The sequence below is a fragment of the Cavia porcellus genome, unplaced genomic scaffold (assembly GCF_034190915.1).
Source record: "Cavia porcellus strain 051 isolate PalLab524CR breed Dunkin Hartley unplaced genomic scaffold, mCavPor4.1 scaffold_16, whole genome shotgun sequence".
In the NCBI taxonomy this organism is placed as follows: Eukaryota; Metazoa; Chordata; class Mammalia; order Rodentia; family Caviidae; genus Cavia; species Cavia porcellus.
The window spans coordinates 62,099,723-62,243,901 of record NW_026947499.1 but is presented as its reverse complement, the minus strand read 5'-3'; the positions used below and the strand labels follow the sequence as shown (position 1 = coordinate 62,243,901).

At 35.2% G+C, this 144,179-nt stretch overlaps 1 pseudogene; it reads right to left on the bottom strand.

Moving 5' to 3' along the window:
- Nucleotides 1-88,259: 88,259 nt before the first annotated feature.
- LOC100718442 (phospholipase DDHD2-like) lies at nt 88,260-139,892 on the bottom strand (annotated as a pseudogene).
- Between the last annotated feature and the right edge of the window lie 4,287 nt (nt 139,893-144,179).

The following is a 144,179-nucleotide window of genomic DNA, read 5'->3' as shown; positions in this document are numbered from 1 at the left end:
CCCCATTAGGTGGCCTTGAAGCCTTATAAAGTTTTCACTCATTAATTAGAAAGGCTTTATTCTGGGCTTCTTGATATGAAAATATTTGAAGCTAGAGTATATGAAGTTTTATCCAAATATTTCAAGGAAAAAGACACTATGGTAACTACTATTAAGTCAGGTTATAAGGTGGTGAAGTACTAGGTTATTGAAACAGTCATGCTGTGACCTCTATTGTTATATTGTTATGTCCTGTTTTATCTCAATCTCCCCCTTATTGTTTCAAAAAAAATTATTTAGTCATTTCTTATGTTTGTCTTAATTAAAGAAAAAATTCAAAAAAATTAGGATATATAAATAGTAACTCTTTTCGATTTCCTATTAACTTGTTTTGAAGTCCTGTAGTACTCCCACGATCTTGTTTTGACTGATTAGACTCTGTTCCATTCTATATGATAGTATCAAGTTTGAAGACATAGGCAACTACTTTGAAGACAATAAGATTCACTAAGATACCCATTCTGGTTTGACTATTGTCTTCTTTGGAAGTCCTGTAATGTTTACAATGCCTAAGTTTTATTGGTCTTGTTCTCTACTGTTTTGTCCAACTTTATAATATCTAATAAGATAGACAATTCTTTTTAAGGAAACAAGGGACAACGTTGATAACCATTGTTGATAAACTTGTACTCTGTTCTACACCATGTGCTATGTCTATCCTTGGTATTGACTGACAGCTTTGTTTTGCCATATTTGACTGTATTCTTCCCCCCCCCAAAGAAAGTAATAAGAACTAAGGAGTAATAAAATCCAAGATGTGTAAATTTTGTTGTAAAAAAGAGAGGGGAAAAAAAAAAAGAGCTCTAACGGATATAACAGCAAGTGTGTTTGGGGGTGTTAAATAGCTGACTTTATCAATGTTTTTGGAACATTGAACACAGCTGTTTGCAGTCTCCCTGTTTGAATGTCCACCTTGTGTTCTTTGATACTGTGATTTGAGGAACTATTTTCAAGAAAATAGTGTGTAATCTACTAGTAGGTAATTTCTTACTGTTATGGTTTTTTGTTTTGTTTTGTTTTGTTTTGTTTTGTAGTTCTGTATTGCGTGTACCCTTACGCCGCTTTGGTTTGTTTTGTGTTTTTCTCTTTTTCCTCTTAAATTTAAAAAAAAAAAAAAACAGACTGGTGCACTCTTTCTCTCTGTCATTCCAAATTATTATAATTTAGGAAGAGAATTCTCATCAACACCAATCTTGTTCTTTCAGTGTGTAGAATTGTGAGAGATAAATATTTGTTTCTTTAAATGCTTACTCTATCATATTTTGCTGTGGCAGCCCAAACTAAGACAATATCAGTAAAGAGAAGATAATTTAGATTGTTTGATTAAGTCTTTGTGAGTCAGTACACAGTGGTTGAGTCGATATTAATTCACCTCCTCAAGAAGAGGGGTTGTTACTTTGAAGCAATCACTGGCAGACAATAGTCAGAAAGCTACCATGATGATGAATATAGGAGATAACCAATAAAGAAAACAGTGAAAAACCACAAATCTTAGTGAAAATTACAATAAAATTTAGAACTCTGTCACTAACACCCTAGAAGAAAAGATGTCTCCTTTCACAAGTTAAATGATCAATAGAACCAGTTCTATGAAATTATTGTTAACACTGTCAATGGAAAAGTGAATTACTGTTAAAAATAACCTTTTTGGAGGGGGGGAACTATGAAAAATTAAAGTGAACACTCCAGAGAGGGAATAAGTTATATTGCTGTATTTTTTGTGCAGCAGACTTACCTAAAAATGAAAGTTGTTAAAATTAAAGGATATTTGATTTGTTTTATCAAGAAGATATAAATTAGATATTTCACAAAGACTAGCTCTCACGTTAGCAGGAGGACTATTTATCCTGCCCTTAAGTTCAGGATATCAATATATTTATGAGATCAACATTTTTGTCTCAGATTCATACTTATCCTTCAAGAGAAGCCTGTTGTGCCATTGTTAGGTATTCAAGGTATGTCTATAGACACTGAACCAATTTCACTGTTTCTGTAGCTTGACTCAGAAGATATCTGCAGTGTAATATAGGCTTAGCTAGCTGTAATAGGAAATTTAATGAAATAAAGGTAAATACAAAGGACCTTGTCCCCAAAGATCTTTAGTGAGAATTTAAGATTAACTCCCAGGAAAAGGATAAAGTAGGGTAAATAGATTTTCTCATGAATTCTTAATAATTCTTATTGAAAGAGTGGTCAATTTGGGGATGAAACAAATTACTGGAAACAGGAAGGGAGAATAATGAAAATAATTGAAAGATGAGAAAGGATTAATGGAAGGACCTCCTGTGAGAGAAAAGACCTAGACAAACCATGAAAGTAAACAAATGGAATAAATGGACTACTGTATTAAGAGTCTGTGTGGATATTGACTGACATTGCTTTTTTAAAAGAATTAAGTTTTTGTCTTTTTCACGATCATGAAAAAAACTTCTACCAACTTTGAAAGTTTTATATCTACACATTGATCTTGCCGTGGACACATCTTGGATTTGAAAGAGAAAGGCAACTTTGTTGTCAGGTGCAAAGATTTTCTATTTGTCAGCTAAGAATAATACAGGTAAACTCACCTCAAAGGCAACTGAGAAAGATTTGGTCACCCAGACGTAGGAAGATATCTTCCAAAGCCACTTACATTGTAGCTGACCAAGAGGTTATATGACTAACAACCATGAGAAGAGAGGTTTTTTTTTTTTTTTTTTTTTTTTTTTTTTGTGCCAGGGATCAAACTCATGACCTTGAATTTGCCAGGCAAGCACTTGTGCCAATGAGCTAAATCCCTGGCCCAAGCTCTTTCTTTTAATCAGTTAGAAGTAAAGTCTAGTGAACAAAATACTTGACTACCAATTGGAGTAAAAATACCAAGTATATTAAGATGTCATGGAAGGGTAAAAGAAATACAGATTTCATATATGTCAGCATTAACTTGATAATGCTGCAGAAGTTCGTACTGACTTAATGACCACAGTGTCTTAATAAAGTTCTGAAAGAGAAAATAAATCCAAAACCATATACTTTTTCTAATTGTTAAGTATTGATGGAAGTATTTTTGAAAATTCTAGAGTTTCTGAAATGTTTATTAATGCACCAAAATTCAGAATCCAACAAAATCAATTGCATATTCAAATACCTTTAGTTATTTCTTTATAGACCTATTTAACTAAGCTCTTTTTACAGGAAAAAAAAACAAACAAAAATGCCATTCCTACCAATGTCAATATGCCTTGGAGTATCAGTGTGTATTACTACTGAAGCCTGAGGCAAATGCCTGTGCTGATATCTCATTTTCCAATCACCAGGTCTATGTTGGTTACTCCGTCATTACTTCCTAATTGAGAGCTCTGTCTAACACATCATGCACCAGTGTGGGATAAGAAAAGCTATTCTCAGACGCAGTCTCACATGACTTCAGACGTGTGGCAGATTTTGTATGGGTGCTTTTACTAGGTACATAGTCAAATAAACAAGTTTGCTACAATTTCAACTCTACAGGCAGCAGCCTATATTCAGACTGTAGCCTGAATTTTCCATGAGATTATATCACCACTGAATTCCATATAGCATACTGCACATAAACCTCCCCAGCTTTCTAAGCTTCAAACCTATCTCTTGGTTTCTATCTTTCTTCTGTTAAATTTTCAACATCAAGAATTGACAGGGAGCAGAAACCAGGAAACCACTACAAATGCTTTACTACAGCACCCTTTGTTTAATTCTTTTCCAGAGAACTTTGGCAAATGGCCATTTACTAGCATCCCTTAGACCACTTTGTCCTGGCTAGGACCTTGTGATGGGATCTTGTCAAAAGATGGAAAACTTCTGTTTTCAGTACACTGTGATGGTTAAGCAAGCATGAAATTTTAATATTTTCTTCTCCCCTCTTGGCCTTTTTCTCCTTCTCTTCTTCCCCTCTTGTCAACATCCAGGATGACCTTAAAAGATGTATGTTTGAAAGATTAATTCTCTAGTCCAGTGCCCGTGACTCTGTAGAAAGCAGAGCTTCCTCTCATAGCACCCCCAGGTATCACTCAAAAACACTCTCAGTGTACTTTGACACACACAAAAAGTAAGCTTTAAGGGAGTTAAATCACAGAAGCTTGGGATTTGCTTGTTACAGCAGTTGATATTAATGAGACTAATAGATTCACTTATAGAGAAATTTTAGGTTCTATTGTTTAGTTTCTATATTTTTATATTTAAAATCAAATTTTAGAAATACATATTTACAATATCATTTCTGTTTTAGGCATCTGATTCTAACAGAAAAAATAGTTTGGCTTTTAAAATTGATTTTTTCACTTTAACTTTGAATAGAGCATTTTAAAACAAAACTCCCAAATTTTTATAGCTATATCTATTCACCTTTTCAGAAACATATGTATGGAAAAGTACCACTGCTTACCAAATATTGGAGGAAAGGACGAATAGGGAAATGTAATGCAGAGGTAGAGTTTGAGAATGAAAATTCAGTTAATCATCTGTTCTTAAGTTACAATGAAACACTAAGGACAGCTACTGTACTTCTCAATGACAGCAGCAAAGCACAAATTATTTTCATCTTTGTAATACAACTAACCCCTAATATTACTCCTTTATTTTCAAATATTTGCCATTAGCAATAAGCATCTGTCTCTGCAAAAACATTAACACCATACAGGCAAACTATGGGATTTCCAAATGCTGATATTGACTGAGCTATTTCTGAGATTATTAAATATGTATGTAGAGTTATAGAGACTAGCAAAAATGTGTTCATTATGTGTACAATTCAGAGGGAAAATAGATGCATAGAGAATATGTGTAACAAAATGTATTTATAATTGTACATTGCTCTAGATGTTGACAAATGTTAAGATTAATTTGTTTATTGTTTTAGTTTAATTTCCATTCTATATTAAAAGTAAAGATAGAGTGAATCCTGACCTGGATCTTTAGGAATGTTTTCATCAAATTATTTATACATATGCCTATTAAGTAGCTATTTTTGACAGATTATTTCTAGAAGGAAGCTTGCCAAAAGTCAACAGTCCATGTAGGGAGCTGGTACATAAACTGAGAGAATTGATCAATTACTGCCTGAGGCCACATGTGCCAAATGACAAAGGCATGCTGGCAAGAGATGCTATTGTGGATTGAAGAGCAGAAAATAATAAAATTAAGTCAGTGTTTGTGAAAGAATGCATACTTCATTCTAATTTGGACACTATTAGACAACATTTGAATAAACAGTTTAATACATCAGTAGCTCTTGATGATTGAGCAGATGTATACATCATTTTAGTGGAAGGTAGATATTGTTTCAAAGTATTATAGACAATATTACATCAGGACTTTGGAAAGCTGATTTCAATAAATGTCCACTACGTTGCTGTTCATATTTGTGAAGTGAATGGCACACCCTAGCATCTGTGGTCATATAGTGTAATACAACAATAAACTTTGCGGCAATTCAGCTATACGTGAAAACAGAACTAAAGATTCTTTGGCTTATGACTATGCAACTCAATCAGTTTTGAATCACTACAAAATTATGATAAAGTCATTTTATTGTCATTTATTTGATATTTCATTCACATCGTAATACACTCATTTAAAGTAGTTTAATTGTCCACAATGTTCCAAGTATAGTGTCCAACATCAAAAATGTAAGTCAGATGAGATAAATGCTTATCTTGGTCTGTTTCCGTTGCTATGGCAAAAATACAATAGACTGCCTAGCTTATAAACAACATAAATTTATTTCTCACAGGTCTGGAGGCTGAGTCCAAAATCAAGTTCCTAATCTGTTCATTTTCTGGTAGCTCCTGTCTTTCTGACTCACAAAAGGCACCTTCCACACATGGTAGAGGAGCAGAGCTCAGATCTCGTCAGCCTTTAGAAGGACACTGGTCACTTCATTAAGGCTCTACCTTCCTGATTTGATAGTCCCTTGAAATTCTCACCACCAGAGTCTTTGGTTACACAGTTGTGGCTGCCTAATTGACCTAAACTGATTCAAGATACTTAACTTTCATGGTCATTTTGACTTTGGAAAAATAAGCCAGAAGTTGCACTGTGCAGTTTGGATGAGGATGCACTGAACTGCTTCTACGAGCCTGTCTTTCCCTCAGATGGCACTGGACAGCAGCATTCATTCTAATTTTTATTACAACTTGCAAGGACACAAATGAGGATTTCTGGAACTAATAAAAAGTGACAAAAGCAGTGGGCTAAGTGTGCTTCAACTGAGGGTATTTTGAGGAGAATTAATGGCAATGTGACATTTAGTGTGGCAATTAAAAAAATAAACATTTGCTATCTATTTTGATCACACTGCAGAAATATATAATAGAATCAAAGCATAAGTTTTCTTCATCAGAGATAGAGGCAAATAATTAGTTAATTAACCTGCATTCAATACCAGCTCACTTAGTAAGAATTTAAATTTTAGTTCTTTAAGTTTTGTTAGCACAAAGCCCAAAATATTTGGTCTAGATTGCTTAAAACTGTGCTTTTTTTGGAAATTTTATAAGCTCAGTTTACCTTTCTAAATCTTTATGTTCAGTACTCTAGCTGAAAGTCACAATAAAATGCATTCTTTTCAAGACCAAAACTCCTGTTTTAATCTTTCTACATGCATGAAAACAAGCACAAAAACTGTTTTAAATGTTTTCCATATGGATTTTACTCACTCCAAATCTCAGCTTTAAATTACATAGTAGCAAAACTAATAAAATGTTCAGGAGAAACATGGAGTCAAGAAAAAAGGAAATTTTTTTGCTAGAATTTATACATGTTACTGGTTAAACTGAAAGATACAGGAATTGGTCCAGTTCATGATATAACCAAGAAAAGACTTGCTCATCTTTGCTGAGATTTTGCGACTTTGAAGTAACCGAAGGTGATATTTTAGAATGAACTAGCAGGAAAATGATCACAAAAGTTGTTGTAAACTAGTAATGGACTCAGATTTGACCATCATAGGATAGATAAATGGGACTATTTTGAAGCTTATCTGTCTAAGGGAAGAGAATTAGTTGTATCAAAGAAAAACATTGAATTTTCTATTTTAATCAATATCATGCTTTTGATCAAAGATTTCTGAATTATCACTGATTTTTTTTATCACATTACTTTTGCTAGAAGAAAAAAAGTATTTCCAATTCATTTTCTCAGAATTTTATATTCAGGTGATTTAGATTATTAATTTTTCCTTACTCAGTTATTGAATAATCAAAGACACACTGACTCCTAGAAATAACTTGTACCACATGAGTCATTACAGATTGAAGTCCTACTATAAGGCCAAAGCTTGAAGTAAAGAAAAGGGTGCTCTATCTCAGCCCCAATTCCAACACAGAGTTGCACCATATAAGATCTTGTCTGAGAGGTCTGGTCTTGAACTACTGAAAAAGTTCTATTATTACTTATGCCATTAAATTAATTGTGAGGTTTTGATGAAGTCACGTACTGTGTTGTTTTCATTTTCAACATATAATTTGATTAAAATGTTACTCACAAAATAACACCTGAAAAACTTTGAGAAGGCTGCCAGATTGGGAACAGTCAGACCAAATCCTCTTCCCATGTCAGCAACATTTGCAGACTCAGGGGAGAGAGAACAAAGCCACACCAATAAGCAAGCCCAGTCTGGGAGCCAGTGCCATGTGTGGACCACCAGCAGACTGGAAACAGCTACACCCCAACTCCTTCTGGCACACAGGCTGGCAAATAAGTACCAATTCTCACCTCCACCCCAGTAAACAACTGGCTTATCTGAAGAAACACAGGTTGGATGATAGCTGTCCAAGGTGAAAATGGATGCCAGTGGTATATTGGTGTTTCACTAACATTGCAGGACTAGGGCCAACGCTCTGATCATAGGTTCAGAGGATGGTTGTACACAGTGTGGCATCTAGGGGTGATCTCCTTCTGAGGGTTGTAGCCATTGCTGATTCCTTATGGTCTTATTTTGAAGTCCTATATTGTTCCATTGGTTTTTTTGGGTTGGATTTTATTCTCTTTTTGGTTCGTTTATGTTAAATCTGATGGCAGGGGCAGCTATTTCAAAGATAGCAAGATATGTTATCAATTTTGGATTTAGTATTGTCTTGTTTTCAAGTCCTTTATTGCATTCATTGTCTTGTTTTTATTGTTTTTATTCTGTTCTGTTCTGCTTGATTTTTACTATGTCCAAAGTTACTGGAGCTATTTAGAAGACATCAAAAGGCATTATGATAGCTACTGTTGATTTTGTAATGTTTTGAAGTTCCATACTTCTTGCACTGGTTTGTTTTGATTGTTTTTATTCTGTTTTATCCTCTTTAAAATAAAATTTAAAACAAAAGCTTTGAGAGAGTTAGCATTATAAATTTGCATTCAACTGGATGGTTGTGTGAATGTGATCTCCCACTCCATAGACTTTTACATCTGTCAGTAGAGAATTAAACTAGATCTTCGTCTCTCCATTTCCTTCACTCTTAGGAGAGTCTCCAGTTGCAGTACTTTCAATTGGTCTTTCCAATTTTGTAAACCAGAGGCAGAGTTATCTTGCTGTGTTTCCCATGTTCTCTTCATTGCATTTTATCTGTGACTATGAAAGCACATTTGTACTTTATGCTTTATGTTCTGCAAAACAAAGTGACAGTTCTTCAAATCTATTCTGAGTTTTAGTAGTTGTCGTAGGTAGACAAAATTTACCAAATTTTTATTCTGCTATTTTAGAAGGCTTTTGAAATATAATTATACTCATAAACATTACTTGTTGAAGAATCATTAATATTTAAGATAAATTTTATATATAAAATTTTTTAAGAAAGTGCTTTAAGTACACAATTAGCATATTAATAGTATCCAAAGAATTTGGGGCTCAGTCCAATAGGAGATTATAATGAAGCCTTCATAAAAGAAAAAGCAAACTAAATATTTTATATATATTATAAGCAAGAAAACAAACAAAAAACCTTACTACCAGTAAAAGAAAAAGAAATTTAATACCGCTGTTGCTGTTGACTTTTTTCAGTAATGAACACATTTTGGTTTTAAAAATATGTACTGATTTGTGTTTTCCTTGATTCACTAAGAGATAGAGAAAATGTTTTATACTTGTGTAGTTGAAAGGAGATTTAAAACACAAAGTTGACCACTCTCAACAAGATGAGAGGATCTGTGAACTTCTTTCACTTTGCACAGTACATTGTGGGAATGAGCACATTGGTCCACGGATGGTATGAAGGAAGTTAAATCTTCTGGCAATGTGGTTCGCTGATGATGCTTTCAGGTGGAACTTTAAGCTTTCTTTTCACTAATATTCTGTCGTATAATATATTTGAATTATGTTGACCTTTGTGAAACTTTTTTCTCTATAGTATTTGTGTGTGTGTAAAGAAATTTACAGTGTGGGTGTGTGTGTGTCTGTGCGTAAAAACTTTAAGAAAATCATCTTTCTCAGTATGCCAGGTTGACTTATTATCTCTCCAAAAAAAAGAACATTTCCTGGATTAAGTGACATCTATTTTGAGAAGGATCATTTTCATTTCCCCTTTAAAAAAATCTCTGTTCTGCAAAATAAAGAAATTTGGTTGAGAGATAGACCCTCCTAGCTAATAGGAGAGTCAGACAGGCAAATTTTGAGTTGTGCGTGATAGACTGCTCAGGGGTGACCCTAGTATTGATTTTCTATGAATCCTGGGGCAATTTACATAGGGAGGCGAGCTTTTTGTCAATATTTTATTATTGCTATTTTTGTTTGAAGTTATAGGTATAATTGTACATATGTAGAAAGAGATATGCTTACTCTTGTTGTTTCCTCAGGGTAATTTATTCTGCTTTTATTGAATACTACTTTGTTATTCTATTTTCTTTTCACAAATGTGAACTTCTGTTTTGGAAAGCATTTCACACATATGTAAGGAAGACTTGCATTTGAATCCATGCCTGATCATTTCTACTTAGTCTAAACTCTTTTCTCTTTTGCTCCTTTATGTATAACCTGGAAAGAATAATGCCATATGCACCACAGGTTGCTTCTTGGATTAAATAAGTAGAGAACATGAGTTTAGTTTTCTAGTAGAACATGAAAAGCACACAAAAATATTCAGTAATATAATTATTTTGTCTTCCTCAATTTTTAATTATTTCTGGGTAGGAGATGACATTCACATTTAAGCACTGATTCAGCCGTGTGAGGAGCCATTAAATTATATATTTTTTCAGTTCCTGACATCCTCAACATCTCCCACCATCTCCACAGAGAGCTAAAGCTAACCTATCCTTTAGGTCAAATATACTTTTCTGTTTGGTTTGATGAAACTAGGTTAAACTTCTAGTTGAGGGCTTCTGATAATGGTCTATATTGCTTTGTAATGTCCATCAGAATTGTGATTACTTGTGCAAGTATTCTATAGCATCAGCTCCAATAGAGAGAAAACTACCTGTCTATTTGACCAATATATCAGCAATGCCCAATGCATGAGGAGCTGGCAGTAGATATTTGTGGAGTTGGTGTATCTAGGAAAAAGAAGTATTTGCACCTTCTGCACTTGTATGCAATCTATTCCTCCAGCTTGAGAAATTCTCTCTTTCTCCCCTGGGTTGAGTAGGTGGGCCTGTGACTGAAGCAAGCATGCTTCTGTTATCATTGCAGAGAGGGCTTCCCTAGGCCCTCTGTCAACAGTGGTGTGGACTGCTATCTTCTCATCTTTCCATCTCACCATTTCTCTCTTAAATTCCTCATAGGGCCCTCTGTGTTTCATTAGTCAATGTAACTGTTAAAAGTGAAAATAGCAAAGAGTAGAATCTAATACTCCCTGTATATCCTGCATCTAACTTTTGGAAGTATAAAGGACCTGCGTTTTTAGGACCATTTCTACCCGCTATAAATAACATGTGAGACACAAACATCATCTCTGCATCATCCAGAACTGTTGATCAAGTTGATTCAAATCAATTCTAAAAACATGCTCAGTGTCAATATGGCTTACAATTACTTGTGATTCATGAGCTAAAATCTAACTTTCTAGACTCTAGGTGGTTTGCTAGATGTTTTCTACTTACTCTGAAAACATGTTGCTCTTTCTCATTAGAGGAAAAAGACCCTCAAAGTGGATGATGACAAAGAAGGTGGAAACTCTAGCGAATATTAAAATGGGTACCTTAAATTACATGGTGGTACATTTGTGTAATACCAACACTCTGGTGGCTGAGTTAAGAGAATCACAAATTTGAGGCCAACCCAGGCAAGTTAGTGAGTTAGCAAGAACCCATTTCAAAATAAAAAAAAAAAAAAATGAAAAACCTGTAAATACAGATCAGTGGAAAAGCTTTTATACAAGAACTAGTACTTTCATAAAACTTCTTTGTGTAGTTTAAAGATCTGTTTCCATATCTTGTGCATTTGAAACCCTGAACTCCAAAATATGTAGGGAAATTATTAGACCCATATTATGTCTGATCAATGACATCGTATATTAAAGTTTTGTTCCTTATTGAACTTGTTGACTGCTTTCTATAGAACAGATCATTTTCAGTGAATTGCAACTAGGTAGAGAGATTATATTTTAAAAACTACATTTATCTTTACTTCATAATTATTAACACACTAATTGTATGTATTATATTCATTGTGATATTTCCATTTATAGATACACCATGCATTGATCATATCAAACCAGTCTTTTCTCCCCAATTCCCACTACTTTTCCAACCCTTAATAATCTCAGTTCTACTTTCAAGCCAACTTTTAAATATTCTTCATGAGAGAAAGCAACGCTTGTCTTTTTGTGTCAGATTTATTTCATTTAACGTTATATCCAGTTCCATCTGTTTTGTCATAAGTGGTAGAATTTCATCCTTCTATAAATACATGATGACTAAACACTTTTGAATGAACAGTGGCTCTGTCTTTTCTTTATACTGTGCTGTAGGATTTTACCCCTCTGGAGTAAGGGAAAAGGCAAGGATTAGCTCAAGTGGGAAATTCTCAGGACATAATGAGTTTCGTGTCATCTCTGCAAATTAGCTGAGTGAACCTTTGCAAATTACTTCTCTGTACTTCAGTTTCCTCATCTGTGAAATGGAAGTGAGAGTAACACCTATTCCATAGGGTTACTCTGGTCATTTGAGTTAATAAATTAATATTTAACACTTGGCACATGATAAATGCTAGCTATCATGGTTGCCACTTGTTATCTTCCACAAATGACTTGAGTAACAGTGTGCTTCACTTAGTATTATCAAACAATTGATGGGACAACTATATGGGATTTCATAATGCAATTCATTTCAGTCACAGACTATCATTCTTTTATTTAATTAAAATGCACTCATATTTTTAAATAACTTGTGAAAATGTTAACTAACATCAATAAAACAACCCTAGGATTTTATGTAAAATACACTAACAGATTTTGGTGGGCACTTTTTCAATGTTCATAGTGTGCCAAGAACTGTTACATTTGCTCTCAGATTTCTACTCACAATAGAAGTGTAAAGGTGCACTATCATTTCCTTATTTTCAAGTGAAGAGGCACATCCCGAATATAAATTAGGTGATTTTGTTTAGATCATTCAACTAATGTAGGAAGTAGCCTGGAAGGTAGCAGAACAGACGTCTTGGGAGACTGGACCATGGAGTCACATGGCCTGTGATTATAGTCCTAACTTTGTCACTGATGTGAAGATCACCATAAATCTGTACATGAGGAAAGAGAACTACAAGATATAGACAGCTCTGAAATTAGCTTTCTGAAATAATTATTCTTTTAAAAAGTAATCATTAATTTTTGAGGATGTTAGAATAAAATGATTAGAAAAACTTAAGCATACAAGAATAAATACCCAAGGACAGCACAATTTTCTGTCATGATTCTAATCACGAATATCATTTATAGAGTGGCTAAAGAATGCAAAGATATTTCACAGCCTTACTTTTACATTGTACTTGTCAGCAACTTTAATTTTAATAAATCACCTTTGAAAGAGCTATAGCAACCATGAAGGTGCCATATGTTGGATTTGCTGAGTATCTCTGTTCGTTACAATTAGCTGGTCAATGATATTCATAGTCAAGTATAGTCTAGTTAAAACAATTGAGAAGAATCTAAGGTTATACTAGATGGACATATTCTATTACGTGAATCTTATGAAAGTTGATATTTAAAACTATATTTCAAGGCACAAAATCTATCAGGGCAAATAATTCAAGCAATAAAAGAGGATCAGGGAGTTATAAATTGTTAAATTTCAGTGGCAATTATAAATTTTCTTCCTAGAAGAAAGTTCATTCTATAGTACAGGTTCTGCCTCATGAATGATAGTACTGAATTTTTAAGAAGATTATTCATCATTGCAATGAGATTTCACTAATTAGAGACTGAATACAGGCCTGTAATTCATTTTTACTTGCAAAAGCAATACAAATTTCAAGATAAAAAGAAACAATACAAAAACATATTACAAGTAGCATTTTAAATTGTTCTGTGATGCTACCTAACATATTTGACATAATGGTAGTAACAAAGATATTAAATCAGAAGTAGAAAATTGAAATTTTGAATTATAAAATTTTGATTACAAAACATAGGCAATAATGTGTTCATTGATGTTTGTGGAAATACTTTACAATAGGTGAATGGGAACTAGAAGAATTGTCCATAGTTCAGTTTCTGACACCCTTGTGTCCATGGCTGAGGCAAAATAAACAAGGATATGGCAGAAATCAGATCAGAGTGAGTAAACTAAGACTTTTGGATTTGCTCAGTAATACTGTAAATACAAGTAGTCAAGCTCTGAGCATTGATTTCATTGTTACAAATGCTTCTAGACAGGCATGATTCACAAAAGCTTTTAAACAGCCAACAGCATTTTTAAACACACAAGACTATAATCACTACAACTACTGCTATAATTTACTAAATCCTCATCATGTATAAGATGTATTCTTAAGAATGCAGTTTACTCCCATTCTTCATTTAATCTGCACAACTGCATGAACCTTTTCTAAAATTCTCATTCTGAAGGTGAACAAACTATGTTTTAGAATTTTTTAACATTTTAAAAATCATTTATTTTAATTTTTTGCTTGGTAATTTTTACATTAGGATATTTTCTTAGTCTACTTTATTTGTTACTTTAAGTAAATTCTCCTTATTCCTTTTGTTCTATGTGATGCTTTTATTGAATTCTGGACACAAAGGGCAGCACATTAGAGATGGAGATAAATAGCATTTTGCATAGAATATGCTCTTCTCTTTAGTTTGTCTGTTCGCAGGGAAATTTTAGTCCATCGTGTTATGAGTTGCTGCTTTGTGATTTTGTGACTGCATTTCCTTTAAGGGTACAATGCACATCTAATTCTTCTAACATTTTTTTTAATGTGGAAATGAACTGATTGGCATGTTTTTCAGATCCACTCAGCTTTTGGCTTTTCCGTTTGCTCCTCATGTTCTTATTCTCCCCAGTGGTTGATTGGCAGGACTTATTATTTGGTGATTGAGATTCAGGTTTCAAAGGCCAAATATATTATCCCTTATATTAGTACAGCTGAAAAATACAGACAACTTGTACTTAAGATTGGAGCTTTCTTAGTTAACGTATCCCACCCCACATAAAGACACAATGTGCTGTGAATCTTTAGTGGATTTTGTGTGAGTTTCCCACTCTTCCCTAAAGAGTGAGAGACTTACCACGGACTGGTCTCAGGACAATTTTCTACCTTATCCCAAAGACGGTGTGTGTGTGTGTGTGTGTGTGTGTGTGTGTGTGTGTGTGTGTCTTTTGCTAAGTTAGTTTTTTCTTGAATCTTCAGAGTGGTGGTTTGTGCCACCCTTTGTGCAGCAATTTAAGGCTTTCTTTCCATAGAGGAGAAGGTTTAAATGATGGCTTAGGGATTTCTGTGATGGTGAATGCTTTCCTTATATAAGTGTGCTCTGCCATAACAGGGCTTCTCCTGTATCCAAACATTCCATAATTTCCCCTTATGAGCTCCAGCAAAGGTCTATAGAAAAGATCTTACAAATATTATGAAGACCCCTAATATCTATCACTCTCAGGTTTTACACACTCTTATGCTAGCTTACACTTTGTCTTATCAAATTTTTAAAAGTATGCCCTTTTACCTTTTGTTTCTCATGGGTTTCTCTTGGTACCAAGCCAACCATATGTGTTTTAGTATGTAGTATCGTGTATGCTTGAAAATAGAAAGATATATTTGGACAGTAATTTATTTTTCCTCAAGACCAGTCACCAATAGATTAAAGAAAAGCTATTGTTTTGTAGTTTAATTGATGTTTTATAGTTATTAATTCATAAGGGCTATTCTTTACAACTTTCTAATGTGTAGCTTTCATTTAAAATACAGTAACCATATTACATACTTGTTCGAAGACAGATTTTTAAAGATACAGTTCATGATCCAAAGACTCCAGTGCAAGTAAAAAACTGATTAACTGAATAACTAAAGCAAGATGAACAAGAATTGCAGTAATCAGAAAAAGAAAGGATAAGAAGCCCAGAAAAGACATTTTTTGGTGACATCTCAGATGTCTAGTCATTTGAGGAACTCTTGAACAGAAATTAACCTTCCATGTATATCCTGATTTAAAGTCTGAGACTAAAGAGAGCCAGTTAGAAAAGGCAGACCTGTGCCTTGGTGATAGACTGCTTGAATGTAGGTCTAGTATAGATGAAAAATAGCCCATTCCCCAGCAGACTCAGCTGATCCTTGTGTGCCCAGGGCCACCCACCAAGGAACCTAGGGACATCCATGCCCACCCATGTTTCCTGTAACTGGCCTACTGACCATGGACCCAACTGTTATAGCAAAGCAACTCTATTGCCTAGTTCCAGTCACACTGTGCCACTGAGCTGGAAGTAGACCTGCCCACCCAGGGCAGGACCCAGATAAGCCATATCCACTTATTTACTTAGTAATAACCTCACTATCTGCAGAGTTGATTGCAGAACCAGAAAGTTTCCCTGATCCAGGTCTACCCTCATTCTACCTTGGTGTCGGAGGGAGCCCATTCACCTTAAGTTATTGTAAGAACCATAAGTACCTATGAGCCGATCACCAACCTGTAAATCATGGATGTAAATTGTAGGCCTAGAAGCAACTACATGCCTTGGGTCAAGGTTCATTCAACTGCAGTGCAAGGAGCCATACCGTTTACTCAAAGACCTAACAAGAAAAGAATTGTACCTGCCGAAACCATTGTGCAAGAACAGAAAGAAGGTGAGCTCCAATAAGACACAGACAATTCAACAAAATCAAGAATACACACACACACACACACACACACACACACACACACACACACGTATCAGAAAGCTCAACAAATAGATAGAAGTCATAAGCATGAACAGAAAAAAATTCTGTAAAGAATACAAATAAAAGTGTAATTTAAAGATATAATAACACCAGATTTGATTAAACAGAAGATAAAATTGTGAGCAAGAAGATAGGACACATGAGAACATTTGGTGTGCAGAGAAAAAACAGTTAAAGAAAGTAGAAAACATCTATGTGACTTAGGAGATACTAATACGTAAACTATTGTACATGTTGTAGAATTTCCAGTAGGACATGACAGAAAAGATGAAAACTTATTTAAGTAAATAATAGCAAAAAAAATTTTCCCCAAATCTTGGAAAATATAAGCTGTTCTGATCCATGAAATTCAAGTAACCCCATTAAGAATTAACACTATAAATTAATAGTATAAATAAGTTATTAGCATTTAAGATAATCAGAATTTTGAAAACAGCAGGAGGCAAAGCAACTCATTACATATAAGACAACTCTCCCTACATAGGACTATCTGTATACATTTCAGCAGAAATCTAGCAGATCAGGAGAGAGGGGAATGATGTATTTCTAATGCCCCAAAGTAAAAGTAAAAATTACCAACTGACAATCCTGCATTCAGCAAAACTCTTGATTAGAAATGAAAAATGCATAAAGATTTCCTCAGGCAAATGAAAGCGGAGGCAATCTCCACTGGCTTTGACTTATAAGATACGGTAAAAGGAGTCTTTCAACTGAAACAACAATGCCAACTAGTAACATGAGGACATATTAAATTATAAGCCTCACTGGCAAGGGTAAAGTTAAAACACACTTGTATATTTATAAGATATTGGAGCTAAGTGTCATGATAACCATATGAAAAACGATTTTTATAGACATGCAACTAAATAAGAGAGAGAAAAGAAAGTGTGGTACTTTAAAACATATTAGGTATAGAGGTATTAATTTATTTGAATTTATTAATCATTTCACAATTTATATTTGTAAATTAAACATGTATTAAAATCTATCTCATGTATATAATTTTCATTTTCAAATATACCTCAATAAATCTATGAAACAATAATTTTCCACATGCAATATACCCAACCTACAGAGGTAAGACAGTGAAGAATAATTGCAGTAAAACTCCTGGTAGAAGAGAAAGAAACCAAATAGGAACGCATAGCAGGCACTGACGCATAGTCACTCTGAAATCCTGCTATATGCGTATTGTCAGGGGCCTCTCCACGAGAAGAATAAATTCTAGTGAAGCATCAATTGTCTTCAACTGAATGGATCCTAACCATTGATCTACTCATTTTTAACTTTACTCTCTGAGCTGTGGGTGCCACACTATGATACTTTTTTTTTCTTAAAAAAAAATAACACATGGCCTGTATTTGTTATTGAAAGTTATTGAAAGTTATTCTTATCTTTTTCCTGACCACAGAAATTTGGGATCCCCAAAGCTTCTTTTCATTTTGAAATATTTCTGATCCTTATAGAAAAAGATGTTTTAACTAAACTTAATTTTTTCTGCGCTGGGGGTTTACAAGCTCTTGCCTGGCAAGCACGATGTCATGAGTTTGAACCCCAGTACCAAAAAAAATTTTTTTTAATTTTTAGGGAATCTATTGGAGAGTTTCTCCATGCCCAAAAGCCGTATTTATATAATTTTTTTTTCAAAATAGCTGTCTTTGGGCTGTTTGTGAGAGTGTGTGATAGTACCCTTGGGACTCATTGCAGCTAGTGTGAGTGTTGATTGGGCACTGCCTTGAATTTATCTGTGTTTTTAACTAAGTGTTAACATCATACACTTGATAGGATTTTTAGTCTAATATCATATGCTAAAGAACTTAGAAATGTGAGGTGGTTTTATTTCCTAAATCAGCACGTTTTATTCCCAAAGTCTGTCTGCCAGCAGAATCTTTTTGTCTTAGCTCGTCTCTCTTATACTTACTGTAGACAAGAAAAAACCAATTGTCAGTTTCAATATTCTGAGAATTCCTTAGCCATAATTGTATGTTTATTGAGTATGCTTTGTTCTCAGTGCTTGAAGGCTTGATTTTTCCAATGGTTTTGAGATCGTGACCCCTATCTTTTAGACACAAACAGTAGTCTCCTGTTAAACACTGACAGTGTCTTCTAACTGCACTGACTTGCTATTAGAGGATGGGATCTGGTCAGAAGAAGTGGGCTACTGGGAGTATGGCCTATGTCCACTTCTTCCCTGCTTCCTCCTTGACCCTTTTCTCTGTCTGACCACCAAGTCATGAGCTGTTTCTCCTCTGTCATGCGGCTGAAATCTCTATGAACCGTGAACTGAAATAAACCTTTTCTCATTTAAATTGTGGGTGTCAGGCACTGTGTGTCAGTGAACAGGAAGTAACTAAGACAAGAAGTCATATTATGAAATAATACAAAATGAAGAAGAGATAGTCATAATCCATTGCAGGCCATTGTTCTAACAATCTGTTAAAGTTTTGTTATAATGAGATATGTTATGGCTTATATCTAGATATTCCCCCAAAGCCTTTCAGAGGTGGTTGAATCTGGAGTGTGTGATATGGGGATTAAGGATAAATGATTACTAAATTAGTCCCCTGAATGGTTTGCCAGGGTTCGGGGTGTGGATAATGGGAAGCCCCTGCCTATGTGTGAGTGCTGCCAGTTAAGGATGTGTGGCCTGGACAGAATATAAGGGACAGAAAGAAGGCTGCTGTTGCTGCTTGCTGGTTCACTGCTTCACTGCATGTGCCTTCCGCTTTGCTTCTTCTGCCCTCCATGATCTGATTCTCTTCAGTGATGCCCCTCTGTTACGCCACCCTGTCTTCAAGTCAGTTGACTATGAATTGAAACCTCTACAAACTGTGAGCTAAATCAATTGTTCCTCCTTTCAGTTTGGGTGCTGGGGATTTTGTCTTAGCAATGAGAAAAGTAACAAAGAGCTTCATCAAAGTTTCAATAGCTTCAGGGGATAATTTTAATATACAGCTATCTAATGTACATCTAGAAAGAGTATATTTTGATTTCTAACAAGGTCAAAGTGCTGATCCACTTATGTTGTAGGTGTTTAAAGCACCAAGAATAATAATAAGAACAGAGCAGAAAAAGGGAAATGAATCTAGGTTATAACATATATTACTGAAGATAAAGTTCAAAAAGATGGAAAAAGCAAAACAATGTGACTACTGTACATAAAAGAGAAATATATTGTTAGCACATAAAAATTTGGGCAATTCATAGTAATTGCTGAATGTGAAACATATAAATTACCATTATAGGATATGAGCTTAATTGCATTTATCAGCAGCTCAATTTTTCTGTGAATTCACTTACTTATCAAAAACACAATTTATATTCTTTTCTGTTTGTAGTTTATCTTACACATCTTTTCATAGAACCTTTACAGCAACTGAGTAAATGTCACAAGGTGATATACAATGACTAAGTATTCTTTAAAATGTCCAGTGGATTCCTTGCACATGTGCTCATTTCATACACATTTTCTGCTTTTTGTCTCACCTTTGTTTTACAAATTGTTTATCAGTGCTATACTTCATCATTTTAAACAGCTTACAGATGCCTAATATGCTCACCAAACATTTTTACGAACTGAATTCATACGAAGCAAATTAATGCTCTTGTTCATTTTTGCTTACTTTTGGTTGATGTCTTTATCTTTATTATAGTAATTCAGAATTTTAGTTTGCTGCTTTACTTATTTAAGTGGAAAATACTTTGTCTATCTCTCTCTCTCTGTGTATATGTATATGAGTTTGCCTTCTCCCACACCCCTCTCTCTTCTCCTATCTGATCTATGTCTAGCAGCTAGGCTGACCTATGATTTAAGGCGGTTGGCATTTAGATTCAGGCCTACCATGCTGGTGTTTCTGTGCCATGGAAACTGTGGATACAGCCAATTTCAGAGCCAAACTGGGTTTATACTTCTATGACATTGGGTTTATATTTCTCTTCTCTCTAGCCAGCACATTCCATGCACCTTTGTCACAACTAGCCACCAGCAATAGTTGTTGCTTTCTCTTCAAGCAGTGAGTCTAAATTATACTTCAGGCATATGAAGAATGATTTTGGTCCATGTCAACCCTCTGGAACTAATCTGCAGTTTTCTGTTGCATTTTTCCTGTCCTGAAAGGCAGCAAGGTTTGTCTTAATTCCCTTCATGTCTCTTTATTTATATTCCATTTTCAGCTCATGAAAATGTTATCTTTTATATAGAATGTTGCATATTTGTTAGGTTTTATTCTGTAATATTTAATTTGTTGTACACCTCTTGTTGTTAAGAGGCACAATAATTATAAATCTGATGCCTTAGCTTTGGTCTGTTTGTTTTTAATGCTTCCCCAAATTCAGAGAAAACAATCAGTTATACAATTGCACAATCATAATTTAAATTGGAGCTGACAGTTCGGTATAGAATTAAGCACTTTGTTTCTTTGGTAATAGTACTGGAAAAAAGCATGCATTCAATCATTTAATGGGCAAATCTCACAATGTTACAAAAGCATTTCCAATTATTTCAAGCTGGTTTCAATGTTATATTTAACGTCAAGAATATCTTCATTATACAATAATAACAGTGCCTAATTTGACATATGTGTCTAGTGAGGAAAGGTCTCAAAGGTACACAAATCTACACAGTCTGGGGCTTGAGAAGTGGAAATTTGTAAATAAATTTAAAAAAAAATACATACACAAAGTAAAATATTTTTCATTTGAAACACAGCCTTATAACAAACAGTTAATAAAGGTCTGGCATCAATCCAGGCTCAATTATATTTTATTTGTACAATCAAGACCTACTGTGTGGCTGAATCCTCCATTTTCAATGTCTCAGATGCTGCATCTAAGGGAACTATTAAATAATCATATACAATTTGGAGTCAAGGTATGGCTATTGCTGTCACATTTAAATAGATGAAGATAATTTTTTATGTCATTCTAACAAGACAAGATGAGATAATATAATGTTGATAGTACTTGTGAGATCAATTTCCTTCTAGTTATTACTAGCCGGGTGACATTGGAAATGATACTTACACTTGGTAAGACTTCCTTATCTGTAAAATAATGATCATAGTATTTCATGATCTCAAAAGTGGTGAAAAATATAAGGGGTAATGATGGTACACAGTATGAGGTATGATTGAAAAATATGGTGAATGCTCAAATTTAAAATCAATTACTATAGCAGGAGATATAGTGGTATCTATATGCCTCTAAATATTCTCTCTCAACTTGAATATACTTATCACATTATTACCACTTTCTGAAGCAATTTTGTGTCTTCTATCTCATTAGTATCTTTAGCTTTGCTTTCACTGCTAAATCCAGGCCCTAAATTGACTCCACATATTTCACAGTCATTTTGCTTATTGGGAATAGATGGAAGTTGCATGGCACCGGATCTGGGAAATAAGGGTGGATGAAATGCTGTAATGTTTTTACAAGCTTGCCTTTCCACTGAACGCACTCAGCAGCAGAATTTACTACAGTTTTTTTTCACTCCTCTTAAGGGCACTAAGAGAACTTCCAGAACTGTTTCAGAAAGTGGAAAAAATGATGTGAAAGGGTGTTTGAAGTGAGGGAAAGTATTTTGAGGGGGATTGATGACAATGTATCTTTTACTATAATTTTAAAAAGGTAAACATTCATTATATTTTGATCATACTTCAGAATTGATTGATAAACATAGTTCTTATTAGCATCAAGTATTCTGAATTCAAACCTATAGGTTGAATTTTAGCATTCAAGAAATTAGCCTCTGTAGAACCTTAGAACAGGAAGTTAGCATATGTTATAAACCAAATGAAGACCACAGTTCAGGAATACATAGAAAGGACTCTTAGATACAAAGACAAAATGTAGAGCAGTGAACAATGCATTGATTGTTAAGGAATCTAACTGTATTTTATAATTTACCATTTATTATATGGTCTTGTGAGTAGATTAAATGTAGGTCACGTTTTTGAATAAGTGAGATGATAGCTGTTTTCCCTTCTTCCAGGGTTTTCCAACACTTCTAGAAGGAGCTACGGAGAAAGGTTGAGTTTTTCTAAATTTTATAACCTCCGGTCTGTATTTTAACAAAAATTGTTTTCAGACATTTACTAACAATGATATCAAGAAGTTTGTTTATTTTTAGTTGAATATGTGTCACTGAAAACTTATGTTAGAAAGTTGATTTACAGATTCAGCTTTAGCAAAAATTCCCCAAATCAGAGTCTTATGAACAATATAACATTCTTGCCCTCTGTCTCTCAGGTTGTTCTTTTTGGTAACATACCAAAATACCTTATTACAATTGTATGACTCCCTTATTAAGGATTGGGAGTCATCAAATATAGAGAATAAACAGTCTTTCTTCGGACACTTTAAAAGATACAGTATTTACAGCTGGTTCTTTTCCAAGAAGGACAACCTCAGTATGAAGCTTGATAGAACATTCTCTGTACAGGTTTCTTGAAGTTTCTCAAGCCACCGGAAAATCCTTGTACATATGCAAGTATTCCTCCTTTAGAAATCTCTTTTTTTCCTCTGGATGGAGACATCAACGCTTAATATTCTTATCATTTCATTTTTTAGTGAGTGGATACCTGGTTATAATCAAATTCTGCTATTCAAGTATATAATTTTTTTAAATGTATGCTGAATACTTACACCTAATTTTCTACTAGTAGAGTTTATGCTTTTTATCTGTAATTTTGGATAAGTGATGCTATATGTTGTTCCTTCTGGTAGTCTGGTAAAATATGTAGTACACCATGGGCATTCTAGAGGTCAAGTACATTATTCCTACGTTTTAAAATGTCTTGGTTATCTGATATATCCTCATAATTGAAACTCAATTTCCATGATTATTAATTTATGCTGAAGATATAACTATAAAATAAGCAATTGTAGATGAAAGAAAATTAAGTGAAAATTTTCTTTGGCCTGTTCTAATTTTGTGTTTTTCATAAAATAATTAGAATTAGATTAAATATTTAAAAATAACAAATTTCAATCACAAGATGTCTCTCATATGTAATACACTTGTTAGATATATTGTGCACTGCACTTGTTTATTTCTTTATTGCTGTTGTCTCCAAGTATATCAATGTATTCAGATATTTATATTGGAAGACTCCTCCAAACATTTTCATTAGGGGATTGTATATCTATACAGGATGTAAAAAGTTTCAAGACAATATCACACCCACCATAAACAACATAAAAAAAATCTAGATTATCTCAAAAGTATAATATTTTCAGATCTATAAAGATAAGGTTTCAAGGCAACCAATGGAAATAAATTTGAAAAGATGGCAGGCAAGAAGAAAGAGGCACTGTAAAAAGCAGATAATACTATGGCTATTGTAGGACAGGGGCTAGCACAATTTAGAGCCTCTAGGACTTTCAGAGTCATGAATGAGGATGGACGTTCAGTTGTCAAGTTTTTTTCATCTTCCTCTCTGGGGTACTCATAAAGATTAAGTGGAGGGAGAAGAAAAGTTACTACAGTGATAATCCAGAACTCAAAGTGTTGAGCATTGTGTTAGCCATACCACTGGAAGAAGCAAAAGCCCAGGCAAAGATTCAGTGTCTAAAGAGAAGCAAGTCCTTTGTTACTGGTGAAGGAATAATGAAAAATCTGCCTTTTGTGAAAGAGAAAAGAGATTTCCATAATCCACGCTACACACGCAATGTAGTCCACTGCTGTTGAAAGGCTAGGAAGCCTGGTCCCAGGCAAAGATTCACTGCCACCTAGAGAGTAGAAAAGCTATTTGCCTGCCCAAAGAGAGGACACAGAACACTGTACTGGCATGAAGCAGTATTATGATGACCAAGGAATGGTAAAGATCTTTTCTTTTAACACAAAATCCTGCATGGATGCAAAGAGGAGTTTATAAAATGGAGGAAAAGACGGGTATGCGATGCCTCTTATGCAGGACCAGATAAGCACAAGACTGGGCTTGGAAACCAGGAGCAATCAACCTCAGCTCTTACCTTGACTTTCTTAACTGTGCAAAAATGTCTAACAATGAGGAAGAGCAAGACTTCAGGCAAAACCCTCTGTGACTCTGGGTCTTAGGACCTGTTGAGAGCTGACAGCAGAACAAGGATGCTGTGAACCAACTTGGGACAGTATAGATTTTCAGATGCCAAAGGAGGAACATAGTACCTGCAGCAGGAACTCGAGGCCATGATGTTGTGACTGAGGCAACCAGATACCCACAACTAATTCACCAAGCTATTAGGGCAACTTAATCTACCATACTAATGACTGAAAGAATAAAATTTGACACAAATATGCAATCTGTTAATTAATGAGGAATAATGAAGACAAATTATTAATATAAGGAGTTTAAGAGAAGACAACCATACAAATCAATTCTTAAAAGGATAATACAGGGCTATTATGACAAAGTAATATCAACAAATGTGACAACTTAAATGGAAGGACTATACATATAATCAAATTACAAATAATAAAATTAAGTAAAGGAGATAGGTAACCTGATTAATCATTGTGTCTATTACAGTAGTTGAGTTATGAGGAAAACAATTTCTGGGCCACATGATTTAGCTTGTGAATTCTACCAAATAATTAATTTACAAATCCCAGTCACAGAGTATTCTTCATGACCATTTTCTCAAAATACTTTTTAAAACGTTATCAATTCAAAATAAAAATGTAACAATCAGAAGAGTATGTCATAACCAAGTGGCATTTATCTTGAGTATCCAACATAATTCCAACATTCAAAAACAGAACAATGCAATTTTCTGTGAAGACTCACAGAGCAAAAAAAAAAAACAAACAAATTTTTTGTAAGATAAAGAAATAATATTTATTCCAAATGAATATCCATTCATGATAAAAATCTTTTGGTTTTTTTTGAAGGGAATAAAACCAAATGAAATAAAACAGAATAGAATTAATCAAAAGGATGAATATAGTACATGACTTAAAACAATAAAAACTCAACAATGGCTACCATAATGCCTGTTGTTATCATCAAAAGAATTACCCATACCATCAGACATAATAAAATTGAACAAAACAATACAGAATAAAATCAATGGAAACAATATAGGACTTCAAAAGAAGATAATAGTAAAAACACAATGGGCACCACAATGCATTTTACTGTCCTCAAAGTAGTTGCCTATACTATCAGATATGATAAAAATCTTATATCAAACTTAAAAGACAACATTTTCAAAGGACAATGGACATTAACCAGATTGAAAAACAAAACAAACTATAACGTCAGACTCACTGATGAAATACTGAACAGATTCCTTCCAAGATTTGGAACACAAAGCAGCAGCACATTTAAGGAAATAGAAAATTATATTCATGATTTCTAATGGTGACAGAGGACAGATTCAAATCCAAAGGAAGAGAAGGGAAATGTAGGTAATGTTGGAAATTTTCTACTTGGTTTGGTTCTATGAATGTTTGTATTTATTAAAACTCATTGGCTACATGTATATAATTTAAAATGAAGTATCTTTCTGTTTTAATACTCAATAGATCTTCCTCACTTAATTTTTAAACTAGATTTACACCACATGAATACTTTTTCTGCAGAGCTAGTGCTTACCTTCTGTTCAATCATGCCACTTTCTCTAAGAATCCAAAAATTATAGCATCTTTGAGAAGCTTACAGCACAGCAAGGGTGACAGAACTAGTAAACATGAAAAAATGTTCATTTTTAAATATTTGAACACTTCTGCAACTGAAGAGTTTTCTAAGTGCTGGGCTATGTAAATCATAATTTATAATAACCACTGAATTTTACTAGGCTCATATATAAGGGCATATGCGTGAGCGTACACACTCACGTACAAATACAAATACTATTTGCTGAGGCTGCCATAGACAGGATGACTTTGAGAAATTGTTTTGTCCACTTCTAGAGAATAGAAGTCCAAGATCAGAATATCAATAGGATTAAAAAGGAAGGGGTCAATTAAAAACTTTTCACTTTGGCTTGCAGATGGAGCTCTGCAGAGGCTGTTGTCTTTTTTGTGTCTAAATTCTTTGTCTTTTAAGAACACTGGGCACATTAAATTGGAGCCACCCTAATGATTTTATTTTAACCTAGTTATGTCTTCAAAGATCCTATATCTAAATATGGAAACTTTCTGAGGTACCGGGGTTAAGCCTATAGCATATGAACTTTTGGGGAAAACAATACAGCTCATAACAATTCTATAATTGTTAGTTCTCAAATATGTTCAGTGAGCTATCAATATATATTCTCATGTCACAGATGAGGAAACAGGGGCACTGAGAAATTGAAATACCATCAATAATTTTGCAATTTTTTAAAAAAATCTATAGACATCAATAGAGATTCCTCAAAAGATAGCTTACAAATGATCAACAGGATATGAAAAATTGCTCAAGATTGCTAATCAAAATCACAGGGTGATATCACTTCAATAAGTAAGAATGGCTATTGTCAAAAGAAACTTGAGATCATCCTCATAAGTGCAATAAATCAGACTAATATGTGTAAACTCTGTATTATCTCCCCAGTGTGAGAAGCTGAACAAGTAAATTGAATCCAAAATGTACATAGGCATTGGGAAAGGAAAAGAAATTGTTCAGAAGAAAAGGGGAAACATGGGGGAAAGAGGAAAGGAAGGAAAAGAAAGGAAATAAGGAAAAAATTATATACACACACGATAGTTAAGATAGTTATGCAGTTAGTTTCTCTTATTTCATTGAAGATAAATATCCAGGTATGGTGCCATAACCCAGCATCTGGGAATCTGAGGCAGGAAGATTGCTGCAAGTTTGACATCAGCCTGGACTACAAAGAAAGCACAAGGTCATCCTTAACTGCATAGTGAGCAATTGTCTCAAAAAGGCAAAAATATTTAATATTGTCTGGACAATATTTCATGCCTATATAGTTTACTCTGAGTAACTACTATCATGATAACAGTGCACAATGTCTTAATTATTGTTACTCTCTTAATAGTCTGATTTGAACTGTTTTATTTTATTTCTATTTTTTCTTCTTATTCACTTTTTAAAAAGTAATAAAGAAAACTGGCATAAATAGGGAGAAAAGAAAGCCCTTGCACACTTGGTGAGAATGTAAATTAGTACATTATGGAAAACCATGTGGAAGTTTCTCCAAAGAGTTTTAAAAGCACTAGCTATGAATCACCAGTCCCACCACTGGGTGTAGCTCCAAAGAAAATTAACTCAGTATCTCCAGCAGACATCTGTACTGCCACACTTACTGCAGCACTTGTCCAGACAGCTAAGAAATGGAAACAACTGCAGTGTCTATCATTGGGCAAATGGATAAAAAGTGTGGCATATATCCACAATGGAACACTATTCAGGTATAAAAATAAAACCCGGTTATTTGCAATATCTGTGAAAAATATCTTTATATAAAATGATAAAAGACATTATCATGGATGATTATTAATCAAGTTCAAACCCATGATCTGAGCCTGTATTGGCTCAATCTTTTAGAGTTTAGACAAAATAGTCAAAAACAAAACAAAACAATAAAAATGATATAGTATTTCAAATCAAGACGATAAAGAATTAATAATGATCACTATATTACATATTGTTATCTTTGAAATAGTTGCTCAGATTACAAGATACAGGCAAGTAAAACAGAACAAACAATATATGCACTAACATTGTCTAATAAACTAATATAAGTAGTAGTACAATTATCTTAGCTAATATATATGTATATATATATATATATATATATATATATATATACACACTCCCTTTCCTTTTATTCTCTTTTTCCCCATCCCAGTTGTTCTTTCCCTTTAGGCACATCCTTTCCCCTTCATAAAATCTATTGTAGATTTAGGATCTTACTTACTCTTTCAGTTTTTACACTAGGGAGGCAATAAGGTGTTTACACATGTGAGTCTGACTTATTTTACATAAGACTATGTCTTTGAGTTGCATCCATTTGCCTAAAAGAGCCTCAAATTTATCTTGCTTTATAACTGAATAATATTCCATTATATAAAAATACCACATTTTTTTTTATCTATCTCTCAGGTGAAGGGCATTTGAGTTGTTTCTAAGATTTAGCTATTGCAAAATTGTGCTGCTATAAACATAGGTCCACGTATTTGCTGTGGTGTGAGGCTTTTAATTTATCTGGGGAAATGACCAGAAGTGAAATAGCTGGACTGAATGGGACCTTTAATCCCAGTTTTTTGAAGAATCTCTATACTGATTTCTACAGTGACTGCACCAGTCTGTACTCCTACCAACATTGGAGAAACATTTCTTTTTCCCCACAGCCCTGCCAGCATTTGTTATTGGTTGATTTCTTGATGATATATATCTGTTCTTTCTAGAGTGAGGTGGATTCCCATTGTCACTTTAATTTGCATTTCTCAAACGACCAATGACTTTGAACATTTTTTCATCATTTGTTTGTCATTTATATTTCTTCACTTAAGAAGTATGCATTTATCTCAGATGACAATTTTTGGATTGAGTCTTTTTGGATTGGGACAATTTTGAGGGCCTAATTTTTTAAAATTCTTCATATGTTCTAGATAGAATTCTATTGTCTGAGAGACAGTTGGCTAAGATTTTTTCCTAATTCATAGGTTATAGTACTCTGAAAAAGAAATCAAAGACTTCAAAAAATAAAAAGGTGTTCATCGTTCATGGACAGGAAGAATAAAATTTCTGAAAATGGCTATACTCCCAAAATTACTGTATATATTTAATGCAATTCCAGTGAAAATACAATTAGTGTGCCTCAGAGATCTAGAAACACATTCCTACAATTCATGTAGAAACAGAAGAGATCTACAATAGCAAAGGCAATCCTGGGCAACAAAGGCAAGGCAGGAGGAATCACAATCCCAGACTTGAAATTATACTACAAAGCTAGTGTGATGCTGTCAGTATGGTACTGGCAAAAGAACAGACCTGAGGGTCAATGGATCAGAATAGAAAATGCAGACACAACTGTAAACACACTCTGCCACTTTATCTTTAACAAAAGGGCTAAACATGTTCATTGGAAGAAAGATAGTCTCTTTAATAAATAGTGCGGGAAAAATTGGCTTTCCACATGCCCAACTCTGAAACTAGACACAGAGCTGTCACCATGCACTAAACTAAAGGCAAAATGGATCAAAGATCTAAATATTAAAACAGAAATACTAAATCCATTGGAAGACTAATCTTGAAGACATAGGGGTAGAAATCTTGAAGACATAAGGGTCTGCAGAGAGTTCATGAACAAAAAAGCAAACTGCATGAGAAATACGTCAAAGAATCAACAACTGTGATTAATCTTGTTAAAAAGTTTTTGCACCAGCAGAGTAAATAGCTCAAATTTATTAAATTGATTTGTTGTCATTTGAAAAACAATTTAAAAACCATAACTAAATGTGTTGTCCTTAACTTGCTTGGCTTTAGAATAATATAGCCCCATTTGGAATCAAAGTTTGGCCTACTGCAAGATATTTTGGCAAGTATCTTAATATCTCTAAAGCACTGTTTCTAAATTTTAGAATATAGAATTATCTTATTTCCCAGAGGATTAAATAAGCTAATTTGAATATTAAATATGTTAATTTATACAAGTACTTAATTCATTGTCTGGCACTTAATATCTTAAAATGTTTGTGATGTTAGGTTGCACTATCATCATCCCCATGATAATCATCATCATCATCATCATCACTGTCTCCATCATCATCTTCCTGTTATAAACTAAATGTTATTGTGTACCACCTGTAGTTAAATTAATACAATTGCAAGATAAGATACAGGGATTTTATTCCAAAATTAAGCAATAATATGAATTGTAAAGAAGGATATATAAAAATAAATCTATCAATATATGAAAATGAATTTATATAGTGAAGTTTTATATGATTTATAAAATTGTAATTTTACTAAGAGATAAGTAAACACAAGTAATTACTAAAATAAAATAAGGTGGCTATTTCTATTAAATACATATAAATGCATAGTGGCAATGTTTATATCTTACTCAGCGCATGTGGTATATTGACTGCAATGCAAACCAAAATTCAGACATGTGATTTTTAAAGGTAATTTAAAACTAATTAATACCTAAAAACATTAACTCAACAAACTTTTATTTTATGCCAGATCTATGCTAAATGGTATAAAATATAAAGAAATGTTAGTATATAGTTGCTTACTAGTAGAGTAAAAAGACAAGTTAGAGCACACTTCTGGGAGTTATGATAAATTCAAAGCATTTTACAATTTTTTAAAAATCATCAAATGTAGATAATGTTTCCATCTCTTATTTTTTTCCATGGGAAGATACCTTACAGAAGTTCAAAACCTGCCTAAATGTGCACAGAATACACACAGCAGAATTTGGATTCAAACTTTCCTCCAAGCTCCATGCCATCATCACCATGCACACAAAAAATAGGGGTTTATCAAAGCACAGCTGTCAAACTGTAATTATTGTGGATCACTGGACAAGATTCTAAGATTCTGTTCCCATTATTGGAGCTATAACAATGCTCAAAACTTTTCTAATGCTTTAGGAAACACCACATCAATGTTTTATGCAGACTTAGATGTGGACTGCAATATACTTATCTACAACCCATAGAAGTGATTTTTCCACATTTTGTACTAATGTTAAATTTATTTTTCTTAATTTTTGTTACTTCTGAGAAATTCCTAATATGGAAAGAATTGCACTCATTTTGAAAGGTACTTGACTAGTATGAGGTATAAAGCCCAAGTATATGTATGAAAAATATGGAAAGTTAAGTTGAGTTCAAAGGACTGGGGTGGGTTAACTAACAATTACTATGATGATGGTAGTTGTGGTGTTAGAGGTAGAAGGCAATTAATACAGTAAAGGTATAATTTTAACAGAAAGAAGGAAATGGAACAATTTCTCATTTTTACACTGCTAAATATAAGTTTTGAAAAACAATTTCTTAACTAAATTCTTTACATTGTTTATGCTTTGTCTCTGGAATATTTAGTTAAGTCCACTTGGCTGCCAAATGTTGGCTTTTGGAACAGGAGCTGATTCTGTTTATTATTTAAGCATACTACTAGCAAATGCTAATACAAAATGCAAAGACTGTGTGTTAAAGTCATGGTCCCCAAGGAGGCTTTATTATGAGATGCTGGAACCTGTAGATGAGGCCTAACAAGTGGTCCCGAGGTCCTGAGGTCACCAAGCACATCCCTTATAAAGGATCATGCACCCAGGCCTCTTCCTTTCTTGACTAGTGGGTCAAGACTTAATCATTTGTTCTGGACCTGCTGTGTACTACTACTGTCTGACATCCCCATCAGAAATCCAAAGCAACAAACACAAAACCTGATCTTGGACTAGCAATTGTAGAACTGTGAGACTACTAGACTTTTCCTCTTACAAGTTAATTATCTCAGGCATTTGGAATAATGGTACAAAGCAGACTAACATAGCAAATAGAGTGCTTGGGGATGTACCTTTTATTCTTTCTTGGGAAGCATTTTAAATCTCATTGATTTAAAATCCCGTAGCCACAGACTTAAATGCATCCTCTCCAATTAAGTTATCAATAATTAATTTGACATTTTAATGTTAACCTGTCCAACATCAATAGTTTTATTCTAAACTGGTTCCAAACCTTGAATAAGAATAACACCATTACTAGAAAATTCGTTTCTTAATAATCAAGATCACCCATAGATTATCTTTTGATCAGCTTCTATATATGATACCTTTTATTGGGCATCAAAACACTTCTATCTTAGTTTTCTAGTAATCCATGGTATGAAAAAGAAGCAAAGCATGCAATGATACAAAGCCCCCAAAATAAATAATAAAAAATCCCTAGTGATTTCAAATTGATTTTCATTTTTATTTATGTTAACAATTTTATCTTATGTGCAATTGACATATTAATTGTACATATGTATGGGCACAGTATGATGTTTTAATGTATTTATGTGCATATTGTGTAAAAATAAATGCAGGATATTTGGCACACCCCTTACCTTGTACGTTTATCATTTGTTCTGGTAAGAAGAAGGTAATATCCTTAACTATAGTCATCCTACTCTTCAACAAAATGCCCAAACTTATTCCTTTTATTGAATAGTAACCCCGTACCTACTGGTCTATCTCTCCCTTCTTCCTTATCCTGTCCAGCTTCTGCTCTCCATCCATTAACTAAGTACTGTACTTTGACAACAGAAAGTTTTGTGTGAGTGAGACAGACAAACATGTGTAAAGTGACTAGAGGCAAGCCTGAGGCAGAAAGAGCCATCATAGGCTATGAGTGACTCCTCCATTTCCTTATCTCTCATGGATTTTTTTTTTTTTGCTTTAACAGAAAGGATAGTTCAAAAATCAAACAATTGGATTTGTCCAGTACCACCAAAACCTCACTGAGAATTAAACTAGCAACAAAATGTCACAATCTTAAATATTGTGGAGAAATTATACTATTTATTTACAGATAAATATGTACATGTGATTCACTCAATTACCAGAGATGTGCTTTGAGCCCCACAGACCACCAAGTATGACTCAGTTACTTTTGAGGACTTTATATTTGGTTTAAAATAATTGAGACCTGGAACATGAATATTTTCAAATAATATCTCCTGAGGATATCAATAAGATCATTTTCCCAGAAAATGCCGATAATCCATGAAATCTTTACAAATATGAACTTATTTCTAAAGCACTGTAAGAATTGTAAACAGAAAATATAAATTCACAGGTAATTCATATAGGGACACTATTTTAGAAACAACTAACAGGACATAGTTCTAAACTTTTATTACTAAGGATGAGTTGTTAATATTATATTCGATTTAGTTTTAAACAATTCAGCAAACACTTTTTAAAAACCAAGTAGGTGAGTAGGCATAAGTGCTTCCAGAAATGCAAATAAAATTGAAGACATATCCTTTCTCTTTGGAGCATACAAAGGTGAATACTGACACAAAGGAGTTTTCAGAGACACAGAAGTGTACTTAAATGTGCTTTGGAATTATAAAGTGGGGGGAAAAGTTCAGTTATCTTCATTGGGGGTTGAAAAGGGTGCATTTACTAGGAAATTTTTACCAAGGAACATTCAAGACACAGGGAATGTTTTCCAAAAAAAGGAACACCATAATATGTTCAAAAACTGGTGAAAACATCAATATGTCAAAAGCACTGAACCAGACAGGCCAGAATGTAAAGTTTAGCAATTAAATAGAAATTGTTTTTCAAAGCACTATATTGATTAGTCATCCCAAAGAGTTCTTTCCAGTATTGCTATGAAAGATGCTGAGCTAGGTATATGTTTTATAGGCAGGCCTAGGATCCTATTTAGATGTTCTGGGCTAACAGTTCAAACTTTCTTAAATGCATGCTCCTATAAGAAAGATAGTTTAAATTTTTGTTTGTTTCTTTTCAGAAGTGCTACCACTTCTCAATAGTGTGTGTGTGTGTGTGTGTGTGTGTGTGTGCGCGCGCGTGTGTGTATTTACTGATCTATGAATGCTATAAAAACATTCATGTAGAATTACAAATGGAAATGAGAAAAAATGAAGTAGAATTAGAAGTTCTACTGTTTTTCCTCTCAGAATCCCAGAAACTCATTTGATATCTCATAGGATGTAAGCTAAGGCAACTTGTCCAGATAATTAAATGGGGAAATTTAGTGGGAAGCCAAAAAAGAGAAAAAAAAAAAATAAAACATGCCATGAAGGCCATTCATTCATTGACTCCTGTATGAAAGTGAGCTGATTCAGCCCACTTTCAATTTCTGGGAAATTGGCCCCTGTTTTTTTTGGTTTCAGGTGAACCTTAGAATTAAATGACAGAAAAGTTCCTTGTCTTCAGTTCCTTGTCTAACCCTTTGATGATTTGACAGACATGGAAATCTTCAGAGATTTTTTTCAGAAACAAAACAGCCTTTGTATCTTTCTTCAGTGATGCACATGGAATACTGATGATCTCCTCTCCAGATTTAAATGTTATAAATGAACATTAAATAGCTATGGTCTTGGGGAACTGGGCATCTGGTGAAGTGAGTTCCTGCTCAACATCCCAAGTCCCCAGAGGGTTTAAGATCATTGCTCCCTGTGTTCAAGGACATGCCCAGCTCCCAGCCACACTAGATTGTTTCAGGCTTACCTGGGCAATGCCCAGTGGCCTTCATTCAATTTGGGGAACCGTTGTGCCAGGGGAAGAAACTGGGCTCCCAGTGGGTGTGAGTTCCTGCTCACCATCCCGAGCCCTGGGAGAGTTTAAGATCATCAAGATCATTGCTCCTAGTGGTCAAGGATATAACCAGCTTCCAGCCACACTAGACTAAGCTTGGGAGGATTTGTGGTCCGATTACATTAGACCCAGTGACCTTCTTCAGTCAGGAGAGTTAAGGGCATGTAAAGTGAGTTCCAGCACATTGGTCTTTGCCTGGGGAGAGCTCTGGACCATGATCCACAGTGGTTAGGTGCCCTCCCAGCTTTGTGGAACACTAGAGGTGACACAGGAACACAGGAGGTGACACTGGATCAGGCTTAGTAACCTCCATTCAGTCCCAGGAGCAGAGGGAATATAAGGCAATTTCCAACAGGCCCAGGGGAAGCCTTGGAACAACACTTGAAACATGGAAATATAGGAAAATGACAAAACAAAACACCAAAATGCATTCTCAAACCTCCAGCCCAACCCAAAAAGCATAGTAGCCAGGCACATGGAAGAAAATATATGTCGTACACCTGAAATTCCTGAAATAATAGCAACTGAAATAAAGAAGCAACTCTGGGAAGCGTTAAAGGAATTAAAACAAGAAATAATCTCCCAGGTGAAAGAAGAAATGATAAAAGTAATGAAAGAGATGCTGAACATATCTAAAGAAGACACACTTAAAAAATTAGAGGAACAAAACAAAAAGAATCCCTGGTGAACAATATAAGAAACAAACAGAATACATGAAGCAGATTCAAAGAGATATACAGGAAATGAAACATTCCATTTAAAGTTCTCAAAACTGTCTCAGTAAAAGAGAAGATAGAATTTCAGACCTCAAAGACATGATTGCAGCTAGTAAACAGGAAAGCAATGATCTTTTAAAAATAACAAGAAATCAGGAAGTAACAATTCAACAGCTGCAAAATGATGCAAAGAAAAACAACATACCATTGATAGGGATAAATGAAAAAGAAGGGGATAACATAAATGATATCAAGAGGTTATTTACAGAAGCAATAGATGCAAATTTCCAAAACTGACATTAGGATTAGTGAAGCGTATAGAGCCTTAAATAGCCATAATCAAAATAAAGCTACACCCAGACATAAAATAATCAAAATCCCAGAAATCCAATATAAGAACAGAAATTAAAAGCTGTTAGAGAGAAAAGACAGATCACTGATAAAGAAAAACCTATCAGAGTGACAGCAGACTTCTCAACATAAACAATGAAGTCAAGAAGAGCATGGAGTAAAGTATTTCAGGTTCTAAAGGAAAATGATTTCTGGCCTAGACTGATGTACCATGCAAAATTTCCCTTCAAAATGGATGGAGCAATAATATACTTTCATGACAAAGAACAGCTGAAGAACTTCATGATCACCAAACCAGCCCTGGAAAGAATACTGAAAGATAGTTTAGATACACATAGGAAAAAAACACTAAGCAAGGTAGACAATTCAACAGAATGGAAAGATGAAGATGCAACAGCAGAAAGATAATATGTCAACAATAAATCAAAATATAACAGTTATAAGCTTTAATGTAAATGGTCTCAATTCACCAATTAAAAGAAACAGACTGGAGGAATGGATCAAGAAACAACATCCAACCATATGCTGCCCACAAGAAACCTGTCTAACCCAAAACGATGCTCACAGACTGAAAGTCAAAGGATGGAAAACAATACTTCATGCCACAGGAAACGCCCCCCCCCCGCCCGCCAAAGCAAGTGTAGCTATTGTGTTTGCAGACAATGTGAACCTCAAACCAAGAATGATCAGAAGAGATAAAGAAGGTCATTACATACTGGGTAGGGGAAAACTTCAAGAGGAAAAGATAACAATCTTAAATATACATGAATCAAATTCCAGAGCACCCAGTTATACAAAGCAAGTATTAATAGAAATGAAAAATAAAATTAGCAATAGCACAATTATAACAGGAGACCTTAAAACACCATTGATACCAAGAGAAATATCAACCAGACAGGAAATCAGCAAAGATAACAGAACAGAGTCACATCTGTGAACAAATGGACTTGATAGAAATATACAGAGTGTTCCATACAAAAACATCAGAATATATATTCTTCTGAGCAGTACATAGGACATTCTCTAAAACAGAACATATACTATTCTGCAGAACATATTTTTAAAAATGCAAAAGTTATCCTATGCATGTTATCATATCATAGCACCATGAAACTAGAAATTAATAATAAAAGAAACTGCAAAAACACCACAAACACATGGAAATTGGATAATACACTCTTTAGCAATCAGTGGGTCACAAGAGAAACTAAAGAAGAAATTAAATAATACCTACAAGCAAACGAAAATACAAATTCAACTTACCAGAATGTCTGGGATGCCAAAAGAGCTGTCTTCAGAGGAAAATTCATTGCACTGAAGTTCCCACATCAGAAAAACAGAACGAATACAAACAAACAACCTGATGCTATACCTCAAACATCTAGAAAAAGAAGAGCAAGTCAAGCCCAAAGCCAAAAGAAGGGAGGAAATCAAAAAACAGAGCAGAAATTAATGCAATAGAGACAAAGAAAACAATTCAAAAGATCAATGAATCAAAGAGTTGGTTGTTTGAAACAATAAATAAAATTGATAAGCCCCTAGCCAAATTTATTAAGAAAAGGATAGAAAAAACTGAAAATCATGCAATAAGGAATGAAAAAGATGAAATCACTACAGACTCTGTGGAAATACAAAATATCATCACCTATTTCAAAAACCTCTACTCTCATTGTTCCATAACACAGAAGAAGTGGGAAGATTCCTAGAAACATATGAAGTACCAAAGATAGGTCAAGAAGTAGTAAAACTGATGGACAACCCAATTTCTATTTATGAAATTGAAAATGTAATTAAGTTCTTGCCTACAAAGAAGATCCCAGGCCCAGAAGGATTCACTGCAGAACTCTACAAGAAATACAAAAAAGATGAAATGCTGACACTCCTCAAACTTTTCAATGAAATCTAAAGGCAAGCAATTCTTGCTAAGTCATTCCTGGAAGCAAATATTACTCTAGTACCAAAACCTGAGAAAGACCTAACTAAACAAGAGAACTAAGGACCAATATCCCTTGTGAACACAGATGCAAAAATCCTCAATAAATTATTGGCCAACAGGATGCAGCAAATCATCAAGAAGATTATATTCATGACCAAGTGGAATTCACCCCAGGCATGCAGGGATGGTTCAACATATATACATCAATAAATGTAATCCACCATATCAATAAAGCCAAAAGTAAGAATCACGTGATCATTTCTATAGATGTAGAAAAAGCTTTTGATAAAGTCCAACATTCATTCATGATAAGAACCTTACAGAAAATTGGAACAGATGGTCTTTAACTCAATATGATAAAGGCCATCAAGGCTAAACCAACAGCCAGCATCCTATTAAATGGCCAAAAACTGAAGGTCTTTACCTTAAAATCAGGCACAAGACAAGGATGTCCCTTATCACTGTTCCTATTCAACACAGTCAGACAACATTCACTACTCCCCAGAGCAATTAGACAAGAGAGAGAAATAAAAGGGGTAAAGATAGGAAAAGAGGAAGTTAAATTATCATTATTTGCAGATGACATGATACTCTACGTAGAAGTCCCCCAAAACTCCGTTGAAGGACTCCTGGATATAATAAATAAATTCAGCAATGTAACTGGATACAAAATCAATACTCAAAAATCAGTAGCACTTTTATACACTAACCACAAAATCACTGAGAGAGAAATAAGACAAGCCACATCCTTCAAATTAATGAAATACTTAGGAATTAATCTCACAAAAGAAGCAAAAGATCTATACAGGGAAAATAATAATGCCCTGAAAAAGAAATTGAAGAGGATCTCAGAAAATGTAAGGACATCCCGTGTTCACGGATAGGAAGAATAAATATTGTGAAAATGGCCATTCTCCCAAAACTTTTATACAGATTCAATGCAATCCCAATGAAAATACCATCAACACAACTCATAGATCTAGAGCAATCACTCCTAAAATTCATCTGGAACCAGAAGAGACCTAGAATGGCAAAGGCAATTCTAAGCAGCAAACGCAAGGCAGGAGGCATCACAATCCCTGACATGAAGTTATACTACAAAGTTACTGTAATAATATCAATATGGCACTGGATTAAAAACAGAGCTGAAAGATCAGTGAAATAGATTAGACAATACAACCACACTACCAACACACTCAACCACCTTATCTTTGATAAGGGGCCAAACATGTTCACTGGAAGAACGACAGTCTCTTTAATAAATGGTGTTGGAAAAATTGGCTCTCCATATGCCGAAAACTAAAACTAGACACATGCCTATCATCATGTACTAAAATAAAATCTAAATGGATCAAAGATCTAAATATTAAAACAGAAACACTAAATCTATTGGAAGACAAATTCGGTAAAAACCTTGAATACATAGGAGTAGGTAGAGAATTCATGAATAGGACTCAAACCGCACGGGAAATACTTGCCACAGTCAATAATTGGGATCACCTCTTATTAAAAAGTTTCTGCACGTCAAAAGAAATCTCCAACATAGTGAAAAGAAAACCCACAAACTAGGAAAAAATCTTAGTGAACTGCCCCTGAGACAAAGGACTTCTGTCTAAAACATGCAAAGAATTTTAAAAAATCAGACCCCCTAAATTCAAAGACCCAATCCAAAAATGGGCATTCTGAGATGAATATACAATTCTCAAATGAAGAAATACAAATGGCAAGTAAATACATGAAAAAATGTTCGTCATCATTACTCATTAGAGAAATGCAAATTAAAACCACACTGAGATATCATCTCACTCCTGAAAGAATGGCCAGGATCAAGAAAACCACCAACAACAAATACTGGAGAGGCTGTGGGGAAAAATGAACTCTCCTGCACTGTTGGTGGGAGTGTAGACTGGTACAACCATTGTGGAGGTCAGTCTGGAGATTTCTCAGGAAGCTGAGATGGGAAGCCCCATTTGACCCAGCTGTTCCACTTCTAGGCATATTCCCAGAAGAACTGAAAGCATCAGACCACAGTGATATATGTGCACCCATGTTTATAGCAGCGTAATTTGTAATAGCCGGATCTTGGAAACAACCTGTGTCCATCAACGGAGGAATGGATAAAAAAATTGTGGTATTTTTATACAATGGAGTATTGCTCAGCTATAAAGAATGATCACATTGAGATATTTATAAATAAATGGATGCAGCTTGAGACCCTACTCATAAATGAGGTAAATCAAGCTCACATGTATAAATACTGAATAGGTTCCCTAGTGTAAGAAATGATAAGAATACATAAAAGTATGTGGTAATCATGATTCCCAATCGTATTGGTTTGAAGCCATGTAATGTTTTCACTCATTAATTGGAATGGTTGTAATCTGGATTCTTTGATTTTATTGTCTGTGATAGTACAAATAGCAATTTTGAAGAAACAGAATAGCTAGTGCTGATTTAATATCATCTTGTCTTGAAGTTCCATTAAGCTGTTGTTCATCAGTTTCCATGGGTTTTAACATGTTGTATCTTATCATATTTTACTATATGTGATAATATAAACAAAAATTTTATAGGCAAAGAGATAATATAGAAACCATTGTTTCATGGTAATCATTTTTGATCGCCTGGTATTCTATTTTTGCAACATATACTATGTCCATCCTGTTTTAATTGATTCTGTTTTCTTTTGTCACATTTGGTTTTATTCTCTTCAAAAAAAAGTAATAAGAACTATGGGAGTAATTAAGCCCAAAAAGTTTAATTGTTATTGTAAAAAAAGAGAGGAAAAGAAAGTGACCTAAAGGATATAACTGCATGTATATTTAAGTGTGTAGGATAGAAAACCGTATTACTGAGTTTTTGTTGGTTCATTGAACAGAACTGTCTGCAGTCTCACTGTATGAATGTCCACTTCGTATGCTTTAATTTTGTAATTTGGACAACTGTTTCTAAGATGACAATATGTATTCTATTAACTTGTGATTTCTTACTGTATATTTTTTTCTTGAAATTCTGTACTACTTGTACCCTTTTACTGCTTTGTTTTTTTTTTCTCTTTTTTCTCTTTAAATAAAAAATTTGTGGTATTTTTATACAATAGAATACTACTCAGCTGTAAAGAATGATCACATTGAGATATTTATAAATAAATGGACACAACTTGAAACTATACTCCTAAGAGAATTAAATCAAACTCACATGCATAAATACCGTACAGTCTCCCTAGTGTTAGAAATGGTAAGAGTACCTAAGAGTTTATGGTATCATGATTTCCTGTTACATTGCTTTGAAGCCTTATAATGTTTGCATTCATTAGTTGAAATGATTTTATTCTGGTTTGTTTGGTTTTATTATCTGTGATAGTATGAAGAGCTATTTTTAAGAAAACAAGACATTAAAATAGCCAGTGCTGATTTAATATCATCTTACTCTGAAGTCCTGCCATGCTTTTGTTCTTCTGTTTTTATTGGTTCTATCATACTGTATCTTATTGGATTTTATTATGTGTGATAGTATGAACAAATTTTCTATGGAAAATGAGATAATATCATAGCCATTGTTCATTCTCTGCTATTTGGTTCTGAATGCCCTGTAATGCTTTCATTCTCTTGAATGGTTTTATATACTATGTTATGTTTGATACTATTGCATATGAAGTTATGCTCAACTATTTCAAAAAAGGAAACATTATGGTAGTTACTGTTAATTACAGGTTGTCTTGTGGTGAAATACTATGTTGCTTATATTGTTCTGTTCTGAGCTGCTTGTTATGTCATCTTTTGTCTTAATCTCTTTAAAATAAAAAAAAATAAAAAAATAGCTGTTATCTTAGTTACTCCCTTGAGTAAACTTACCTGATCAGATTAGGTCAGAGGTTAGGTTTTTCTTTTGTTAATATACCTTTTGATAAAATACCTTTAAGAAATACTATTAATACTACATGCAGCTAAATGTGATCATTTCACTGAGCACTCTAAGTCCGTCAAATACAGTTTTTACCAGCTCAGCTTATTCTGCAAGAAATCGTCTTCTTGGACCTGAATAACTGGTCAGCAGAAATGGATCCCATGTCAAAGCAGGGGCAAATTTGTCTCACCAGGGCAATGGTGTGAGATGTGTCTGGGAAATTAGTCAAAGCTGAAAACAAGTCAACCCTTAATTGAAATAGAGAATAGAAACCTGTCTTGCAAATGAAATGTTCTCTGTTATGTGTTTCTGCACTTTCCATATTCCCCATTTATATAACTTCTATGTGAATAATCAGTTAGAGTTAATGGTATGATTCACCAATACAGTGCAGATTCCCATCATATTACCCTTAAACAGTTGATTCAAGCTTTCCAGAGCACCACAAGTTGAACATGTATAAAGAATGGCTTTAGAACTTTGAAACTTTTTTTCCTAAGCCTGTCAAATGTGCAAACTGTTACCAGAAAAGTGGTTCAAAATTTCAAAGTGTCTGTGGTGACTTGAAAAAATTTTAACTCTATATTTTTCAAGGATATTTCACAGTAATGTAAAGAACAATATGTATAAATTTATCTGCTTGTTTATTATTAAGAACTCTAATATACCTAGACCAGAACTAATACAGTACCCTCATAAAAATGTTTTATTAAATATTTTTAAGTAGAAAATATACTCTTAGCATTTCAAACACTAAGAACCACATCATAAATTCAGAGGGATAAGAAGGTTGATACATAGGATAGTGCAGTATAGAATTTCACAATACAATTTTCAATTCTAAAATATGAATTTTATTAGGTGTAACAGCTAGCACTTAGATAGGATTCAACGGATGCCACTAGTTCAACCAGTGATAAGCCGACTAGTTTTAAAGCTGTCTTCCCAGAAGTACAGCTTCTCTTGTATTACTATTGAACTTTGGTTTTTCATCCTTCCGTGGTACTTACAATCAGACCAACCATGGGAGATAGAATAAATCAGTTCTGTTAGTGTACATCTATGAATGATTATTGTTTCAGGTAGAAAAGGCAAAGGGTTCAAGGCTATTGAAACAAAGGGGCCACAGACAGTGTGTCATCATCCATAGACTAAGGCCTGGGATTTAGTTACATAATGAAACACAGGGTGTGCATGGGATATTTGTGGAGACATATGTGTGTGTATCTATGTGTTTCCATGTGTGTGTTTGCGTGTGTGTGCGTGTGTGTGTGTGTGTGTGTGTGTGTGCGTGAAAACACACAGGGATTTTATTGAGCCTGAAGAAATGGAATACAGTTGGGTTCAGAGTGGAGCCAGAGATTTTATGGAAGGCTTCATTCTAACATTAAAAGGAGTCTTTGAGAAGAATAGTATGTGTTTCATGAAGAACACATTGAGAAGTGTTGTACTTACTGGGTTAATCATACAGCTATTAATTTCATTAGGAGTGTGAACACATCTTATTGAAAAAACTAGAAGAGCAAAATTTATGTGCTGTGAAAAGTTGTGTTTTACAAGTTTATAATGGAAAAGATATTTTGTTCAATAGTAAATATACTTAAGAATGAAATACAAAATGAAATACTTAAAAATGAAATACAAATATGCAGTAGGTTTTCTCTATTTTCTGAATTTTCTAACAAAATTTACCTTTTTCATTGATGCAGAAATAACATGAAGAAGCTTATGTGCTGTCATAAATATTGTATTGTCTGATTGCATTTTATCTTCAGTGTTCCGTTGTGCTGATGTACCTTCCTCTAGGTGATAGAAATGTGTGCTGCCTGTGTACTGGAAGAAAGTCTGTTCTGGGAAATCGGTATAAACTCACTCAAGAAACTGCAGAATGTTTCTCCTTGGTGTTCTGCTAGCTTTTCTTATACAAATACCTCTTAAGTGTTTGTTTGCCTTTGATCAATTTCTGAGTCCTAAAAATATTTCGATCATGCTTTAATATAGGGCAGATGATTTATTAACCTCTTCAGGCTGCCAGAGCCAGAAGTTGCCACTTGGTGATGTTTATTTCTGAATGAGTACACTGCATTCACTGAAACTTTGCTCTCTGTGAATTGATAAACGGTATATTTTTTAGCTTCATAAACTGGGTTTTGACATGACTTGATGGTTATATCAAATTTAGAATTTAGAATGTCTTTATCATTTGGCCATATTGGCAGGAGACTTGTGTTCTAATACTATTTTTTTGGTTCTTGTCTAATAAATCACAGTAATAATCATAACCCAAGACATTTGGATTTGGGGTACAATATTATTTTGGAACAATAAATAAAATCACTTTCTATATCTCTAAATTCTTCATAGATAATAGGATTTAAATTCAGTCTTCTAACTTTTATGTTCTCTTTAAGAGAGAACACTGACCACAAATTTAATGTTAATTGTACTTATGCATTTGGCTTTGAGGTTTGAGAAAAAATCCTTTTCATAAAACAGAAATTTTTAATTCTAGAGGCTTTTTTCATCTAAAATGTGTGAGAATCATTTTTTACACTAGCATTGGCCAAAGCACATTTTAAGAAATGCTGATCCAGTAAGTATTTCATGATAATAAAAGCTCTATACACAAGTATGTTTGAGAAATGCTGCAAATTAAATTGTGCTCTTAAAAATGTGCAAGATTGATCCGCAGGATTCTTTTGGCCAGTATGATGCTTATTTTAACATCTTTGTAGTATAATTTTGAGTTTGGGACTGTGATGTCTCCTGCCTTACTTTTGTTCCCCAGAATGGCCTTTGCTATTTTGGGTCTAAATGGAAAAGAACAGAAGACAGACACAATTACAAACACACTCAGCCACCTTATCTTTGTCACAGGGCCCAAACATGTTCATTGGAAGGACAACTTCTTTAATAAGTGACGTTAGGAAAACTGGCTTTTTAACATGCCAAATACTTAAACTAGACCCAAGTCTATCATTATGCACTAAACTAAAGTCAAACAGATCAAATATCTAACATTAAGATATAAAATACTAAAAGTACTGGAAGACAAAGTAGAAATCTTGAGGCCATAGGGCTAGGCTGACAGTTCATGAACAAAAACTAAACTACACAGGAAGTACTTCAAAGAATCAACAACTAGGATCTCATCTTATTCAAAAATATTTGCACCTCAAAAGAAATCACCAACAGAGTGAAAAGAAAACCCACATATTGGAAAAACATTTTTGTCAACTGTCCCTCAGAAATAGGACTTTTATCTAGAATGTAAAATGAATTGAAAAACATCAGGACCCCCAAATTCAAAGACCCAATCCAAAATGGGTGTCTGAGATGAATGCACAATTCTCAGATAAAGAAATACAAATGGGAACATAATCACATGAAAAAAATGTTCAACATCATTGGTAATTCAAGAATTGCAAATTAAAATGACACTGAGAGATCGTCTCATTCCAGAAAGGATGGCTAATATCAAGAAATTAACCAAAAGCAAATGCTGGCAGAGCTGTGGGGAAAAAGAAACCCTTCTCCACTGCTGATGGGACGGTAGACTGGTACAACCACTGAGGAAGTCAGTATGGAGATTCTTCAAATAACTGGGGTTAGAAGTTCTATTCAACCCAGTTCAATCTTGCATACTTGTATCTGGTAGCTTGGGCAATTATTTTGAGGATAACAATATGCAAAATAGCAACCATTGTTAAATTCCTATCATCTTGTTTTGAAATTCTGTATTTCCATTTTTTGTTGTTGTCTTCATGTTGCTTTTGTTATTGTTTTTTGTTTGCTTCTTGATTTTTCTGTTTTTCTCTTTAAAATTGAAAAAATGAAATACACATGATAGTATTGAAGGTTTCTGGAACTCAGGAGAAATGAAACTTATTTATTCTAACATAACTTTGTCTTTACTCAGTGTAGGATGTATGCTTCACTTATAATTTGCATATACCATAAGGAGTTACTGTTTTGTGGCCCATACTCTGAGAAAATCTTTTGTGTGTCATAAATGTATAAAGGCTTGCTTAATATTAAGTGAGTGGTGATAAGTGATGCATACAGTTCTGATTCCAGCCACACATGATGTCCAAAACTCTCAGACTCATTCAGTAGTAAATGCAACAAGCTCACAGTTTGCAAGGGTATAACCTTAGACACAGTCCTTGCATCATAGATATGAATACACATGGCTTCCAAGGCTATATTTACATTATTTAAAGGTTTGTAGTGTTAGTGTGCTCTTTTTCTTACCTGATCTCATGACTCACTTGTTTCACATTTAAATGGGAACATTAAGTAATTGTTTTTGTTAGGAAGAGAAAGTGTGGATTAGAGTTGCAATTTAGCCCTGATTAATTTCATAGAATGCCAATAATTTTAAAGGCAAAATAGAATGCAACAAAAGACATATTCACTTTTCTATTCTCTCTAATACATCATTAAGCTTCATTAAATCATTATAAATTATACAAAGAAAATCTTAGAATTAAAGATGTTTCTAGTACCGAGGCGAAGTAGTATTTTAAAACAGAATTTTTTAATCTTAGTGGGACAAGTGAATACTACTTCTTCAATTCACTGAGGCTTCTAATTAAAATTTGTTGAAATCATGTTTTGTGCAGTTGAAATTATTTATCACTTTTGCTTTGAGGGATAGTGCTAGTATTATAGACAGCTAAGTTAGGTTAAAAAACATACAGGCAGTCAGAGTGGGGCAGGCTCTCAAGAGAGTCAGTGCAGGAGAGAACGCACTACAGCCATGGCTGCAGCCACATGTGTTGAGCATCAGGCCTCAAATGGGGATGGGGTGAATGGGCCTGCATGGCTCCTCTAGGGATAAACAATGGATTGGAAGTCGTGCTCACTTGGTCCAATGAAGTCTGGATAGACATTGTAGACATTGTCGCTGCAGGGGTGGTCAGGATCCCTAGTTCCCTCTTTTCCTAAAAAGTGCCTTATTCTTCTCATGTACACTTACTGTGTGACCTGCTTCCTCATTGGATCAATATTACCTAAATGGCTAAACCTATAACTTATTGATTGATCATAGTTTTGTCTCACATTGTACTCACTTCATGATTTTGCTCTATAAAACATCCTCTGTAAAATAGAGTGTATGATAACCCACTTTTTGGGTCCCTTTCTGTCTCAAAAGCTGTATCTCTCTTTCTCAATAAATATTTCTTGCTCTTGACCGCCATTGTTCCTTAGAATTCATTCTTCAGTTTTGGGGCACATGAACTCAGCATATCTGACATCTAGTGGGTTGTCTGTTACATTTATTTCCCCTGTGTCATTATCACATCAACAATGCTCCCTTCTGAATAAAATTTACTAATGTACATTCATTTTTACATGGTAGAATTTAAAATAAGAATGCAAAATGTTATTATGTGCATTTAACATAATACAGATTTTCTTTCTATCAACTCTGGTGCTTATTTCAGAGCAGTTTTAAAGCTCTATTGAAACATGATTGGAATAAATATTTCTATGTCTTTCCAGTAGTAGTAGATTAATCATTTTAAATTACATGTTATTTAACTGTCATTTTAAAAATGCTTTGAGGCGATATGCAGATTACGTGGTTAAAAGAATCACACACACACACACACACACACACACACACACACACACACACACACACACCTACACCCAGAGACTGCAACTGATGATTAAAAATGGTTTGGGTTGGGGCTGGAGATTTAGCTTAGTAGGATAAGCGCCTGCCTTGCAAGCAGGCAGTCCTGAGTTCAATCCCTGGTACTGATAAAAAGGAAAAAGACAAAAGAAAATGGTTTGGGTCTCTGGAACTAATATTAATCTATATAAAGATTTTTGTTAAATTAAATAAGTGTCCGTTCCCTAAACTAGTTAAAGTCCATCTGTCAGGGAAATCGTGCTAACTGTACTTATTCACACACGCAGTATACGCACAGATGTGCTGTATTGTGCAATCTCAACTCCAGACAGTGGGGGTCATCTGTTTTCTCTTCCCTGAAAGTTTAAATATCTCACTATACTTGAATAATACTCTCTTCCTATCTCGTTAAAACGTTGCTTCTAGAGTGCTTGCTTTGTTACAATAATTTATGTTTACTCTTCATTGTAACCACTCTTCTTGCTTAAGTTTCAAAGCACATGAGACAAAGTTTTTGGTCATAAGCAGAATTAAATTTTTTAATTCCTCACATTCTGAATTAAGCACTAGCTTGTAAGGGTAAAATAAAAATTGAACTGGGAACAAACAAAAATCTTAAAGGCAAAGATGAAGGTGATTCTTCCTGGGTGCAATCACATATCAAGAGACTGTTTTATTATGTACAATTAGCATTTTAATACATGCATATAAAAGTGCTCAAGTATCTAAATATTTCAGGGAATCATAAACACTGTGACCATTTAATCACTGTTTTCAGGATAAAAAGAAGAGTTGCTGCTAAGTTATCGTATAACCTGTTCAAAATTATTATGGCTTATAAAGCTATCAATATTGTCAAGCATCTTTATAACAAAACCACCTATAATTTATAAGCTTAACTGTGACTTTGAAGGCCTATTAATTAAACATACACAACTTGACTAAAGTGTGCACAGAAGTATCCTAAAGCTTTGTCCCAGAAAAGATATCTCCTATCTCAATCTTGTTTGCAATGGAAACAGTGAACTTTATTAGTCATTTTTATTACCTGAGTTGATTAAATTTGGTAGAAAATAAACTTGAAAAGACATTATGGTGTTTGAATGTATCTTACATACAACATGTACTATTGCTGCCATAAAGTCCATTTAACTCTCTGTTTAAAACCTGAAGATTTTAAAAAATCATTTGAAATAAACATGATGTCAAATTATACATATTTTTGGGAAAAGAAGTTTGATTTTGCACAATAAATATATTGGAAACAAGATTTAAATGTCATAACTTAGCTCACAAAACAATAACCACATTAATTAGCTTATTCTTTTTAATAAGCCATTAATCAGTTACATTCCTTTTAAAAAGCCATTAGACTACCACCTACAAGAAGGTATTAGGTTAATATTGCTCTATTCTACTTGTAAAGTTCTGTGAAGTAAGTTTGCCTTCTATCTAGCCAGCTGTCGTTGGAGTAAACAACTAAATGGCTTATGATGTTTCCCAGTACAAACTCTTTTTTCACTTTTGAATGATATGGGATGGTTGATATCATTTTACTGGGGAAAATAATCACCAGTAACCCCTGAACTGTAGCATTTTAGTGTTGACATAGTATTTAGAGATCAAATATAGCAACAGCAAACCACTCTGATTTTTTACAAAGAATGCCACCCAGGGTAACAAGGCACTCTGCCTGACTGTTCCAGGATCTCAAGTCTCAAATCTTCAGAGACAATTGCCTTTAAAAAATGTGTACATAATGTTTTTTTCCTCACTACAGATGAATAGTTACAAAGTTTCCCTCTGTAAGTGCCAGCATACCAGTCTGTGTGATCTCTTGCTATTTAAGAAAGATCGATCCTGTGATTATATAACTATTGCTTTCAGAAATTGACAAGGAAAAGCCTCCACAGTGTGTCAAATACAGTACTTGCAATAATGAAAGGAAAGAATTGTTCTGTACCAGTGAAATGCAAAGAAAAACATTAAATGTATCATATGAAAAGAAGATTGAAGCTCCAAACTAGGAAGCATGCTCTTAGAGAGTTCATAGAGATTGTCTTTTTCAGTTATTTTTGGGCTATCCTAAGAAGCAAGCATTCATACTATCCCCTTCACCATTTAGCAGTAAAAGAAGCACAATACATCTTACCTCTGTCTACTTCTTGGTTAGTATCCAACGTAAAAGTCCCTGAAATATCTTCTCATCCCCATTAATTCTAATTCCACCGTGGTTGTGTGGTCTCTCTCCAGCTTTTCCCTGAATATTTGCCACATGCTCATTGTCATTCTTCATCCTCAAGCATCTTTCTAGATGAGCCTGTCATCTATTTTGTCTAACAAAATCTGATCTTCAGTATTCTCAGTGCTGCCTCTACATCTCCTCAAGCGCTGGCTGTGGGGTCAGGATCTTCATTACTTCCCATTTCTAGGTCTTTATGCTGCCACCCTAGTAAGAAAGTGAACTACGTCATTAGGTGCCCCGGCATCTAACTGCTTCACCTCCTGCCTCTATTTGTCACTTAGTTCATAATAATCCTCACATGTAAATTGCTTCAAATACTGAATATGATAGATACTCAAATTCCTAGTTCTGCGGCTGAAACTCTCTCTGACCTTCATAGCTGCTGTGGACTTTTTATTTTATTTATAAATAAATACAAATTTACCCTGAAAAGTAGAAATAAAATCCTATATTATTTATAAATAAATAAAAAGTCCACAGCAGCTATGAAGGTCAGAGAGAGTTTCTTGGACATCAAGATACTTCTCTAATTTCCTGTGGTTCAAAGCTATCCACATTGTACTCTTTGAAAACTTTGCGCTTACCTAATCAAGCTCATTTTTACTTGACTAGACCAACTCTCACTGGACGAGGAAAAGTGAGGATACGTTTGTGCTGAACATAGGAGGATTTTATATTCTAGGTTTTCCCCAAATCCACATTTAGTAACAATGCTGCTGTTGTGCATTCAAACTCTCCCTGTGACAGGACAGAAGAGTTTTTTCTTCTCTCTCTCTCTCTTTTTATCTTGTATATTTGTTGCCTCTGGGCTCTGTTTATCAATTCTGTTCTCTTTCTCCAGCATCAAGTGTGTGTATGTGTGTGTGTGCACACACGCGTGTGTGTGCATGTGTTTCTCTGTGAGATCCCAGACCTCTACATATGAAGTAAATGTACTCAGAGTTTTTCCATGTGATAAGGTTATTTTCCCCTGATCTACCACTCTCTGGCAACTGTTCCATTAAAGAGACCCCCTTTCAAAAAAAGATATCTCTCAGGGTCACATCCTCCAATATCAAGTTATTTTTTTTGAACATATGTATATATATATATATATATTTTATTTTATTTTATTTTTTGATACCAGGGATAGAACTTACAACCTAGTGCTTGCCAGCAGATAGGTGCTTTTTATTTGCATATTTTTAAAGACATAGAAAACAGAGAGTGTAATCCAAAAAATCCCAGTTGTCAAAAACTGTACCGAACAATTGTTAATTGTTTTTCTTTCCTTCATGTGTGTTTTTTGAGAACACAGATCATTATAAATACATCATCTTTATGCTTTTCACTGATTCTCTTCCCTCTGTTTTTCAGCCTAGTGTTGATAATTGTGTTTCTATTTGTTTTTATTTTCTGTATTTCAGATTCTAGTCTGTACATTTCTATGTACCTGATCAACAGTGTCTGTGAATTTTGTAATGTGTAGTTTTTCCCAGACATTTTCTAAAATCTCAATTAGAATTTCTTTTCTGACTGATGACACAGATATTTATTTTGTTTTCTAATGTACAATTTCAATGTTCCTCTTAAGTGTTTTTAGCACTATGATTATTAAATCAGGTTAATTTGCCCATTATTTGATATTTGTAATTTTCTTTTCTGTCATTTCTCATATGTGCTTCAAAATCATTTTAGTATCATTTTTGTTCTATATTTACTAATTTCAGAATTCTATGAATGCCTATTAGAGAGCATGGTTGTTATTTGTGCGGTATAGTTTTTTCTTAGTAAGCTTTTGCCAATTTATTCTTTTAGTGTCTATGTATTCTTTAATTCTCCTTTATACAGATTAAGAATTTATTGTTACCTATACATAGGCCTTAGATTGTTAAATCTTGACTATGGAATCATTGTTATACTATCATACGTTATTAAATAAGAACCTCAAAATAATTTTGGAACAATTCCAGTTTCATTATACATTTACATGGTGAAATGATTCTTGCTATTATTTTTAGTATTAATAATAATTACACTGCTTCAAATGCACAGAGATATATTTATAAAGGCTTAAAACTAGATATATTAAACAAAATACCTCCTTTGTGGAATTTTGCTTATTTTTCTGGTATAAATACTGTCAACATGGCATAATTCAAAAAACTAATATTAAGTCACATAAGTAGAGATAAAGTAAAAAGTCCACAGCAGCTACGAAGGTCGGCGAGAGTTTCAGCTGTCACCAGCACATACTGATTAGAAATTTATTTGCCTTTTCTTTTTTTCTACCTTGTATTGAATTGCCAAAATTTTGTTTTTATTTTTCTGCTCTTTTGGAATGGAAGGTACACATTTATGTTATTTTCTCCATGCTTACTGTTGGACATTTTAATGCTCAGATCAGTTTAACAGACTAACCAAAATCTCCACCTTCCTTCTGAATGATCTTAAGGAATCTTAGGTTGCTTTAGCTTTGATCCTTTATCTACCCAACTTCCTTGTCACTGCTGTCTCATGTTTTAGTTTATGCTTTTAAGTCACTCCAAATTAGTCAAAATATCATTAGGTTTAGTATTTTAAAGTTATGCTTCCAGTGCTCCCTCTTGAACTGTCATTACCATGTATGAAGAAGCTGTTTTCAAACACTTTCAACCACTGATGTCCTATGGGCATCTCCGGGCTACTGCTGTGAGCACGAGAGTTACAGGGAGTCGTCCCTACTTTTATCTCCACTCCAAACATTCCTTTCCTTCTTAAGACTTTATTCCTAATATTGACTCTTTGTTCAAGTGAAGTATAATTTAAATATAATGAAATGAACAGATTACTAAAGTTTTGACAAATGTACACATCCATATAGACACAACTCCATGACGAGACTGAAGTGCCATTCAATACAGAAACACATCCACACCATTTCAACCTTAAATTCCTTCCTCCCTTTAGAGAAGATGGTGTTCTGGTAAGTAACCATATCTTCCAGCAGAATAAAGTATCAGTCTTACAGAGGCTTTAGGAGCAGGAAGTTTGAATGATTTCCCACTACCTTAGATATGTGGTCATTTGGATTTGTCCAGCACCCAGAAGCCTGTCATTGGGATGATCTGGCTAGCTTTCAGAAGGGAGACTTTATTGCTGGATTTATAAAACCATGCTTACCGCTGTGAATTGTCACTAGTCGATTATACAGGCTTATAAATAGCTGCAGTGGTTACTTTATTTTGTGACAACTAGAAGACTCTCATTTATTAATCAGGTTAAAAATCAATTGTGGTTGCTTTGTTATCATGGTAACAGTAGAACCAGTTCCTTCTGCCTAGGATGGAAGTTTTATATGCTTGCTAGCTCCATAGGTTAGTTCTCAGCCAACTGGAATAAAGTCATCAGTAATTGCTCAGATTTTCATTATTGCTTTTGGTTTTCTTGAAGATGTAGTCTGCAGGAGTAGCTAAAATTTTTTCTTTCATTATTGACTAACGCAATTAGATCATTTTTGTTTCTGAGCTATTGGTTGAGTCATATTTCTGGAAAGTAACTACAAAGAAACACTTATTTTTTTTCTGAACAACAGACATTGAACAACTATGAACGAATTGGACTGACACTAACTATGTGGGCAACCTAAAACTTCCCAGAATTGACAAAGAAGGTAAAACTCCTTGAGTCTACTTGATACAACCAGGTAGGTACCTTTTACTTTGAGAGTCATTTCATAAGAGTTCTAACTCAGATACAATAAAGTAAGTTAACAAGAATATAAATTTACCCTGAAAAGTAGAAATAAAATCCTATATTATTTATAAAGGATTTAATCTTATGTTTTGGCTATTTTTTTAAATAACATTAAAACTAGCAACCAAATTTTATTGCCTCCCTTGAGCTGTCCAATTCCTTGGTGGTCTCTTGCACTAATTATTATTTCTCTTTATTTAGTTAAGCACAATAATTGTTGAGAAACTAAATCAGGTTGGATTTAAAGGAACTAATAACTTAGCACAGAAAGTACACAGAAGAGAAACATAAATGCATGTAAAGCTGTGTTTTGGAAAGATATTTGAAAGGATAACATTATGTCTAAAAATTCTTCATTGAAAACTATATGCTAGTATGGATAACAGAAATTGTTTTTGAAATTTTAGAAAGTTTTACAGAATCTTTGTAATATAAGCAATAATAATATTCTATCTCTAATGCACTCACAAACCACAAAGATATGTGTGTCAATAAGCATATATGCATACACAGTATTTTGCGTGATAGATTTTAAATTATTCCTTATTTTATTATTCAAATTTTGGGGGAAAAACATTTTCTTGTTTTAATTCTCTTTCACAAAGTGTAAAAACTGTTCATTCATGGTACAATATAGTATATCCTATAATAAATATTTAGTGAACGGGATTGGGGATTTAGCTCAGTGCCTTAAGTGACTGCCTGGCAGGCACAAGGTCATGAGTTTGATCCCTGGTACCAAAAAAAAAAAAAAAAAAAAAACCAAAATATATTTAGTCCATGAATTTTTATAAACTCTTTCTTATTTCAAGCATATTAATATATTCATGTTTTCTAATTTTAGTTTTATAATTTAAATTTTTAGCCTTAAGGTAAGAAAATTGCATATGTTGGTGGTATCACTGTACACTTAAATTTAGATAACATTTGAACTTTTTTTAATACACCATATTATTTACCTTTTCCCCAAAACAAGCAGCAATAGCAACAAACTACAAAGAAAAACTAACTGATACAGCAGGCTTCAGAAACAAAGTCTGATCAAAGAACACAGTTACATTTAGATGTTTAAAATTCATTATAGTAAAAGACACATTATTTTTAATTCCCTAAAACTTTCCATTCATTCCAATGCACTTATCCCACTTTTTACCACTTCTTCCTGAAACAGTCATGAAATGTTCCTTTTTGACTGTCCTTTTAGGGGTGTTCAAAGCACAGCCAGTGCTGCTGCTGAATGCCAGCTGATATTATGTGACTGCTAGTCTTGTCCAAAGTCAAAATGACCACAAGGCAAAGATGTGAACTGATTCAGGACCTCTAGGCAGCCATACGAGTACAACTAGAGAACAAAATCATACTTCATTGCTTTCTTTAGTTAGAACAATTTATAGAATTTGTAATGTGTACATGCCTATAATCCCTGCACTAGGAAGGCTGAGGCAAGAGGATTATTGAGCGTTTGAGACCAGTCTGGAATACAAAGTAAGCTCAAGACCAGCTTGAATTGCATAGTGTGACCCTGTCTCAAAAAAGACCAAAAAAACATTTGCAGAATTTGTAATGTGTGACTCTTCAACTTTATATAACTCAGATTTCCAAAAATAGCACATAAATAATTCTTATGGTTTTCTTACAAATACATGCTTACAAATCAATTGTAATTATCATTTATTGACAAAATATTAGTAAAATATTAGTAAATAAATTAAAATTTCTGAATCATATAACTCAGGTCTTCAGGATATTTTACTCTAAAATACTGGGTAAAATGGTTAAAACTTAGAATTCTTAAGGAGGATGCTGCTCATAGAAGAGTTTTGATGATGGGCCAATCCTCTGCCACTGAGCACACTTTGGAAAGCACTAGTGGAAGTTTTAGCTCTTTGAATACTAAGAAAAATGTAAGAATAATGTTGTCCCAGTAAAAGTTGTAGAAGCCTTCCTGCAACTTCCATAGTCTCTGTAGATGACCTTGCAGGACCCGGGAACTCCATCCGGCAGTGTGCATGGGGCCAGGCCAGAACTGGGCCCCTACCATGTCCTGCAGTCCTGGCCAATCACCTCAGGACTTAGGAACTCCAACCCATGATGTGCACCCCTGCAGTACCACTGCTGCCATCAGAGACCCCCCTCCCCACACCTCCTGGGCCTAGCATTGCTGTTCATCTTCTGCTCCCACACCTCCCCCCAGATCCTTGGACTACAGTGGATTGACCATGCAGTATTGAGGGAAGACTCAGTAAGAAGAACTTAGCAGGCTTCTATCAGTGAGGTGAGTTTGCCCCTAAAATATGTATAGCGTTTGCCACCTTTAGTGAGTAAACAGGAGCAATAGGGAATTAGGCCAGAATTAGCCACAGGCGAGCTTGGCAAGTAGGTGGGTGATTCTTTCATCCATACAGAGAATATCAGGTAGATTGAGGAGGGTGCCAACAAGACCTCCCCCAACTCTGAGAAAATTAAGGGAGCCTGTGGGACACCCAGAGACACAGTAGGGTCCCAAACGAGACAAACACTATAAACAGGAAGATCTCATGACTCTGAAAAACCTGCAGACATAAGAAGAGCAGGAAAAAGGGGTTGGTTTGCATCAGTATTCCTAGACTTGTAAGCTTAGGAAGAACATAGGACTCACCCAACAGGCTCTGCAGGGGGAATTCAGGTGATTGGCCCACCTCTTCATTGTGGGACCCAGCAATCAACCTTGACAAACATCAACCCTATAGTATGACCCCAAGCTACATACTACTGACAGTTGACACTAGTGGGATTGAAGGACACAATATTAACCTGAAAAGAGAAAATAGCTAAATGAAAAAGTAAATGCAGTCTCAAATATCAAGTCCACAAGAGGCAGGCACAGGAAACACTGAAATAGAGGCTTCAATAGTAACACACCAGAAATCTCTGAAAAGATAGCAAGTGAAATTAAAAAAAAACAACTCCATCTGGCTATAGAGCAAATTAAATTAGAAGTAATCTCTCATGTAAAAACAGAAATAACAACCTTAATAAAGGAGTTGCTCAATTCAGCTAGAGAAGAAACAGATAAAAAAAAAAAGTACAGGAGCATGGGAAACTGAAACCTTGAATGAACAATATAAAAAGAAAGCAGAATTCATGAAACAAACTCAAAGAGATATCTGAGAACAAAAATTCTATTGAAAACTGGAAAAACCCTTTAAATGAAGCTGAGGATAGGATTCCAGACCTTGAAGACCAGATCATGATTAGAAATCATGAAAGGATAGAACTTTAAAAAGTAACAAAGCAGGATGAAATGACAATCCAGCAGTTTCAAGATGATTCCAAGAGAAACAATGTAAGAATAATAGGCTTCAGTGAAGATGCAGGAGTCAATGCAATAACTAAATATTTATAGAAGTAATAGCAGAAAATTTCCTGAACATGGGGAAAAATCTGATATATAGTTAAGTGAGGCATATAGAACACTAAACAGTCACCACCAACATAAATCTACACCCAGACATATAATAATGAAAATCCCAGACATGCAGCATAAAAGCACAATACTAAAAGCTGTTAAAGAAAAGACACAATTTACATAACAAGGAAAGCCCATTAGAGTCACAGCAGACTTTTCAGCACAAACCCTCAAATCAAGACGAGTTTGGAGTGAGGTATTTAAAGTCCAAAAAAAAAAAAAAAAAAAAAATCTTTGAACCCAGACTGATGTACCCAGGAAAACTTTCCTTCAAATTTAATGGAGAAACAAGATACTTCCATGACAAGAACAACTGAAGAAATTCATGTCTGCCAAACCAACCCTAGAAAGACATATTAGATAGAGATAAAAATGACCAAAACCCCCAGAAAAATAACAACAGAAAGAAATCACCAGGTAGGACAAGCAATTAAACAAAGGGGAAAAGCCAAATGTTCCATGAACAATATAAAAGTCATAACATAACAACATTGCAAAGTCAAGCCAGTACATATTAGTTATATCCATAAATGTAAATGGCCTATTTCACCTATCAAAAGAAAAATGTTGACAAAATGGATCAAGAAATAATATTCCACAATATGCTGTAACAAGAAACACATCTGACCCAAAAGGAAACTCATAGATTGAAAGTCAAAGGATGAAAAACAGTCTTCTATGCAGCAAATCATCAAGATACATCATGACCAAGTGAAATTCATCCCAGGAATGCAGGGATGGTTTAACATACATAAACCAGTAAGTGTAATACACCACATCAACAGAGCCAAAAACAAAAACCATATGGTCATCTCAATAGATGCAGAAAAAGCTTTCGATAAAGTCCAACACATGTTCATAATAAAAACCCTTCAGAAACTCAGAATACACTGTGTCTAACTCAATCTTATAAAGGCAATCTATTGCAAACCAACAGCTAACATTATATTAAATGGACAAAAACTGAAAGCTTTCACTTTAAAATCAGAAACAAGACAAGGATGTCCACTATCACCACTCCTATTCAATAGAGTTCTGGAAACCCTAACCAGTGCAATCAGACAAGAGAGAGAAATAAAAGAAATAAAGATAGTAAAGAAGAAGTTAAATTATCACTATTTGCAGATGACATAATACTCTATATAGAAGAACCAAAAAATTTCATTAAAAGACTACCAGAGGTAATAAACAAATTCAGCAGTGTAGTTGGATACAAAGTCAACACTCAAAAATAAATAGCATTCTTGTACACAAACAAAAAACTCACCAAGCGAGAAATTATGGAAATATCACGCTTCACAATACCATCTAAAAAAATGAAATACTTAGGAATCAACCTAAGAATGTAAAAGACCTATAAGCTGAAAATTATGCTATGCTAAAAAAGGATATTGAAGAGTATATTCGAAAATGGAAGGATATTCCTTGCTCTTGGCTAGGAAAAACAAATATTGTGAAAACGGCCATACTCACAAAACTGTCATACAGATTTAATGCAATCCCAATCAAAATACTATTAACATTATCTTACAGATCTAAAGAAAATTCATTTTGAAACAGAAGAAACCTAGAATGGCAAAGGCAATTCTGGGCAATAATAAAGGCAAGGCAGGGAGGCATCTCAATTCCTGATTTGAAAATATACTACAAAGTTACAGTAATAAAACTAGCATGGTTCTGGCAAAGAAAGAGATATGAGGATCAATGGAACAGATTAAAAGGTAAGCACAACTACAAAGACACTCAGCCACCTGATATTTGACAAAGGGGCTAAACATATTCACTGGACGAGGGATAGCCTGTTTAATAAATGGTGTTGGAAAAATTAGCTCTCCACATGCTGAAGACTGAAACTAGATTAATGCCTATCATCATGCACAAAATTAAAGCCTAAATGCATCAAAGATCTTAATTAAAACAGAAACACTAAATCTACTGGAATACAAGGTAGGTAGAAGTCTTAGAGACATAGGAGTAGGCAGAGAATTCATGAAGAAAATGCAAACTGCATGGGAAACACTTCAAAGAATCAACAACTGGGATCTCATATTATTGAAAATTTTCTGCACTTCAGAAAAAATCCCACAGAATGAAAAGAACAGAATGAAAAGAAAACCCACAGAATGGGAATGAATTGTAGCAATGCCTCAGACAGGACTTACATCAAGAATATATAAAGATGTGAAAAACATCAAGCCCTCAAAATTCAAAGACCCTCTCCAAAAATGGGCATCTGAGATGAGCACACACTTCTCAGATGAAGATATACAAATGGCAAATAAATACATGAAGAAATGTTCACCATCACTGGTCATTCGAGAAATGCAAATTAAAACAGCATTGACATTTCATCTCACTCCAGAAAGAATAGCTGCCATCAAGAAAAAAAAACTGATAACAAATGTTGGTGAGACTGTGGGGAAAAAGAAACACTTCTCCACTGTTGGTGGGAGTGTAGACTGGTGGTGCCACTATGGAAATCAGTATATAGAAATTTCTCAGAAGACTAGGATTGGAATTTCCATTCAATCCACTATTCCTCTCTTGGGAATTTTCCCAGAAAACCTGAAAATGTCATGTCACAGTGATATATGTGCATCCATGATCATACCAGCACAATTTGTAATAGCTAAATCTTGGAAACAATCAAAATGTCTGTCAACTGCAGAATGGATGAAAAAAGATGTATTTTTATACAATGGAATATTACTTGGCTATAAAAAAGGATGATCTTGAGGCCTTCAGGGGTAAATGGGCCAAATTGAGACTATCCCCATAAGTGAAATAAATAAGAATCATATATGTAAATATCACATTGTGTCTGCAGTGTAAAAAGTAATAAGAACAGTAGGAGTAATAAAATCCAAAATGTATAATTACTATTGTAAAGAAGAGAGGAAAAGAAATTGCTCTAAAGGACATAACTGCCTGTATGTTTAAGTGTGTAAGATGGATGACCATATTACTAAGATTTTGTTGGAGTGTTGAACAGAATTGTTTGCATTCTCACTGTTTGAATTTCTAGTTTGTATGCTTTAATTTTTTTAACTTGAACAACTATTTGTAAGATGACAGCATGTGATTTATCAACTAATGGTTTCTTAGTGTTTATTTTTGCTTGAAATTCTGTATTATTACTACCCTTTTTTCTGTTTTGCTTTTCTTTCTCATTAAATAAAATTTTTAAAAAATTTGTAGAAAACTGAAAGTTGATATGGCATCTCAAATTCATCAGATGGCTTTCAGATTTTCAGTAGTTTATTAGTGTGAAGTAAATTATGATAGTGGAGAAAGAAAACATTAAAAAGAAATGCTTTTCTTTATCCAATTAGAGTTAATTTATCATAAGACAAATGAATATGATTTTTTAAAAATTAGGTATACCATGAAAATCGGAGAACAAGCTCTTTATATCACAAATCTAAAATTCTGATTTATCTTAATGAGTTCCTGTCTCCCCTCAAAATTCAGACTGATTACTCGTGAGTAATTGCCTTGCTTGAGATTGTTCCTCAGCTTGTTGTTATAGTGTCCTCACCCTGGCATAATGTAGATTTATGTAAGTGTTTGCATTGGTGCAGGTTGGAGCAATACACTATATGAGGGCTGGATAGAGTCATGGGATGATGGTGGCTGCATAATAGTGTAGAGTTATAAAATGGAAATAATGATGCAGCTTCTAGATGAGGATAATTTCAAAGACAGAAGACAGAACACTATGAGATTTAACACCCATTATGGCTACTGTCCAAGAAGAAGGCAGGAAAATTGAAACAGGATTGGAAGGCCTGAGGATGAATTTCACTCTCTTACCAATTTTGTTTGGCATTGACTCCAAGAAGTATAAATATTATCAGGAAAATTGTTTTCTAATATCAAGGTCAATGAGAAAAGAGGAATAGCATGTGAAATTTAGCTAACAAACTTGACAGGGGGTGATTACATGACTGGAAGGTAATTAGGTAAAGAAAAGACAGGTAAAGAGCTGTTTTAACGAATCCAGAGAAAACTAAGTGTTTGGCGAAACAAAAACACTGCCACAGAAGTATTTTTACATTTTCATTTTGGAAGACTAATGAGCAAGGCTTTAAGCAATAATTCAAGTATGATAAATTCAATAAACACTTATACGAGACATCAATTTACAGGTAACTGCAGATTAAAGTTTCCTTTTAATTTTTTTTCTTTTTTATTTAATAAAAAATTTTAAAAATCATAACAAAATAAGAGACTCACAGTAGTTTATACATTATACATTGTTGTCTTCAAAGTAGTTTGAATAGAAGACATTCACAAAAAAATTCTTTCTCACAAATAAGAAACAGATATTAGCACAAAACATTTTTTTCAGTGAACTAAGATCCAAGTTTCTGTGTGGTTCCCTATAATGCCCTGGGATTGCCTAGACAGTGGTGGTGAACCCGTGGCATAAGCACAGTTGTGGGTTGTTTGTTATCATTGAGAGTTCTAAAAGGTTCACTAAATCTAGTATATAAACCACTGCCAGCTTCCTGTGACTGTTTTTAAATAAAGTCTTTTAATAAAATCTATTAAATCATATTGGCCAAAGTATGTTTCTTCCACAAAACATTTTAGTGATTAAGCAACATGAGATGCTTGCAAAACTCTGAGATTAGAAGAGCTAGGGTGTACGACAATGTCAAGTCCTTCATAGAGTAGCAAAGGGAGATGCCATGCTTTGTACCTTGCCTAACTTTAAAAACTGTCTTATTCAAGTGATATAAAGCAATCATCTTTTTGTTCATCTCACTGGAAAGTCCCCAAAGACACAGAAGATAAATCTAGTACATGAAAAATTGACTGTTCAGCTGTAATTCTCTTTTAATAAAAACTGTATAATGTTGAGCAGAAAAAAATGATTTTTATTTTTACCCCAGAGGAAATGTGCTGCAGCTTAAGAGTAAACTGTTAGAGGAAATGTTTAGATTATTTTTCTAACTGAGTAGTCTCTTTAGTGTTCTCCCTTCCAAGTTTTTTTCAGGCCTGTGGTGTGAAACAAAGTTGTTTAAATGATATGGGAAATGAGTGAGCTTCTATCTTGATTTTTCTCCCATACTCAGAAATCCTCTGGTAAAATGACAAGTGAATTTCGTTATAGATTTACTTATGTTTATTGTATCAAAAATTATGCAAATAATTGCTTTTACATTAGGAATAAATATTAACATCATTAGTAAATTTAGTGTTATGTCTGAAAAGTCATTATGGGTCAGGAGACTGCCACATATTCTTTAGACTATGATATACTTTAATGATATATGTAGTTTGAGGGATCTATGTAAACCTTGTTTACAAATGCCAAAGATTTCTTGTTTTGAAAACATTGGATTCAATGCAGATATAATTTTTTTAGAAAAAAAAATGTAGTATGTGGAGCACACACAAATTCCGAACAAAAATTAGCATCTTCAGCTAAATCACACTTGTAGTAGGCAACTGAAAACTACATTGCTGTTTGGGAAAATTATCTGTTAAAAACAGAAAATTGGAAAATGCTTCCCAGATAGCTGAGGGACACAGAGTCCTTCACCTTTGCTAGTTCACCAGTATAGAAATCAAGTCAGACTAATCTAGATGATTATGGAAGGAATGAGTCTAAATGCACTTGTTCTATTTAAAATTACAAAATATCTCACTGCTTTATTTCATTTTTTAAAAAATTAGTTCTCTGTAAATTAACACAGCTAAGTTTCTTAAGAGCAGAGATTTTTGCCTGTGTCTTTAGGTTATGTTCCTTATTCTTATCTCTGTGCTTATTATAAAAGTACTTGCATACTTACTGATTTGACACTGTGACAATTTTCATTATAAAGTTAGAGAAATAAAAGTAGGGGTTCTTTTCCCTTCAGGTCATTTTCCCTTGAAATATGTCAACTTATTTGTCCCCACTCAAATATTACTTGTATTACAAACATTAAATGAATTCCTTTAAAGAATTCTAGAAATAACTATTGACTGACAAATCACAATGCAGAAAAAGACTTTAAATAAAAAAGAAATCAAAGTGTAAGACTCATAGACTAGATATTATACCAGTTGCTTATTGATTATATGAAAAATTGATTTTAGAAACTCCAAAACACAATTATTTTATTTCTTTAGTCACAAAACAAGAAGCCAGACAAAAATCATGGCATGGTCATTTCCAACAAGATTTCAGGTAAATGAAAATTTGAAGATATTGTCAAGGAATAGCTAGTTGCCATTCATCCTCCCTAATGCTCTCATAGATGACTAGAAAAAAGAAATATGAATATATCAGTGTAAGCATGCATGTAAATTCATCCGCTCTCTGTCCTTGTTTGTCTTTTATAACCGTCCCTGTGTCTGTGTTTATCTGTCTGCCTGTCTGCCTGCCTCTCTGTCTCTCTCTCTCTCTCTCTCTCTCTCTCTCTCTCTCTCTCTCTCTCTCTCTCTTCTCTCTCTCTGTCTCTCTGTCTCTCTGTTCTGGCTTTGGAGCATGTAGTGATCCTTTACAAATAGGAACAAGTACATTGAAATATATTCAGCATGGAGAAATAGAAGTTTCTTTGAAACGGGCATGAGCCATACTGATGTCCTGCTATGTAATTTATTTATTCACTCTTTGGTAGAGTTAGAATGCTTGTTAATCACTTCCTGTGACTCTCTTCCAAATTCAGGTGTTGTCAATGTGATAGTACCAAGAGTACCAGTAAGGGCATTAGAAGATGATTAGATTGTAAATTTCTTCCTTCACATATTAGATTAAGAGGATTCAGTGCAGCCTTCAGATGCTCATCCTTCTGCCATGTGAGTCAGAGCAGGAAAATGTTATCACATGGCAGAATTTTCATCTCGGATGCTCAGCTTCCAGGACTGTGAAGGAGAAGAAAAAAAGAATCTTCTGTTCTTCATAAACTTCCAGTCTCAGGTGTTCTGTTATAGTAACATATGATAGACTAGAGCATCTACACTACAGCAATCTGCATGGGATTGTGACATGAGCAGAGTTAACATTTATCATGTTGATTCATAATTTTTCATCACAAACAAATGTATGTTTCCACAGTGACACAAGTATCTAAATGTAGTAACACTGATCTCGGGTGTAAGGTTAGAGAAGAGCGGGAAAAAGTCTTTCCTTTCATGAAACTTGAATTCCACAGTATCAGGAAGGTAATAATAGGTAAGCAAGAAACTGACTCCAGAAACAGTTAAGGTCTAGAGGAAAAGTTAAGCAGGGCTACAGTACAAAGTGTGACACCAAAATGCTCACATAAAGAGGGCATGCAAAAGCCCTTCCAATTGGTGATCAAGGAGAAGAAGCTGGAGGCAAATGAAGAAACAAACCATGTCTATATCACAGGGTAGGGTGAGAGAGAACAGAAATCTAAGGAGATAACAGAAATTACATCTATGCTGAGTTGGAATTAATCTTGAAGTGTTTTAGGACACAAAAGAAAGCACGTGAAGATCTTGCCCAAGAGAGAGAATGATACAGAGATATAGTTACAGAAGTACTAATGAGGTCAGGTCCCTTTGTGCTGTGTAAGCCTTTGGAAAGACTTTAGAATCTCCTGTGGTTGAGACCATAAATCATAGGAAGGATTTTTAGGAGAGAAGTGCTACTCCTGTCTTAGGGTGCTCTGGCTGCTTTGTGGAAAATACAATAAAAGGGAGCAGAGGTTGAAATGAATACTACATTAGGAGATGTCCTTTCCTGCCACAGATTCACTCTCTTCTTGTACTTGATCCATGACTGGATGACTGTCTGGACCACACTAGTGCCTCTTAGGTGGCTGATTTTACTTGGGCTCAGCTGGTGGGGAGCAAGAGCACAGAACTGAGATAAGGTTAGGAAGTTTGGGAGAGTCGTCCTGAGTTTTCCTTCCCAACGAGATCAGCTTATATTACCTGAACTACTGAATGGACATGTGGGCTCTGACAGCCATACTGTTCTTTCCAAAAGGAGCCCTAACCTTGTTCAGATCTTCGATGGTATTGGGCTTCATATTTATCATCTTCCTGGTGACCTTCTGATCCTTGCATTTGTCTAAGTTCTTCTAATCTCTTTGTTAATGAATTGGGCCAGCACTGTGTTGTGGAGGCAGTGAAAAGAAATCATATCCAGGATTCAAATTTCAAGTAAAACCAGCAAAATTTATGATATGTTGGGATTTTATAAAAATGACACAAAAAGGGAAGTTGGAAGACAATTCAGAAAGAAACTAGTCTTCAGAACCGAATCTCATTACTGTGCATTTTAGTCAACTTGTCCTCACTTTATTAAACATCAGGGAGAGTCTCCTTATGCAGGTTGATCGGATGCATGATTTTGCAGGGTCTATGAATTCAGGTCAGTGAATTGCTTTCAGGTGTGTAGTAAGGAAGGAGCACACCATGGTGGGAGTATGTGGTGTAGCAAAACTGCTTTCCTGTGGCTTAATAAGAGGACCAGGCCAAGGTCCTGCAATCCTTGCTAAGGACACAGTTCCAGTGACACAGAGAGCTGCCACTGAGAACCACCACTTACCAATGGAACTAAACCTATAAAATATGGACCACCGAAGGACATTATAGCCACTGTGATGCAACTATTATGCTGTGAATGTAGCAAACTATGGTGGACACTCAGCAAGAATACAGTGAAAGTGGAAACAAACGTGAGCAAATTTTATGGACTCATTTATTTCTTCATGCTTTGTAAGAATCTCTTGACTGCCCAGTTAACTCTTCCAAGCTAATATTTTGTTTACTGTGAGCCCCAAATTATGCAAGGTATTTTACAATAAAGTCTGTTGTAGATCTTCATCTACTTAGTACATGTTACACGTACTCTATATACATGTACATTGTATTTTCATATTTGTATTACACATGAGAAGCAGTCTAAAAATATGGTGAATGTTTATGTTTGTAAAAAATATATTACAGTATAAATTGCAAAATATCCCTTCTCTGCAAAAACACTATCCCTTCACTCTTCCACCTTTCTGAAGCAGTTGAATGTCTTTAGTTGTGCTATCATGGTTGCTTTGATTTAAAACATTTGCCACCAATAGTCATTTTAATTTTAGAGAAGAAAGAAAGTCTCATAGTAAATAGTTTAGATCAGAATGCACCATAGTGTTTTGACATATTTGCCTTTCCATTGAATGGCACTTGGCAGCAGCTTTCCTATATTTTTCCAGAACTGCTTTAGAAGTTGGGCTGTAGAAGAATTGGCTAAGGGTGCTTGAAGTGACTGGGAGATTATTTTGGGAAAGATAAATGGGAATGTGTGTTTTGATCACACCACATACAAATATATGGAAAACACACAAATGTATATATGTAAATTTCTATCCATACATGCACATAGAACATTTCTGTATATATGTGCAGATATACATCATATATATATAAACATATATATATATATATATACACACACACATATATATATACAACACAGTAGCAGAATAAAAAATGTATTTTTTGTATATGCAGCAACATAAGTGAGTTTCCTATTGTATTGAGTAAAATACAATGGTCATATGGAATACATGTTCTGTGATAGCATTTTTATAGCATTGCAAAACAGGCAAAGTTAACCTAATTTGTATCACTACATTTTGCAAGTATTATTCCATTGTGTGATTAAACTACAATTTATTTTATACATTGATAGAACTGTGGGGGACTGGCGGCGGCTGAAAAGATAAGAAGTATGAAATATAAATGACCTTCATTTTGAGAATGCTGGGAGAGACCCCCGACCCCCCAGGGCATGCCATCTCCATCCCGGGGTCAGCGATCTCTCTATGGAACACATGGAATGAGGCACATAAGTAGCCTCAGCTTGGGGTGGAACCTAAGGGGGCATTAGGGATTACAGGTAGCCCATTGGTCCTTGTTTGGCGCCAGAGGTAGATTCCTAAGGGTGGGGGAGATAGAAGCTCCTTGGCTTTACTGGCTGCAGTGTCTGGCCTGGGCCAGAACCCTTTCATACATATTCTATCATTGATGGATATTTGGGTTGTCAGTTTGGTATATATTCTAGATAATGTTTGTCTGAATACGCTTTGCATTTCTTATGAGTATTCTGTATGCTTTTCTTTAGAGCACAAAATTAGAAGTGGAATTTCTGGATCATAATATACATGTTGAATTTTAATAAAGTAGTTTTCCAAATTGGATATATCATTTTGTCTGTGCAGCAGCAGAGTGTAAGAAGTTTAGGAATTCCAAATTCTTTCCAGTACTTGCTCTTATTAGGCTTTTTAGTTTTTACACAGAAGATGGTAGAAATATTTTATATTTCATTTTGATTCTAATTTACATTTCCCTGATATGTAACAATACTGAGAATGTTCAATATGAATATTTTTGGACATACTATTGTTTTGCAAAACACTAGCTCATGTCTTTCATTATGCATGTCTATAGCTTAGGAGAGAAAAAAAAAAATCCAAGGGAAATTCTATGGAAACATTTGGAATTTTTTTCCATGACTCCCTCCTCTGGTTTTCCCTGTTTCTTAAGTAATACTTACTTGACCTTGCCATTTTAGACTTTTGTTTCCTCCACCCCCTGGTACCACTACTTGGGACACATTTTCCAGCAGTATCATATTTGGAAATATTCTCAGGGTTAGGGACCATGGTGAATACACTTATGCAGTATGCTTTCTACATTGAAAATTTGGAGTATTGTATTTAAGCATTCATTCCCTGAAAACAGTTGTTTTACGTAGTTTTGTACAACTGTCATAGCTTATGGTAGAAGGATGGATCTGATACATCCTATTCCATTATGGCCAGAACTAGTATTCACCCAAGACATTTTATTATTCTGTGTACTCTGCTTTATCTTTTCAGTGATATTTCTGTTCTCTTAGCGTTATCATAAGATTAATCAACTTACTAATGTTAAATATGAATTAATTCTTTTTTAGTCTTTAAAAATGCTTAGACCAATGAACTTTAAATTACATTTATTCTCCTTTTATGTTAGTTTTGTTTTTATGTATTTTAATTCTATACAGGTTAGATTCACAAGGTTTATTACTAATCTATAAACACTTTTGACTTTTGTTCACATGTATTTTCTTTTTTTCTAAAATTCTGAATTTCAATTTAAAGTTGATTTCTTTCTGAAGAAAGAATTTTATTAGAATTTTATTTTTTCTTTCAGTTTTTCATTGCCTTGATTTTTAAAGGCGGGTTTCACAGAATGAAGCATTTTAGAGCGATAGTGATGCTCTTTGGCATGTTCAAGACATCATATTACATGGTTTCCTGGTTTCTAGCTTATTTTTGTTTCACATATTCCTTTTCTTTGGTGAATTATTTCTGCTTTATATGATCTTTTAAACATGTTTACCACAGCTATGTCAAAGTTAATTCATAGCAACTTCAATATCTGGATTGTTGGAATTCATTTTATTCTACTTTCTATCTTTTCTCTTTACTTTGTTCCTTCACATGTCTTAGAATTTTTTACTTGAATGTCAGAAATGTGTATGTTACTTCAACAGTTTCAAAGTAGATTTAATGACCTCTGGTAATCGAAGTAACTGTATATGCTATAAAAGCCAATGATAAGAAGTTAATATAAACTAATGAGAAATTTTATTTTTCAGGATGATTTGAAATCTTATTTTAATATATTTGAAGCAGCTATATTCTTGGTTATTAACACTGCAAAAATAAACAACAATAAAAAAGTTACAAAGACTTTTCAAATATATATATGCCTTTTGATTATATAATGCATTGTGCACTACAATGTTATTATTACAAATTTTCTTGTCTTTTTTCTCTGATGACGTAGCATATTCCCTTTGTTAAATACCCACTAGAAACTAGGAAACAGCTGGCTGGGGTAAGTTCGTGTGCCATCCCAAGCCCTGGAGAGACTTTAAGATCATCTCTTCCGGAGCTCAAGGAGCCACCCAGAGCCCAACCACACTGGGCTGTGCTTGGCAGGTTTCAGGCCAGCCCAGGACATGCACAGTGACCTTTCCCAAACCAGGAAACTCAGTGGTGGCAGAGGTAAATTTGCATGACCACAAAACCCAGGAGACTTTAAGATCATATCTTCCAGAGCTCAAGGATCCATCCAGAGCCCAGGCACACTAGAATAGCCTTGGGAGATTTTGTGGACCAACTATATTACACCCGATGACCTTCTTCAATTACAGGATTTGAGAGTAGGTGAAGTAAGTTCCAGGGCATTGGTCTTCACACAGGGAGAGCTTGAACCCATCATCCACAGTGGTTAGGTGCCTGCCCAGCTGCCTGAAACACTGAAGGTGGCAAAGGAGGGCCTGAGGGCTTAACTGGATAAGGCTCAGCAACTTCGATTCATTCCCAGGAGCCTAGGTCATGGGAGACGATTTCCAACACATCCAGGGGAAGCCTTGGAACAACACTTGAAGCATAGAAATATAGGAAAATGACAAAGCAAAAGATCAAATGCAATCTCAAAACTCTAGCCCATCCCAAGAAGCCTTAGGAACTATGTACATAGAGGAAAATAAATGCCATAAACCTAAAATAATAGCAACCAAAATAAAGAAGCAACTCCAGGAAGCTTTAAAGGAATTCAAACTAGAAATAATCTCCCAGGTAAAAGAAGAAATGATAAAAGTAATAAAAGAGATGCTGAACTGTCTAAAGAGGACATACTTAAAAAATTGGAGGAACTAAACAAAAAGGTAGAATCATGGATGAACAATATAAGAAACAAACAGAATACATAAAGCAGATGCAAAGAGATATACAGGAAATCCAAAATTTCATGGAAAGTTGTAAAAACTGCCTCAGTGAAAGTGAAGATAGAATTTCAGACCTCAAAAACAGGATTGCAGCTAGTGAACAGGAAAGAAAAGGTCTTGAAAAATAACAAGGAATCAGGAAATGACAATTCAACACCTGCAAGATGATGCAAAGAAAAACAACACACCATTGACAGGGATAAATGAAAAAGAAGGAGACAGCATAAAAGATATCAAGAGGATAGAGAAGTAATAGCTGAAAATTTCCCAAACATGAGAACAGAAATTGACATCAGGATCAGTGAAGCATATGGAACTCCAAATAGTCATAACCAGAATAAAACTATACCCAGACATAAAATAATCACCATCCCAGAAATCCAACATAAGCATAGAATATTAAAAGCTGTCACAGAGAAAAGACAGATCACCAATAAAGGGAAACCTATCAGAATTACAGCAGACTTCACAGCACAAACAATAAAGTCAAGAAGAGCATGGAGCAAAGTATTTCAGATCCTACAGGAAAATGATTTCCAACCTAGACTGATGTACCCTGCAAAACTGTCCTTCAAAATGGATGGAGAAATAAGACACTTCCATGACATAGAACAGCTGAAGAACTTCATGATCACCAAGCCAACCCTGCAAAGAATACTGAAAGACAGTTTAGATACACAGGAAAAAACCACTAAGCAAAGCAAACAATGAAACAGAACAGAAAGATAAAGATTCAACAGCAGAAAGAAAACATGTCAATGACAAACCAACATATAACAGTTATTATAACTATTAATGTAAATGGTCTCAATGCACCAATTAAAAGAGACTGGCAGGGGGCTGGGGATTTAGCTCAGTGGCATAAGCACCTGCCTTGCAAGCAGGTGGTCGTGAGTTCGATCCCCGGCACCACTAAAAAAAAAAGAGAGAGAGAGACTGGCAGAATGGATCAAGAAACTACATCAAATCATATGCTGTCTACAAGAAAGCTAAAAGGATGCTCACAGACTGAAAGTCAAAAGGATGAAAAACAATACTTCATGCAACAGGAACTCAAAAAAGTGGGGGTAGTTATTCTGTTTGCAGACAATGTGAACTTCAAGCTAATAATGATCAGAAGAGATAAAGAAGTTCATTTCATAACTGGTTAGGGGAAAACTTCAAGAGGAAGAGATAACAATCTTAAATATATATGCACCAAATTCCAGAACACCCAGTTATATAAAGAAAGAGCAGAGCAATTAGACAAGAGAGAGAAAGAAATGGCGTAAAGATAAGAAAAGAAGAAGTTAACTTATTATTTGCAGATGACATGATACTTTATATAAAAGATCCCCAAAACTCCATTGAAAGACTCCTAGATATAATAAATAAATTTAGTAATGTAGCTGGCTATAAAATCAATACTCAAAAATCAATAGCATTCTATACACTAACAACAAAGTTACAAAAAGAGAAATAAGAGATGTCACACCCTTTACAATAGCAACCAAAAAAATGAAATATCTAGGAATTACTCTCATAAAAGAAGTGAAAGACCTGTACAGGGAAAATTATAATACACTGAAAAATGAAATTGAAGATGGTCTCAGAAAATGGAAAAATATGCCTTTCTCATGGATAGGAAGAATAAATATTGTGAAAATAGGCATTTTCCCAAAACTTTTATACAGATTCAATGCAATCCCGATAAAAATACCATCAACATACCTCAGAGAACTCAGAAATCACTCCTGAAATTCATCTGGAGTGAGAAGAGACCTAGAATAACAAGGACAGTTCTAAGCAGCAAAGGCAAGGCAGGAGGTATCACAAGCCCTGACTTGAAGTTATACTACAAAGCAACCGTAGTAAAATCAACCAAAACAACCAAAAATCAAGCAACCAAAACAGAGCTGAAGATCAGTGGAATCAACTAGAAGATATAACCACAACTCCAAACACACTCAACCACCTTATCTTCGATACAGGGGCCAAACATGTTCACTGGGAGAACGACAGTCTCTTTAATAAATGGTGCTGGAAAAACTGGATCTCCATATGTGAAAAACTAAAACTAGACCCATGCCTATCACCATGTACTAAAATAAAATCTAAATGCATCAAAGATCTAAATATTAAAACAGAAATACTAAATCTAATAGAAGACAAGTTGGGTAAAAACCTTGAAAATATATGAGGAGGTAGAGAATTCATGAACAGGACTGAAACCGCACAGGAAATACTTCCCAGAATCAATAACTGGGATCACCTCTTAATAAAAAGTTTCTGCATGTCGAAAGACGTCTCCAGCATGGTGAGAGGAAAACCCACAAACTGGGAAAAAAATCTTAGTGAACTGCCCCTCAGACAAAGGACTTCTGTCTAAAATGTATAAAGAATTTTAAAATATCAGACCCCCAAAATTCAAAGATCCAAAAATGGGCATCTGAGATGAATACGCACTTCTCAGATGAAGAAATACAAATGGCAAAAAAATATGAAAAAATGTTCATCATCATTACTCATTAGAGAAATGCAAATTAAAACCACACTGAGATTTCATCTCACTCCTGAAAGAATGACCAAGTTCAAGAAAACCACCAACAAAAATGCTGGAGAGGTTATGGAGAAAAAGGAACTCTCCTGCATTGTTGGTGGGTGTAGACTCGTGTAACCATTGTGGAGGTCAGTCTGGAGATTTCTCAGAAAACTAGGACTGGAAGTCCCATACGACCCAACTATACCACTTCTGGGCATATTCCCAGAAGAACTGAAAGCATCATACCACAGTGATATATGTGCACCCATGTTTATAGCAGCACAATTTGTAATAGCCAGATCTTGGAAACAACCTAAGTGTCTATCGACTGAAGAATGGATAAAAAAGTTGTGGTATTTTTATACAATGGAGTACTACTCAGCTATAAAGAAAGGCCACATTGAGACATTTATAAATAAATGGACGCAGCTTGAGACCATACTCATAAGTGAAATAAATCAAACTCACATGTATAAATACCAAATAGTTTCCCTAGTGTAAGAAATGATAAGAATACATGGAAGTATGTGGTAATCATGATTCCCAATCTTATTGGTTTGAAGCCATATAATATTTTCACTCATTAACCACAATGGTTTTAACCTGGTTGTTCGATTTTAGTATCTATGATAGCACGAATAGCTATTTTAAAGAAAGCAACACAACATAAAAGCTAGTGCTGATTTAATATCGTCTTGTTTTGAAGTCCCATCAAGCTGCGGTACATCTGTTTCCACTGATTTTAACATGTTGTTTCTTACTATATTTCACTATATGCTATAGTATAAACAAAATTCTTTATAGGCAAAGAGATAATATAGAAACCATTGTTCATTTTCTATTAGCAGGTTCTAAATACTCTGTAATTCTTGCATTCTCTTGAAAGGATTCACACTGTCTTGATATGCTTGATATTATAGCATATGAAATTGCACTTAAATAATTTAAGGAAAGAGGCACTATGGTGAGTACTACTATGTTAGATTATCTGGTAGTGAAACACAGTGATGCTTGAATTGCTCAGTTCTGCCCTGCATTGTTCTATTACAATGTCCTCTCTTATCTCAATCGCCCCCCCTTTTTAAAATTAATCTATTTTCTCTCATTTTTTTTAATTAAGGGAAAACTAAATTAAAAATAAAGGGACATATTATAGTAACTTTTTTGTTGTCCTAGTATCCTGACTTGAACCCCAGTATTGCTTTCCCCATCTTGTTCTGTCTGATTATTATATATTCTATTTTGTTTGATAGTATCAAGTTTGGAGGTATAGGCAACCACTTTGAAGGCAATAAGATATACTATGATGCCCAATATGGATTGAATATTATTCTTTTTTTGAAGTCCTGTAAGGTCCTCAGTGTAGGTTTTATTGGTTTTGTTCTGTACTGTTTTGATCAATTCTATTATACCTGATGATATAGACAACTCAATTTAAAGACAGCAAGAGGCACAATGGTAACCACTTTTGACCACCTGGTATTCTATTTTTGCATAATATGCTATGCCAACCCTTCTGTTCTAACTGACTCTGTTTTTCTTAGTCACATTGTTTTTATTCTCTTCAAAAAAGTAATAAGAACCATGAGAGTAATAAAACCCTTAAAGTCTAATTGTTACTGTAAAAAAGAGAGGAAAGTAAGGTGGACTAAGGGATATAACCGCAGGTATGTTCGAGTGTGTTAGGATGGAAAACCATATAACTGAGCTTTTGTTGGATCATTGAACTGAACTGTCTTCAATTTCACTGTATGAATGTCCACTTTATATGCTTTAATTTAGTAATACGGGCAACTGTTTCTGGGAAAATAATATGTAACCTACTAAATGATGATTTCGTAATGTATATATTTTTTTCTTGAAAAACTGTATTATTTGTACCCTTTTACTGCATTGTTTTTTTATGTCCTTTCTTTTTTTCTTCTCTCTTTAAATAAAAAAAATAAAAAATAAATAGGATGCAGCAACCATCAAGATTATACACCATGATCAAGTGGGATTCATCCCAGGCATGCAGGGATGGTTCAACATACGTAAATCAATAAATGTAATCCACCATATCAATAAAGCCAAAAGTAAGAATCACATGATCATTTCTATAGATGCAGAAAAAGCTTTTGATAAGCTCCAACACTCATTTATGATAAGAACCTTGCAGAAAACTGGAATAGATGGTCTTTACCTCAATATGAAAAAGACCATCTACAGCAAGCTAACAGCTAGTATCATACTAAATGACCAAAAATTGAAGGCCATTACCTTAAACTCAGGCAAAAGACAAAAATGTACTTTATCACCGCTCCTACTTAAAATAGTACTGGAAATACTAGCCAGAGCAATTAGACAAGAGAGTGAAATAAAAGGGATAAAATAGGAAGAGAAGAAGTCAAATTATCTTTATTTGAGGATGACATGATACTTTACATAGAAGACCCCCAAAACTCCATTGAAAGACTCCTAGATATAATATATAAATTCAGCAATGTAGCTGAATATAAAATCAATACTCAAAAATCAACAGCATGTCTATAAACTGAGAACAAAATCATAGAGAGAGAAATAAGAGAAGCCAAACTTTCATGCTAGCATCCAAAAAATGAAATATTTAGGAATTATTCTAATGAAAGAACTAAAAGACCTATATAGGGAAAATTATAATACACTAAAAAAACAAATTGAAGAGGATCTCAGAAAGTGGAAAGACATCCCTTGCTCATGGATAGGAAGAATAAATATTGTGAAAATGGCTGTTCTTCCAAACCTGCTATACAGATTCAATGCAATCCCAATAAAAATACCACCAACATACCTTACAGATCTAGAGAAATCACTCCTCAAACTCATCTGGAACCAGAACAGAACTAGAATAGCAAATACTGTTCAGCAGCAAAGGCAAGGCAGGAGAAATCATCACAATCCCTGACTTGAAGTTATACTACAAAGCAACCGTAGTAAAATCAACATGGTAGTGGAATAAAAACAGAGCTGAAGATCAGTGGAATAGATTAGAAGATACAATCACAACTACAAACACACTTAACCATCATATTTTTGATAAAGGGGCCAAATATGTTCACTCGACGAATGACAGCATCTTTAATAAATGGTGTTAGAAAACCTGGCTCTTCACATGTCAAAATTTAAAACTAGACCCATGCCTATCATCATGTACTAAATTAAAATCTAAATGGATCAAAGATCCAAATATTAAAACAGAAACAATCTATTGGAAGACAAATTGGGTAAAAGGCTTGAAGACATAGGAGTAGGTAGAGAATTCATGAACAGGAATCAAACTGCACGGGAAATACTTCCCATAATCAATAACTGGGATCACCTCTTAATAAAAAGTTTCTGCATGTCAAAAGAAATCTCCAGCTTAGTGAAAAGAAAACCCACAAACTGGAAAAAAATCTTAGTGAACTGTCCCAGAAGACCAAGGACTTCTTTCTAAAAGACATAAAGAATTTAAAAAAATCAGATCCCCAAAATTCAAAGTTCCAGTCCAAAAATGGGCATCTGAGATGAATACACACTTCTCAGATGAAGAAATATAAATGGCAAATAAATACATGAAAAAATGTTTATCATCATTACTCATTAGAGAAATGCAAATTAAAAACACACTGAGATTCCATCTCACTCCAGAAAGAATGGCCAAGATCAAGAAAACTACCAACAAGAAATGCTGGAGAGACTGTGGGGAAAAAGGAACGCTCCTGCACTGTTGGTAGGAGTGTAGAGTGGTGCAACCATTGTAGAGGTCAGTCTGGAGATTCCTCATAAAGCTGGGATTGGAAGTTCCATTTGTTCCAGCTATTCCACTTCTAAGCATATTCCCAGAAATACTGAAAACATCATACCACAATGATATAATAGCATCCATGTTTATAGCAGCACAATTTGTAATTTCCAGGTCTTGGAAACAACCTAAGTGTCCATCAACTGAGGAATGGATAAAAAAGTTGTGGTATTTTTATACAATGGAGTACTACTCAGCTATACAGAAGGATCACATTGAGATATTTATAAATAAATGGGTACAGCTTGAGACCCTACTCATAAGCGAAATAAATCAAACTCACATGTATAAATACCGAAGTTTCCCTAGTGTAAGAAATGGTAAGAATACATAAAAGTATGTGGTAAACATGATTCCCCATTATATTGCTTTGAAGCCTTATAATGTTTTCATTAATTGGAATGGTTGTATTCTGGGTTGTTGGATTTTACACTCTGTGATGGTATGAACAGTTATTTTGAAGAAAAAAGGCAATATAATAGCTAGTGCTGATATAATATCATCTTATTTTGAAGTCCTATGAAGCTTTTGTTTTTCTGTCTCCATCGGTTTATCATGTTGCATCTTATTGGATTTTATTATATGTGATAGTATAAACCAAATTTTTTATAGACGAGATAATGCGGAAACCATTGTTTGTTTTCTGTTAGTTTGTTCTAAATACCCTGTAATACTTTCATTCTCTTGAATGGTTTTACACTGTAATGCTGTGTTTGATGCTATATTATATGAAGTTATACTCAAATATTTCAAAGGAAGACACTATGGTTGCTGCTGTTATGTCGCGTTATCTTGTGGTGAAACACTACGTTGCTTAAATTGTTCTGTTCTGACCTGTGTTATTATGTTGTTATGCCCTCTTTTATCTTAATTTCCTTCTTTTAATTTTTTAATAAAAGAATAAAAAATAAATATCACCTTGTATTACATGTCACTTACAGTTATCTTTATGAATCAATTGTAGCCAAAAAGTAAAATTTAGATAATAAATACTAATATCTAATTTATATCACAGAGGTTTTATGAATTTATCGATTTATGCTGCAATTTTTTATATACTGCCTTTTTAAATGAAATTTTTACTATTTTGGATCTTTAATAGATACAAAAATATTAGAAATGTCTTTTTCATATTCCTCAAAATCCTAGCCTCATTCTATGGCTACTGTATTCAATGAATCAAGAAATGGGACTTCAGAATTGAACTTTTTCCTTTCCACTAATGTCAGTCTTACGCTTGTCACAAGAGGGTTTTTGAAAAACCGGATTTCTAATAAACAAAAAGGATGATTGTCTTCTTAACAAATGCATTCTGTTAACCTGAAGGTTTAGAGCCGGGCATGGTGGCTCACGCATGTAATCCCAGCACTTGAGAAGCTGAGATGGGAGGATTGTTGCAAGTTGGAGTCCAGCCTGGACTACAAAGTGAGCTCAAGGCCAGCCTGAACTGCATAGCGAGAGACCTCGTCTCAAAAAAGACCAAAAAAAAAAAAAAAAGACCATGAAGGCCTGCAAAAATCACATAAGAAACAGGGAAAAGAAGGTGATGAGATTGTTACCTGGATTAAAATTTTTAAGAAAAGAACAAAAGAAAAAGTATACTTGATAAACCCTCATATTAAAGTGAGCACTTTGCCTCTAACTTTCCAATAGCATTTGCTAAAGATATTTTCCAAGAGAGTTGGACATTAAAAAGCATCTAAAGGACAGTAAACCAGGAGGAAGTGTGCAAAATACATAGCCTATCTCAGAAGTACAGAAAGGGGTTGTAGTCATTACAGTTCAGAACAGTTTAGGGGATCTTTCTCCTCTAATTCTATCTTGACCAATTGAAATTTGGGGTCAAAATCCTAATAACAAACCTGCAAAGAAGCAGGTCTCTAGAATCAAAACTTCAACGTGCTTCAATGAATTTCAATTACCTAACCACCAATGTCAAAGGATGATTTTCAACCAACATTTCACCAGAAATGCCAGGGGATGATTGAGGAGAAGGGGTAGAGAGATTTCTTGATCCTTTATAACTTAAAAAAATACACAGACAAAGAAATATGAAAGCAGTTCCACAGCTGTAATCCCTTGAGAAAAAGACAGAGGACATGGCTGTCAAGTCAAATAGCACCTGAGAGCACAGAAAATAAATGGAAGGAGGTGGGGCTCCTGTGCAAGCCAGTGCTCCTGGAATACAAAAGGTACAGCAGAGATGCTGGTATGAAGCACAAAAAAAGGCTGCCCTTGAGAAAGTTCAGCTCTCACGACCACAGAAATGAGATTTGAGATGCCAGAGCATCAGAGAAGACTCTGAATCTCCAGGATTATTAACTATGACATTGTAGTTCAAGCCAAAGAGGCTCCTTCTCAGCACAGCACAGTAGTTAACATCAGGAAATGTGAAGTCATATAGTTTGGGGTTTGAGACCCAGCTCTGTCATCTGCAATTTCAGTGGACTAGATGAATCCAGTGCAAATGTACTGGGTAAATTCTAAACCTCAATTCTTTAAAGAAACTTATCTGTCCATAGAAATGTTATGTCTGTCAGCATTACATAGAACAAAGCCATTGTGGATAAATCTAGACATTTTAAAGATGCATCTGAGACATCAATTTGGTCTTTGGGTTGAGATAAGTAATGTAGGTTTTTCAGATTGAGGAGCTGTCTTTTAGTCTATGACCGTACCAGGAGATATCCTTTCGTTTCCTTCTTGTGGATATAAGATCTAGGACAACAGATTCAGAATAAAGACTAGCAGGAGTACGAAATATTCATATGAGTTCTATGGAGAAACTTTTCTTTCTTTGGTCCATTTATTAATAGATGTTTCCTCTGAAGAATAATCATTACCTTCCACAAAGATCTGTTGGCCCTTGGAATATTCAGAGAAATAGATAGAGTGCTGGGAATTCAACTCTTTTCAAGGGCAGCCAAGAGTGAACACATTTTAGTATTGAATTAACCCCTAATTATTGTTAAATTATGCCAAACATAATAGCATCAACTTTTATTAACAGTACCGTAAGAGCTCTACAAAAATTTGCTGACTTGTGAGAATATTGTTGACTAAATCTCAAAATCTTCTCTTAACAAAGTTCCATAATGAAGTATAAACAATAACTATAACTCTTTTAAGCAATAAGTTTGTTTCTATATGGTGGATATTGTGATATTTTGGTACATTTAGCTAACAGTGATACCTTGTCTGCATGTGGTTTCTGTAAGATTTGCACTAAAGTTACAGCCCTTAATGTTAAATAAGTAGGCCACAATGACATTAACTTTTCTTGTTAAGACTTTCATATTTTTGAAAATCTCCTTATTTTTCTGAAACAAGGAGTAACGGGAAAAAATGCCCAATAAACTTATTCTGAGTCCTTTTCCAAAGTCAGTTGGAAACGGAAGGCTGGTATCAGCCTGAGCTAAGTGAACCTGTGCCTACACATGAGAGTTAAGGAAGGAAGGAAGCATTTTGTGTTTTGCTGCACTGAGCATTAGTTTAAAGAAAAAAAAAAAAACCAGAATGGATAGGAAAAGTGTGCTGCTGGCCACAGAACAATTTCAGAAAACCTGCAGAGATACAATCTAAACACTCTCTCCATATCCCTGTAAACTGATATTACCTCAAAGTGCCAGCTAGCAGAACCAGGGAAGGAGGGCAGGATGCCCGGTCACATGCCTTTAAGTCAACACTCAACTCCTCTCAACTATAATGTTTGGTGACTTGTACTTGTATGTGACAAAATCAAAACAGAACAAAATGATTAGAGATACAGACCATAGCGGCATTTTTGCTGGTAAATAGCATCATGAGAGCTACTAGAAGCTACTTAAGTTTAAAATGGTTACATGATCAAACATTTCAAAATACTTGAATTTAACCAAGTTTTAAAAGTTTTGCTGTGCAGTTTTTCTTAATATACTTCTAAGATATTGAGGGAAAAAATGTGATACAATTAAATATCCCCCCAAATTATTTGCCCACAGAATGCACTTTTTCCCAAGAGTTACTAACATCACACAGAAATTTAGAGTTCTACGGAATTCAGTTTGAAAAATAAATTTTTCTAATAAGAATAGTACAGTACTTCAAATATTCATTGAATACCACAAAATACATTGTTCCCAATTAGAAAATGCAATAAAATCTTTTCAACATTTAAACTGTTAGATGAGAGTAAATATTTTCTTACAAATCTCTATTTCTTCCTAAATTTAAAAAGTTATTTTAAAAAAATATTCTCTTTGCAGCAAATAATTGAAAGATTATTCCTCTCTCCCTTTTCCCCTCTCTGTTTTGTCTTCCTTTTTCTCTCCCCCTCTCCTCTTCTCCTTCTTTCTCACCTCTTCTTTTTCTATATCTTTATCTTTCGTTTGTTGTTTTGACTTTGTAGCAAACTAGTTTCAAACTCATGATCTATTCCATTGCCCAGCCTTCCAGCTGCTGAGATTACGAACTGTGGACCATCATGCATGGCTTGATAATACTTTAACATATAAACTTCCTGTAGAAATATACAAACTCACAGACACAAACACAAATATGAGGAAAAGTGTGCTAACATTCAAACATGTACAGAATACTTTAAAATACAAAAGATATAAAAGAAAACTTAAGTTTAATAACTTAAGTTTTAATAACTTAAGTTTAAAACTTTACCTTTCATAAGACTCAGTCTCATGAACTAATTACAGTTAAGTTGTTTAAATAAAAGAACTCCTTTTACAACAAATTAAAATCCAGAGAACATTATAAAGCATAATGCAGATGTTAGCCAATTACAAAAATAGAAAATACATTTTAAGAATAAAAAAATAAGTCTTTGGAATATTCAGTATTGCTTGTCAACTTCATTTCATCAAGAAACAGGAAATTAGTAAAGAACAATTTTCTGTATGTCTAAGAGGGTGTTTCACAGGACTTTTGGCCTGTAAGCAAACTGAGAAGGAATATTCACCCTGAATATGGGTGGAACTATGCAAATGGTCTGAGACCTTAGATACAACCAAAGAGGGAGAAGGAGTCAGGCAGCTCTTCTAGAACAAGCTCTTTCCCCCTCTGCTTGCTGGCTACCACCAGTGTGCAGTTTCCCTCTACCACACCTTTCTCCCTTGATGTTTCTGCCTTACCACGGGCCCGAAAGCAATGGCGTAGGTGGTTATGGACTGAAACCTCTGAAACCATGAGCCAAAATAAACCCTTCCTTTTTTGTTTGTCTCAGATATTTTTCCACAGCAATAGAAAGCTGACACAGTCATACTGCATCACTTTTGTATCTATGAGGACAGTGGTTTTCCAAAGCAAATCTCAGGAAAAGGCTTCTGACACAAAAACACTAAGCTACACTTGTACATTGATGCACTCTCCCACTCAGAATCATAGTAAAATGTTTATAAAGTAATGTGAAATAGCATACATGCCAATAGTCTTCAAGAGAATAGGAAGGGGAATGTTTTAGTCTCTCCTCATCACTGACACACTATACACAACACTCACAATTTAAAGAGGAGAGGTTTATTTGAGGTCCTGATTTTTAGAGGTTTTAGTACATGGTTGGCTGACTCCAAGGTGGTAGGGTGATGGAAGAGGGCTCTGGAGGAAGAAAGATGCTTACATTATGGCTATCAGGAAAGTAAAGGCATATGGAAAGAGCAATGGAAGGAGATATAACTTTCCTGATCACAATCTGTGGCCCTGCCTCATCTGACCATACCTTGCTTCTTAACAGCAAATCAGCTTTATGGCCCCATGATTCAATTACCCTGTAAAAGCCCTACTTTTGAGTACATGAGGCCTTTGGGGAACTTTCTTAATCTAAACCATAACAAGTAGATCATTAGAATGTTTAAATGAGGAAAACAATGACCCACTATAATCCCTCATTTCAGTCTAAGAAATGTATTAATGCATTACCTTACATGGAAAATAATACTTTCAACATAGGTTTAAAATTACAGATCTTGAAATGAAAACACTATTGGGCTTATCTCATCATATGCGCTTGTAAAGCAAAGTTCCTTGACTTTGGGAAGAGTATTAGAACATTTTTGACTTTGAAGATGCTGGAAAGTTTGTTCCATTTGACTAACAATGAAAACAAAGAGCTCTAGAAGCTGAACAAAGCAAGGAAACTTTCATTCTTGTAGATTCTACAGAAGCAATAGCAATCTGCCAATACCTGTGTGATTGTAATCTGATGAGACCTATGCTGGCCTTCAGAACTATAAAGCAGTAAATTTGTGTTGTTCATGCTATGTTTAAGTAATTTGCTAGCGATAATAGTAAGCCAATATCAAATATATAGATAGATGAATCTATTCAAAGAAAGCTATAATTGATCATTTTCAGTCATGGAACAATGGCCAAGGAGGGGTTAAGTTTAAGAGTATCAAAAATGTTCTTATATTGAAATACATGGAGTTTCAAAACAAGAGTTATAGAAGATGTGAAGTGGGAATCATTAGAAGAATGAAAAGTTCCCAAAATGTAGTGAGAAGCTTTCAAATTAAAAGGCTCTCAACTACCCATCAGTATGGATGAACAAAGACACATTACCAGAAATATATCATGAAAATGAAGCTAATCATGTTAGAGAATAAATGATCTTTGGACAGTAGGGAAAGAAAAGTTGTCAAGAATAAATGTTACCTTTTGGATATGATTTGTACTCCAAGGATTCTTTTTTCAGTGATCCAAATTCAGGGTGGCAACGTGAAGTGGGAGAGCCTTAAAGGCAGCACTTGATGGGAGGTCATCGGGCAGCTCCAGAATGGAATAAGAGTTCTCCTTTGACCCATGAGTTAGTTCTTTTTAAAGAGAATTTTTATAAACACCGGAACCTGGCCTCTGAGCCATTCCTGTTCCTTCCTTATAATGTGATCCCTCCCTCCCACTCACTTTCTCCATTCTGATGCCTCACACAATGTGCTCCTCAGCAAAGCAACATTGATTCCAGTGCCATTCCCTTGAACTCGCAGAACCATGAGCTAAATAAACAACTTCTGCCTGGTCTTGTATTTCCTTATAATAACAGAAAATGAACTAGCATACCAAGCAATATAAAATGTTGTGACACACTGAAAAGATACACTAAAAAAACCTAAGAAAATTACTTTAATTCTTGAAATTTATACCAGGACCAATTATTAAACACATGTGACAGCACAATAAATCTGAGTGACACTAAATCTGACAGCTCTTCTCATATATATTTTCAATGGAGCAGCAAACAAAAAACAAACAAACAAACAAAAAATCCACTGAAGTCCAAGAAAGAAGCATGAATCCAAAGTACAGAGAGTCTTGGATGCCAGATAGCAAAGCAGTAGCTCCACAAGCCCAATCTCTTCTGAAAGGAGGTCTTCCAAAGTGGTGCCACCCCAGGAAGACAGGTTAGGTTCCAAAACTCACTGTATTTTTCAACACGATTGCTCTACTATAAGCTTTCATCATCTAATGCCTTGACTAGTACCGAGGCTTCTTAAGTTCTCTCTGCTCTCAACTCCTGCCAATTATTTTAAATATAACATCCTGAGCTGCCTTTTAACACATTAACTGAAGTGTTACTTGTTTGCTCAATACACAATGGTTTCCCATCATACATGGAGCAAAAATCCATTTATTGGCTGTAAGTTCTCAAGTGGTCTCTCTCCTAGCTGACACACAAGTCAATTTCATTTATCATTCTTCTTTCTCACTTTATTCCAACCAAAAAGTCTTTCTCAAGGTTAATTGACTGTGACAAGCATCTCTTGCCTCAGAATCTTTGCCCTTGCTTTCTGTCTATTCTAGATACCAATACGCTCAGTGCTCACTACTTAAGGGTCTTTTCTTCAGGGGACCTTTCTTGGTCACTCTATGTATCTTTCTCATAACATGAGCCACTACATGTTAGCAAAATCTATATTCATTTATTGATACTTTTCAAGTCCTCATCAGAATGTGAGTTCCATCAAGGCAGAGACTGTCATTCAGTTTACCCTTAAATTCCATCTGCAATATCTGATATACATTAAAGGTCAAACAAGGTTTTTAAAAAGCAATAATGAGACAAAAATACATAAAATATAAGTATTCCTGATAATAAGGTCCAGTGACATGTAGCAAGTGTTGCATTTTGTTTTTGTTTTTAGTAAATAAAATTACACACTATGATAAAATGTGGAATGTAAAATTTTAGCTTCTGGAATCATATACAAATGAAGTTTGTTTACAGAAAGAAATGCACATGTCTTCAAACTTGACAATGTCAAAATAGAATACGTTTCAAAAGTTCAAAATGCAGAACTGTGCTGGAAGGAAGCATGGGAAGGCTATTTTCTCATTTCAGCATTGTTCAGTAAAAAATATCACTTATTGTTGATACAACAAGAAATAGAAATGGAAGAAAGCTACATACTATTTAGAGTTTAATCACTAACCAAAGGAGAAGGGGAAGAAGGACGAGGAGAAGAAGAAGGGAGGAGGAGGAAGAGGAGATGAGACAAAAGAAGAAGGAATAAACCTAAAAATGAAAATAGTGATGAAATTATACTTTGATTAAACAGGACAGGGAGAGAAGAGTGTTTAGGTAGATGAAATCTTCTAACTTTGGAAGAGTTTTTAAGAAATGGAGATATTTGGGGTTAATACAAAAGATACTGATTTTATGCATATGATACATAGGCCAGAAATATTCTGCTTTTGTAGATGCAATAGTGTGTGTTTTATTTCTGTGTGTGAGTGTTTCACAGCATGCAGTAAAACTGACCTTCACATGTGCACTTCTGTAAAATTCAACCCACATAGAAATGGCAGTGGTATGGAATGGTGGAGCTGTTCTGTACATGCTTTGGGATTGCAGTTTCTGAAGGAGGACAGCACAAACTCTGAGGTGACTGGTCTTTGAACTGCACTTTGAGTGCCACTATTTTCATAGTTCTTTATCAGGTAATTGGTGTGTTAAACCATATGCCACTGTAGTTCAAACTCCTTATGATCAAGGATACTCTAGAGTCATCAATATTTATTCCCATGCTCACTAACACACATTAGACCCTCACTAATCTCAGGGATTATCTCCATAATGGAACCTTTGTCTACACCAGCCCCCACTTTCTGAAATACACTCTTCTAGCTTCTTATCAATTTTTTTTCATTCTTTCAGGTCTCAGACTATGTCTTACCTTCATTATGAATATTTTTAAAGGACTCCAAATATACTGATGCTTTTTGTTTCTCAGGCATATTCTACTGCCTTTTTCCTCATAGTTAAATTCTTAGTGGTTTTCTAATTAGCTCATAAGTCTCATTTTATCTACCTAAAATAAATGGCAAACTCTTTGAATGCTTTACTTATTCTTTGGATCCTCAGGCCAGGCTTGGCACAGACACAGCTACACCATACGTGAAAACCTGAAGGAATATTCCCTGAACTCAGGGGAACATGCAGGAAATAGAACATGTTCTTAAATGAGGTCAGACAACTCATAGGTAAGTCAATATACAGTAAGCGTATTGACTAAGCAGGGCATTTATCTTTCAATGTCATCCCAAGGGCAAGATGTGTCTAAAAAAGGAATTCAAAAGGTGATAAGGATGTGTTGTAAATAATAGAGTGTTCTTGTGAGAACAAAATGTTGGGAAGTCAGAGATCTGGTGAACTAGTAAAAAGAAACCATAATTGAGGAAAAGAATTTTCAGTACTAAATGATTTCACACAGAATCTGGAAGAAACATATAATATAGTGTGTGCTTTCTCCATTGGCATGCTTCCACCTGCCATCAGTAAACCCCAGGCATTAGGAAAAGCATCAAGAAAGAGTTAGGCATTGTGACCTCCCTTTCTACTATTTTTTTAAACAGGTAAGCTACAGAATAAGAAAAGCCTCAGGAAACCGGGAGGAGTAAGTTTTTCCCATCAGTACCATGTGGTACAACACACAGAACAAGAATTAAGTGCAGGAAAGGTAACAGAATCCTTTGGGATAGCTGGTACAACTTGAAGAGTTGACCCTCAGCAAGTCCACACTGGTTTTCCTCTAAGGAAAAAGACCACACACTTTTCTGCATTGTGCTGTGATTCAAGCTTTGTTCCTGTTCTTTATTGAAGGCTTTGGCATAATCTGGGCAGAATACAAAGCAAAAACAATTTCTAAGTTAATTTGCATGGCAACTATGGCACCTCACCTTTTCTTCATATTCCAGTTATTCATATTCAGTAAGTAAATTCTTCATTTAATCTTACCTATGAGTGTCTGACCTCATTTAGGAAATATATTCTATTTCCTGCATGTTCCTGCAGATTATTTAGTTCAGGGAATCTTCCTTCAGGTCATTTTCCAAGAAGAATGCAGGTTTAAAATGTTATGCATTCCTCATTACCTTGAGTCAAGGCAAACAGGCAAGCAGGTGAGCAAGGCTCAACCTCACAGGCACAGAATGGAAGGAGATATAACTGTGAAGTGAGAAGGGGGAAAATCTGACTCTGTGCCACAAAGGACAACACAAGACCAGTGTGAGCAGAAAATACAGAGGGATACATGACAGAGCAGAGTCAAACCAGAGAACCTTCCAGTTACCACCAAAGCCCGTGGACACAGTGGGCTCAGGACAACTGAGTTGTCTTTAAAAGGCAAGCTTGTGAGTCCCCACTTGAAAAAAAAGGCATTTTAGTGACTTTCTATAGTCATATTTAAGCATGGGTTTATCCATGTGCAATAGTATTGAAATGCAGTTGAAGGTAGATCATCTTTATCACTTTTTTCTTTCACCCTAAAAAATGAAAGATTAAGTCAACTTAATAAACTACGGATGACTTTTCATTGTGTATGCTAGAATAGACAGATTCTAGCAAGCCTAAATGAAATGCCATTTCCCTCTGAACAGTAGCACATTTTTGCTATGTTTAACATTCATCGAATACAAGTAGCTTTTATGGCTTTAAGAATTAATAAAATTGAATTTGACAGGAAAACATATAACCATTTCAAGTAAAGTATAGATTTGCTTTCTCTTTTATGCAAACCCAATATCAATCCTTGGTATTCACAGTGAACAAGTAAAGCCAGTTTTTACTAAGTGTGAGGATTTTTCCAAGTGGCCAAGTGAATTGAGGCCCCACCTAAAGGAGAATTTGAAAGTTTGTTCCAAATGTAGGGAAAAGGTACCATACTGGCCCCTCTGACAGGGTCCTTAGTATCAAAAGTGCAGGAATAAAGCAGGACTACATATACAGTCCATGCAGAGTATAAATCCAATGGTATACCTCCACCATAGCAACCAGGAGATGCATGGCAAGTCACTGGTCTCCAGGGAATAGTGCCAGCCACTGCCCTGTGCTCCCTGCTTCCTATTTCTTCTCCCAGTTTCACATGAGAGAAGTGAGGCCTCCGACAGGACGGTGGGAGTGGCAAGGGAAGGGCAGCTTATAATTAGAATTACTAAGCTCTCAATTCCAGCATGCAAGTACCAGTATGTGTTGAGGAATCCAATCTTTCCAGACTTTTAGAAAGGTTGTGTGATAATTATGCATATTAACAAATAAAATTGTGGAAAGCACACACTAAATTGGTATAAACACAAGAATGGCTCATAGTTAGAGTTCCAGAAGAGTGAAATAGCAAGGTATGTAATATCAGAAGGCTTATTCCACTTTGCTACTCTAAATACTCTGCTCATCCATGGTCTTCAGACTCAAGACATCATAAAAGATGAAAATAATGATTACTGAAGACTGAGAAAGCTAAGGAGGAAGAGATTGGCAACAAACCCAATGGTAAAGTGAGTTGGGATAAGATTTGCTATTCTATTGCAGAGTAGTACAGTGAGCATAGTTAACAATAACTTATTATATATTTCAACATAGGTATAAGATTGGATTTTGACTGTTCTCCACACAAAGAAATAATATATATTTAAGGTGACAAATATGCTAATTACTCCAATACGATCATTAGACAATATAAATATATATATATATATTATGAGTCAATCAAAAATAACAATACATTTGATAAAAGATGAGGGATGTAGATGTCAGTCATCTCGCAATCACACCTCTATCCTAAATAATGTCAAACCTTATTTAACATTGCAGTTTATAACTTAAAGCCAGTAGTTGCCTTCAGTAGAGAAGAAGGTAAAACCTATGGCATTCAGCAGGAAAGAATGTGACATTAAGGGAATAGAAGGGAGGATGAAGGGAAGGACTGAGATGGATATGACAGTAAAACAAAGTGTTAGGTAAAGAATAGGGACTCTGTGGATACAATGCTTGGCTCTGAATCCTGCTGTTTTAGGTTAGGCAGGCTCTGTTGTAGCTCTCCTCCTGCATCTCTCTTGTCTCATAAAGTGAAGTTACTGCATCAATGTTCCTACAAAGACATTCTGAGGACTTACCTTGAAGGTGTGCAAGAGAAAAGATATAATACAGGATACGTAATTTATAAAGTTATTTTATAATATTCACCCAAAGAATCAAATGCAAAGAAGTGCATGTGAGAGAGCTGTGCACACTTAGAGAAACAAAGAATCCAGCTGAGGGCCTGGATTCCATAGCAATGTCCTGCAAGAGTCCTGTTGAAGACCTAGAGTCCATGACAGTGAAGACCTAGAGCCCCAGGAGTCCAAGGGGAGGCCTAGAACTCACAACAATATTTCATGAAAGTCTGTATCGAGGGTCTTCGCTGAGAAGGTCCAAAGGTCAGTGGTGGCAGCTAGAAAATCTGCACCAGTGGGATGAAGGATCTGTGCCAGCAGGCAGATTGATGTACACCAGAATCAAGGAGTGATACTCAGAGTAAGGACCAGAGTCCCCAAAACAATCACAGCCATCCTCAGCAGCAGTGAGGTCCCGAGCGCCTCCAGTGGTGAGAACAGCTAAGTTCATATCAGGAAAGCCAGCATGACAAGTTTCTCCAGGACAATCAATAGCACCATGTTTCCCTCTAGCTCTCCTTTCATGCTGCTGGCAACAGTCCTCAGGTAGGCCTTCCACACCCAGCACACTCTGACTCAGTTCAACTGAGCGTTCCAAGTTGACCACCGCTTGTCTATGTTACACACAGAAACAGACCATTTTCGCTAACACTGGTCTGAAATGTGTGCTTTATAAGTGCACCCTCTAGGCTGCTGTACAGTAGCAGCAGATTACAGCTCAAAGAACTTCAGGACTCAGATATTATTTCACAAAGAAACTGACACTAAGACAACAGAGGATAAAATAAGGAAATAGATAAAATGTTTTACTTCTGATGCCTACAGTTTAAGCCATTAGCCCACAGCCAAATGAACCTATAAAGCTCACAGTGGTGTTAGAAAGTCTTTGTTATTGTGGGGTACATTAAATTATTGTAGTCCATATTTTCCTTTCCGATTCAGTACATGCTTTTCTTGTAAAGTCTGCCATTTATCTTTTACAGAAGACCAGTTGGAGTAATAATATCACCTGTAGCATGCTAACCTGTGTGTGGAAGCCAGCGGTCATCTGAAGGATTCTTGGGTTTACTGTAAGACACATAGCTTGAGAAGACTCAGATAGAAATTCCTGCATAAATCCATACCTTAGCCAAATTCTAGTATTTACTATAAGATAGTTTGAGAAGAAAGCTGAGACAGAGGATCCCCACGAATTCTACTTTATACATGAAAGGTCAGGTTTTATCAGTCTGGATTCCAAGCAAGTATGTACTTTAAAGAAATTGCAGGGACCAGGGATATAGTTCAGTGGCACAATGCCTGCCTAACAAGCATGAGATTATGAGTTCAATTTCTGGTACAAAAAAGTGGGTGGGGAGGGAGACTGCAAAATGCTAAAACCACTGCGTTAATTCATTGCTGGCATCAATGTCACCAGTTGTTTAGGTTCATATGCTTAGCTTCCTTTGCTTACCAATGACTAGATGGAAGGAGTTCATATATTTTGGTAAAAAGGCAAAAAAAGTTTATTCAAAGCTAGCTCCAAAGAGGGGGAAGCCACCATTTGTCTCAAGTTATCAAACACCTCACTGTATACAAGTGGGCAAAGGTCTTTATAGTAGAAAGAGCAAGGAGAGAGTCCACACAGAGATAAGGTTGATGTCAATGTTTGCTTTATCATTTTCAGGCATCTTCAGTTCATCCTCCTCTTTCCTGTGGAAAGGAAGCCAGGACCCAGGTCTCCTGGGGCAAGCATCTGCATATTCTGTCACTTCCTTTGTACTAGGAAGAGGAGGAGGTGTTGGCTATGTTCTCAGAAAGAAGTTTGGAGAAGCTTCTCTAAAGGGCAACAAATATCTAACTTTCAAAGATGATTTTGTTTTGCTAGTTGCATCAGTACCCTGCCCTGTTATGATATCACTGCAGTTTGGTACATATGATTAGATAATTTTTGTTATTTTGTCAGATTTATAAAGGAAAGAAAAAGAATAATTCTAAATTTGAAATAAAGGAATGGGGAAAAGGCCATACTGTGATAATATAATAAGTTAATACTTTGACCTTATACACAACTTACTTGTAGCTTATAGCACAGTTCCATGGAATTTCTGACTGTTGAATCACCCTTGTCCAGATTTTTGGCCCTGTGCACTTCAGGTAAGACTTCACCATCATTCCAGAGATGCCCTGTTACTTAGCTACATTGATGAACCTAAAAATGTTCCTCTGATAAACTCAAAGACAATGCGAAGCAGTGAGGTGTTTTTTTTTTTTTTTTTTTTTTTTTTTTGAGAAATGTTGGAGAGCAAACACTTTTATCTTGTTCATTGTTTTGAATCTAGAAGGATTTATGGTTGAAGTTCTAGGTAGTCATCTGCCTAGAAAAGTTACAGAGGGCCTTGCTGATTGTTACAGCTTGCATCTGGATTTATCCCCTACAGTCTCATGGGCTCATGGATGGGGACTCTGAGAGGTGACTGCTCATGGGTCTGTAATGCTGGACTAGTTCCCCTATTGATTTAGCATAATTCTGAGTGTGGATATGGATGTAGGAAAAGAGAAGACCCACTTTGGGAATAGGTGGCACCAACCAAATACCCTCCTAGCCTAGATGTCATAAAAAGGAAAGGAAGGATATCTCACTGCTTCTTGCCTGCTGTGCTTGAGTTACTTTTCCTCTGTGATATTCCTCTGCCATGCTGCTCTGCCTTGGAGCGAGTCATTGATGGACTGAAAACTACACAGTGTGAGCCAAATAAATCTTGCCTCCTTTAATTTGTGGATGTTGAATATTTTGTCCCAACAATGAGAAAATTATCAAGACCCTGAAATAATCTGAAATCCTAAAGCCAGCCTCAGATAAAATATACCCAACATTTGAATTTCTCAGTCATGGAAACCAATAAAGAGACTTTATGTCTAAGCCACAGAAGTTGAAGTTTTCTATCTTTCAAATAAAAGTTAAAAAAAAAAAAAACTACTTCTCGGTTAGTTGAAAAGTTGTTATGTTCTAAAATAAAACATAAGCTCATCTCTGGAGAATTTTTAGTGATTTTCTAACATATAATTATAGCTTTCATTGTCTCATACACAAATAAGTGATACTGTAGATGTCAAAATGCACACTTGAAATAATGATGTGTCAGTATGTGAGATTAGTTATGTGGGTATTTTTCTTAAATATAAAGCTCTAACAATACTTTAGATCTCACATATTTTGAACAAGTTAGAGGTCCTAACAGCATAGGTTTAGATATGAATGTTATGGCTATGTCTGAAGACCCACAACAATGTTGCTTTTGTCTCTACAGTATCTACTCACATTTACATTGTTTTATTTCCACATTATCAAGAAAAAACATAACATACTAGAATCAGGATGATGGAAGAGATTTTAAAGACTGTAATTTTTGTTTGTGTTATGACCGAAGAATTAACGGTCATCAGTGAGCTCAGTAATTTGTCTTTCAGGCCTCTTGTTGCTAATCTCACAGAAGCAGTCTAACTCCTTTGTCCTTATTCCTGCTCCAGAAGTATCCCTTGTCCTCACCCATAATAAAGCAGGCAGGGCAATGATTTACTTAACACTTAAACTTTTTATGTCTGAGAATAATAATAAACTAGACTAGAATTAAATTAATAATTTTTATTCATTGCTATGTTAACATAAGGTGCCAGGAATTTGAACCACAATGGTACTAGTCCACTAACATCTCACTAACACCTGTTCATTTCACACCCTGTATCTAATCAGGATAATTCTGAAATTGCCCTTGCCAGGAACTAAGACTCACAGATAAAAGATCCTGTGGGCAGTGAACTCTCCCAGGGCCACCTCATCACAGAGAACAAATGCTTTTGTAACACCCACTCATATTTTATGTTACAGATGAAATTTTAAGTTTCTACTTACAAAGAGTCATCGTCAACTCAGAGGTTTGTTGCACTGAATAAAACAGGTATCCATTTAATGGGAACTAGTGATTGGAATACTAAATTTTGTGAGCCCTGTAAGAGCCTGTAACTGGTCCAATGGAAATAACTTTTTATGCCAAGAAAATTTCTCTGAGCAATTGCTTTCTTTGTACTAAACATCATAGTATATACTCTGGCAAAGCAATTTAAGAGGTCTAGCTTTTTCAAGTCAAATGTAGAAATTTGCCTGTTGGGCTCATGGTCAATATTCTGTTTGAAAATTGCAGAAGCATTAATAGTGAAATGTGAATAGTTTGTTTCTGTTAGAAGATTAAGAAATAAAGCTCTTTGGTGTTATTTACTGGAGCATCTAGATCATATTCATGAACTTCCTGATGAAAAATGGAGAATGTTCACACGTACAGTCAGATGATTCTCAGTGTTAATTTCAGTCTGTGTAGCTCATTCATCATCATGTTTAAAATTATCCTTCTTATTTCCCTAATATACATATTAGATGGGAAAATTTAAGCTTGAGTAAATATTCAAAAAGTATAAAAGGGCTTTATTAAGTATACTGCCATTTCCTTGTGCTCTTACTCCACATCACACAACCTAGGAGGTGCAATTGTATCAAAATATAAGGTGAATGTTTAAATTAAAGAAAAAATTACAGGAGAAGACACATTGCCATTAACCAACCTCAAAATACTGCCCCCTCATTTTTCAATCAGGTATTCCATCATTTTTGCCACTTTCTGAAGTAGTACGTAAGGCTTTTTCAAAAATCTTTAAGAAATGTGATTAAAAAACCCAGTGATGTAGCTGCCAAGTGCCATTGAATGGAAAGACTACATAGTTAAAGTATACAACATGTCCTCATCCAAGTTTTCACCAAGTCTGGCACCTTGTGACTGCTGGTTCTTCCCAAAATTGAAAATGACCATGAAAGGTGAACATTTTGTACTAACTCAGAACATCAAGGTAGTCACAACAATACAATTAAAGGCACTCAGCAAAGAGAACTTTCAGAACTGCTTCTGAAAGTCACAAGAAAATGGCAGAAGTGTGTTCAAAACAAGTAGGAACATTTTCAGAAGGAATTAAAGGAAGTGGGCTTTTTACTGTGATTTTTTAAAAAAAAATTTAAGCATTCACTGGATTTTTAGCAAAATTTGTAGACACATTAAAGAAGAATAGGTTAATTTACTTGGAAAGACTTCACAACAATTCTTTAGGATCAGTTTCTCTTCTGCCCAACTTGTTCTAGTTTATTTTTAATTATCATTAATATCCATATTTATTGATTTATGCTTCCATCCCCAGGATTTCACTTTTGTTATCACATTCCATGAGTTTGATACTGTAGCATCCTTGCATTTAAACCACTTGTATATTTCCGGGGTTTTCTTTTCAAGGCAACTTTTTGTAGACAACTTATGCTGACTTTTGTCCTTTGATTCCAAGGTCTTCATTCTGGTTCCTTTGATCAACACATTAACTGTATCTTTCTAGAGTTGAAAAGAGAGAGGTGTTTACATTCTGAGCACCCATTCTACAAATCTCATCTCTTCTCATCTTAATGGTAGTGCCCCTTTATAAGCTGGCTCCTTTGGCAACAGGTATGGTGAGACCACTACTACCACCCACGCTTCTTTGGCTGGGTTAGAAAATCAGGTCAAACTACTTCTCATCTTTATTTATTGGATGGTATCACATGTCACCCAGGTCCCTCTTATGAATCAGGAGTATTAGCTAGCAATTTTACAGTGTTGATTTCTTCTATGGAAATCTCCCTCTGGCTAATGGAATCTGCCTTATGCAGATGATGCTACTAACACAGGGGTTGTTGGCATTCTATGATTGCTTGGTTTCGGAAAACAACCCATCTCCCTTGCCTTAATTTGGCAAGGTGACTCCAGGGGGCAATATCAGATTTACAACTTTCCTGCCTGTTGCTATCGTGTTACTTTTCAATGTATTCCACCTCATGTTAGGTATTTTTCCTATAATGAAGAGCACTCTTATATCACCTTCACTAATCTCTGCAGTGGGTTTCATTTGGAGGAAATTGATGATCTTCTGTCTTAGTTACTTTTCTCTCATTGCTGGAACAAAATACCTGACACCCAAAATTAAGAAAGCAAAGAATTATTTAGCATACAGTTTACGGAGGTTTCAGTCTATATTTGAATAATTCCAAGCATGATGGCTCATGCCAGAAGGCAACAGTTCATGGTAGCAGAAGAGAGCAAAAGCAGCAAGAGCAAAATGGGAGAAGTGTGAGAGAAGATTCTTTCTGTTCCTTATGCTGTATGTAGGCTACTCACTCCAGGGTGGTTGTAGTGCTCACATACATAATCCAAGTATTGGACCATGAATCAATCACAAAGTCTAGAAGCCTCCCCTACGATTGCATGAGGCTTGGAGGGGACATCTGAACACAAACCATAACACCATCTCTTGCAATTTAATATTAATTTGGTCTCTAGAATCAAGTTTCTGAAAAAAACCATTACAGTGGTTCATGACATCTTAGATAAATTCATATGTCAATGTCAAACAATGGATTAAGCATCACTACAAACAGAAGCAACACATTTTGATATGCAGATATGCTTGGAAAACAGTTGTGTTCACATGCCTTAAATAATATTGACAACAGCAGATTATATAAATAGATATAATGCACTGTACATGTTAACATTATTCAAATGAATGACTGAATTCTGAAGGAATCTCTATAGACCAGCTCTTTAAAATATCTCACAAAAACATGTAAAGAAAAACATGTTTAACAACTTAATGGAGAACCATAATAAACAAGTCAAGTCAATCTTATTACTGCTAAGTGTGGTGAGTAATCTTTTTTTTTTTTTTGTTATAGTTTCTAACTTGATTAGGAACAATGAGACAATTCATTTTAAACACTTAAACATTTTAAACATTTCATACCATATTTAGAGAATATATGTGGGCATTTGAAGCAAGCACAGGAAATAAATACATCATTTTCAAGATAACAATGTAATGTTCTCTCAATTTTGCAAATTTTAAAATGAGATATAAATATTTCCTAACCTTACTATACATACAATGCTAAAATCCCCCTCTAATTATGCCTTTAGATGACTTGTCTTTTTCAATTTCACTGTCTATGAAATGGAGATAATAATATTTACCTTCTTCATAAGAATGTTGAGATGATGAATTTCTTAATGTGTACAATGTATGTTGGGGAAGAAAAGCTTCATATAAATGCTGAGTAGTATTATTGTGCATAATTTCATGAGATATTGCAAATGTACAATTCTGAAGAGTACATTAAAGGAAAAATTCATTATAAGTAATCTTTGAGGCTGTAAACTGGAATTAAATATAAAGTAGAAAGCACCCCTTTAAAAATTAAACAATAAAGAATACATGATTTATGTATTAAATATATGATTCCCTCAATTAAACATTAAACACAGATGGTAGTGATTTTGTTCAAATTTTCCTTATACATAGGGTGTTATGTTTTAGCACTAGACAGAGATAAATTAAGCATAAATTAACTTTAATAATCATGTAGTGTTTGGTTTTCAAAAATTTGTCCATTATTGTTACAACTCTCAATTGTGAAAGCTTAATCAAAGTACATTGCTGTCATTTTTTTGTGATTATAGGAGTTTATTGTTCTATCCCCAAACATCAATAATAAAATTTTGGCCAAAAAGCATGTTATTATGATATTCTTGATCCTTAAATGTTTTCCTCATCACCAAAAGAAGTATAATTTTTTCAGTATATACTTTTTGGTCCAGGAAAGATAAATCCTATTACTATGGTAGAGGATTTGTTGAAATTCTTTCAAGTTTAAAATCATACCTCTTCTATGTTTCCTAACTTTATACTTTAGTAAAATACTTCAAGGATGATGAGACATGCATTTCTGCTTAACTTGTAATATGTAGCACTTTATTCCCAGAAGCATCTGACTGATACTAGCTATTTCTCCTTGGCTATGTCCACAAATCCATGAGGATCTGGGCTCAAATATCAAAGCACAAGCCCAGCATGAATGTTAATGGCAAGAGCCTTATGGCTTGTTCCTTGATCTCACTGAAGAGACCTGGGACTTGGGTCTCATCCATCCCAGAAAATTTAGTTTCAAGAGAAGAAAGCTTTATTTGTCTATATTTGATTTTTACTTGTAGCTGCTTTTAATGTAGGTGTTTAGAAAGTGGGCCTGTCTAAATACAGGGAAGAAATGCACTACTTCAGACTTCTGTGAAACCACGCCTCACATTTATTGCTACCTTCCTTTTACTCTTATAAGGAATTACAATCACTTGTGACCAATCTCTAATGAGGAGGATGTGTCTGATTCAAAGTGAAAAATATTACTCTCTCTGTTAAGAGTAGCATTAATTTGTTTTGAGTATGAGGCTGCCAACTAGCATAATAGACAAAGCCATTTTCCAAAAGAGGGTTTCATTGTGATAAAAGCTAATGCACATCTAGAAGGGGTGGAATGAACTCTGTGCTCGCTGTAGGTATCAGGTCCATATTGCAAAACTACCTCTAAAAATTCAGATGAAGCTAAAAAACATGAAAGTGAAAATCTTTGGATAAAGAAAATATTGGTTTTCTGGGGAGAGAATATCATTATCCTTTCTGTAGACTCCTTCCAGAGGAAAGTCAAGGTGAACATTCATTCTCTTCCTTACATAACTCATTTTTATGTTGAGTAGGCTCTGTGTCATAACTGAACTCCAGGAAAGACACAGATGCAAGCGAAACCGCTACTGTCACAAAGATTATGGAGTGGAGGGATTCCTAGTAGGCTAGGAGAGATGTATCTCTGTATAGTGCTAGAAGTCCTATGACTCACCTGGGATGAATTGTCCGAGAATAGGTGAACAAAAGGAGAAAAACAAGCAAAAAGAGAAATACACAGGAAGAAGGAAATAAGATGACTAAACAATCAAGGCAGGTGGGAGGAAAGAGCAGAAATAAGAGAAGAGAGAAGAAGGGAGCAAAAGATAGAAGAGATTAACTTTTCTTAAAATACAAAGAAAAACTAAACAATCACAACAAACATAGTTTAACTCCTGGAAACTGAGAAAGACGCTGGGGAGTCACAGAGTTCAGGTCATAGTCTTTTGATTTTTTCCCTCTTGACTTTCAACTTGGGAAGACTTGGGTGTTGCTACTTCTGCCATAAATCACAACTTCAGGGACTCAAATAAGTTGATGATTCAATCCCCAAAAAGCCATGGAAATCTAATTTTATAACAGACATTATTTTATTTGAAGAGTAAGTTGCTGTCATATAGACATTTAAGTTACAATGAAGAAGAAATGAGAACTAAATGAATCACACATGTTGTCCTCAACTTGATAACATGTTCTATTGTTTTTTAAGAATAAAAATACTAGCAAAACAGTTCATGTTATCAAGTACCACCAATGACATACTGCATTTTGAAGGAAACATATTTATCAGAGATAATATATGACTCCAAATTTCCCATCTTAATTTCCTTTACTTAACTAATGGAAACCTGTGAAAGGAGACCTAAATGCTTGCAAATCTGTGATTTAAAACCTAGACATATGTGAATTTGAATGAAGATATTGTAAGAACACGCTATCATAATTCAAGCCTACCACTGTAAACCCCTTTTTGTCAAGGGTCCTGGAAACCACCACTTCCTTTCCTGCCATCTCCCAGTCTATCCAAGGTCTCATGCCAACTTCTAGCTCCTCATCCAGGCCTTCCCTATTTTGTGTTGAAATCATGTGAAGAGCTTTTGGAAATACCTACTGCTTGAGTCCAACTGCAAGATTTGAGATTAAATTAATTCTATGTATGACACAGACCCTGGTATATTTCTTAACCTTCCAATGATCTAATATTCACCTTGTATTGAAAGCACTGTCCTAAACTTTTCCACCGCTCTTTGGTAAATCAAGTTTGTCCTTGCAAGATTTTGCATGCAGTCCTCTGCTCCTTTGAAGTTTGCTTCTTTTGATAACAGAAACTGGGTTGTTCCTGAAGATCCTGCTTCCTCTGCAGCCCTCTGCTCCTTCCTCAAGCCTCTAATACTTCCTCCCTCTATCACCATCAGCTGGAGGACCTTGCCTATCTTATTTATCTGCTTACAAAAAAGAGGAATTTTTAAACAAATTCATCATTTTCCCATCACTCAAGTTTTATTTTCTTCACTCTGCTTTCCCTAGTGCTGAGGTGATTGACCCAGAGGGTGTCATGAAAGGACATCCCTTCACCTCTTGTACTAATCAATCACCTGCTCCGGCACTCTAGTGGTTTAATTAAGTCCTCTCTCCTTTATTATGAAACTTTCCTTGCCCTTTAGATTATTTCAGTTGTCAGGAGTGATATTCAAAGAATGTCAATATCAAGCACATGCACTGATAAACCATAACAGGAGCGGAATAGCATGTGTTTCAACTGAACATCACCTGCTTGCCCATCATAAAATTTTCATGTTTACTGTTACTCATCTTAGTAACCTTTGGAACCTGTGGTTTCCATATATCCCTCCAGTTACAGCCAATGTTCTCTAGTCTTTTCTGGAGTTTAAATTCCGTATATTATTATATTTACTTACTATATCTTCACTTTTGTACTTTCTGCAAAATGAGGTTTACCACACTTCTTCAGTGAAGCACATTTTATCAAAGGCACAAGGGACTGTTTATGACTAGAAAATGTATTTATTATCATTTCTAGAGTTATGAAGTATCTCATTGTCTAGATGAATAAATGTTTAAGTGTGTCACAAATAGAAAAAATATAAGGAAAAACTCTTAATGACTGAATTAGGACTATTAAACTTTGTTTCACAAAATGAAAATACAATGTATCTCAACATTCTAGAAGTTAGAGCCAGAATACATAAAATTATTATGAATTTACAGAAATAAGGAACACAAAGCCTGTTCCTTTAAAGGCTTGAATGAAAGCAAGAAAACAAAATTATTTGTGATAATAAAGTAAGTACAAAAGCTATTTTCATAAAGGCCCCTCTAATTAGTTTGTATATTACCACTTTATCTCCATAAACTCTGCAAAATCATAATATCTAAGGTTCCTCATTTAAGTGAAGTGGAAAACTTAGCCTTCAATAGAGACTTTTGTAAGTTAGCAGCTACAACCAGCACTAGTACACAGCTTTTCTTCTTTTTCTACTCCTACCTTGAAGATGAGCTTTACATTTCAAAACAGGATGCAATCAGATTTGATTCCATGCATTTAAAAAGAGAAGCATATTTTCCTAGAGATTCTATAAGAAAAAGACTCTCATTACATTTTCTACAGCAAAACTTACATAAATCTTTTAAATACCTGTGCTGCTTGTTTCCCAGGAAGTATCCCTATCTGGCCAGTCCCCCATTTCCTATCTCTCTGTCCCAGACTCCCATATGCAGTTTCTGCTGTTGCCCTCACTTTGATGAACACATGCTGAGTGACAGCTCCACAGGGCCTTAGCTCTTATTCCCCAGGCTCATCATAACAAGCCTTTAGTGCCTGTCCTCCCAAAGTGGCTCTTCAGGAATGACCATTTACTACTGAGAAAATAAAATTAACCCAATGTTGCATCAATTTAACATACTGTGCTAAAATTACTGACATTTCAAACATGAAAATAGTTTTAGACAAAAGCTTCAGTAAATTGATACAGACTTTTCTACTTAGAGTTGTTATGAAGAACCTCTACATCCTTGGTGAGGGATGAGATAAGTGCTGGACCTGCTTTGCACCCAACAATGTAGGTTTAACCGTTACCCTTTAAGTACAATACACAGATTTCATACTTGAGTTTATACACAAGTTCTCAATTTGGAGCAGTGCGGACACTTCTAAAAAATATGATTAGCTTTCCATGTGCATGGATGCCATATCTGTGAATTTAGTTTCAGATAAAATATTTTCAGCCAAAGATGTCATCTGTGTAGACTTTTCCTTTGCCATTATTCCCTAAACAGCACAGTGTAATGATTACTTATACAACCTTTATACTGTATTAGTATCATAAATAAATCTAGAGGTAATCAAAAGTGTGTAAGTTCCATAGAGATACTATGCCACTAAGGAACTTGACTGTGTGCAAGCACATGGCATGAATTTCAAAGGACAATGGTATTTCATTCTCACCTTTGTGGGATGATTTCTCTTTAAATTATTGTTTCTGCATTTAACTGTTAAAGAGATAAGATGAACATCATTGAAAGGAACACATGATTGTTTAGAAAATCAAGGGCAAAATATCTTTATTCAAAACAGCAATATAATTTTATTAAAAGTTCAGTACACATCTCAATTTTAATTTTATTATTTTGATTCTCTGATACATACTACTGACGTTTCTATTTTTAGGGGGGTTCAAATAAATAACACCCATGATTTTAAAAAGGACAGATCTACTTTGGTTTACAGATTCAGTCCATGATTGGGTGACTCCATGGAAGAAAGAGCATAGTGGAAGGTCACGACAAAGCCAAAAATTAGGACAGAAAGAGGAAGGAAAATGCCAAGGACATAAAAAGATCTGTCCAGGTTACCCCTCCGGTGTCCAGTTTCTCTGACCAGGCCCCCCTCCCCACAGCACTTTCAGTTATGAACTCATCAGTGGGTCATAAACTAATGAGTACATTACCACCATTCAAATGTCACACTGCTAAATACTCAAAGCTTTGAAAGGAAACTTTAAATATAAACTATAACATTCCACACTTGGTTCCCAAAAGGTGCATGTTCATTTCACAATATAAAATGTATTTTGTTCATTTCTAGGAGTCACCAAAGCCTTAGTATTTCCAGCATTACTAAAAGTCCAGGTTTAGTTTTCTCTGAAATTCAAAGCAAACTTGTAGTTATGAGGTGCTGTATAAATCAACATATAATGACACAGAACAAAATTTCCACTCCTTAAGGAAATCTCCAGCTTCCTGGGGTCTTCACTGCACCTTTGGCTTCACTTTCACAGCTTCACATTTTCTTCTTAGGGTCTTCTGGCAGGTTTTGAGATGCCGTCTCACACGTTTTCCTGGGCTCAGAGGCGTTTTTCTGAAATTAGTATAAAAGGTTCTGTGACCTCATAATTCTTGCATTTTGCATGTCTGAAAAACCAGTTTCATTTAGACAATGCCAAGGTCAGCCATCAGCTTGCACAGCAACCAGGCCTTCTTGGACCTAGCTGTAGACTAGATGGCTGAAATCAGCTTCCTACATGTGTCTGAAGCTCTACGCATCTCCAGGACTCTTTTCTCAATTGAAATATTTATAGTATTATACTCTCGTGTTTACAGATGATAGGCTCTTGATTCCTGAGATGACTTAAAATCATCTCTCCTATTGTCCTGATGCAAAGCCCTGGATTCTTGTATACTGCTAATCTTTTCACCAATCATCCTCTCCATGGTCCCCACTTTGCAACCACTTCATTTTCAATCAAATTGCAAACTGTTCATATTTCCCTTTTACTCTCAATTTTCATTGCAGAGTTAAGTAAAAACAACCAGTAAGTTGCTTGCCACAGCCTGAAAAAATGGGCTGTCTTGAAATTTCCTCTAACAGAGTAGTTAGATCACTACTCTTAATGTCAGTTTCTAGCAAAATCATAGGACATGGACAAAATGTAGACAACCTTTTACCAGGGTTTAACACCCAGGACCTTCAACCTGCTTCCCAATAATAGTACATGTTCCCAAGTGAAACCTCATCAGACTGGCATGTACTGGTCATATTCCTACCAACATTTTGATCATGTGAGCTCTGCCCAGAATCACGCATCAAGATCTGCTTACAGAAATCTTGGACTTTTGCAGCCTGCTTCTCCACGCTTCTCTAAATTCCTCACAGAGACATTACCAAAGGCTTCCAAACCAAATGGTCCAGTACAGTCACAAAAATAACTCCACTCTCAATGCCAAAGTGTATGTATTACATAACTCGACACCTTTTACTTAAAGAAAGAGTGGGTCTATTTTGCCTCACATTTTCAGTCCACAATTGACTGGCTCCAAAGCAGAAATGGACTGCTGCATGGTGAAAGAACAATCTTCAACTCCTGGCAGTCAGAAATCAGAAAGATAAAGAGAGAGGGAGAAGCCTGAGATAAAAATAAACCCTTTCAGTTCACACTGCCAGTGACTCACCTCTTCTGACCAGGCCCCACCCTTCCAAGAGCACATTCAAGTATGAACTCATTAGTGGGTACTACATCTGTGATCCAATACTTTTCAAACATCTTTACCTCTACATAAATGAGAATTTTGGGTAACATTTTGGATCTAAACCATAGCAGAATTTCTAGAGCTCATCATATACATCTCCCAAGTTAACAAAAACATTCTTTTGTGTAAAGGAAAAAGGAAGATTTGAAAAACAAACTTTTAAAACATTTTCCTATACTCAAAACTTGGAATTTCTACTTTTATGGGTTATGTGTCCATATTAGTAATCTTCTTTTGGAATTTTAATTTCTGTATCTCTGTTCATTTCATTGTTCACCTTTGAACCTTTTAATAGCATTGAAGTCTAACAGTGCTTTTCGATACCCTAACGAGTTGATATTTAAACATGGTATCTAGGTAGTTTAGATTCTGCTTTCAAGACCACCCCCCAAAGAGCTAAAATCCCTGAGGCTTCTCTTCATGACTTTGACTCAGTTATTCCACTTCTAAGAATATATTTAAAGGAAGTTAGCATGTAAAGAGTAATGGAAATACTACAGAATATAATTTTCAAGAACCTGGGCTTTTGTATGTAACTTCTTGGACTTTCTTCTCAAAACTCACTAATTCTGCTACTTTGCAAAAATCATTTGAAGTTTTCATGCCTCATATTTGTTTTTATCTGTCAAATGGAAATACTATTAAAACCTACCTCAAATGATTGCGTTACGGATTAAATAAGATTATGTATGCATGCAGCGAAGTATATAGGAAGATATCTATGTAAGTGAGTTGTTAGGATGGTTGGTATTATATGATAGATATGTTGTATATTGTGTATGCACATATGTGTGTGAGGAAGTTCCCTGTGTTGTTAATTTTAAAAAAAACAGACAAAATATTATTCAAATACCTTATGGCACATATAATCTTACATGCTAATATTTAAGGTAGCAATGTGATAAACAATTACTAACGTAAGTGAAATCTTTTAAATAACAAGTGAAGAATGAAAAAATTCATCTTTTACATATAAAAAATAAAACACAAAATGTGAAAAAATTATTCTGCACAGATGTTTTTTATTTCTTCTTTCATCCTTCTATGAATTTAAAATATCTATAATGAATATAACATAAGTATAATTGCAAAAATAATAAGTTTGTGCCTGACAATGGAATAAAAACAAGAAGTGATGGATCCCATGATCATCCTTTATCATTTAATACAAGAACAATTCAAGACAAACTGCTTCAGGGGCTTGTCAGTGATCACAGGCATTGAGGAACTCCATAATTTAGATTTGCCTTTTTCAATTCATGGCTTTTGGAAGCTTTGTGAACAAATATCCAACTAAATACTTTTACAATTGTGATGGAAATATTGAATTTAAATCAATGTCAGATAGTATTTAATGAACTGAAAGCGTAGCCAGTAAGATGTGATTATTGATAATTAAGACCCACAACACAGCTGAAGCCAAATAGATTGACAGTAAGGGCCTTGGAACCGTTTTCTCTCCCCTCATCAGATGGAAATGTGAGAGGCAAAATGACATAGGAACTGTGTCCACAATAGACTCAGATAATGTGGAGATTTCTGGAGCTTTTGTGGGTAGACTACAGAGAAAAGATGTGTGAGAAAAAGAATAAATGTTTAACTTTTCATTTCTACAGCAGCTCACAGCTAAGAAAATTCTTAGATCTTGGAGGAGACAGGGATTTGGAGTTTTCAGCAATGCTGAAACTTAGGGACTTTGGCAACTCTTGGAGATGGACAAAATGTCGTTAACACAAAGGATGTGCATGAGTCTTTGTAGATAGGGGTGGAATGTTATGGTTTGTGTCTGGATGTCCTCCCAAAGCCTCATATAATCATAGGGGCAGCTTCTATAGCTTGCGGTTGATTCATGGCCCAGTGTTGGGATTATGGCTGTGAATGCCACACCTACCCTTGGAGGGTAGCCTACATACAATACAAGGAATGAAAGGAAGCTTCTATCCACTCCTCCCTTTGCTCTTGTTGCTTTAGCTGTCTTCCACTGCCATGAACTGTTGCCCTCTGTTACGTGCCACTCTGCCTTGGAGCCAGACAAATGTGAACTGAAACCTCCACAAACCATGAGCTAAATAAAGCTTTCTTTCATTAATTTTGGGCACCAGGTGTTTTGTCTCAGCCATAAGAGAAAAATTACCAATTCATGATATGTTTTCAAAATAATGTCAGTACCCATATTTTTCTGCTACATTATTGATAAATTTCTTTGCTAATAATATCTGAAGTTTTGATTTCCCAGATTTTCTATTCCTCCTTTATTATGCTTGCCTACTTTGTTCACTAATCTATCCCTATGTCCTTGCCATTGATAATGGATTTAAGATGTCATTACCCCCAAAATTTGTTATGTTGAAATTGTAAGTCTCACTCTGATGGTACTAGAAAGTAGGACCTTTAAGAGGAGAAAAGCCTTCATACATGAGTTTATATTTTTATAAGAAGAGACAGAAGAAATCTTCCTCAACTGTCTTTCATGAGAGAATACCATGCAACATTAGCCATCTAGGTGGAAGCAGCTCCTTATCAGACAGAATCTACCAGTACTTTGACCTTGCACTTCTCAACTCCATACTTGTAAGAAATAAATTTCTTTTGTTAATAATCTATCCAGTCTAAGATATTTTGTCATAACAGTTTAATTTGACCAAGACACTAGTTAACCTGTGATCAGACAATTTCTTACTAAATATTAATAAATATACTACTACCAAAGAACTTAGTCTCTATGTTTGCAATAGTGCTACATTAATTCTTATTACAACTGAATTTCTACTGTTCTGTTCTTTTTATGAAAATATTATAACTTCAGAAGTATGGCACTACTGATGCCTTTTGAAAATAGCGTGACTGGAAATAATTTTTACTTCTATAGTGGTAGAAGTTTCAAAGTGTGCCTTGCCTGTAGGGCATAGAACTTTTTGTCTGGTTTCATTATCACCTTAACATTACCAGAAGTCCTCCACTCTGAGATTAGCTCCATAATTCCCTAATAAATATTTCTATTCCTCAATACTCAGCTTCTAAAATTGAGTTAAAAATTGCCATAGTTTAATTCTATAATTTTTCTACTTTATTGACATTGAGTTATCAATAGTAGCTGCTGATGCAATTCATGTACAGATTTCCAGATTCAAATTCTAGCTGTGATAAAAGTATGTGACTATCACCATGCTTGACACATAGGCACTCAAATATATGTCATTAATTTATTTATGATTCATGATCTGTATGTATTAATAACAAACTAGTTATGATACAATTTGAAATAAGAAAATATTATTTCAAAACTGTTAGTTTTTACAGAATCAGGAAGACTCAATTAAGACAATGAAACTAAAGTGCTGTGGTATTATCTTTCCTTGAATCTCAAAACAAATATCTCCTTGTTCCCATTCAGACTCAAAATGATGAAAGAATTCAATAGAAACAGTGATGCCTCTGACTGTGTACAGGATAGATGGGATTTAAAATAAATGGAAAGTGAATAATTATAATCTCTAAAACTCTTTAATAGGATAATAGAAATCAATTACTCTTAGTGGTATATGTTATAAGAATACATAAGTGCTTATTATGAACCTAAGGTTTTTACTTTATGTACATTTTAGTATTTAAAATTATAGTGGTTGGGACCTTAAGTTTCTTAAAATTATGACTTATAGTCTTTATGGGTTATACGGTATTCAGTGAAGAAGTTAGAACAAAAGTGGACTCAATCATCCTTGAAGTCATAGGAGTATTAGAATTGTTATAAAAGCAAAAGTCAATTATAAGTGTGATTGATTGGTAATATAAGCAAGTTAGCTGAAAAGATTAGTATTCAAGTTTTCAAGAGACTTAGAAAAGAAAATTTGAGGTGCACAACATATAATCAATGTCAAGATTTATCCAGATCCATCAATTTGCTGTGATATGCTCAGAACATTTGAGAAATGTAATTAGCACAATTGGCAGACTATTGCCACTGCTTCAATAATTTGGTACAACTTGCAATAAAGTCTGTGCATGTGTCAAAGACAGATGTGTTGATCACCTGCCTTTAGGAATTTGGCCCCAAACCATTACATTACCATCTTCTCATGCACTGAGTAGGCCTCCATCTCAAATTTCAGAGAGGAGAAGATGGCATTAAAAGGAAAAAAGCTTCCTGATTCTAAAGAGAAGCAGTATCTCTGGAATGTGTTCAGGAAAGAAAGTGACTCCAAAGAGCCCTATTTGAGCCGCTTTATTAGTACTATTGGGTTAGTTGTGTTCATATGGAGGAGCTTGTTGCTTTCTAACAAGACAAGAGGTTTTTACAGCAATTTATCAAATACTCATTTACATTGAGTGAAATATTGCTTAGCATTTTAAGACTATTTTTAGAGAACAACTTTAAATAAGAAAAAAAATAAGTAAGGTACATAAGTATTACAGGAAGTTTATTAGAATGACAAAAAATGAGGAAACCTATCCATAGAGGTGTCTGTGAAATAAATCTGAAATGTAAATATGATTATACAGGGGCAAACCAGGCTGAATTTTGAACTGTGAAACTACTTAAAGACAGATGAAGCATTTATTTCTTCTTGTCATTATGCACATCTCTCTTCATTTCCTTTTGTTTTTATGATGGACTCTGCTTTGTTGTTCCTTCAGAAGTTCTCATATTCTAGTCAATCAGCTACTCATTCATTCCAAACCATCAGGATGTTCAGCATCAAAAACTATAAGCTAAGTAAATCTCTGTGTTCTATAAAACTATCCCACCTCATGTGTTTTGCTATAGTAATGAAAATCTATACAATATCTGATTCTAAGGAGTAGGACTATTACTATATTTATACATAATATATGAAGGAAGTTTTTGAATTGGTTACCTGGTAGAGGTTGGAAGAGCATAGAAAAGCAGGTTAAAAAGTCGAGAAGGTTGTAAATGCATTATTGCAGGAGATTCTGGGGAAGGCTTGGAAAACAAGGTCAGGAGACAAGCACCAGAGTTGCTTAGAAATTGGCTAAAATGTTATAGTCAGAATGATAATTAAAATGTGGGTAGAAAAGTTATGCTGATAGGGTTTCAGATAGAAATGAGGATTCTACTGTAAATTAGGGTTAAGACCATTCTTGATACTCTGTGGTAAAGAATTTAGCAGAATTATAAACATGCCCTAAGGCTTGGAAGAAGGCCAAATTTAGTAAGGATAGACTAATTGATCTGGCAGGAGTAATTTCAAAACAAGGCATTCAGGCTGGAATGTGAATATTGTTTGGTTTATCCAGTCAGAAGTATGGTAAGATTCAGGAATGAACAGAAGCAGAGTGGAAAATTTGGAAAATTCGCAGCCTGGACAGAGAAATACTAGTACAAAAATGTACTAGAAAGACAAGAGAGTGACTGAGTTACTTACCAAAGAAAATAGTATGAAACCCTAGTGCAAACAGGCCCAGACATAGATTATAATAGTGAAAAATATATATGCAAATTAGGGGGTTTTGGTGAACATTACCAAGATTTCAGAGGAAGGCCTGAAAGCCAAGAATTTGAAGCCCTAAGTGAAAGTTTAAGCATCAGAGTTCTCTAATTGTGTCTGGCTTCCTAGAAGCCAGATATCCTGTAGAGAGGTAGAGATGCGGGTATGGACCAAAAATAGGATGTGTGACAGGTAAAGTGAACAGTAACATGCCGTCTGTGGTAGTCAGGGTGCAGTGTCAACTTGGTTGGCTTTAGGATCGGTACTGGAGATTGGTGGAACACACATCTGATTGTGACTTTGTGGTCAATGGAGATGTGGCCTTAAGACTATGTGTTTAATATATTGCCTTACTCTCTGGAACACATCCTCTGTTCTGATTCCTTGCAGCAATGAATTAAACATCTGAAACTTGTGCTGCACCATACCATTCTGCAATGATGTTTCTATTTTGGAGTCATCCAACCAATAGATTGGATCCTCTGAAACTATGAGCCAAATTAAACCTCTTCTCTTTGTGGCTGTTGGGTATTATGTCCAGAACTGACCATTATGTTTCACAACACAAATGGCATGAAATGTGTAGCACACATTATACGAGATTGGTTCCAGTGTTCTTGGAGCCAATCCCTTGTGGACTGAATTCCCTTGAAACTATGAGTCAAATTAAACTCCTCCATAAACTGTAGGTGTCAGATATTGCATCTCAGCAACAGGAAAGATGACCAATACATCATCCTAGGTTTGGAAAGCCACTGATATAAGCATGAAATCTGTGAGCATAACTGTATGGATTGTGACCCACAAAGCTGCAGATGTGGTGCTGTCCAAAGCCTGGTGGCCTCATTCTCACTGCAATATGTAACAATGATTGCAATTGGAATTCTAGATACAATATCTACCTTGCTGGGTTTTTAGTCTTTCTTAGTCTAAATATTCATTTCTGTTTCCCCATTCCTTTTTTGGAAAAGGAGTGTTTATCTTGTTTACTCTTTTTACCCTGTAATGATCATGCCTTTGTATTTTGTAAGTATGTAACTTGCTTTTTTTGACTTGTTTTATTTTTGTTTTTCACAGACTTATAGTTGTGTGAGGGGAAACTTTGAACTTAAATTTTTGAACAAAGTGGCACAGTTCAGACTTTGGATTTTGAAGATGTAATGAAAGCACTTTGCTTTGTGAAATGGATATGAATTTTGAGTGGCCAGTGGCAGAATGTTGTCTTTTGGATATTGCTCATCTCCATAAATGCTCAGGTGTTGGAAGTTTGATCTTACTATGGTTATGTGGGAGTTGATGAAAGTTTAAGCAGCAGAGTACAGGGTTGGTCTTCAGGTCATCAGGAGCATACCACCAGAGGGATTAAGATATTTCTCATGGCATCCTGTCTGGTTTCATGAAAACATTGTTGTAAAAGCTTAAGGCTGGCCACACCTAATTGTCTCTGGCTTCCTAGAATGAGATGTGGTCTCTGACATCACTGATACTCTTGGCATTCCCTTCTGTTAGGATGTGTTACAGCCAGGGAAGTGGAGCAGCTCACTAGAGCCTGTGCTATCTCATTGGGAATTTCAGCATCTAACACTGAACAAAATGAATTTATTTTTAAAGGTAAAATGGCCTCAGATATTAGAGTAATAAAATGGTGGAATTATAGAGGGAACAAACAAAAATTAAAAATTTAATTCCTGAGATAAGGCTTTGGACTGTTTTATTTTCCTTTATATAAAATGAGTGTAGTTGTTCCACTCATCTTTATTTATATTTTAGTGTAATTTTAATTTAGTGTATTTTTAATCTCACTTTATCATAACCCCAGATTGTTTAAATATAACATGAGAACAACATTATATGGCTGTATCAGAGAAATATTTACATATTAGGGATTATCTTTGTTTTCTTCTTCAATGGCAATATCATATTCCAAAGTATTACTAATATACCTGTTTTATAACTTCAATGTTTGTGTCAAACTGACTAAATATGACCAGAAGCTAAGATCTTTAGAAAATAAACTCTAAAAATAAAGAGATAAAATAATTGTATTAGCCAATTAAGTTACTAAAGACATCTTGTTTCTCCTATTTACTTGGGGATAAGTTTATCTAATTTGTATCAGCAATAGAGATAATCTCTGTCAGGGAATTTGTCCTGTGTTACTTCAGCTGAGAAATACTAGTCTTATTTGACCTGGGAAGAGTCAATTGCTATGGATTGGGAGTGCCACAAGTGTTAGTGGGTGAGGCTGTGGCGGGAAGAAGGAAACAGTGCTGAAAGGGATGAGAACAGGAGAAAGAATGTCATGCAGAGCCAATCAGGCTAAAAGTCAGAACACTAAAGACTAGAAGCCAAGTACCTGTGAGGGACCAGGGCTCAGAGATGGGTGAAAGTAAAAATGAAGAATGAGCTAGAAGAGAGTAGGTATCTCATGTTACTAGCAGCACATGAGAAGACATCCTGGGACAGGCTTAAGAGGGAGAAAGGCTGGCTTTAATTTTGTCTAGTTACAGGGCAGACTGAAATTAGAATGATATGAGCAGGTGGTCTTGAAAAGAGGATAAATTTTTCTAGTGTTTGGGTATAGGAGTTACAATCTCAAGGAATCTGTCTGAAATGTGTGCGGTCAAAGTTCCAAGGACATTCAGTGCAGGTGTGGAGACATTTTGGCAACTGGGAGATTATATGCACAGTCTTAAATTTCTTTATGGCTATTCATTCTGTTTACTGAGGACAGCCTAGTCCTTTTAATGGTTTTCTGTTGTTCGCTGAGAAGGTCTTGCTCAGACAAGCATGATGTTCACATCTGTTTATTATTATATCCAGAGAGGGACAGGAAAGTGTGATTTCTCATTGTTACTTCATGTGTGACCAATGGGCTGGTATGGGAAGCCTTACTGGGGGAGAAATTTTGGGGAAGAGGGCTGTATTGAGAAGTGGTCAGAGACAGCTTCTGTCTGTTGGCAGTCAATCACCTTTACAAAATCATGTAAAAACTGTGACAGAAGTCTGAGGAGGTACAGCCTAAAGAGAAAGAGGAGAATAACACACATTAGAGGTACAGTTAGCAGAAGAAGCCACAAGGCCCAGCCTCAAACATTAGTTCAAGAGTTGGACAGATTTCGATTTCTGAAGCCTTTTCTGTTAGTCTTTTGGCTGCATCTCATACTCTTTCTGGCTGATTAGTGTGAAAGCAACATTCTTCCCCAAAGAAGATGAATAACCCACCTTTTTCTGTGGTGAGCAGATCTAAACCTCCACAATTTTAAAAGGTCACTGCCTCCAGGGAGATATCTGATTTTCTAAGGTAAGAATGGAGTCAGCTACTTGCCTGAGACTGTCAGAAAGATCTTGGCAGAGGGAACAATAGAAGGTCAAGGAAGTAGATAGACCGGCTGTGCTTGTTCCCATAGCAGCAGTAATGCCCATTTCCTGGGGACAATTTCTGTTTTGAGAAGAGATATGTCATTGTGCAAGTGCCAGTTCAATTAGTGGAAAGACACAAATAAGTGGAAGTCTGACAGAGGAAGAAGACACCATGGCTGGCTAAACAGAATTGGTAGTGAATATTGAAGAAGTGTGTTACTTTTTTATTTCCTCCTTCCCAGATTCCCAGGCTGCATGATAGGGCATCATCTCAGTGGCGAGAGGTATCCCCACAATGGGATTTGAGTGGCATCTACTATTCTTTTTTCCCATTGTATGAAATTTTGTTGTCTACTGGGAACCGTTGCCAAAAAAAATGGTCAAATGTTGTCAAGAGGAGACAGTGAGTGAGTGGGAGATTGATAACAAGGAGTTCATGGGAAAATAGATGTACATGGGACATGATATTTATTGTAGAACTCTGTTTATTGAGCAGTGGGAGGACACAATTGTGGGAGGACAAGAAGAGTAGCTAAAGTGAATGAATGAGGCGCCTTGAGTAACCTGTTAGCTAGCATGATCCTATGAGGCCAGTAACAATAACATATAGTTACACTGATGAGGGAGCAGATGTCTCAGTGACATACCAGAGCACAATTATGCTGGATGCAAATAGGGGCTTGGAAGGTTGGCATAGTATCAGTGGTTGTGGGGCCACATATGGGTTTTCAAGTGCAGGAACATTAATGAAACAGGTTGGGAGCCCTGCATGGAAGGGTTTTTTTCCTCCCTAGTGGTAGGGGGTGATATGTGAGATTGGAAAGGACCCAGATCTGGGGAGGTTGTTACAGACATGGAAATACAGAGCCACCGATCTTTGGCTAATGGAGGACTGGATCAGTTTTGCAAGAAATAAGTTAACTGCAAAAGTTTTGTAAAGATAATTAGGAATGATTGGGAAAGCTATGGGGGTGCAACCATGGGGCATGGTGAAGGAAAAACTTTAACTGGACCCCAGGTCATGAAGAAGGGGAGGGGAAGGACGAGCTAGGACAAAAAATCAGCCTGAGCATGAAAAATGATTCCATCCTTGAGACAAAAAAACCACTGAGTTAGAGTCCTAGTAGAACTGACAGTAAAACTTATAGGAAAATTGATAATAGAAAAAAAGGGTGCTTAATAGAAAAAGAAGGTGCTCTTTATCAGTCATTGAATGAGAAGAGGGCAAGAGGGAAGGAAAACAATGCAACTTTCTCTGGGGAGAAGTTACAGAGTGCACTGAAAAATAAGATCAACTATCCAGGTAAAGAAGAAATCAAAAGTGGAGGTTTGAGGAAGAGACCAGGTAAGGTCAGCATAGACACATTGAAGGAAGTAGAGGAAGTGGTAAGGGATACAAGAACAAGGCATTTAAGTGTCTTCTGGAATCCAAGCTAGGCTGGAGAAAGTAGGCGAGGGTGCTTGCAAATTCACAAAGAGAAGGAGCAGTCCTGTGACTTGTCAGAAGGGCACAGTTTTGTTCTGGAGTGGAGGTGTATTCACTGTGGGGGTTCTTACAGAACAGCCATTGGAGTTCTATAGAAGACTAGAAGGATCCTGTCCCCTTGAGCTGCAGGAACAAGGGTTTTAAATCTTTAATCAAAACCAGTTGTCAGCCACGTTATCCTCTTAAGGTTGTCATGAGAAGGCAAGAGAAGGTTAGCAGCACATCATATTTCTTTTCAGGCTTGTTGTGAAACTGAGAGATAATCTTCGAAGAGACTGGCCTCCAGAATGAGGTCTGGATTGAGCAGAAAGGGGTGGTCATATAAAAGCTCAAAAAAACTGCACCCCATATGCCCTTGAGGAGTGGCCTGGATTTGAAGGAGAGCAATTGGGACGAAGGAAATCCCATTTTTGTGAAGCTGAAGTGTAAGTTTACTGACATGGGCCTAAATGAGGCTGTTAGCTCTTTCTACCTTTCCAGATAACTGAGGTCAGTAGGTGATATGTAGATTCCACTGGAGCCCAAGGGACTTACACATCTTTTGGGTAATTCTACTAATAAGTGTTGGCTAAATGAAATGGAAAGACCAAACCTGGGAATAATATTGGCCAAAAGGGAGTAACAGCTGAGTTCTTCTCTGATCCTGTGAGGAAGGAAGGCTTCCATGCATCCAATAAATGTGTCTACCCAAAACAGGAGGTATCTTAAATTCTACACTCACAGCCTGTGGGTGAAATCAATTTGCCAGTTCTGAGTTGGGCAGAAGCCTCATGCTGAGTGGGTAAGAAAGGGAAGGAGCCTCAGAAAACCCTGAGGTGTGGTCACATGGCAGACAGAATATAGAATGGTGATCGTTTTGCTTTGTTCTGTTTATTAATAGTTTTAAGAAGTTTTCCAAGAAGAAAAGCAAATCAGAGGCTACAGCAGCCTAGTTAGGGGTCTATAGCCTGCATGGAACTTGTCATGAAAGGATGAGAGAATGATGTGACCCCATGAAACAGGGAAGAACTTTCCCTGACTTAGGAACTATTTGATCCTCTGATGCAACAGAGAGACAAAAGGAGAAAGACTGGACAAAGAAAGAAAAGAGGCCTTTACTGTAGGCAAGGGAGGGCTACCAAGAGACACAAATACCCTCTGAGGGAGACAGAGAAAACCTCACACTTTTATTTGATTTTGACAGTGGGGTGGAGCTGAAAGGGTGGGCAGAATGACTATTGACAGCTGACTGAGGGAGCATTGGCGTGCACATGAAAAGTGGAAGGCTCAGTTTTCCTGGCTGCCTCTTTAGCAGTTTTATCCACAAAGGTGTTTCCAGCAGCTGTCTGAAAGGATCTAGTGTGCCGTGCAGTGAAGGACTCGTGTGCATGTCAGTCATAGGGCAGCCTTACAAAGGGCTTCAATGAGAAGAGTATTAATTATTGAAGACTCTCTGGAGATGAGAAATCCCATTTCTGCCCAGATGGTAGTGAGATTATGCAGTATATGGAATATACACCTTGCATTTGTCTAAATATTAACTTGTAAACCCTTAGCTAGTAAAGCACAGGTAAGACCAATTACCTCAGCCTGCTGAGAGGTGGTGGATGGAGGGAACACTGCAATTTCTACAGTAGAATCATAGAAGACAATAACGTATCAGCCGTGGCAAGGAAGTTGGGGGTGAACTTATATGAAATTCCATCAGTGAATTAGGTGCAGTCAGGGTTAGGAAGCAGGAGGGTAGAGAAATGAGGGAAAGAGGAGGTTGCTAGATGAATTATAGACCTATAGTTATATGGCTTCCTTTAAGGGAAGCCAGGTTAATGAATTGAGAGACTAGATTGAAACTGGGGCCCAAGGTCATGGGAGCTGTAGGAGATTTTATGAAAAGCAAATATAACTGAAGAAGGTGAGGGTTGGAGAGAAAGTGTGAGAGGTGGGATGAAGACACGAACCCATAAAGATTATGGAGAGAGTAAAGGGTGAGTGGAGCACACCTAGTGATTTTATGAGCCTCTAGAAGCATCAAGGCTGCCACAGCAGCAGCATGAAGGCTTGGCACCAACCCACCATAGTGGGGTCAAATTGCTTGGACAAGAACATGGTGGGGTGTGAGCTTGAAACCTGTGAAAGAACTGCTGCTCATCCCCTGTGTTCAGGTGTATGAAGACTGAAGGAGTGAAAGAGGTCTGGAAGGGCTAAAGAGCATGCTGTTTTAGGGCTTCCTTTAAGGTTTGAAAGAAGAAGTGAGGAAAAGTCTTATGATCTAAGGGCTCAGCAGGGTCTCTCTTTAAAAGTCTGTAGAGGGGTTCATTGAGAAGGGTAAAGCCAGGAACTCAGAGGTGAAAATATCCTGAGAAAGGAGAGGAGGTGTTGTTTGGTGGTGGGAGTTGGGGTCTGGGAGATCAACTGGACACGGTCTGGGGTTATGGCATGGGCATGTTTGTAAAGAATGATGTACAGATTGTCATAGACAGATAAGAGATTTGGGCCTTAAAGGGAGAGATACAATATCCCTTGGAATCTGGATGCTACAATAGTAAGAGTGTCTTTACAGGGCAACTTGTAGGAGGGGCTTCAGAAAAAGAGGTTACCTATATTCTGTATGAGGTGACAGGAAGAAAGAATGAAAGGAAAGTAAATCATGCACAAGAGCCTGGCCAAAGTAGTGGGAGATATGTCTCGGAAGCCCTAAAGCAAGATGGTCCAGGTTAATTGCTGGCACTGGCAATTGTCCCAGTCTGTCCAAATGAAAGCACCCTTGTGAGAAAGGGTACAAGGTAATGGAGGAAAAGGCATCTTTTAAATCTAGGACAGAGTAATGAGTGGTAGATGGAGGGACAGAGGACAAAAGGTATAGAAGTTAGGCACTATGGGGGATATGGGAAGGAAACTCTGATTGATAGCATGGAGATTTTGTACCAGTCTCTAAGGGCTGTCTGCTTTTCATACTAGGAAAACAGGGGCTTTAATTGGAGTTGTCAGGATCTAAAAGCCCGTGTTGTAGTGATTGAGCTGTAGTTCTGGTACAGGTGGGTCAGGACTCAAGTGTTGTCATTGGATAGAGTATGCATGGTCAGGCTTGAGAGGGATATTACGCAGTTGTTGAAATGAAGTTAGGGATGAGGTCCCAGATTCTGGGGTTGAAATGAGGTTGAAATGATGGGAGCCACAAGGATGAACCAGGAAGGAATCTTTGGGGTGGCTATAAGTGTTTGTTTGTATCCTGGGGATTGTTAGAGCCACTGACAACTTGTTAAGATATTTTCATGTTAAAGGGGAACAAGACAGGCAGAGATGACTAAAAATGAATGTGGGAAAAAATATGGACCAGTTGGCACCAGATTAGGAAAGATTTTAAAAGTCTGTAGATTTTAATGTCAATATAATCAAGGCCATAATGGAGCATGAATAAGTGACAAAAGCAGTTGTCACAGCAATTGATCCATTACCATGGGAAACCAGTGTTCCTCAGGGTTTTCAGGTTTACAGACAAGGAAAACCAGATGAGCTTCTCTTTGCCAGGAGGTAGGGGGTGCGGACAGGGGGTGAGGAGAGAGAACAGAGGTAGAGAGCAGCAGTGGCAGTGGAGTGGTAGAAAGTCTTAAAGATGTAGAAGTAGCCGTAGCTGAAGCCACAACAGTGAAGGTGGGGGTTCTTACAGGCACAGAGAGTGTTATGTTAAAAGCTCAGAGAGGTGAGAGAGAGAGCTTACCAGACCTGAAGCGGTCAGTGTGGCAGAAGCTGGGGAGCTGACCTGAGCAGTGGAGGAAGGTCCCGGAAGCCAGTGTCACCAGGTGGCCTCAATGGGAAAAGGCTCAAGAAGGGTAGAAGACTCTCTAAAAACAGCCTACCCCATCCCAGGTCTTGGCACTAATATGTTAATGGATGCATTAATCAAGACAAGTTTAGGTGAAGAAAAGGCTGGATTTAATTCTATTCTAGGTACATGCAGGCTAAATCAGAATGATATCAGCAGGTGACCTGGAGGAAAGGATAAATTTATATAGGTTTTGAGAACATGAGTTATAATCTCAAGGAATCTGGATGGAATGCATGAGGTCAGTGTTCTAAGGACATTCAGCACAGGTGTGGAGACCCTGCAGGACATTCTGGCAGCTGGGAGATTGTATGTCCAGTCTCAAATTTCTTTATGGCCATCTGTTCTGTTTGCTGAGGACAGCACAGTCATTTTAGTGAGTTTCTGGTATTTGCTGAGAATGGCCTGTTTGCTGAGAAGGTCTTGCTGGGGTCAAGCATGATACCCCAGATACACTTTCGCAAGCTAGCACCCTGACACAGAGGAACTATGCTTCTTTCTCATCGATTTTCAGGTGAACTCTGTTAAAATTTGAAAACAAAAGTGCTGAGTACTGACTTAAACCTCTGTGGCCCAGGGCCTATAAGAATGTAAATGAATAGTGTCAGGGAGCAGCATGACCCTGAGGAATGGAGAGGTAACTGATCCAGAAATAATTACTCACCCATTCCTTTCCCACACAAGAAGGGTGTTGTTTACAGCAGTGCAGGCAGGTGCCTAAAAGGTAAATCCTAGTTCCCTCTGCTGGAGACTGCTGAAAGCAGAGATCCCTAGAATGTCAGGAAGTTTGTGGGTTAAAGAGCAACATTCTCAGGAGAAAGGCTAAGCAATACCTTGTGCAGAGGGACAGGTATTAGCACAGAGGGCACACAGAGATGTTCTAGGCAAGAGGCTTGTGGGAAGAAAACACTGAGGAGACTATGGGATTTGTCTTACAGTGAAAGAATCTGTAGTGAGAGGTCCCCAGAAGAAGTTGGCAGATGATGTAGTGTAAGGCCAATTATACAATATTCTCCCCTTCCAAATTAACTTAGAGAATTGAAACCTGGGTCAGAGGAAGAGGCTAACATTTAGGCAGACATAGAGCACTGGTTTCAGCTAGAAGACTGGCACAGGAGACAGTTGGGAAGGCAGTACTCCTTATGCATGGACCAGCAATTAAAAAATGCATGGAGCTGGGTATGGGGTGCAGCTCAGAGATCTTCAGTTGAACTCACATGACAGGGTAAATGGGACAATAATGAAACCTTAGTTTAGTGCACTTGCAGCTACAAGAGAGTTTTTTTTTTTTATGTTATGAGTCTTTTGTTTTTATTATATAACAAAATTTCATTATATAGTATTGTATAAATGTTTTATTATATATTAATGTTTTCTTCATCGCTGTTGTTTTCCATTTTTCCTTTTTCTTTTTTACCACCTTGTTTCTTTTTTCTTTTTTCTTTTCCTTTTCTTAGTCCCTTATATTGGTTCTGAATTTTAGACCTTTCATCTAAGACCTTTCATTTATGAGAGGTGCCTGAATATGTGCAAAAAACTAAGGATTAACCAGTGCATTAACTTAAATGCTACTTTTAAAGATGTATTAGAGGATACAAACATAACCTACCAATATAGTAAGAGGCTCCAAAATCCCCTGTTTCACTCAGCCTCTAATTATACTTTCCTTTTTCTGCATTTCTCCTCCCACTCCCAAACCTTTCTCGCAACCCCCTCACTAATAGCTCTTTAATTCATCTAGAAAGTATTTTATTTTTTAAAATTTTATTTAAAAGGAAAAAGAGAAAAAACAAAAGAGTGTAAGGGTACAAGTAATACAGAACTACAAAAAAAAAAAGTAAGAAATCACCAGTTAATAGATTACACATTATCATCTTAGAGATAGTTGCTCAAGTCACAGGATCAAAGCATACAAAGTGAACATTCAAACAGTGAGACTGCAAACAGTTGTGTTCAGTGATCCAACCAAAAACATTAACATAGTCATCTATCTTAACACACCTAAACACACTTGCAGTTGTATTTTTTTTTTTTTTTTTTTTTTGGTCTTTTTCATTTTTATCGGTACCGGGGATCAAACTCACGACTGCCTGCTTGCAAGGCAGGTGCTTATGCCGCTGAGCTAAATCCCCAGCCCCTGCAGTTGTATTCTTTAGAGCGCTTTTTTTCCCTCTCTTTCTTACAACAAAATTTAAACATTTTGGGTTTTATTACGCCCATAGTTCTTATTACTTTTTTGGGGGGAAGAGAATAAAACCAAATATGACAAAACAAAGCTGTCAGTCAAAACCAAGGGTACACATAGCACATGATGTAAAAACAGAGTACAAGGTTATCAACAATGGTTATCAAAATGCCTCTTGCTTCCTTAAAAAGAATTGCCTATATCATTAGGTATTATAAAGTTGAACAAAACAGTACAGAACAAGATCAATAAAACCTAAACATTGTAAACATTACAGGACTTCAAAAGAAGATAATAGTCAAACCAGAATGGGCATCATAGCAAAACTTATTGCCTTCAAAGTAGTGGCCTATACCCTCAAACTTGATACTATCAAACAGAACGGAACAGAGTTTAATCAGTCAAAACAAGATAGTGGGAATAATACAAGACTTCAAATCAAGTTAACAGGAAATCAAAAAAGTTACTATAATATATCCTGCTATTTTTTTATTTTTCCCCTTAATTAAAAAATAATAAAAAATAACTGAATAATTTTTTAATGAATAAGGGAGAGATTGAGATAAAAGACAACATAACAACATAACAATATAGGTCAAAGCATGACAATTTCAGCAACCTAGTGCTTCACCACCAAATAACCCGACTTAATAGTAGTTACCATAGTGTCTTTTTCACTGAAATATTTGAATATAACTTAGTATCAAGACAGTGTAAAACCATTCAAGTGGATGAAAGTATTGTAGGGTATTTAGAACCAGCTAACAGAAAACGAACAATGCTTTCTATATTATCTCTTTGTCTATAACAATTTTTGTATATACTATCACATATAATAAAATACAGCAAGATAGAACATGATAAAACCAATGGAGACAGAAGAGCCATAGTTTGGTAGGGCTTTAAAACAAGATGATATTAAATCAGCACTACCTGTTATGATGTCTTGTTTTCTTCAAAATAGCTGTTCATTTCATCACAGGGAGTAATATCAAGCATCCCAGAATAAAGCCATTCCAATTAATAAGTGAAAACTTCATAAGGCTTTAAGGCCACATAATGAGGGATCATGATTACCACATACTTTTATATATTTGAATCATTTCTTACACTAAGGAAACTATTCAGTATTAACACATAGCGAGTTTGATTTATTTCACTTAAGAGTATGGTCTCAAGCTGTGCCCATTTATTTATAAATATCACAATGTGATCCTTCATTATAGTTGAGTAGTACTCCATTGTATAAAAACACCACAACTTTTTTGTCCATTCCTCAGTTGATGGGCACTTGAGTTGTTTCCAAGATATGGCAATCACAAATTGTGCTGCTATAAACATACGTGCGCATATATCACTGTGGTATGATGCTTTCAGTTCTTCTGGGAATATGCCAAGAAGTGGAAAAACTAGAACAAATGGGACTTCCACACCCAGATTTTTGAGAAATCTCCAGACTGACCTCCACAAAGGTTGTACCAGTCTACACTCCCACCAACAATGCAGGAGAGTTCATTTTCCCCATAGCCTCACCAGCATTTGTTGTTGGTTTTCTTGATCCTGGCCATTCTTTCAGGAGTGAGATGGAATTTCAGTGTGGTTTTAATTTGCATTTCTCTAATGACTAATGATAATGAACATTTTTTCATGTATTCACTTGCTGTTTGTATTTCTTCATCTGAAAATTGTGTATTCATCTCAGATGCCCATTTTTGGATTGGATCTTTGCATTTTGGGGGTCTGAGTTTTTTTTTTTTTTTAATTCTTTATATGTTTTAGACAAAAGTCCCTTGTCTGAGGGGGAGTTCACTAAGATCTTTTACCAGTTTGTGGGTTTTCTTTTCACTATGCTGGAGACTGTTTTTGGCATACAGAAACTTTTTAATAAGAGGTGGTCCCAGTTATTGATTCTGGAAAGTATTTCCAATGCGGTTTGAGTCTTGTTCATGAATTCTCTACCTACTCCTATGCCTTCAAGGTTTCTACCCATTTTGTCTTTCAATAGATTTAGTTTTTCTGTTATAATATTCAGATCTTTGATCCATTTAGATTTTAATTTAGTACATGGTGATAGGCATGTGTCTAGTTCTAGTTTTCGGCAAATGGAGAGCCAGTTTTTCCAATAACATTTATTAAAAAGATTGTCGTTCTTCCAGTGAAGCTGCTTGGCTCCTTTATCAAAGAGAAGGTGGTTGAGTGTGTTTGTAGTTGTGGTTGTATCTTTTAATCTAATCCACTTATCTTCACCTCTGTTTTGATTCTAGTACCATGTTGATTTTACTACTGTTGCTTTGTAGTATAAATTCAAGTCAGGGATTGTGATGCCTCCTGCCTTGCCTTTGCTGCTTAGAATTGCCTTTGCTATTCTAGGTCTTTTCTGGTTGCAGATGAATTTTAGGAGTGATTTCTCTAGATCTATAAGGCATGTTGATGATATTTTTATTGGTGTTGCACTGAATCTGTATAACAGCAGTTTTGGGAGAATGATCATTTTCACAATGTTTATTCTTCCTATCCATTAGCAAAGGATGCCTCTCCATTTTCTGAGATCATCTTCAATTTCTTTTTTCAGTGTATTATAATTTTGCTTGTATAGTTCTTTTACTTCTTTCATAAGAGTAATTGCTAAATATTTCTTTCTTTTTTTTTTTTTGGTTGCTAGTGTGAAGAGTGTGGCTTCTCTTATTTCTCTCTCAGTGATTTTGTTGTTAGTGTATAGGAATGCTATTGATTTCTGAGTATTGATTTTGTATCCAGCTACATTACTGTATTTATTTATTATATCTAAGAGTCTTTCAATGGAGTTTAGGTGGTCTTCTATGTAGAGTATCATGTCACCTGCAAACAATGGAATTGAACTTCTTCTGTTCCTATCCTTACCCCTTTTATTTCTCTCTCTTGTCTAATTGCTCTGGCTAGTACTTCCAGTACTATATTAAATAGGATTGGTGATAAAAGACATCCTTGTTTTCTTCCTAATTTTAAAGTAAAGGCTTTCAATTTTTGACCATTTAGGGTGATACTGGCTGTTGGTTTGTCATAGATGGCCTTTATCATATTGAGGTAAAGATCATCTATTGCAATTTTCTGTAAAGTTCTTATCATGAATGAATGTTGGACCTTATTGAAAGCTTTTTCTGCATCTATAGAAATGATCAAGTGATTCTTACATTTGGCTTTATTGATATGGTGGATTACATTTATTGATTTACGTGTGTTGAACCATCCCTGCATGCCTGGGATGAATCCTACTTGGTCAGGGTGGTTAATCTTCTTGATGATTTGCTGCATCCTATTTGCCAATATTTTATTAAGAATTTTTGCATCTGTGTTCATTAGGGAGATTGGTCTATAGTTCTCTTTTTTAGTCGGGTCTTTCTCAGGCTTGGTACTAGAGTAATATTTGCTTCCAGGAATGACTTAGGAAGGATTACTTCTCTTTCAATTTCATCGAGTAGTTTGAGGAGTGTTGGCATTAGGTCTTTGTATTTCTTGTAGAATTCTGCAGTGAATCCATCTGGGCCTGGGCTCTTCTTTGTAGACTTAAATAAATGTTCAATTTCATTAATAGAGATTCGGTTATTCAGCAGTTTTACATCCTCATGATCTAGCTTTGGTACTTCATATGTTTCTAAGAATCTTTCTATTTCTTCTGTATTATCAAACCTTTGGGAGTAGAGGTTTTCGAAATAAGTGTCGATGATCTTCTGTATTTCTGTAGAGTCTGTAGTGATTTCACCTTTTTCATTTCTTATTGCATGAATTTGAACTTTTTCTTCCCTTCTTTTAATAAGGTTGGCTAGGGGCTTATCTATTTTATTTATTCTTTCAAAGAACCAACTTTTCGGTTCGTTGATTCTTTGGATTGTTTTCTTAGTCTCTATTGCATTGATTTCTGCTCTGATTTTTATAATTTCCTCTCTTCTTTTGGTTTTGGGCTTGACTTGCTCTTCTTTTTCTAGTTGTTTGAGGTGTAGCATCAGGTTATTTATTTGTACTTGTTCTGTTTTCCTGATTGGGAACTCAGTGCAATAAATTTTCCTCAGAGGACAGCTTGCATTGCATCCCACAGATTCTTGTAAGTTGTATCTGTATTTTTATTTTCTTGTAGGTATTGTTTAATTTCTTGTTTAATTTCCTCTGTGACCCACTGATTACTCAAGAGTGTGTTATTCAGTTTCCATGTGTTTGTGGGATTTTTGCAGATTTTATCATTAATTTCTAATTTCAATGCACTATGATCCAATAACATGCAAGGGATGATTTCAACTCTTTTGCATTTATTTAAATATGTTCTGTGAGCTAACATATGGTCTATTTTAGAGAATGAGCCATGTACTGCTGAGAAGAAAGTGTATTCTGATGTTGTTGCATAGAATATTCTGTATATGTCTATCAAGTCCATTTGTTCACAGATGTGATTCAGTTCTGTTATTTCTTTGCTCATTTTCTGTCTGGTTGATCTGTCCCTTGATGTCAATGGTGTGTTAAGCTCTCCTGTTACAATTGTGTTACTGCTAATTTGGTTTTTCATTTCTGTTAATAGTTGTTATATATAACTGGGTGCTCTGGAATTTGGTGCATATATATTTAAGATAGTTATCTCTTCCTCTTGGAGTTTTCCCCTAACGAGTATGTAGTGACCTTCTTTGTCCTTTCTGATCGTTGTTGGTTTAAAGTTCACATTGTCTGCAAACAGAAGGGCTACTCCTGCTTTTCTTTTGGATTCCTGTTGCATAAAGTATCGTTTTCTATCCTTTGACTTTCAGTGTGTGACTATCCTTCTGGGTTAGATGGGTTTCCTGTAAACAGCATATGGTTGGATTTTTTTCTTGATCCATTCTGCCAGTCTGTTTCTTTTAATTGGTGCATTGAGACCATTTACATTAATGGTTATAACTGTTATATGTTGGTTTATTGTTGACATGTTATCTTTCTGCTGTTGCTTTATCTTTCTGTTCTGTTTAATTTTCTTCTTTGCTTAGTCATTTTTCCCTTTGTGTATCTAAACTGTCTCTCAATATTTTTTGCAGGGTTGGCTTGGTGTTCATGAAGTTCTTCAGCTTCTTTGTCACAGAAGTATCTTATTTCACTATTGAATTTGAATGATAGTTTTTCAGGGTACATCAGTCTAGGTTGGAAATCACTTTGCTTTAAAATCTGGAATTCTTCCCTCCATGCTCTTCTTGACTTTATTGTTTGTGCTGAGAACTCTGCTGTGATTCTGATAGGTTTTCCTTTATAAATGATCTGTCTTTTCTCTCTGACAGCTTTTAATAATCTCTTCTTGTGTTGGATTTCTGGGATGGTGATTATTATGTGTCTGGGTGTAGTTTTATTTTGGTTATGACTATTTGGAGTTCTATAGGCTTCACCAAACCTGATGTCAGTTTCTGATCTCATGCTTGGGAAATTTTCAGCTATTACTTCTCTAAAGATCTTCTTGACGTCCTTTATGTTGTCCCTTCTTTTTCATTAATCCCTATCAATCTTATGTTGTTTTTCTTTGCATCATCTTGCAGTTGTTGAATTGTTATTTCCTAATTCTTAGTTATTTTTAAAAGATCTTTCCTTTCCTGTTCACTAGCTGCAATCCTGTCTTCAAGGTCTGAAATTCTATCTTCACTTTCATTAAGGTGGTTTTTACAGCCTTCAGTGGAGTTTTTGATTTCCTGTATATCTCTGTGCATCTGCTTTGTGTATTCTGTTTGTTTCCTATATTGTTCATCTAGGGATTCTATCTTTTTGTTTAGCTCCTCCAATTTTTTAACTGTGTTTTCTTTAGATATATTCAGAATCTCATTTCTTTTATCATTTCTTCTTTTACCTGGGAGATTATTTTGGGTTTGAATTCCTTTAAAGCTTCCTGGATTTGCTTGTTTATTTCAGTAGCTATTATGTCTGTTATTTGAGATGCATGGCATATATTTTCTTCTATATACATTTCTCCTAGGGTTTCTTGAGATGGGCTGGAGCTCTGAGGTTGTAATTTGGTCTTTTGTTTTGTCATTTTCCTATATTTCTTTGTTTCAAGTGTTATGTGAAAACTTCCTCAGGGTCTGTTGGAAATTCACTTCTATGTTCGCAGCTCCTGGGATTCTGGCACCCAGTTCCCCAAGGCTAATGCGCCTCTGGAACCCGTGGCACTCACCTGCCTGCTTAGAACTCTGCAGTCCCATATAGGCTGGGCTCTGGGGACAGTGTGCACCTGCCTGCTTACGGAACTCCACAGTTTTCCAAGCCCAGCCAGAATGGGGAGGTGGATGTAGGCGCCTCTGACCTGCCTAGCTACCTCACTGCACCTGGAAGGCTCAAGGGTCCTGAACAGGCTAGGCTTGGGTGAGAGTGTGTGGGGCACTTAACCCAGGCCGTGGGGCCTCTGGAACTCTAGAAAATATTTTCAATAATGTCTGACCTCCAATTTGCTTTTAACCAAGTAACATTTTTTCTCTGTTTTTTTGATGACTTACCGGTCTCTTTTCTTCTTCTTTTTCCTTCCTCCCTCTCTTCACATTCCAAATTAACTGTCAATAGCAGTACAATTCCTTCTAATAGCAGGCCTTGATAAAAGAGTGAAATTTTAAAGACATGTTTTAATGTATATATTTTTTATTTTGAAGAGAATAAAACCAAACAAAACAGAGCAGAGTCAATCAAAACAAAACAATGAACATGACACAGAACTTCAAAACAAGACAAAAACAAAACAATGAAAGCAATATAGGGCTACAAAACTAGATAATAGGAAATCAATAATGACTACCATAATATATTTTGTATCTTTGAAATAGCTGTCCATGCCATAAAATATAATAAAATCAAACAAAACAAAACAGAATAAAATCATACTAAACAGAATAATGAAAACAATACAGGGTTTTAAAACATGATAATAAATTAACAATGGCCACTGCCTTCCCATTTTAGACATTTCCTCCCCTTCTATTTTCACAATATCTATTGTACATTCTGGATCCCACTATCTCCTTTAGTTTTTTTATACTAGGGAGACAACACAATGTTTATCCATGTGACTGAACCATGTCACACATAACGTTTAAGTTGCATTTATTTACTTACAAGAGCCTCAGGGTTATCTTTCTTTATAACTGAGTAGCTTTCCATTGTATAAAAATTCCATATCTTTCTTTTCCATTCTGTGGTTGATGGGCAAGTTACCCCTGCAGTTTCCTTATTCCTTGTCACATTGTTTTCTCTCCTTTGACTTTCAGTCTATGAATTTCCTTTTGATTTAACTGTTTCTTATATAAAGCATATTGATTGGTCCCATCTCCCGATTCACTCTGCCTGTGTTTCTTTTTATTGGTGAGTTGAGGCCATCTGCGTTAATCATTATGCCCAACTTGTACTGCCTCATCTCTGCCTTGCTGTTTCCCTGACACTGGCTGTGTAATTTTCCCCTCTAGTCAACTGTTTGTCCTGCTTAGTGATACCCCTCTGCTACTGCTCCTGGGGCTAGGTCATTTTTTATCTCTGTCTAGAATATCCTTTAATATTCTTTGAAGAGTTGGTTTGGTGGTCATGAATTCCTTCAGTTATTCTTTGTCATGGAAGTATATTGCTTCTCCATTAATAATTTTGAAAGGCAGTTTTTGCATGGTATATCAATCTGGGCTGGAAGTTGTTTTCTTTCAGGACTTGAAATACTTCATTCCAACCTCTTTTTGACTTGATGATTTGTGTTGAAAAGTCTGTTATGATTATTATAGGTTTTCCTTTATAGTGATCTGTTTCTTTTCTGTGACAGCCTTTAATACTCTGTCCTTAGGCTGACTTTCTGGGATCTTGATTATTATATGTCTGGGCATAGATTTACTTAGGTTATGAATAGCTAGAGTTCTATATGCCTCACTTATCTGTATGGCAGATCTTTTTCCTGTGCTTGGGAAGTTTTCTGCTATTACTTCTGAATGGGCGGAACCAACTAATGTGAGGAGAGATTACCAAAACTGGAAGATAGGCCTGATAACCATGACCATAGACTTAGAGTTACTTTTTAAAAAATGGAGCCAAGCAAACTGAACAAGCAGCTGCTAGATCACACAAAAAGGACCAACCAAAGATCAAATGAATTAGGGAAAAGTTTAGGATTCAGCATATATGGTATAAAATAAGCTTGTGTACACAAAATCATAGCAGGAAACTTTCCAAGTATGGAGAAAGAATTCAGCATACAAGCAGTGAGTTGTGTAGAACCTCAAATAATTATAACCACACAAGAAATTCTCCATAACACATCATAAACAAACTTGCAGAAATGCACATAAGGACAGAATTTTTAAATCTCATAAGGAAAAGCAACATCATTTATAAAATGAAATTCATTAAGATTACAGTAGATTTTTCAACATAAATGCAACAGTCAAGAGATGTTGGACTGCAGTGTTTCAAGCCCTAAAATTAGACAACTAAAATTATTCAACCAGAAAAAGACATCTTGAAAATGTGTCTTTTAAAATTGATGGTAGCATAGCACATTTTATGACACAGAGTACCTTAAAAATTCATGACCATAATGATTCATGAGGATATTCTAGATAGAGATAATGAAGCTAACAATGCCAAAAATTCTGATGGAATGAATATATAAGGCAGGGTGAGCAGTTAGGAAGTGAAAAAATAAATCAAAAACAAGAATAATAATGCAATGACAGAGGACAATACATTTCAGTAAACGTTCTCAATATAGATAATGTAAATGCCTTCAATTCCCCACACAAAATACACTAATTGGCAAAATGGACCCAAAACCAAAATCTAAATGTATATTGCATGCAAGAGATACATTTAATTATAAAAAAATTCATAGACTAAAATTCAGAGATGAAAAATAATATTCTGTATATTTAGACAAAGTGGACTGCAAGCCAAAACTAATTAGAGGAGGCAAATAAAGTCATGCATTCATTGAGTGATGAATTAAACAGGAGAGGTAGTAATTATAAATATGTATGCAGTGAGTACTGACACCACCAACTTTATAATCACTACTGGACATAAACGATCAGAAAAGTATTGACAAAATCATAGTTGAGGGCCTGTATCCTACCTTCACAAATAGAGTAAATAGACAACAACAACAAAGAAATATCACAGTTGAAGCACACCTTCAAACAAATGAACTTAATAACTACAGAATAATCCATATGCACATGGAGTATTCTTTGAAACAGAACACAGTGTATACAGTAGGCCATATAATTTGCTTAAATAACTACAAAAGAATCCAGGATATCACATACCAGATCATAGTGCAATGAAACTAGAAATCAGTGGCAAAAGAAACAGAAATTTTGAAAACATCTGTATATCAAATAACACACTTCTGATTATTCAGAGGGAGTAACAAAAGAGATCAAAGAAAAAATTTAACAATTTCTAGAATTAAATTACAATGCAAGCACAGGATGCTAAAACCTATGAGACACAATGAAAGCAGTCCTTAAAAGAACACCTGTCACAATAGAAGTCCACATTAGAAAGACAAAGTGAGCCAAAATGAATAAGCTAGTGATGTACCCTAAGCTCTTGGGAAAACAAGGAAACCAAATCCAAAGCTAGTAGAAAGAAGCAAATTACAAAGACCAGAGATCATATGAATGAAATTGAGACTAGTAAAATAAGAAAATTGAGAATCATTGAATGAAAGAGCCAGTTCTTTGAAAGAAAAAACAAAACATTGAACTTTTGGTCAATCTTAAAAAGAAGGAAAAAGAAGACCAATATCAATGCAATTAGAAATTAAAAATGTAAAAATTACAAGGACATTGCTGAAGTCCAGATCATCAGTATCTACTCTGAAAACCTATAGTTCAATACATTAGAAAATCAGAAGAAATGGATAGATTCTCAAATATACATGAATTACCAAAACTGAACCAAGAAGATATAAAAACCCTGGTCAGTTCAATAACAAACAATGTAATTGAGGCAATAATAAAAAAAAAAGTCTCACTAAGAAGAGTCTCAAATCCCACAGATTCAGTGCCGAATTCCATAAAAGTTCTTGAAATATTTAATATTAATACTTCTCAAACTTCAATGAAACTGAAACAGAAGGAATATTTCCAAACATTCTTGGAAGCTAGCATTGCTTAATTTCAAAATGACACAAAGATTCATTTAAAAAAAAACAACAACAACAACAATGACAAAAACAAAACAAATTTATAGATAAATAGCTTAAAGGAACATTGATACAGAAACTCTCAACAAAATACAGGAAAACAAAATTCAACAAGTCAATATAAAGATCAGATATCATGATCAAGTAGAATTTACTCCAGAGATAAAGGATGACTCAACGTATGCAAATCAGTAAGTGTAATACATCTTGTAAATCAAAGGAAGAGTAAAAATCATCTCAGTATATGCACAAAAGATCTGTGACAAAAGCCAATATCTATTTATGCCAAAAGAATTGTGGAAGAAAATTGTAGAAGGAGCTTATCTCAATCTGAGAGAAGTCAGTTATGATTAAATGGGTGAAATCTGAAAGCATTTCTATTAAAATCAGAACAAGATGAGGACATGCACTACTAACATTCATTTTAATACTATATTCAAAACATTAGCAAGGGCAAGCGGGAAAAAAAGAAAGAAAATGGATACATATAGGAAAACAAGTCAAACTATCACTATTCACAGGAGACCTAATGCTGCAGTAACTAATATAGAAGGTTACAAAATCAACACATGAAAATAAATGGCATTCCTGTATGTAAAAGGTGAACCCACTGAGAAAGAAACTAGGAATATTGTACCTTCACAGTAGCCACAAAAATTAGACATAGGAATAAACATAACCAAGGAAGTGAAAGACCTGTATAGTGAAAAATTCACTACTCTGGAAAAGATTGAAGATATGGGAAATGGAATGATATTCTTATTCCTGGATACAAAAAATTAATATTATCACAATAGCCATACCCTCAAAACTGGTATATAGATTTAATACAGTCTCAATTAAAATATCAAGAGATTTCCTCACAGAACTAGAGAAGAGAAGGCTAAAATTGATGTGAAACTAGAAGAGATCTAAAACATCAAAAGCAACTCTAGGCAACAGAATCAGAACAGGAGGCATCACAATGCCAGCTTTCTCTAGGGACTGGCGATTTAGCTCAGTGGCATAAGCACCTGTCCAGCAGGTGCGAGTTTGATCTTTCCAAAACAAAAAGCCAAATCTCAATTTTATAATAAAGTTATAATAATTTAAGAAGATATCCTTTTATAGTGGAACAATGCCAGACATATGGATCAATGAAATAGAAAAGAGGATGCAGAACTAACCCCAAGCACATTCCATCATTTGATCACTGACAAAGAGGCCAGAAACAAATGCTTGAGGAGACTAGCTCTTTTAACCAAAAAATGGTCCTGGGAAAGCTGGTTATGATTAGGCAGAAGATTGAATATAGACCCTTGTCTTAATTACATTTCTCTTGTTGCTGAGACAAAATATCTGACACTCAAAGTTAAAGAGGGAAAGGTTTATTTAGCTAATGATTTGTAGAGGTGTCAGCATATAACTGATTGGCTTCTCAGGGTGGAATGGCAGACAGGAATTGCAGAGGAGAAACATTTCATAGTGGGAAGGAAGTAACAAAGCAACAAGTGTTGACCACAGGTCTTTCTATCCTTTCTGTCTTATCCAGGGATTTAAGGTGGGCAGCACACACACACCCTTAGCCACGTGCCCTTGGCTCTAGCATTATACCATGAATGGATCACACAGTCTCTATTTAGCCACCTCTGATAAACCCCACTTGTGACTGCATGAGGCTTTTAGGGGACATATAGACACAAACTATAACAACTCATGTCTATCTCCAGCTATTCAACTTGAATAAATTGGATCAATGACCTGGACATCAAAACAGAAATACTGACTCTGCTTTAATACTATAAATTACATAGACTGTAGAAGACAGAAGCTTAGGAAAGACTCTGACAGAACACAAATTGCATAAGAAATAAAACCAGGAATCAAAAAATGGTATTACATAAAATTAAAATTTTCTGTACAACAAAGAAAATACCCAATAGAGTGAAGAGATAAGTTGCTGAATGGCATTTTTTTGCCAGATCCTCCACAAATAGAGGACCAATATAAATAAAATATAAAAAGAACTAAAAGTAGAAAGAAAACTGCTCAGAAATAAAAGACCTAATTAAGCAATGAGCAACAGAAATGAATAGAAACTTCTCAGCAGAACTAAAAATGTCCAGTGATGGAAAAATATGCTCAACATCTCTAGCCATTGGATAAATGCATTATTAAAATAGTGACATTCCATCTCACACCAGAGTTGTTTTATCACCAAGAAATCTAATTGTAACACATGCTGCTGAGACTGGGAAGGGGCAGGGAGGAATCTTTCTACATGGAGGGTTGGAATTTTAACCCTATGGAAATTAGCATGTTGGAACCTCAAAATATTAAAACTAAAATTTGTATTTGTCACAAGTATTCATCTATTCATTGTCTTCCACAATGTGCTAAATACATAATGTCGCAGTGACACGTGCACATCGAACTTTAGCAGCACAGATCACAATAGTTAACTTTTGAAGATGTCTGTGTGTGCATCTACGGATGATTTTGTAATGGAAATGTGATTTTATGCACAATGGAGTACTAGTGGGTCTTAAAGACAAATTTGAGTTATTTGTAGGATGTATCTTGAGATTATAATAGTAAGTGAAATAAATCAGACTTAATAGATGAAATATTGCATGGTTTCTCTTTTACTCTTCTATGAGAAGCTAAAAGTATAAATAATTTAAAGAGCAAAATAAAAGACAGGTGATAGATTTTTTTCAAATGAGAAGTGGATCTAGGGATCAAGGAATGGAAAGGGAAGAAGAGTGGGAAGTAAAAAGAACAAAGTTATGTTATTTACATATACCAGCTCCTCACAATGAAAGCAATCACTACGTACTACAAATACATACTGATATAAAATTAAGTAAAAGACGTTCACATAAACCTGGTTAATACGTCTTATTTTAATAATACCATCCTTCAGAATCACTCTTCAAAAAAGAAAAAAGAAAGAGAAAAAACAAAACATAAAACTTCATAAGCAAAATACAAGATATTAGTTGTGACTGAAACCACACATGGTGTTTTTACTGTGATATCTATCATCCAAAAATAAATCTTAACTCCTAATAACTAAAAGTTGATTATCAGACTCAACATTTTCCTACTGAAATATTCTCAATATGCCTCCTTGCCTCCTGTCTCATTCTACCTCATCATCTAATCTGGAGCTAGAATATATATATATATATATATATATATATATATATACATTATACTCGTATATATATATACACATTATACTCGTATATATATATACTTTTTTGCATATATATATATACATTATACATTTTGCATATACATATATATATACATTATACATACATATATATATATATATATATATATATATATATATACTTTTTTGCAAAGTAAAAGTTGGTTCAAGTTGTGTCCCAATGAAGTCTGCAGTGAAGAGCATGTCCCTAATTATTTTCTGGATATTATTGAGTAATACTAAAAGATATTTCATTTCTTAAGCTTCTTCAGGTAAGTAAGGCAGAAGACAGCAGTTCAGCATTGGTAACACAGGGTAGTTCAGAGCTGTAACTCAAACAAAAACTCATAACTATGAGACTCTTGGCATGCTACACAAATCCCCTCATTAGAGGAGCTGCTACACTGAAGAACACTTCAAGGAATGTCTCTCTGGTCCAGGGTCACTTTCCTTGTGCCTGAGAGCATTCAAGACCCAGTCCCTGTGCTTCAGTCTCATTGCCCCTGAACATCTCCATTCAAAGCACAATTTTCTGAAGTTTACTCACAATGTCTTATTTACTTTGACCACTCCTTTCCTGCTTCCTATACATCTATTTTCATAGGTGTTTTATTGTATACCTGCTCACACTACTTATGACCCTCCAGCGTGTTATACCACATTTCTATCCTAGGTCCTACTGTACAGTGCCTATTCAGTGTTTGTTGAATTATACTTTCAATACAACTTCTCCTTCAAAATTTGGGTCTTTTGGTCTTGGTCTTTCCTGGTATTACCACATAAACAGTTCTTTTAGAATGAGAAAATAAAATTATATTAAGAAAGTGTTTTATCTTTTATTAGTACTAAATCATAAGTATTGCAATGCTTTGCAGCAGTTTCTTGCCAAAGGTTTTGATTATCCATTTTTATTAAAAATGGCATTACAGCCAGTTCTCTGGCATGATAAGAGCTTTGCAGGAGAATAAATAAAATAATGCCAAAAATATAGCCACAGACTTCAACTACTATGTACAGGTCTCCATTGTTTCAAGGTTAAACACTAAGCTGATGTAAAAAAAAATGCAGGATTATTGAACTTCAGGGAGACTTAAGGGACTGCAAAGGTCATTCGCCTCATCTCCTTTTTAAAATCCCCAAAGTTGTTATTAGCTGTCAGGTGGTTATACATCTTTTTGACACAATAATTTCTTTGGTAGGAAATTCAACTCAATCTCTTCTTTGTGATAAACCTGACCAGTATGTGAGATATTTCTACTGATCTGAAAAAACGAAATAAAACATGTATCCTAGTGCTGCCTTACAAGAGCACACAGTGAAAAGAATCCCATTTTGTTGACATGTTAGCAAAGCTTTGGATAATTCTTACTACTGGCTCCCTGTACATATTTTGTTCTCTAAAGCAATGTAATAACAAGCAGCCAAAGTCTTCAGGTCTTCCATATATTTTCCTAATTTAGTAGCTTCTTTCCTCCTAATGCCTCTTTTCCAAAGATTACATTATTTTGAAATTTTTGAAAAATATTATGCAGAAGTAAATTCTCTATTTCATGTATGCTATAACTGTCATTAAAAAATAAAAATGCTCTTCATTCATATGTTGTTTTCCAATTGATGATGTTTTTTAGACAGTGAGATTATACTACTGGCTGCTAGCTAAAGTCTTTACAGCATTCATCTGAACAGGTAGTTCATTAGGACTTGTGCTCCATTATTGAGATATTTACAGCCATATGTGGAAACTTAGATTCATTTTACTAAAATGTACTGTTTTGATTAACTCATTTTCCCATATTCATCTTATTTTCTGTCATGGCTTTTTTTTCCTGTTACGCACTGTAAATGGGTAATACAGTATGGATGCAAACTCTAATACAAAATATTCTCCGTCTTCAAAAATTAGCGACTTATAAAAAAGACAAACAATATCAGTAGTTACAAGATAACGCAACTTTAACCAGTTACTTTGTTAAAATTGTGCTATTTTGTAATTACTGATGTAAAGATTAAATGCTGTCTTATCTCATCAAAAAACCAAAACCAGGGGCTGGGGATTTAGCTCAATGGCATAAGCACCTGCCTTTCAAGCAGGCGGTCATGAGTTCGATCCCCGGTACCGATAAAAAAAAAAAAAAAAAAAAACAGCTATGTTGTTGTAAAAAAAAAGAGAGGAAAAAAGTGCTCTAAAGGATACAACTGCAAGTGTGTTTAGGTGTGTTAAGATAGATGACCATATTACTAAGTTTTTATTTTATCATTGAACACAACTGTTAGCAGTCTCACTGATTGAATGTCCACTTTGTATGCTTTAATCCTGTAACTTGAACCACTATTTCTAAGATGACAGTATGTAATCTATTAACTAGCGATTTCTTACTCTTTTAATGAAATTCTGTATTGCTTGTACCCTTATACTGTTTTGTTTTGTTTTTCACCTTTAAATAAAATTTAAAAAAAAAACAAAACAAAGCAAAAGACACTATCTTTTTTTGTACATACCACTGATTGTGATGACTGGCAACCTAATGAGGAGAGATGAAAATTCACTCCTGTGTTTATTAAATAGCAATTGTTTCTCTTTAGTCAAATACTAATAAATCCAAAAATCCTGAAAATAAAACATTAAATATCAACATTTATCTCACCACTTTAATATTTTCATTTAGGCATTAATTTTTATTTATACAGTTATAAAAATATACATATAAAGCACACACATATACCTATACACAAATATGCTATATATTTAAACATAACTATGTATTGTTCAAAACATATTATGTCTAATAAAAATGTCTTTAGAAAAGAAGTGAGTTTCTTATGGTCAGTACATCATTAGGTCTTGTTCTCGCTATTCCATTTCTTCAGAGAATCCTATTTAACGGAAATTAAACCATTTGACGGTATCTTTTACTTCTCATGGCTTTCTTTATTCTTTTTTGTACTTTTTCTTTCTACTTTTCTTATTGGATAGTTTCAAATGCGCAAGCTCATCAATTCTGTGCTTAACCAAACTCACTATTGCAGCTTTCTTCAGTTACTGCATTGTCTTTAGGATTTCTATTTTTATTGTTTGTATTCCTTCATCAAACTTCCCATTTGTTTATTACTTTCCAAATTACATTTATTATTGCTCCGTTTATGTTTTGAATTCCTCATATAAGAAAAATCAGTGTTTAATCTGTGTGTCTGATTTATTTCACTAGCTTAATATTATGGTCCCAAGGTGCACTTATTTTCCTAAAATAACTGAAGTTCATTCTTTCTTATAGCAGAGTAGCATTCCATCATTATCCTTACTCATTCATCTATTGATGGATACACAGATCATTTTTGAGATTTAGCTCTTACGCATTGTGTTGCTATAAACAAGATATGGGGGCTGGGGATTTAGCTCAGCGGCGTAAGTGCCTGCCTTGAGCGTGCAGTGATGAGTTCGATCCCTGGTACTGATAAAAAAAAAAGACTATCCATGTTTCACAGCAACATGATGTGTTTAACACTTTTGGGAAGGTACCTAGAGGGAGAATAGCTGGGCCAAACGAAATTTCTGTCTAGGGTTTTGAGGAATGAATCTCTGTATGGATTTCCATAATGATTGTACTATTTTACATTCCTACTAATAATGTAAAAGAGTTCCTTTTTTCCTGTAGGCATGCCAGCATTTGTTAGTTTATTTAGGAAATGGTGTGATTCCCTGATGCTTAATTTCCATGTGTGCATGTTTGAGGAAACACCTCTATTTTTTCTTTTACATACAGTTTTTGACATAAACAAAACTCTTTTATAGTTACTATTATAGTTACTAGGAAAGAAACATTTCTCATTGGTGTTGTTTTGTTTGCTCTGTTTTATAAGACACAGTCTGGCTACGTAGTTCAGGTTGATCTTCAATTTAAAATATAGCCCAGACTGACTTTGAACTCACAATGATTGTCTTGCCTCAGCATCCCTATTAGAAGCATGCACCACCACACCCAGCAGAAATATTTGTTAGTACAGTGGCTCATCTAACTCTCAGAGTCAGGCTGTTCATCTTTGTTTCAAGTATTCATTCTTAGTTGTCTTTTATTTTGCTCTTAAGTAGTATTTATTTTGCTATTATGAAAAGTAAACATAAAATTAAAGATAGTAACTTAACAAAGGATTACCTTTTTATATGAAACAAGTGCTACCTAATTTTCAGTAACCCTTATTCAGAGTTTACATAGTAAAGTGATCTATGTATCTGTAATTTCTTAGTAGCTTGCGTTCAGCCTTAGTTCATAAGCACATGATAAGAAAAGGCTGGGATTAACCTGGGCACCCCATCCTTCCTTTCCTAGCATCTAGGGTAACAGCAGTTCTACCTTTTTACTTTTTGGCCATAAAGTAATAATAAACATTGTTGTCTAAGGGATGACTACAGTGAATATTAAGTACTATTGCTTTAGTTAGATACCGTGATACATTTACCAAAAAAAAAAATTATAAACAGACAAAGCATAACTTGAATGATTCTGCCATTCTGTAAGAGGGACTGGTGGAAATGTGAGGGGTGGTAAAAGGACCATCATAAAGGAATCTGCAAAGACAAAATGGATGTTGATCAGTGGGAAAGTGACAAGTAGATGTCTTGGGAAAAAATTAGTATGCAGTTATTCAGGTTCTTTAAGATAACTTTCACTTTTCCTGTTCTATACTAAGCTCGCAATGACTCTGTGGTAGCCACTCCTTCAGCCCTGAAGGTACAGTTAATTCTTTCACAGCAAATAATTTCCCCAGCCAAAGTTCATAATCAAATAACATTTCCTGTGCTAAGAGCATTTTAAATAAGGCTTCTGGATTAAAGTACCTAGGAAGGCAATGATGTGTGTGTGTGTGTGTGTGTGTGTGTGTGTGTGTGTGTATGTGTGTGTGTTGCTGCAGATTGAACCAGGGTCCTCACACTGAGCTACACACTTATTTCTATGTTTTGAGGCCAGGTATGACTAGGTTGCCCAGACTGGGCCTAAAACTTCAATCTTTGTGCCACAGCTTCCCTGAGTGACAGGGTTACAGTCATGTACTACCATTTTTGATTTACAAAATTATTTTAAAGAAAAATCACAAAACACATTCTAGTGAAATGTCAGATAAGTTAAATTCTGTTTCACCATAAAGGTACCACCAAAAGATCTTATTTACACTCTAATTTGCCTATAAAGTCTATTAATTTCTGGTTTCTCCCCTTCTACAACTTTATTCTCAATATAAGAGTAGAAAATCTTTGTAGGGCATCTTGGCACACACCTATAATCTTGGCACTCTGGAACGATGACACTGACTGACCGCAAGTTCAAGCTCAGACTGAACAACCAAGTGAGATCCTAAGTTAAAATAAAAAATAGAATATCTGCGGACATAACTCAGTGCAAATGCCCCAGGGCTAATTGTACTACTAGAGAAAGAGAAAGAATAGAAGCTCATGTCAGATAACTAAAGTTCCTAGGTGGAAACTCTTCTAGAGTCTCCCAGTTTGGAGTGTGGTATAAAAGATTAGATCTATGATATACAATATCTTGCTTTATAGATATGAGTCTAATATGAACAAATGTGTTCAGTTTAGATTTATAGCTGCTCAAACAACTGTAAAAATGAAAAGTATCAGTGGTTTTATTAAACTGCACTTCAATCTTTCTTTATGGAGAATACACAGGAAATAAATGCTGTCTCAAAAAAATCACTCAACAGCATTTCCCAAATCCACTTAGACTTAGTCTTTGGGCTCAAACAACATTAGTAATAAATATATCCCAAAATGCCATCTAAATCTTAATAATCTGCTCACAAATTAGAGATTTTTAAAGTTAAACAATATTTTCTTGTAAAAGTTTCTAACCAACTTAAACAAGTCCAACTGGATGTAGTCTTTATGCTGTCTCAAGTAGTAAGCAATAAAGTGTGGCGATTATATGCTATTATCGAAGAATCAAAAACACACACTGCTCTCAGGTATGGAAATGTTTACATAAATTTCAAACATGTAAAGATTCTTCAATATTTATCACCCTTTTGATCCTGTATCCTATAGGAGTGAAACAATGGTGGTTCTAGAAGTGGAATATGAACCAAGGCTGATCACACGTCCTAAAAGCCGGAAGGAAATACACTTAGGACTGAGAAAAAACTTGACCAGCATGCATATGGACCTTAAGAATCACTTGCTAGGGTCAATGCAGATGGCCTAGAAGCGTTTCACCAGAGGTCCATCCACTGTCTTAAAAACTTCATAAAAGGGCCGGGGTTTAGCTCAGTGGTATAAGTCCCTGCTTGGCAAATGTGAGGCCATGAGTTTGATCCCTGGCACCAAACAAACAAACAAAACCTTCATGAAGTACAGAAGAAGCAAAGCAGAACCTGAGTCAAGCAAGTTCAGAGAAGCCAGTGTTGTTAGCACGGCAGACACCTCAGCAGCAGTTGAAGCAGAAGTTCCACCCATCACTGTGAAAATGCTTAGTAGAGACCAGTGCATTGACTCTATACTGCAGGGGAAAGCACAAAATGTTTTAATAAATATTTACTTGCTTTACAAAGTCACTAATTACTTTGGGACTCTTGCAGTTAGTGTTGCATGTTTGAAATTCAATTATTTCCAGTCCTCAGATGGTAAGGAACATTCCAATGGGAATGTCAAATGCAAAGATCTCTTGTTTTCAGAGGAGTGAGGGTATTTTTATAGATACCTGCCCAATACCAACATCTAGATATTCATCATTTCTCTTATCATCTATATTACTCCAGGATTCAGATTCTTTGAGGATGTTCACCCTGAAGCTGACTGTATGGTTCATCCATCAATACTCAGAGGATTTCTTCTGAACCTCAAATAGTGTAATAACTTTTTTATCAGTCATAAGGAAATTGCTATTTCCTGAAATCTCTGTATGTAAAGCCAGAACTTCCTTATCTACTTTCTCTTTTTCAAAGATATTAAATAATTAAGAGTGAAAATTTCTTCGAATTTTCCTCCATTGTCAGTGTGTTCACATGATCTATAACATTTAGCAAATTCTTTCCACTGTCATTAGCCCCTAAAGGATCTTTCTAGTTTATTAGAATATCACACAATATAATCAAACCTATTTGAAAAGCAATGGATACACCCTCTTTGAAATGAGGGTTCTTCTGCAGAAAAAGCGTATATAAGCATATTCAGTTCATTTAAGAAGGTACTGGATCCACAACAGCCTGGAGTTATTGTAGAAGACAATCAAAATCATGTCATTGGTCAAGTGCCTCAGGCAGTTAATGCTGGGCAAGGTTATTTGCTGCCCATCTATATTCACACCAGTAGAACTCAGAGGATTTTGACAGTTGACGGGAAGAAATTTTACTCCATCAATCTGATGATTTCCTTGAGCTTTCTTAAAATGTGTCTGTAGCAAGTTCAAGGAAATGCTATAAAAATAATTAACACACTGTATGCTTTGGAATTGGATCTCACAAGCTTGTCCAATCCCATGTACTATGAAGACCAAGTGATCTATTAGTGAAGGTTTCCCACAATGAATGCTAACAGAGATGTTTTCAAGTCCTCTCTTCACTGATCCTGGCTGACTGTGGTCAGCGGGTGTAGAACCTCATTAGACCCTGCAACTGTCTGGTAATGCATCATGAGCTTTGGATTGTGTGCTAAAATAATTTCTCTAACTTCAGTTTCTTTTTGCATTCATGGTCACAGCAACCATGTAAATTTCCTCTAAAACTCAGACAAAGCCTTCTCTTGAGGCAATATATTATTTGTCTTTATCTCCCCTGTTAAACCAGGTACATTGTCTTACTTCTGATGCTAACTCATCGCAAGATACAGCATATGGCATCCTTTCCTTGTAAGTGAACCTTACACCTGTCCCCATCAGTGGGGGCAGCTCTTCCATTACAGTCTTTTCCAGAGCCACAAATCTCTTCAATTTCCTGTGAGTCTTTAGAGTTGAAAGGAACTCATGTCTCCTTAGAATCTATTATCTTATAATACAGTCAGTGTGGAGAAACTGGTTCATACAAACTTCTCACATTGTCTGTTAGAACAAAGGAACTACCTGAATTTGATGTTACAGATGGATCAGACTGAGACAGCTTCTAGTGGTGTGATTCTACAGATGACATTCTACCTTCTGCTGCCTGCCTTGCAAACTTCTGTACTCACACAGGACCCTGGCTCTCCTTGCTCCCACTGGGTGGCAGGGATTCCTTTGCCAGCTTATTTTTATGAAAGAACTGTACTGAATACATAATCCCTCAACATTTTAAAGTTTGAAAATATATTATGCAAGTGACCAGTGTAGCTTATTTTTTTGTTTTCTAGAATCATATTAGTGATATGGTATTTTCATAAGTGGGAATAAATTATTTCAGAACAATTATATTAGGAACAATGCTTTCAGTTTACTTACCTTTTTTTTACCTCTAAAACTCTCTTGTGATTTCTGCCATATCCCCAAATAATCCATATCGACAACTTGCTGAACTTTCTACTCATTTAACCATCAACATCAACATAAACACACACACACCCTCAGTTATATTCACATTCATGTAAGAGTATGTTTTCACTATGCTATTTTTTAAAATAGGGATTTATATTATACAACCTTCTATGAATTTTACTTTTTTCATTAGTAGTACACATAATAATTATATCTCTAATTCATTCTTCATGACTATAAATTTCTACTAGGCAAAAGTATCACCATTTATTGACTCTTTCTTTTTTTGATGCTCATTGACTTTTAGCACCATTGTTTCCACTCTGAACAATACTACAATAAACACTGTAGTAAGCATATATTATTTATTGCTACTTTTATTTGTGAGGCATATTTCCATAACTGTAACTACTGGGTGGTATGGTTATATCATTTTAATTTTGATGGATGTAGTCAGAGTGCTTTCTTAAAAATGCAGCAATCAATTATACTTCATAGAAGACATGTACATGCATTTTCCCTCCCTATGCCCAATAGGTGATATTTTAATTTAACTTTTGACAATTTGATGAGTGTAATGGGATCTTTCAATATTTTATCAATTTGCATCTTTAATACTGCCAGTGAATGTCAGTACCAATCTGTCAGCTGGTCAATTGAGTTGCTCTTCTGTGAACTGGTTATTCAGATTTTTAAAAATTTTGTATTTGTGATCAACTTGTAGTTAATATGTGCCTTTAGTGAGTCATCTTGTACTGGTTAGCTTTTCAGTTACTTGGACAAAATACCTGATGCATGCAATGTAAAGCTGAAGAGGTTTAATTTTTCCTGCAGTTTCCAAGTATTCAGCTGTGATGTGCTGGCTTTCAGACCAAAATATCATGGCAGAAGAGTGCAGTGAACCAAAAATGCTCAATTCATTGAAGCCTAGGAACAGAGCAGAGGAACAGGGCCTGATAGGAAGGAACCAGGAACAAAGTATATCACAACATCATGCCTCCTTGGCCCACCCAGACAGGCCCAGGCATGCTATTTACTTATCCACTGACTGGGTCCTCAACCATTGAACTTAACAGTTAAACATCAGTCATCTACATGGAATACATTTTTTTTTATTTTATTTAAGAGGAAAAAGAGAAAAACACAAAACAAAACAAAGCAGTGTAAGGGTACACATAATACAGAACTACAAAAAAAAATAACAGTAAGAAATCACCTGTTAATAGATTACATATTATCATCTTGAAAATAGTTGCTCAAATCACAGTATCAAAGAATACAAAGTGGACATTCAAACAGGGAGACTGCAAACAGCTGTGTTCAATGATCGAAAAACATTGATATAGTCAGCTGTTTAACACCCCTAAACACACTTGCTGTTACACTTGCTACACACTTGCTAAACACACTTCCGTTAGAGCTCTTTTTCTTTTTTTTTCCCCCTCTCTTTTTTACAACACAATTTACACATTTTGGATTTTATTACTCCTTAGTGCTTATTATTTTTTTGGGGGGGGAGAGAATACAGTCAAATATGGCAAAACAAAGCTGTCAGTCAAAACCAAGGATAGACATAGCACATGGTGTAGAACAGAGTACAAGGTTATCAACAATGGTTATCAACGTTGTCTCTTGTTTCCTTAAAAAGAATTGTCTATCTCATTAGATATTATAAAGTTGGACAAAACAGTAGAGAACAAGACCAATAAAACTTAGGCATTGTAAACATTACAGGACTTCCAAAGAAGACAATAGTCAAACCAGAATGGGCATCTTAGTGAATCTTATTGCCTTCAAAGTAGTTGCCTATATCCTCAAACTTGATACTATCATACAGAATGGAACAGAGTCTAATCAGTCAAAACAAGATTGTGGGAGTATTATAGGACTTCAAAACAAGTTAATAGGAAATCAAAAAGAGTTACTATTTATATATCCTAATTTTTAAAATTTTTTCTTTAATTAAGACAAACATAAGAAATGACTAAATAATTTTTTTAAAAGAGTAAGGGGGAGATTGAGATAAAACAGGACATAACAATATAACAATAGAGGTCAAAGCATGACTGTTTCAGCAACTTAGTACTTCACCACCATATAACCTGACTTAATAGTAGTTACCATAGTGTCTGTCTTTTTCCTTGAAATATTTGGATAAAACTTCATATAATCTAGCTTCAAATATTTCCATATCAAGAAGCCCAGAATAAAGCCTTTCTAATTAATGAGTGAAAACTTTATAAGGCTTCAAGGCCACCTAATGGGGAATCATGATTACCACATATTTTTATATATTTGAATCATTACTTACATTAGGGAAACTATTCGGTATTCACACATGTGAGATTGATTTATTTCACTTATGAGTATGGTCTCAAGCTGCGCCCATTTATTGATAAATATCTCAATGTGGTCCTTCTTTATAGCTGAATAATACTCCATTGTATAGAAATACCACAACTTTTTTATCCATTCCTCAGTTGATGGACACTTGGGTTGTTTCCAAGATCTGGCGATTACAAATTGCGCTGCTATAAACATAGGTGCACATATATCACTGTGGTATGATGCTTTCAGTTCTTCTGGGAATATGCCTAGAAGTGCAATAGCTGGAATAAATGGGATTTCCAATCCCAACTTTTTGAGAAATCTCCAGACAGATCTCCACAAAGGCTGTACCAGTCTACACTCCCACCAGCAGTGCAGGAGAGTTCCTTTTTCCCCACAGCCTCTCCAGCATTTGTTGTTGGTTTTCTTGATCCTGGCCATTCTTTCAGGAGTGAGATGGTATCTCAGTGTGGTTTTAATTTGCATTTCTCTAATGACCAATGATGATGAGCATTTTTTCATGTATTTATTTGCCATTTGCATTTCTTCATCTGAGAATTGCGTATTCATCTCAGATGCCCATTTTTGGATTGGATCTTTGAATTTCGGAGGTCTGAGTTTCTTTAATTCTTTATATGTTTTAGACAAGAGGCCCTTGTCTGAGGGAGAGTTCACTAAAATCTTTTCCCAGTTTGTGGGTTTTCTTTTCACTATGCTGGAGATTTCTTTTGACATGCAGAAACTTTTTAATAAGAAGTGGTCCCAGTTATTGATTCTGGGAAGTATTTCCCGTGCAGTTTGAGTCCTGTTCATGAATTCTATTTTTTTTTTTTTTTTCATTTTTATTGGTACCGGGGATCGAACTCACGACCGCCTGCTTGCAAGGCAGGTGCTTATGCCGCTGAGCTAAACCCCCAGCCCCTTTGTTCATGAATTCTTTACCTACTCCTACGTCTCCAAGGTTTCTACCTAATTTGTCTTCCAATAGATTTAGTGTTTCTGTTTTAATATTCAGATCTTTGACCCATTTAGATTTTAATTTAGTACATGGTGATAGACATGGGTCTAGCTTTAGTTTTCGGCAAATGGAGAGCCAGTTTTTCCAGCACCATTTATTAAAGAGACTGTCGTTCTTCCAGTGAACCTGCTTGGCTCCTTTATCAAAGATAAGGTGGTTGAGTGTGTTTGTAGTTGTGGTTGTATCTTCTAATCTATTCCATTGATCTTCGGTTCTGTTTTGATTCCAATACCATGTTGATGGAATACATTTTAAATAATTCTCCATTTATACATGTTCATATTTTTGTACCTTCTTACTGAATTGTTTTTAATTTTTTCAAAATGAGATAGATTTTTCTTTTATACTGCAGAATTTTGTACCAATTATATTTTTCTCTGGCTAGGTGAGTGGTGCACACTTATAATCCTAGCACTTAGGGAGACTGACTTTGAGTCCTCCATAGGCAATTCAGCAACTCAGTATGACCTAAATTCAAAATCTTAAAAATAAATAAATAAGAATGACCCGGGAATGTAGTTCAGTGTGAAAATCCTAGATTTAATCTCTACTATGGCTAAAGAAAAACAAAACAAAAAACCACAAATTTATTAATGTTAAAATATACAAGTTATATTTTAA